This window comes from Stegodyphus dumicola, chromosome 2, assembly GCF_044657685.1.
Source record: "Stegodyphus dumicola isolate Sdum_Otavi_A_Nest chromosome 2, ASM4465768v1".
Taxonomy (NCBI): Eukaryota; Metazoa; Arthropoda; class Arachnida; order Araneae; family Eresidae; genus Stegodyphus; species Stegodyphus dumicola.
In genome coordinates, this window is record NC_140769.1 from 92075321 (window position 1) to 92180271 (window position 104951).

General features: G+C 33.9%; 1 protein-coding gene across 2 annotated transcripts; it reads left to right on the plus strand.

The window, feature by feature from the left end:
* The first annotated feature begins 6689 nt into the window (after nucleotides 1-6689).
* On the plus strand, nucleotides 6690-72231 carry LOC118205886 (uncharacterized). Of its 2 annotated transcripts, XM_085810902.1 has the most exons (5): nucleotides 6690-6832; nucleotides 6910-6953; nucleotides 26060-26125; nucleotides 34515-34572; nucleotides 70830-72231. In XM_085810902.1, the coding sequence occupies exons 1-5, from the start codon at nucleotides 6764-6766 to the stop codon at nucleotides 71769-71771; spliced, it is 1179 nt and encodes a 392-aa protein (XP_085667028.1). In that variant the 5' UTR covers nucleotides 6690-6763; the 3' UTR covers nucleotides 71772-72231. The 2 variants fall into 2 exon arrangements, with proteins under 2 accessions (XP_085667028.1, XP_085667029.1); XM_085810903.1 differs by lacking the exons at nucleotides 6690-6832; nucleotides 6910-6953; nucleotides 26060-26125 and adding an exon at nucleotides 28533-28672.
* Nucleotides 72232-104951: the final 32720 nt, after the last annotated feature.

Genomic DNA, 104951 nt, shown 5'->3' on the forward strand with positions numbered 1-104951 from the left:
TACTTTTTGATGCCCCCCCCCGAATAAAAAAAACAGTGATATGATGAAAATCTTGCTTGGAGACCGTTTGGCACCCCTCTGCGAGCGGCGCCCGGGTATCATTCACCCCCTTCCCCTCCTTGCTACGGCTCACCAGCGGCCGAGCGGTAACGTCGCTGAACACTGGTAGTTCGGTCCGAGATTCGAATCCCGCGAACGGGCTGGCTTCATGGTTGTTTTCGTGGTTTTCCCATGTGTAACATGTATACGAGCCAGTTCCCCTTAAAAAGTCCTCCACGAAGGCATCCGTCCCTTAAGGCAGATAGCCCTTGAGTGCTTTGCCTTAATCTAATAAACTAATAAACCTCCTTGCTGCGCTACTGCCTTCTACTTTATTCACACTGCAGTGGTATTACACTACTATAGAAACTTACTAAATATTATTAAAAATTGCCAAAGTATAAATTAATTTTTGTGTGCTTTTTATTAAAAACAGTTATGAACAAAATTATTATCTCTCAATAAAAAGTGCTGTGAGTCACAAATTTTCGTTGCTTCAAAACTCTATTGTTTTCTTGCATTCACCTCTCCTAAAAGATTTGAATATATTTTATGCCGTAATTACTTTTAAATACCGAAAATTCATAAATTCAATTAATCAAAACTCAATACATTGATAATAATAACTGAGTTCAGAGGCCGAAATATTGAATCGCAGGTGTAAAGTTTTTAACTATTTTTATTTAAATTGTATACGTGTGGGAGCTTTCTGTCGTAATTTAGAGATTTTCATAAATTAAATTAATAAAAATTCAGTATATTAATAATAATAACTGAGTTCAGAGGCCGAAATGTTGAATTATAGGTGTAAAGTTTTTAACTACTTTTATTTAAATTGTATAAGAGTATGAGCTTTCTGTAGTGTTTTAGAATTTTTATAGAAAATTATTAATCTGCAACTTTTCTCAGTTTGTACAATATATGCAAATATTGTTCAAATTGAATTGCATGTTTGTCAGATTTGAAAAGAAAAGTGTAACAGTACTCAAAAATACAATCTCGAGTTACAAGTGTAAGTGCACTCGCAGTCGGCAGGATTCGAACCTGTGCCGGAAGCTCCCAATGGATTTCAAGTCCATCGCCACTCGGCCACGACTGCTCAAAAACGCTTGATAATATTGCTATAGAAAAGAAATGCTTCGTAAATTTCCTTTATTATTTATACTGTTTATTTCTAATTATTTTATTTGTCATCAATAAAGCTAAAATATGATGGACAAATATAGCCTAAATTTTTCGGTAAAAATGTAGATCTGAATTTTGTTTGTTTCGAACGATACCTCGCAGATGGCAGCACATTCTAATAATGAAATGATCGAAAAGAACTGACAGACAGACGAAGTAGACAGATGTTTTGTTTTGCACCTGCTAAGTCTTTCTGCACCGATGGGCGAAAAATCAAGCACAGGTGCGAAGGGAAGGTATATAGAAAGGGGGGCAATTTCGTATTTAAGGAGAGTAAAAAGAACCTTCGTACATTTTGTACGAGTTCAAAAGGCCAGATAGAAAAGATGGGACAAAATAAAATTTAAAATAAATGGCCCAAAAATAATAGAGGGGGGGAAAAGGGCCTTTAGAAAGAAAAGGAAAAGAAGTAGAAAATATCCTAAAATACGATTGTGTCCATGAGTGTAGTTAAAAGGAGTTCATTTGCAAAAATTAGTGTCTTTAAGAAGCAAACATTAGCTAAGTTAAAAATAAATAAATAAATAAAAATAAAATAAATGAATTCCTACATGGTAATGTGTAGGCCCTTATCTTGAAACCTAACTAGAAAAGACATATATCATCACAGAGATGTACATAATATTTTAACTAAAGTAACATTAACTATTACCGTTCCCAAAAAATTCATGTATATTTCAGAAAAACAGTAATTGACAAAATCGTAAATCCATACACAGTGTGAGAGCATATCAGCAAAAATTAATTATACAGTTTAATTTTCTTAAATATTAGTTAAATATAAAATTAATTTATTAATTTAACCTTTGTAATTTATTATAGTACAAGTTTAACAAATTCCGTCACACTGTATTTATATTTGCTCATAATTCTAAGTTTGCTCATAATTATACCTGGAAAAAAAAAGTCGGGGATCTTAGTTACAAAAATCACAATCTATACTCATCGATGGTCAAGAGATCCCCATTTTTTCCCTCTCAAGAAATTCCTAAGCACGAAGAGGGGGGCCTCCGAAGGGTGTGAATTGCTGATAAGAACGGACTACTGATAAGGAATGTGACGTCTCTACGGAATAGTTACGAAGAAAAAAACCACATGACTTGCTACTATTACTAACTATTGTATAATGCTAGAATCTTATGAAAATAATAAATAAAGAAATTTAATGGCACTTTAGTGATAGAGAATAAGATATTGTATAGAGAACAGAATGTTACTTATCTGAATATTACGTGTCAGGGACTCTTTTGGATTTCTCGTGTTGATAGTGAACAGCTAACAAAACACCTGAAGTTTCGAAGAAGCGAAGTTTCCTTTTTCAATTTGATGAATGAGACACTGCATAGGAAAGGTGCATTAAACATTTACTGAAACACTTATTTAAAAATTTCGGAGCTATGTTTAGACACTGCTTCCAGCTTTCGTGATCGCAGCGCCAGCTCCCTGCGCGCCTTATGCGCATTATGAAAAAGCATCGAAAAGAACTCTACAACCACTAGTATTTTATCTTTTTTTTATCAAAAGTTATGGCATCTTTTGAGAATGTTTTAGTTAACTTGCCATAAGCACAAACACATTATTTTTAAAAAGTCTTTAAAATGCTGCCATTAATTAGAAATACGATTACTTCTAAAACTGCACATATTATTTTACTCTTTGTTACGTCAGACTTATCAGACAAATAGATGATTGGCGGAGAAGCAGGGCTTAATTTCTAAAATTAGAAGTGCCGGAGCCCATAAGCAAAGAGGAACAAGAGTAAATAAATAAATAAAATGACTATTAAACTCATTAATAATTTTTAAATTAAATAGTTAATTACTATCAAATTAATTAATGGCTATTTAATTAATGTTTATAAAGGTGCGTTTCGGCTAGAATTATGATTTATTACAAAAACTAAGAAGCTCCGGAGCCGGCCTAATTTAAGCTCTGATAGTAGGAGGGGAGTTCTTTTATCATCACAAAAATTAAATATAACTTAAAGTATAATTGATGAAAATTCAGATAATTCTAAAAACAGGACGAAACAGAATGAGGGCGTGAGGGTATGACTGGGTGGAAACAAAAAAAAATGAGGTAAATCTTGGTGAGAAAGAACGTTTTCTTTGATCGCAGCTCTCTGCTGATATAATTACAGCCATCAAGCAGATGTGTGTCAGTGGGAAAATGAGTCCTGGATCTGACTTCCTAAGGATAAATGTAAAGTTGCTGGTTACGCTTTTCGCCCCCCCCCCATATTTGGTTACATTAGTGGATACTGGGGGAAGACGATGTATAGGACGTGCTTGAGCAGTTTATCTCAGTATTTCACTTTTCACTCTTATTGTACTCGCTGTCACTTAACGCACATTTAAGAACACAAATTTTCCTTCCTGTGAGGATAACTAACTGTAACAATCGATAGCAATACACTAGATACGATGGCATGGCGAGAAATTTACGCGTTCTCAAACAAACTCTCCTAAATTTATTGCCTTCTTAAAGGGAACAGTTTCCGCATGTAAGTGAGGGGACTTTACTTGAACGTCTCATGTTCTCATAAGTTCGTATTTCTAGGGAAATAGAGTATTGCAAGGTCTGCTTATTGTTAAACTAAAATATTAGGAATTCTTAATTTTTTCCTTTGAAATTGTGGTTCAGTTTTATAAAAAGAAGTATCGGAGCTCATCTTATCTAGGGCTCCGGCTAGAATTGTAATTTATCTTTAAAATTAAGAAGTACCGGAGCCGGGCTCCGGTGGGCTCCGGCGCAATTTAAGCACTGAGGAGAAGAAAGACAAATGGATGATTGGCGGAGAAGGATTAAGATCAGGGCATAAAATTCTAAAATATGAAGTGCCGGAATAATTAAATATGCATAACCATGAGGCAGGTCCGGCTTAGGGGTCTCTCAACCAAAGAATATGTATTGTTAAAGGAAAGCTTCGCAGCAGCAGGAGTGGCTCCCTCCGAACGAAAAGGGATACAACTGCGCATGCGTAAAATAGCAGCCGCCAAAAAGCGCCAAAGCTCGAAGCTGATGTCGAAGTTCGAACAGGTTCGACGGTCACGTTTATCAAGAGTTTAAAGCTGTGTGACTTCATTTTTTCCCTTTATATTGACAGATATAAAATCAGACATCAAACTGCGATGTAGATAATACAAGTTCAACTAGTAAAACAAAAAAAAAAAAAAAAAGCTGGAAAATTCGAGTTTAAATTATCGCGAAAAGTCAAAGTACGATTCATCTTAACCCGTATTCCTCAATTTCCTGCACACGTGCACGATAAAAAAAAAGTTCGTTCTTTACAGGCAAAAGTTTTGTAAAGTTACAGAAATCAAAAAGTTACACAAGAATTTCCTGTAATGGTACTATTTAACTTTGCTTATCGGGAATTTTCTTTTCTTCAGAAAGGTCTTTTTGCTAATCAATTGAAAGGTATACTTCTTTTCTGTAGAACTAGAGTTGTTTTTCTGTAATCGTCTAGTGATTTTAGATTAACATACAGCAGTTTCATCTTCATATCGGCTTCGAATTCTTCACTGCAGGTGTTGATAAGAATTTCATGAGTTTTCGGCCAATCCACTACTCTCTGCTAGAAGACTATTGGGGGTGGAGTTTCCTCTCTCTCGGCTCCTCCTTCTTCCATATTTTTTACTTTGCTTAACTGTTCGAATCGGTTTTCTTTCGTTACCTCTCCACTGGTGCTTCATTTTCAGTTACTTTCGCGGCTTTCTTAGGAGTAATCCATTCTTGTTCCTTAATCTTTGTTCTGCTTTCATTTATCCGCTCTGAACAGAATAATCTCGTGAATGCTTCCACATCCATATCACCCTTTGCTCTTTCATAAAAGTGACTGCAAATAGCGTCAAATCCAAATTTCGCGATCTGGTAAGGATTTCTTCTTCTGCACCTGTCTGGAATTTTGGGGTGTCCTTAGCTTTCTCCATCGATGAAATTTCTGGTGTCCATTCATCAGTAGCTTCTCCTTTCGATGTTTGACTCTCTTTTATCCTTGCAAGGGTTAACATCTTTCTTCTTACTTGGTTGTCTGCTTTCCGTATCTGACATAGTTTTCTCCTTTTTTGCTTTACTTTGCTTGTCTTTTGCCGTAAGAATAAAATCTTATTTCTTCAGTGGATAAGTCTTGTTAGATTTGAACGAACTCTCGCTTCGGTAGTCCTCTTCATCAGAACTATCGAAGGGTATTCTGCAAAACGACATTTTACCCACCCGAAGGTAACTAATCAATCGAAGGTAAAATCAGAGACCGCCTACGCGACTGGGTCAGTATCCAAAAATCTCAAGTGTAACCACAGCACAACCTACTAGCTTGGAGTCACAGCTCAGAAAAATGCCATACGGTACGAACTTTTTATACCATTTATTTACAGTGCCATCTAGCGGCTGGGCGTTTGCGTTCCAACCATATATGACGAATATTGCTCGTATAGCTGCCTTCTGTCACCCCTCAAAGTTTTGCTTACTTGTTCAGATTCACCCTGTATAATTATTAATGAATGAATGCAGAACATTTAATAAGTTAGATGATGCAAAAATGACCGTTTATGAGAGAGGCATGAAAAATATAAAAGCTCCCATGGGCTCGAACAGTTAATCTGCACTCCATAAAACTAAGCGCTATCCTATGTTCACATCGTAAGAAGGGAGATAAAATTGAAAACATCTAAAAAGAAGAAGGAAATTTTCTACATTTAAAAAATTGTGCAGGAGAGATGATGATGTAAACAAATAGTTATGTATATAGATCTAACGTGTTAAACACATGTGGTGCATAGAGTATGAAAAAGTAATCTTCTGGAATAATTTCCTGGTTTAAGATATCAACAAAATTTGCAGCATGATTTTTTCTCGGCATGACAGCAGAAATTTTCCTTTAGCTTATTGAGGTAGTTTTTAACGTAATCAGGCTTTTAAGTCTTTGTGCAGTTTCTTGTTCCTAAGAAACCAAAGGGGCTCCGGTAATAAGGTGCAGAAATTTATTTTGAAAAATTTGAAGCCTGTTAATTTCTTTTTTGTTTCCCATAGAATCCTTTTAGTCGCCAGCCCACCAGTAAAGTCGCTGAACACTGGTAGTTCGGTCCGAGGTTCGAATCCCGCGAACGGGCTGGCTGCATGGGCGTTTTCGTGGTTTTCCCCATGTGTAACGTGTATATGAGCCAGTTTCCCGTAGAAAGTCCTCCACGAAGGCATCCCTCCTCTTAGGCAGATAGCCATAGTGTGCTTTGCCATAATTAAATACACCAAAACCTTTTAGTCGCCAATCTCATGATACATGAAACTCGGTGTGAAGCAGACCCCAGCCAACGACGCCAGCGATGCAAAATATGCAAAAGCGCAACTAGACTCTGCTCCCTTTAGTTAATTTCATCGAGCTAATATTTTCTGCCTTTGGTTTCTTGCATTTGAAATGAAACAGGATTTTTTTTTTTAATGAATAGTCACAGAACTAATATTTAAAAATTATGTTACGTAGCTTACTTGCTGTCAATATTTTTTTCCTATCATAATCGTCATCGCATTAAAAATTTTAATAATGGAGCTCTCGTCTGTTGGAGAGAGAGTATTCGCCGCTGAATGTATTCAGAAAAAGCGTATTCGAAAAGTTAGTGACTATGGTATTTAAATCAGATTTTTATTTTCCTCTCTTTTATTATATTAACATAGGAATTTTCATTGTAGGGTCGAGTCGAATACTTAGTTAAATGGAAAGGCTGGAGTACGAGGTGAGATTAACATTTATTTTTTAATGTATATTTTATACGAGTATTAATTTTTAATTGAATGATTAGAAAGTGTTATATTTGCTTAAGAGTTCGTACGTTTCTATGTATAATTTTTCTGGGTATTTTTGCTGTATTTGAATTTGTAAAGTCCAAAATTAATCTGTATATGTATTTTTGAGCTGTATCTGAAGGTATAATCAAAACGGCCCTCTAAACTCACTGTATGACCATTAGCTTCGTAAAAAAGAGTAGAAAGAAGCTTGGTACTCTTCTGTTATCAGGACCGGGTTAAGAAATGTATGTATACATGCATGTATGTATGATGAATGAGTTAATGCATGCATTTATAATATGTAAGTACGTATGTCTGACTGTGTTTACGTACACAAGCATGAACACATCCATGCATACATATATATATTTCTAAATCTGGTTCCAATAACCAAAGAATGGAAATCCAATCGAAATGGTATGTTTTTTTCTGTAGTATTTTTAGCTGTCATTTCAAAATCATTCATTTAGCCTTTTCATGTAAATTGATGAGATTTCAAATTTATTGTAAGCCTAAAGCTTTTCTTTTGAATGCCATATTTTGATAGTATAGTGGGATTATATCTTTTTTCTTTCGATAAAATATTGATTCAAGTTAGTTGATTAAAATATGTTTTATGTTGTAGTAAAAGTTATATAGATATGGCCAAAATTAATTACAATTTTTACCGATTATTTAAAGTTATATACCTTATAGAAACAAGGATGGGTTTTCCAAAATACTGAAAAGAAAATTTATTTGAAGTGAAAACATGAATGAGATCATATTTAAGACACAATAACACGCCGACTGAGATCATATTTGTTTCAAGGATTTTACATAAAAATATGTTTTTATTTTTTCTCAGAAACTAATTCATTAATTGTAAAACCAAACATTAAAGTTATAAAGAACTCTCTAATAAATACAATAAGTAAATTTGGGGAAAAACATTGAAAACTGTGGGAGAAGAATGACATTTTAATTGTTAAACTTTTCTTCAAAAAATTTTAATTAAAAAAAAATACTGGCCAAAAAAGTATTTAAAAAAATCTGAAAGGTTTCAGATTTTAAATTACGTCCAAAGGAGCCTTTTTTTTTTACATTTTGTGTGTTACCTTTATTTATTAAATATCATGTTCTTTGCAATTAACCGTAACATCCAGTTCAACAGCAATATTGCAAAATAATTTTAAAACGAACATATCTTTAGAACTCCTGATACACAGTCTCATACGCTGGAGATAAAAAATCCCCCTTCCCCCGTGAAGTGTTGCCATTGTTCACTTTGAAATTGTTAAGTTTGTTAATAAAAAATTCCTGAAAGTTTTACAAAATATGTAATAGTTAATATCCAGATGCCCATATTAGGGTGGAAATGCACGTTATTCAAAATTGGATGGCTCTAGGTACCGTCGTATTATCACAATGTGAGAAACGTACAGTACAAAGTCTGTAATCCGGACTTGTCGGGACTTCGGCGATTAGGGATTTTTCCGGATTATAAATCATCAATTTAAATCTGGCAAGATAGCTTGCAGAAATTATGCAATTAAAAATATGAAACCGTAATTTATGAAATAAAGAGCAATTATGATATAAAGGATATCAGAATTTACAAAAAGAAAATCTTAGTATTTATTTGTTTACTTTATTAAACATTTCTTTCAGTGTAAGTTGTTTAAGTTGCTTCATTGGTTGATCTTTAAATTGGGGTAACTTGGCGATTTTTTGACGAAAATTTGGCGACCAACTCTCCTACAGCAACCCTCTATTTTTTTTTCCCGCCACCATTTTGTCTTCACGATGTAAAGACATGTTTCTTTCCTTTTTATCTACTGAACACTTCTTCCAACAATCTACTACCCGAATTACACTTATGCCAGAAATTTTATCTAACAAAACTGCTTAATCATGACAAATATTCACTGCAAAATTGGGAAAAAGTGCACAATACCATACTACTTACGCGTTTTTCAAAATAACACATACACATAGACCATGTACACGTCGACTTATTTTTACTTAAAAAAACATCCCAGAATTACACAAAAATGGCATTGCGCACACGCTTCACTATATCCATGTACACTGCTTTTTTCTCATAAATTAGAAAAATTTCACGAAAATACATGACAATTTTCTTAATCTTTAAACCCGGTAAAAAGAACATATATGAAATTACCTGATCGCGAAAAAGTATATACCCTTTCCAAATATGAACATTTCCACATATAAAATAAATAAAATATCCAAAAACTTTTACCTCTAAATCATCTATTATATTATAAATGTCACCAACGAATTCATACCGCAAGCATTACAAATACTTAGTGTCAAATATTTAAATTATTTCCATGCGCGTTTACTTCAACTAAAACGTATACCAAATTCCTACAAACATAAAATTCACAAAATAACTATCATTTAATTAAAATATCACTAAACCATGTACACGTCGACTTATTTTTACTTAAAAAAAAAATCCCAGAATTGCACAAAAATGGCATTGCACACACTCTTCACCATATCCATGTACACTCCTTTTTTCTCATAAATTAGAAAAGTTTCACGAAAATGCATGACAATTTTCTGAATCTTGAAACCCGTTAAAAAGAACATACATGAAATTACCTTGTTCATGCGATGCGTGCGTTGTTATACAACAATTTCAAATTAACTAGAAGTGGACTGTACTAAATATTTTATTCGACAACTTTAATCAAAATGCGTGCCATCTTTCAAGCGATGACTTACTACTAATAACAACAGCAATAAAAAATAAAACTGAGTAAGCGTTTACAGGGTTGCTGTAATGAACATCTGTAATGCCAAGAAGAGAAAAAATGACGTAATCTTACAGTTAAATAGTCTTAATGACTTAACATACCCCCCGGCATTGAAGGGTTACTTCAATAGTTTCGTGCGATAATACTCATAATAACCTACAAAATTGTACAATTACTACCTTATACAATAATGCAATACGAATAATATCTCTTAATTCAATATAATAATATTCAGTTTTCAATACAAAATTTTATACACAATACAATGTACAATACAAGTTTTATAATAATAAGCTAACACTTAACTAACTTTGGAAGCTTCTTCTTGGGGTAAAATTGCAATTTTTGTAATTTCACGCTTAATGATTCCCTTTGCTGTCTGTATTTCTACTACTCTAACCTTACCGTCAACTCCAGGAAAAATTCTTGTAATGCGCCCTAACACCCATCTACAAACAGGAAGCTCATCCTCCTTAACTAGGACTAGCATACCTATTTTAATATTCGTTTGTTCTACCTTCCATTTTGAACGCTGTTGTAGTGTGTTTAAATAGTCCCTATGCCAACGATTCCATATCAACTGGACAAATCTGGTAGTTCGTTTCCATCTTGAGAGTCTGTTTTCAGGTATATCAATTAATTCGGGTTCTACTATAGCATTCAAGGGTCTTCCAATGAGAAAATGACCGGGTGTTAATGCCTCTAAATCATTTACATCGGAAGATAAGGGAGTAATAGGGCGAGAATTTAAAACAGACTCTATCTGAGTTACTACAGTTAATAACTCCTCGAAAGTCAACCTTGCATTACCTACAATCCGCTTTAAGTGATATTTCACGGATTTTATTCCAGATTCCCATAGTCCACCAAAATTAGGTGTCCGTAGGGGAATAAACTTCCATACTATTCCTTCTTCACCTAAATAATCTGCTAATTTTTTGTCAGGATTTCTAATTAAATTGTTAATTCTTTGCAATTCGGCATTTGCGCCAACGAAGTTTTTTGCGTTGTCTGAGAAAATGATTGAGCATTTTCCGCGCCTAGCAATAAATCTCTTTAAGGTGGCAATAAATGCGTCAGTGGTGAGATCACTCACTAGTTCGAGATGCACTGCCTTTGTTATAAGGCAAATGAAAAGAGCTAAATATACCTTATGAAGAGTTCCTTTCCTCTGTCCCTTGTACCTAATAAGAAATGGACCGCAAAAATCGGTGCCGACATGATTAAAGGGTGAGATTGGATTTACGCGCTCTGCAGGTAATGACCCCATAATTTGTTCGATAGTGACTGGTTTATTTTTACTACAAATTATACATTCATGGGTAATCTTTCTAGTTAAATTCCTACCTTGTAATGGTCAAAATTTCTGTCTCATAAAACACAATAATGCTTGCGAACCTACGTGTAAATATTTCTGATGATAATGCTCAGCAATCAGCTTAGTTAGTTTGCATTTAACAGGCAAAATTATTTGATGTTTTTGTGAAAACATTACATTGGCCCCTTGTAATCGGCTTCCTACTCTCATTACATTATTTGCATCCAAAAAAGGGTTCAAAGAAAGTAAATTACTTTTATTATTAACGGGTTTACCTTGTGCAAGGGAGTTGTAATCTGAATAAAAACTACATTTTTGAACCTCTCTTACTAAAAAGGATTCTGCCTCATTTAACTCCTTTGAACTTACTCCTCCTGTTCTTCTCTGTGCTCCTTTCTGTTTTGCACGCCTAGAGTTCCAAATGAACCTGAAAATATAACTAACAACACGTAATAATTTTAAATAATTGTTAGTGATATCTAGGACATTATCAATAAATTTTGAAGGCAAAGTGCATAAACAAGCAATGTCAGTTCTTTTTCTCAGTTCATTAGAAAATGTCTTTGTTTTTTCTAATTGTTCAAAGTCAATGTTCTTGTTAGGTATGACACCCTCACTCAAGAATGGAGGACCTTTCCACCACAGATCAGCATCATGCAGCTTGTCAAAATTCTGTCCTCGGGAAATAAGGTCTGCTGGGTTCTCCTCTGAACGCACATAATTCCACTGGCATGTATGTGTTAGCTCTTGGATCTGCAACACTCGATTAGCAACAAAAGTTTTTAGTACATGCGGAGGATTCTGAAGCCATGCTAACACTATGGTTGAGTCACACCACAGACATATTTTACTGATGTCCAATTTCAATAAAGGCACCACCTTTGCAACAAGCTGTGCTAGCAGTACAGCTGCGCAGAGTTCCAGTCGAGGTACTGTCAGCGGTTTTAGTGGAGCTACTCTGGACTTGCTGCAAAGCAAATGTGAAGATAAATTATTGTCACTTCTACAGCGTAAATAGATGGCTACTCCGTATGCGTGTTCTGATGCATCTGAAAATCCATGAATTTGTATATCAGAAAAACTATCCTGTAAAATATATCTACTGACTTTCAAATTGTTGATAGATTGCATTGAATCAATAAAAAGTTGCCAATCCTTAATTATCCTTTCGGGTAGCGGATCGTTCCAATCAAGCTTCAATAACCAAAGTCTTTGGATGAAGATTTTTGCTTTTGTTATACCTGGACCAAGCAGTCCTAATGGATCATAAATGCGAACAATATCAGACAATACTGTTCTCTTTGTGTAAGTATTTGGTTTCTTGATGGTTGATTTGTACGAAAAACAATCTATCCTTGGATTCCATAATAATCCTAAAGTTTTGATGCTCTGATCGTCATCGAAATTACTGAAAGAATATTCCTCTTGTCCATCCGGAAACTGCAAAAGATCAGGATGATTAGCACACGATCTGTGCAGGCGCATTCCTCCACGTGATAATAGGTTAATCAATTGCGACTGTAATTCTTTAGCCTCTATTAGAGTATGAGCTCCTGTGAGTACGTCATCGACATAAATATCCCTTTGTACTATTGGCGCTGCTAACGAAAAATTATTTTTCTCGTCTTCTGCTAATTGATTAAGTATGCGTGTTGCTAGATATGGTGCGTTGGAAGTACCGTAAGTTATAGTCTTCAGTCTATAGACCTTAACTGGTTCTTCTTCACTACTCTTCCATAAGATGCGTAATAAATCTCTTTGATGTTCTTTAATGAAAATCTGACGATACATTTTTACAATGCTGTGAAGGCAATTTTATGCGTTCGAAATCTGCAAATAATATCAAATAGTTCGTCTTGAACTAACCCTCCATTCAGCAGAATATCGTTTAACAAAATTCCAGTAGTCGTAGGAGCAGTGGCATCGAACACTACCCTAAGTTTAGTGCTAGGTTTCTCGGGTCTGAAAACCCCATGATGAGGAAGATAATATGAGAAACTAGAGCTATCCCCTTCATCAATTTCTTCGGAATGGCCTAATTTATTATATTCCTTAATGAAATCGTCGTATAAGTGTTTCATTGCGGGATTGCGAGTGAAGCGTTTAAGTAGATAATTCAGTCTTTTGCTAGCGTTTTCTCTCGATTCCCCTAAAAGGCTAAGTCCTTCCTCCTTAATTGGCATTTCCACTACATATCTGCCATTATCTTGCCTCGTGTGTGTACGAAGAAAGTGCTGTTCACAAAATTCCTCTTCCTGACTTTTCACTTTTTTTGCTTCATTAATACCTTCAATCTCCCAAAACCTTCTCATGTTGTCAGATAAATTATTCCCATTTTCCACAAACCCACAATAATTATCAACACTGCCTTGCTGCGGCATGCGCACTGACCCGCTAACAATGTATCCAAAAACCGACTGATGGAGAATCAGGTCTTGCATATTTATTCTATTTGTTCCCAGTAAATCAAAAAATATTTCGTTAGATAATAAAACATGTATTTGACCAGGTTTATAAAACTCTGGATCAGCTAAACCAATGAGTTGCAACTGCTTAACATCAGGAATGTTTATATATCTAGCAGGCGTTACGCGAGTTATTTTTGGAACAACAAAAAATTGTAAGGTACGAATAAAATCTCTAGTAGCGTTAGCGATGGTTGCTATAGCTTTTTCCTTAACACCCATAACTGTACCATTGATACCTGAAATAGAAGCGTTTATTTTTCTTTTCTTTAAATTCAATAACTCAGCACCTTCTTTAGTAATGACATTATTTTGAGAACCGGAATCCAGCAAGGCTCTCAGCGAGATAAATTTTCCATCATTACCCTTAACGAAAATAATTGCAGTTGAAAGTAGAACTTGTTTATTAAAAGAACTGGAAATATTCAGCGCAGTACCGTTAATGGACTTTGCTTGGTTGGTTTCATTAGTGTCACTAACCTTTTGGCTGTTTGCCATTGGAGTAAATGTATCAACATTTGGAGAAAGATTACTGCTTAATTTATTAGTCTTGTTTGTGATTTGATTCGATGTGCCATTTGCTTTATCGAAATTTTCTTCATTTCGATCAAAATGTAAGAGCGAATTGTGAAATTTCTGACATTTTCTGCATGTATTAGAACTTTTACAGTCCTTGATTGTGTGGACAGAAGATAAACAATTGAAACATAGTTTTTTTGTCTTTACAAATTCCAATCGTTTCTTGACTGTTAGATTTAAGAATTGTGCACATTTCAACAATAAATGATCAGCTTTACAATAAGGACAATTTTTTGAATTTTCCGAAAGTGATGTAAGAGCTTTGGTATTAAATGAACGTTTCGATTCCTCATGCGGAGGTTTGTAATGTGATAGGGTGCGAGCGTGTTCCTTCAAAAAACATGTCAGTTGTTTAACCGTTCCTATCTCGTCTTTTTTAAGTGACCTTTCCCACCAACACCGAGTATTTCTATCCAACTTTTCAACTAATAAATAAACAATTAACGTGTCTGAAAATTCTTCCACCTTTTGCTCCAATGCTTCCAAGGATCGTAAACATTCATGCACCTTATCGATAAATTTTAAAAGTGACGAAGTAGAATCACTCGTTTGAGGTATAGAAATTAATTTCTTTATGATAGAATTGATCAAATCTTTTTTGTTGCAATAGCGATCAACCAACAGATTCCATGCTATGTCATAATTCGAATCTGAAATTGGAATGGACTGAATAATATTTAAAGCGTCTGCCTTACACGAACTCTTTAAATATTGCAATTTTTGCGCATTAGTTAATTTGCTATTTTTATGCACAGCTGCGGAAAATAAATCCTCAAATTCAATCCATTCTTCGATTTTCCCACTAAATATTGGAAGAGACAATTTAGGCAATTTTATATCCGAAACAATTATGTCTTTACTCGAACCGTTTTCATTTGAGCAGCTATTCCTTTAAGAACGGATCTCAGAAATTTTTCTTTTAATTTTCAAATGAATTTCATCGAGATTATCTACTACATTTTCCTTTTCCTTAATGAATTCGTCAGTGTCCTTTTCTTCACAATGTACAAATAAAGAATCGAAAATGTTACTTAATTCCTTTTTAAATTCTAATATTTTTGATTCGTATAACTCCAATAAGGAAATATCTGCTTCATCCACTGTAGAATTTACCTTATTTTCAAACTTTCTGATACTTCATTTTAAACTTTTTTTGTTAGCTTTAATCGCTTTCAATTCACTCATCATGAACAAATAAATAATTTATCACTTACCGTGATTGCAGATTTCTCGACAGCAACACCGGAAATGAACGATGACACAGTATCCAATCTTAATTGCGTAATCCACACGAAAACGAAAGCATTCCAAACACTCTATATGAAGTTATCCGTAATACAACCAAACGAAAGTATTCCAAATGTTCTAAAAGGTTAATTTTAGCAACGATGTCTTTTACCTGTGGCTCGGCGGGCCATAAAGTGTTCATGCGATGCGTGCGTTGTTATACAACAATTTCAAATTAACTAGAAGTGGACTGTACTAAATATTTTATTCGACAACTTTAATCAAAATGCGTGCCATCTTTCAAGCGATGACTTACTACTAATAACAACAGCAATAAAAAATAAAACTGAGTAAGCGTTTACAGGGTTGCTGTAATGAACATCTGTAATGCCAAGAAGAGAAAAAATGACGTAATCTTACAGTTAAATAGTCTTAATGACTTAACATACCTAATAACAAAAAAGTATATACCCTTTCCAAATATGAACATTTTCACGTATAAAATAAATAAAATATCCAAAAACTTTTACCTCTAAATCATCTATTATATTATAAATGTCACCAACGAATTCATACCGCAAGCATTACAAATACTTAGTGTCAAATATTTAAATTATTTCCATGCACGTTTACTTCAACTAAAACGTATACCAAATTCCTACAAACATAAAATTCACAAAATAACTATCATTTAATTAAAATATCACTAAACCATGTACACGTCGACTTATTTTTACTTAGAAAAAAAATCCCAGAATTGCACAAAAATGGCATTGCACACATTCTTCACCATATCCATGTACACTCCTTTTTTCTCATAAATTAGAAAAATTTCACGAAAATGCATGACAATTTTCTGAATCTTTAAACCCGTTAAAAAGAACGGCTGATCTTTAGAATATGGTAACTGGTAGTTTGGCGACATTTTGGAGGCGATAAAGGTTACTACCTGGGACTTTGGTAATAATGTGAGCAGTACTCAGTTCCGATTACGCATTATTTTGTGTGAGGGAAATGAGAGATCATGGGATATGTCATGTGATATTAATGGACGAATTACGGTTCTTTAATCGGAAAAGGGGGGAAATTGGAAAAATCTGGAAATTTTGTATTTCGCTTTATTCTGTGTTGTGTGAAACAATGTTCGTTAATTTTTGGATTCCATGGCCCTAACTAAAGTGAATTCGAAATGGGTATTTAGTGGGATTGAAAGGGGTAGTAATAAGTGTTTCTTTAAGGTTGTGCGAGATAGAAGTAAAGATGTTTTGTCAAGTTATTTATTTTACTTGGTACTTTGCTGTGAACTATAAGTATGATTTTAAAGATCCTGAAACAGAAATAAGAAAAGTTTATCGGACACGTAATCAAGATTCTGAAGAAGATTAGGTAAGTTAGTATTTTTAATTATTTGAGGATATTATTTTTATGCGTTCTTCTAAATGTAAGGAAGTAAAGTAATTTGGTATTATTGGGAAAATTGTTATTAGCAATGATTTAGTTTAAAGTAATTAGGATGGTAAGCTAATTTTTATTAATTTAATGTATGTGCTTATTTATATTTTAAGTAGTGTTTTTGAATTTAATTATATTTTAATTAAATGATAGTTATTTTGTGAATTTTATGTTTGTAGGAATTTGGTATACGTTTTAGTTGAAGTAAACGCGCATGGAAATAATTTAAATATTTGACACTAAGTATTTGTAATGTTTGCGGAATGAATTCATTGGTGAAGTTTATAATATAATAGATAATTTAGAGGTAAAAGTTTTTGGATATTTTATTTATTGTATACGTGGAAATGTTCATATTTAGAAAGGGTATATACTTTTTCGTTATTAGGTAATTTCATATATGTTCTTTTTAACGGGTTTAAAGATTCAGAAAATTGTCATGCATTTTCGTGAAATTTTTCTAATTTATGAGAAAAAAGGAGTGTACATGGATATGGTGAAGAGTGTGTGCAATGCCATTTTTGTGCAATTCTGGGATTTTTTTTTTAAGTAAAAATAAGTCGACGTGTACATGGTTTAGTGATATTTTAATTAAATGATAGTTATTTTGTGAATTTTATGTTTGTAGGAATTTGGTATACGTTTTAGTTGAAGTAAACGCGCATGGAAATAATTTAAATATTTGACACTAAGTATTTGTAATGCTTGCGGTATGAATTTGTTGGTGACGTTTATAATATAATAGATGATTTAGAGGTAAAAGTTTTTGGATATTTTATTTATTGTATACGTGGAAATGTTCATATTTGGAAAGGGTATATACTTTTTTGCGATCAGGTAATTTTATATATGTTCATTTTACCGGGTTTAAAGATTTAGAAAATTGTCATGTATTTTCGTGAAATTTTTCTAATTTATGAGAAAAAAGCAGTGTACATGGATATAGTGAAGAGTGTGCGCAATGCCATTTTTGTGTAATTCTGGGATGTTTTTTTAAGTAAAAATAAGTCGACGTGTACATGGTTTATGTGTTATTTTGAAAAACGCGTAAGGAGTATGGTATTGTGCACTTTTTCCCAATTTTGCAGTGAATATTTGTCATGATTAAGCAGTTTTGTTAGATAAGATTTCTAGCATAAGTGTAATTCAGCTAGTAGATTGTTGGAAGAAGTGTTCAGTAGATAAAAAGAAAAGAAACATGTCTTTACTTTGTGAAGACGAAATGGCGGTGGGGAAAAAAATAAAAAAATAGAGGGTTGCTGTAGGAGAGTTGGTCGCCAAATTTTCGCCAAAAAATTGCCGAGTTACCAGAATGTAAAGATCAATCAGAACGGCTGTAAAATATCCAAAAACGTTTACCTCTAAATTATCTATTATATTATAAACGTCACCAACGAATTCATACCGCAAACATTACAAATACTTAGTGTCACATATTTAAATTATTTCCATGTACGTTTACTTCAACTAAAACATATACCAAATTCCTACAAACATAAAATTCACAAAATAACTATCATTTAATTAAAATATAATTAAATTCAAAAACACTACTTAAAATATAAATAAGCACATACATTAAATTAATAAAAATTAGCTTACAATCCTAATTACTTTACACTAAATCATTGCTAATAACAATTTTCCCAATAATACCAAATTACTTTACTTCCATCTTACATTTAGAATAATGCATAAAAATAATATCCTTAAATAATTAAAAATACTAACTTACCTAATCTTCTTCAAAATCTTGATTACGTGTCCGATAAACTTTTCTTATTTCCTCCGCTAAATAAAAAGCGAGCGTATGTGCTCCTGTTTCAGGATCTTTAAAATCATACTTATAGTTCACAGCAAGGTACCAGGTAAAATAAATAACTTAATAAATCATCTTTACTTCTATCTCGCACAACTTTAAAGAAACACTTATTACTACCCCTTTCAATCCCACTAAATATCCATTTCGAATTCACTTTAGTTAGGGCCATGGGATCCAAATATTAACGAACACTGTTTCACACAACACAGAATAAAGCCAAATACAAAATTTCCAGATTTTTTCCCAATTTCCCCCCTTTTTCGATTAAAGAACCATAATTCGTTCATTAATATCACATGACATATCCCATGATCTCTCATTTCCCTCACACAAAATAATGCGTAATCAGAACTGAGTACTGCTCACATTACTACCAAAGTCCCAGGTAGTAACCTTTATCGCCTCCAAAATGTTGCCAAACTACCAGTTACCATATTCTAAAGATCAGCCGCTTCATTTTTTGTGCTAATATTTTCTCTTTAATTCTATAAACAGACATAATTCCTTGTTCAGTTACAAAGTTCCACTGTTCAAGTCCTGTAATTGCTGTGTCGAGAATACCAACTTACTTGTCAATCGAAATTTTTTCGTTTTCAGTAATAATTCTCTGTCACTTTCTTCACTCTCAGAAGTGAACATGCATATGGGAAGCACGTATTAAACACACATGCGTAAAGCATACAAAGAAAAAAAAAAGTTTGTGTTGTTGATGTCCGGGTTATAGATCATTCCGGATAATGGACGTCCGGACTACAGACTTTGTACTGTATACACATTTATGCAGACTTTTCGTTATTTAGTTTCTTTAAATATAATACAAGGTGATAATATTTGGTGGCAACAATTTGAAAAGTGATTCGCCGTTTATAATTTTCAATGCAAAATGCCAAAACGAAATTAGTAGTTCTTCAGCGCAAATTGCCCGTTTGGACTAAAAACTTTTTTTCAGTTTAGAATCATCTTATCTTATAAAACCATTCAATAATATTCAGAAAAAGTAGATGGAAGTTCTTAAATAAAAAATAAAAATCATTCAAAATGTACTGAGTCCCCTTCAAGACGATATGCGCGTCTTTAGTTTTAATTTGAAAGGTATTTCTGGAATATGCAGCGTCAGATAACATTGTGTGTACTTGTTTACAAATTTCTGTATTTCGAATGGTTCCGTCTATTTTTTATTTTATTTTATTTTTTGACGATATCGTATCCCCAACTATCTATCAACGCGATTGTTTCACTGACACTCCAGGGAGCAGTCAGTTGCACATCAGCCATGTTGTTAGTTAAAATTAACTGAACGGCAAAATCGCTAAGAAATCTCCCCATTTGCCCTGTTTCAGAGAGGTAGGAATATTCTACAAAGTTCTACCTCTAATTTGGCGAGGCAGTTAATACTTGTTCGCCATGTGAATGGGACACGTTGGAAGAAATTGTTTCCGCTATGGTCGAATCTGCTCTTGTGAACAGGGCTCATGTGGAAATAGCAACCAGTTGAAATGAAATTTCAGGTACAGTCAAAAGTCGTTAATTTGGACACCCATAATCCGGAATGATCTATAATCTGTACCTCAAAGCTACAAACTTTCTGTGCATGCGTCGCGCTGATGCATGCGCGCAAGACCTTTACTGCTGCGAATATGCGTGTGCGCATGCGCAAAATACGTTTACGAATGCCCATTTAATGTATAATGGACGGTATAAACTAAGCTAAAATTATCTAATTCAGTTAATGTTGCAGATTGTGTTGTTCCTTAATCTTCAAATTGGATCTTGCTTATTATTTTTTGCAGACTGTTAGAGCAATTTTATAAAAGTAAGCTTGAACTTTCGATTATGTCAAATAGAATTTCTGATATATATTTACTTATGTGTAAAGGATCTACAAAGCGAAAGTATGTTTCGAAGTCCATTAAACAAAAAGTGGAATTGCTGCAAAAAATGGATAAAGGCATATCTTTTGTTTATCTAACCATTCCAAAATCTGTTTATAAATTTCATGCTGCTCTGAGGCGAGGGAGGGGGACGCCTCGGCGCGCGATGAATTAATTGGAAGTTGATCTGTCAGCACTATCCTTATCTTCAGAGCAGATGTTTTTATTTTATTTGGCTTATAATTCCTTACTAAATGTAGTATTTCATCTCGATGTACTCTGTCTTTGATATGATTTAAATCAAATCCCTCGTCATTATAATTCGCTTCCGATAGTGAAGAAAGTGACACAGATGTTATTTGAAAACGAAAAAATTTCGATTGACAAATTAGTTGGTATTCTCGACACAGCAGTTATAGGACTTGAACAGCAGAACTTCGTAACTGAACAAGAAATTATGTCTGTTTATAGAATTAAAGAGAAAGTATTATCACATAAAAAACGAAGCAACTTAAACAACTTACATTGAAAGAAATGTTTAATAAAGTAAACAAATAAATATTAAGCTTTTTTTTTTTTTTTTTTTTTTTTTTTTTTGTAATTTTGATACCCTTTAGATCATAATTGTTCTTTATTTCATAAATTACGGTTTCATATTTTTAATTTTATAATTTCTGCATGCCATCTTACCAGATTTAAACTGATGATCTATGATCCGGAATCGCCGAAGTCCCGACGAGTCCGGATTAATGACTTTTGACTGTATTGGTATTTGAAGATATGTGCTTGAGATTGTGACAATGTAAGACAATAGAGCTCTCACAATTATCATTACAATGGAGCAAACTCAAAATTTTCAAGTGGCAACTCACACTTTTTCTGCGCAAATTGATCATCGTACTGAAAAGCCATAAATGGTATTGGAATGCTGCATGTATTATGAAAACTGCCAGCACAAAACATTTGCAAGGAAGACCATTGTAAAGCACTAATGCAGCATAGTGAGGAGGTGCATTCGTTACAGGGATAGGTGGTAAAAGCACCAATCACAGAACACCATGTGCAAAGTAATTCTTGTGGAATATCTTAAGTAGTATGGGAAGACTGTTTTACCCATCAGGTGTTCGAATGTGCCAACATGATGTTACTGCCAGAGAAATGAGATGAACTGATAAAGCTGTTTTATCCAAATGAGAAAAAAGTTGCTGAAACAGTGTAAGTTTTTTGTTAAGACAAGGCCTATGTTTTGTAAAAACTACATTATTTGTTACAAAAATTTTTTAAAAACTAGATGCACATGTGATAGACCATGATCCGCACGATTATGTGTTCCTTTTGAAGTTGTTGGCGGGAGTACAGAATACAATTAATGCAGATCAATTATATAATGCAAGATGTATTGTCTGCAGTGTGAATGTACTGAAAACCACAGTCCTCAAATTTTCTCTTCTTTTCTGTGAATATTTCCTTATTGATTCCAGTGCATTCAGATGTTACAACCTGGAGATTAATAACAGTGTGTCCATTTTGCAAATCTTTTCCTCATAAGATATGATGAAGATAGCAGGTAGCCATTATGGATATGATGGAAGAATGAAGCACATTTCTCCTTAACTGAAACATAATATCCAAGAACTGCATCCACTTGACTGACAGACATCTTCACAATGTGGCATAAAAACCTGTATGTAAAGTTAAAAGTGACTGTGTGATGCAGCATGGCAAGCACATTAGTTCTTTGTCCATACTTCTAAGATATTACTTCCACAGGTATGAAAACGTGCTTCATCACAAGTGCTCTATATACAACAATGTTGCGGGATTATGTTATTCCAGAATTTCAGCATTGAAATTTCATTAATGACATTGTATGGATGCAAGATAGTGCTTCTCCGCGCATCGGCACATGTGCTCGACAACTGCTGCAAGAGCACTCTGGAGATAGCATGATGAATCAGCACAATTAATTCATATTGAAGCTAAATTGCATTAAAAAAGAACATGCTGTCAGTTTAATGGTATTACAAAGGTGTTGTGTATTTTAAGTTGCTTCTAAACAACCAAATGATCAAATGAGGTGTTTATTGCCAACAACTTCTGAAATCGGAAGGAGCAATCAAAGAGAAAAGGCCAGAATAGGCAAATCATAAAGAAATCGCTCTCCACCACGATAGTAAAAGGCCTTGCGCATCTTTTTCTGGAGTGAATTATTGGAATTGATTACGAAGTGATATTACATTCCCCATATAGCCTGACCTCCTTGCACCATCAGATTATCATTTATTTCAAAGTTAACAGAATTTTTTTAAACAGTAAAAATTTCACTAAAACAGTGAACTCAAATTGCTTTTAGTTGAGTTTTTGTTGACATAGACATAGACTTCTGTGAGCATGAAGTTATGAATTTACCAGAAAGATGGCGAAAGGTCATTGAAGTGCATTAAAATATGAACAAAGCAAATTAAATTAAGAAACTCCTATTATCAGTTATGGTAAGACCAGATTTTAATATTGTTCTTGTTATTAGTATCAAATGAGCTAATCTTTTAAAAAGGGCCCATGAGTGCCCAAGCAGTAAAATTGCTGGACACTAGCAGTTGAGCACATGTTCTAATCCTGGTGAATGAGCTGGCTGCATGAGAGTTCTTGTGGTTTTCTTTTCAAGAGAATATAAACCAGTTTCTTTTTAAATGTCCTCCACAAAGGCAGCCTCTTCTTAGGCAGATAGCCCTCGTTGTTTACCCCTAATTAAATAACCTAACTCTTCTTTTTACTGTCACTTATTATGTAAAGCATTTTTATTCATTTAACTTTGCATTAATTTTCATTAAAAATCAGCATACAGCAGCAGAGAGTTAAAAATGAAATGCTCCCCAGGTTTTATTAAAGTATGCAGATTTGTTATTTGAGAAAATGTTTCATTAACACATAAGTTGTTGGGTGCTTTGCGTCAGTGCGTTATGGCAGGAGCGGGCGATTTTTTGAAAAATCCTCGCGAATTTTGTTGTTATGTAAAATCACTATAAATTGAAAACTACTTTGAATTTTTTAATGAAACTGATTTTCTCAACTTAAAATGTATTCTTCATTGTTATTATGAAAGATATGCACTTTTTGTATAAATGAATATAGAATATACAGTTGAAAGTACACACACAAAAAAAAAAAAAAAAATTTATATTTTTCATCAATATTAATTATTACCGAAATTTTTCAATAAATAAAAAACTTAATGAAGTAAATAATGAACACTAATAATATTTTATAGTATGATAGCTCTCAAAACATTTACCTCTGTGATTCCGCAAAATTGACACATAAAACAAGTTTCACATGGCACTTTTTGAGATGCACACACTCGACATTGTCTTTGTGCAAATTTTTTCTTTCCGGTTCCAACAATTTTTTCCAGAACATGTTTTTTCATATCCATTGACAATCTTCCTGGTTGATCTTGTTTAGGTGCCCTTTTCCTGAAAGTGGATGGTCGTGGCTCCTGATTGCTATCTTTGGTTCGTAATGAATCAGTAAGCCAATGCAAAACTACTTCATATAAAAATTTCTTATATTTAACTTTGTTGCTTTTTGTTGAATTGTAGACAACAAAGGAATTGCACAATCCACAATTTATCATATACATTGTTATTTGTTTTTTCCATTTCATCTTCTTTCGTATTATTGAATAGTAAGACAAATACTGATCGGCATGGGTGACACCTTTCATAAAATTGTTGTAATCAATTAATGCATTTGGTATAGTTTTTTTTTTTGGTGTGTTGTTCTGTCAATTTTATGACTCTCTTTCATTTCCGCCGGATGTATAGACAAAATAAGGCCCACTTCTTTCTTTGAATGCCAGATTTGAAATAAAATATCCCCTTTACGGCAAAAGATTCTCTGTCCTTTTTCTTAGATTTGTCTTTTTTAAACACTCCAGTAAACAGCTATTTTTTCTGGTGGTTCCACATACTCTAATTTTTTCACAAAAGGGCTTAAGTGTTATCAACACTATTATAATAATTATCCATATACAGATGGTGGCAGACATCTGTATATGGAGATACTTATCTGTATTGTCTTCTATCGGCCATGACCCCCTGACCTGAATAAATTGCAAAATTACAGATGTACCCTGTATCGCTCTCACTTAACATTCTCACTAGTATGCTGTATTTTATGAGTTTTCCCACATTATAAACCCTGAAAAATAACCATCCTCTCCAAGGTATAATGCCTTCATCCAAGGATTCTTGTTGTTTAGGTTTGTATATGTTCATTAATTTTGGGAGAAATTAATCAATTATGAGCCTGACGTTGGTCAATCGGTCTGATTCTTTGTTGATGTTCTCGTTATTGTTATGATGCCAAGCCTTCCATAGTTGCCAAAATCAAACCCTAGACATTGTTTTTGCAAAGAATGGTGTTTGTGTGCAAGGATCTGTGGTCCAGTACTCGTCTCTTTTATCTTTTCGAACTTGCCTCCAAGAAAATAATTAGTTTCAAAAATTTTTTCATTTCTGATATTGTGATAGCCTTCTGTTTCACACTTTTTTAGGTATTTTGAAATTATTTATATTTTGGTAATAATTCTTATTCGATTCTTCTACAAAATGTGTGAACAAGTATAATAAACAAGTTCAACGCGTAGGTTTTGGATTCGGGAAAAGTATCAATATTTATTCCAGGGCGACCTAAAAACTTCTCTTAAGATCGGCGGATTATCAGTCGATGACCATTCTTCTTCATGTTTGTCAGAACTTAATTCAGTCTGATATGGAGTTCAACGGTTAAATCTTTGAGGTCGTGGAATAATGTCTTCATCGTCACTCTCGTTCTCACCCTGCCTATCAAAATCACTATCACACGAATAATCTGACAAATTGTCTGCACAAATTTCCTGGTCGCATTCGTATCTCATTTTATCAGTATTTAGAATATTTATATATAAAAAAACAACTATACCACTTCCACTGGAAAAACAATTACTGAAAGAGTTCAATAACAAATTTGACTCAATTATAAAAAATACAAAATATCACTATAAACTCATGATTTTTGAAAATAATATAGGTTTGCAATGTTGAAAATACCATTCTTTCTAAGGAGAGACTTCTAAACACTGAGAACTACTCGAATTCACTAAAAATAAAACGATTCAAAATTCGTAAATTTGCATGTATAATGTGTTGTGATGAGCTCATTTATCGCTATTATTTATGACCTTACCGTCCGATACCTAATCTATTGTGGGAATGTTTATACCTGCGTAGTACTGTGAATAAATAGGCAGCATAACAAATATACACACTTGTAGTAACTCGTATTAGCTACGTTTTCCGCGTTCTGCCACCAGTCCATAAAAAACGTATTACGTGTCCGCCCTTTGTGCACAGTTGACAAAAAATGTAATTTTACATGTCTCGACTACAATGTGTTAAAATGCAATTTACAAGGTCACTATTAAAATTTTGAGAATGAAAGTTATTGTTCATTTGGATAGTATTGTTAATCTCTTGTCAAATTTTCACAACTTATTCTTTATTTTGGTGCAGATACAACACATGGGAACCAGAAGAAAATATTCTTGATGTCCGTTTATTGGAAGCATTTGAAGCCAGGTAATTACTGTTCACCACAATTTAATGTTGATAAGTTTTCCTTCACGTAAATTTTTTCCATTAAGAAACATTATAGTAAAGTCTCATATAACTGGTACTAAAATTATATAAAATCTACAAATCCTCAAAACCATGCACTTCCTTTTATATTTAAATTAATTTTTTGTTTATAGTTTCATTCTCTCTAAATAAAAATGTAATTTATATTGGAAAGAAGTGATCGCAAAGTACTGTATATGTGGCAATCAGGAGGCTGTTCTTAATTTATTGCTCACAGCTGTTGAGTGCTTTTAGTGTTAAGCAGAGGTTTGCTTGAGGTGACATCTATGGATCAGATCAGAAATGCAGTGTAAGAGGTCAAGTTGGCTTCGAGAACACAACCTGAGGCTGTGACATGGGAGCGATGGCCCAGAAGCCACTGGTGATTGATTGTGTGCAGCTGTTCAGTGCTTTTGCTGTTAATCAGAGGCTTGCTCATGACGACATCTACGAGTCAGATAAAAAGTGCGATGCAAGATGCTACGTTGGCTTCTGGGGCAGAACTTGAGACTGTGACATGGGAGCAGAATCCCTTTGTGCACAGGATTCAAGAGTTCTAACTCTCAACATTGTGAGTATTGAGTGGCTCATATGCCGTATATATAAGGTTTATCTGTTTCTTAGCCTTGCTAAAAAGGAACTCGAAATTTTACTCTGTAGTATGAGAATATATCATAACACATTTATTTTTCTTTAATCCGTACTTTCACCAGAGACATCCATTCAGATTACAATTATAATATTTTTAGTGTTTGTGATAAGGAGCACACCTTGCATCTGCATTACTGCCAATAAATATGGACACCCCAAGGAGAAGTTTTTGTAGAAATACAGGAAGAACAGAGACCATCTGTTGAATGTTAGTGTTTAAAGTCTTGAAATATGAGGGTTGAAACTTTAATAGTGGCAACACAGCTGAAAAAACACTACGCAACAAAACCAAAGAATATCGCGTATACCACACGTGAATTGCATACCTACCTTACCTCTCAGCAAAAAGACTCGTCCTGCCTACATCACGCGCATACAGAGTGATGCGAAGAATGGATCCTTATATTAGCTCGTGGTCTAAAGTAAGTGTTGTCAGGATGTTTTCAAAACAAGAACAACGATGTTGGATAAAAATTGAATGTGCCAGAGGTTGTACAGCACGACAGTGTCATCAAGGGCTTCAAGAAGCTTGCGGGGAATCTGCATTGCCTTACAGAACCGTAGCAAGATGGGTGAAAGCATTCAATGAAGGACGCGAAAGCGTGGCAGACGTGCTGTGGCCAGGTCGTCCGAGTGTCAGCGATGCAGACGTGCAAGCTGTTGCCCCACTAATGGACAGTGATCGCCGCAAAACGATTCGTCAGCTTGCCCGACAAACAGGATTAGTGCATACGACTGTGCTGCACATTCTGAAGGAATGCCTGTCCATGAGAAAAATTGCTTCATGATGGGTTCCGCATCAATTGACGGAAATGCAGAAATGGCTACGATACGATGCTGCCTGAACCCACCTGGAGCGCTATGAGCGCGTAGGAGATGCTTTTTTACGCCGTATCATTACGCTTGATGAGACTTGGGCCCGATCATACCAACCAGAACTGAAATGCTAATCAAACGAATACCGTCATCACGGGTCACCATGACGTTTGAAGTTTCGTCAGAACCCCAGCAATGTGAAAGTGATGGTGATTCTTGTGTACGACTGTGATGGTGTCATCCTAATGCGTACCGTTCCCTCACAGCAGACTGTCACTGCGCAGTATTACTGCTCATTTTTGGAGCACTATCTCCGACCAGCTTTGAGAAAAAAACGGCGACACTTTCTGCAGAGTGCTCCTCTCACTTTGCATGACAATGCTCGGCCGCATGCAGCGCAAGCTGTGACTGATTTATTCAAGCGATGGGGCTGGGAAGTGCTTTACCATCCACCATACTCCCCAGATCTAAGCCCTTGTGACTATGACTTAATTCCTAAGATGAAGGAACCACTTCGTGGCACTCGCTTCCAAACTGTTCCTGAGATTTTTGCGGCAGTAGACCGGTCCATTCAAACTATTAACAAAATAGGTGCTGCTACAGGTATTCTGTGACTTCCACATCGTTGGAAACGCGTTGTACACAATGCTGGCAATTATATTGAAGGACTGTAAAACATGGTGACATGAATCACTTTTGTATTCCTTGCAAATAAATAGTTGCCACTATTAAAGTTCCAACCCTCGTAAAAGAACAATTATGTGTATTATCACTCATTAATGTTCCGTTATATGTCTGCATACATGCCTGCATTTTTTATTCCAGTCTCAATAACAGAAGTGTACACGAATTTCTTTTGTTTTCAAATGGCGGGCTCAAGCCACTTATAGGCATTGACCACTACTAAGGTCAGAAGCGGTGGCCTGTTTCTAGAGTGTCAGTCTAGTAACTCTCATAAACTAGTAAACTCCAGAAAGACTACAGAGGAATAATCTTCATATCTTAAACAGTGTGTGTCTACAGTTAGAAGTCAAAAGAAAGGTATAAATAGTTCTTTTATTTTAACACACACACACACAAAAAAAAAAAAAAAAAAAAAACATTGTGACCCGACTTGGATTTACACAAGCCAACACTTCCGGTGTAACTTAAACAAAGAATTAAAGGATCTCTAAGGAAAAGAATGAAAGCTTCCATAGACGCAATGTAAACCTGTTTCGCCTCTGCGCCGCTATATCGAGGAGCCACGGCTATGCAGTGAAACAGCAGCGCAGGGTGGAATTTAAATAGCGCAGTCCAAGGAGATAGTAATTTTTTTTACTTTGAAATTCCTCAAAATATTTTATTTTCATACATTTCAGATAAATTGTGTAGCTGATCTTTTATCTTCTAATCTTTAATTGTCTAGATGTTTCGCATAGAACATCCTAAAATTCAATTGCAAAATAAATGAAAATAAGATGAATAAATAAATAATTTTTATTATTTTTATATTCCTTATTTTTTCCCCTTAACCCTTCTTTCTGTAAACTCACATAATTGTTATTCTTTTGATACAATATCTAGCATTAATTTATAACTAACATCAGAATTAATAGAAAACAAAATTAACTACTGCCGTGATGTTAGATTTCTAACAAATCTGCAATTAAAATATGCAAAATAATTTTAAGCATCTTCACAAATACCAAGAAATTTTTTAGACAATTATTTGGAATGACCATTATGAAAACAATGAGCAAATTTTGCAGCCAAGAACCAAAAGCATTTCACTTAAATTAACAAATACAAAATTACACTTAAAAGGCCTTTTAAAGAATTTCACATAAATTATTAAAATAAGTGATTTCATTATTTTTTCATAAAATATTTAATACTTCTTACATCTATTAATATAAGATTAAATACTGAACTTGAAAATAAAACCTTCCAGATGTTATTAAAACCTGGGAAGAAATTTTATAAATAATCCACTGGATCAAATAAATATTGTTGCAGCTCATCCTGATGAAGATTATTTCAAATTATGAAATTAGAAATTGATTTTTTTAAATAGCAATTACAAAAATGACTATTTTCCATCTTCACTATACATATAATAATTCTAAAAATGCTGTAGCTTGGATTTTACATAATTTTAATTTTGCAAAAATCTATTTAATCTTGAATTATTCAACCAATGAGTACATTTAATTCTGTAAGCTTAAAAAAGAAAAAACACATACCATACAATTCATAATAAATTTTTATAACTCCATATTTAAAATTTTACAAGCAAAATTTGCATAATAACTAACTGAAACAAAAAAAAATAATTAAAAACAATTATAAGTACCCCTAAATAAATTGAAAACACTGAATTCATTATAATTATCTGACCTCAACTTAAAAAAAAACCAGAAATTTTAATTATTTGGAATGACCATTATGAAAACCAAGAGTCAAAAGCATTTCACTTAAATTAACAAATACAATATTACATTTAAAAAGTCTTATAAAAGTTGCACATAAATTTCTAAAATAACTAATTTCATTCTTTTTGTTCATAAAATATTCAATACTTCTCACATTTATTAATATAAGATTAAATACTTAACTTGAAAATCAAACCTATAGGTATTAAGAAGTTTTGTAAATAATCCACTGAATCAAATAAATATTGTTGCAGCTCATCCTGATGAAGATTGTTTCAAATTATGAAATTATAAATTAATTCTTTTAAATAGCAATTACAAGAAATGCCTATTTTCCACCTTCACTATACATATAATAATTTTAAAAATGCTGTATGCTTGGATTTTACATAATTTTAATTTTGCCAAAAAATCTCTTTAATCCAGAATTATTCCACCAATGAGTACATTTAATTCTGTAAGCTTAAAAAAGGGGAAAAAAAAAAAAAAAAACATATCATACGATACATAATTAATTTTTATGAATCCATATTTAAAATTTTACAAGCAAAATTTGCATATAACAAACTGAAACAGAAAACAAAATTAAAGAACAATTAAAAGCACCTCTAAATAAATTGAAAACACTGAAATACATTATGAATATCTGACCACAATTAAAAAAATTAACATAAAAATCAATACATAATAATAAATATAACTCAAAAGTAATTACTAAACATAATAAAAATATAAACAAATTTTTCAGAAATTTAAAACAATCTGTGAGATCTTTTCCAAAACTTAAAATTTTAGTAACAGTCAATATTTCGACTAATAACCGTCAATTTTGTTGCACAGCATTCTTTGAGCATAACATGACAGGCGATCCAAACCATCAATTTTGTTGCACAGTATTCTTTGAGCATAACATGACAGGTGGTCCACTATTATTGATGAGTTATTTCTTAGATGGTGCTATTGTTAAGCATATTGAAATAATAACAGTAAACACTGTAGATACCTGTTTGTTCAAATTTTGTTGGCATTGCACAGGAATGTAAATATCGCATCTTTGGTGAACAGTAATCGTGATCTTTGAAATGTGACAAACATATTTGTGCAGTTTTATACAAATCAGTAGGTGATTTATTTAACAAGTCTTGATTACTGTATGCGGCTGCCCATTGTTTTGATCTATAAAAATGAAAAACATTAATTTTATATTTTAAATTTCAATAAATCCATTTTCAGTGTTAGTAGAAAAATAGCAAACTAAAAACATTAGTTACACAATCTTGAGAAGGGTTATATATTTTTTAAGAACAAACATTAAATTATAATTTAAGGAAAAATTCATGTATATAATATGATTTATTACATTTCTGACATATTTATACTAATTCTCTATTATTTTGATCTATGAAAACAAAAAAACAATGTTATTTTCTTTAATTAAAAGAACCTCTTTTCAGTGTTATTAGAAATTTAACCTTGTTAAAAATTCCTTTTACATTAGTAACAAATTCTGAAATGATTTCATTTCATCTAATTTTATTTTGATGTACGGAAACCAATAATTTTGCAGTTATTGTGTTAAATTGTAGTTACCGGTCATAGTATCTAGTTAAACAATTTAGCATTTCTTTGTACAGTTTTGTTAACAATATGATTAAAAAAGGATAAGGCACCAATAAAAAGTACACATTGTTCGTAAAGTGCATCTTTAAAATGTTTCCTTCCTTATTCACACCAATATGTAGTGGTTCCCTAAAGTGTTCGTACACTTATGAGTTTCAGTGAAATAGTGCTGTGAGAATTTTTTAATATCTATAAATTTATCTTAGCAAAACTCTATAAAAGTATTATAAGAATGCAGTAAAACTTTTGGGGAGAATAACAAAAAAGTTACCTCGCAAAAATCTTCGTGCACTTTAAAGAAATCTGCAGACACTATTACGAAATATTGCAGTTAAATTTCTGTCAGTTTTTGTAGGATATTCTGCAGCATTCAAGCTTGTAATACATAAATTACAAAAATTATCTTCTAAAATATTAAAAGAAAAAAATTTTTTTAAAAATTTGGTTTTATTCAAAATCATTTCGAGATATGAGAAAATATTGGGCTTTATAATCAAATTCAATTCCGGGCTACAGCGCATTTTTTACAAGTTTTTAAAGTGTATAAACACTTTTGGGAGCAACTGTATCACAAGCACAGTTATCTTGGATATTTACAGAACACTGAACTATTTGTCTATGATGAGGAACACTTAATGGAAAAAACAAGCTATTTATTTAAATTATTCCAAATACATGAAATATTTGCTTCTCTATCAAAAATTGAGATATATATATATATTAATAATAATCAAAGCTTAGTTTCTTTTAAACTTAGAAATGGTTTACCTAATAGGATCCTTAGGAAATCTGAAGAATATTTTGTCTGGTGTTTTTTGAGACGTTGTCCCACAAACACAACAGCGATACCAGGATTTGGGTTGTTTGCTAAGTAAAAGACAGAGTGAGTTAGTCTGTTTTTCACCACACCACATCAAATATTGAGAGAAATCAAAATTATATTTTTATAATAATGAATATAAATTTTTCAAAAATAATCATGAAATACGAAAAATTGTATATAACTATCAATATACTAAATTAAAAATAATCTTCAGTGGCCACTAATATTAAATAAGTTTATAAATTTTCTCAGATAAACTATTTAGTAATCTATAGCATAAATGTAAAGCTGAAGCATAATACAATTTATTAATAAAATTAATTTATGCAATCATACATGCCATTAGCTGCCGCATTATTATAAATGGCAAATTTATTCGTGATCGCTCATTTTGTCGTAATGCTAAAATGCAAAGTTAATATATTAAGAATGAAAATCTAGCTGCTGTGTTATACAATGAGACATAATATTTTTGGAGCTTGGAAATCAAAATTAATGTACTATACAAAATCAATTTTTAAAATGTATGATAGGCTTTCGAATTAAAAAAAGCAAGCTTACCTCACAGAAAGAGAATCGGGTGAATTCCGGTGATCGTCCTTGCGAAACATCCATCTTATGATCTGCTTAAATAACTAGAGAAAAGAACTGAAAAAAACTTTCAAAGAACCTCTTCAAACAATGCGGTAAAAGATTGCTAATATGGTTGACGACATGCCAGTTTCTTGCCTGCTATTTCGCCCCTTTAAAATAAGCTTCAGGGACATACACAGTGTCTCTTCAGTCTGACGGAGCCACATTTGCCTCGGGAAACCTTTACTTCTTCTCCTTAGAGATTCTTTGACTTAAATACATAATGTTAAACGAATTCAAATGTACTAGTTAGCCTAATGGCTCACAGGATAATTTAAACGCACAGGAAAGACTCTAATTTGTAGAAAACTGATCAGACAAGCCAAATGGCTAGAAGCACTCAGTCCCACAAAATCAAACTGCTAATAGTCACGGTAGAACATGGCTTGAAATAAGCAGAACATGCTCTAAAAATAACTTGTGTAAGCTTCACTTAAATAGCACTTCTTTCTGAAAAAAGAGTGAAAAGAGAGTGACAGGAAAGCACTAAAAATTAACTATTAGTTAAAAGTAAATGGATAAAACCTCACATGTTTATTATGGATGCACCTAACTGGTGGGTGACTGTTCTATGAAGAGATGGACAAATTACATCCTGTGCCTTCTCTGGATTTCGAACACAGGCCCTCTAGTACGACAGTCAAGTGTCACTAACCATCAGGGAGGCTGTCAGTGCCAAATGTTTTTGAAAAAAAAAATATTTTATTTGTTATGCTTTACTGAAAATTCTGTTGTTAGTTATTTAATCAAGATAAACTTTATAAGTATAGATAAAAGTCTTAAAATGATTTATCATTTTTTTAGGATGTACTTAAATTTAATTCATAATTTTTAAATTCTTGTACTTGACATACTTTTATATAGTTAAAAGGAAGATTTAGATCTGTAATTTATATATGTTTTCTTGAAATGTATAGTAAATTTCATATTCCTTTTACATATTTTTATACATCGATGCTTTTCTATTATGTACCTGCGATGCATTTTGGCAGGCCTTTTTAAGTGTAAATATTTTCTAGTTATAAGAATAGGTCATAGATGGCACATACATGCATACACATAGTACTTTTCTGTTATACACCCACCCACATGCCGATATGTATGGCAGATGCATTACGGAAAGGTACCTCTGCATCTGTTGACAGATTAAGGAATATGTATCATATTTTATTATGCAGATGTTTATATTGATAGTTTACTTATATATTATTGAAAGAGTAATGCATTGAGACAAAGCTTTCAGATATTTGAAATAAGAGGGAACATGAGTTAAATATTTCTCTGTGTTTATTTGGTAGTTAATAAACTTTTTTTATACATTATGTCTCTTTTAATGCATATTTATTTATATCCTGTTTATATTAAATACTTTTATCTGTTCAATTTTTTTTAGTCAGAGCAAAGACCACACAAGCCCACGCAAAGGCCATCGTGGAAAAAGGGAACGAATGGTGTGTACTTAATTCTTTACATTAATTTTTTCTAAAAATATTGAAGAATTTATCACTATTTGAAAACAATTCCTGCTTTAATTAAAATGTGTCTTTTATACCTTCCACATTATATACCAGTTTACAAAATTAAATAATAACAAAAAATTCAGTGTTATTTTTATTATGTATGGAAAGAAAGTTCTACATCTTTATGTAGATTGAGATATTTTATGCTACTTGCATGTCACTGAATTGTACAGTAAAACTTTTTGAGGGAATGTGTATATAATTAAAAATCTGATGTGGACACGACATGACTTGTATGACCCATTAAATTATACACATTTTTTTGCTGCATTTCATTTGAACTTATTTCCTCGAATTTTATTAGAGAGATATATCTTACTTAACCAATTTATGCTCACTTTGCTGTAAGGCAGAAATGCATAAAAACTCAAAACATCTTCAATAAAAACTATAAAACACAGAAAAACATATAACACCAAATACAGTTAAAAAGCTAAAAACAGTTTTAAAAAAATTTACTTTCAAAAATTAGACTTTTTGTGTAAAAACAACCAGTGGGCAGGAAGGCAAAATTTTAGTGTACAAAACTGAAAGTTAACTTTTGCTCCCACCTAGCAAAAAGACACTGAATTTGGTACACCAACTGCTTAATTCACTACTCAACTAATAGTTTCAAATGAAAACAAATGGCGGAGTGGTTAGGCCTAGTGCCAGGAGCCTGGTTAGGCCTTTGGTATCTTGGGCTATTTTCCATGTAGATTCATCCATTGTTGTGTTTATGGGTTTCAAAAGACAAGTGTTTTTTGCAGTTAGTCATATTTTAGGGTGCCCCTTGGATTATCGGCAAGTTGCTTCATTTATTTCCAAATTGTTATTTCATTTATGGTAAGCTGAGTAGTTGAATGTTGTGGAAACCCTATTATGACATGATTGGTTATGTGATTGCGGTGAATTTGACTGATGGGAAAATATTTTTAAGGGCTTAATTCTGCATTGGATGTCAGTTAGGAAGTATGTTGCTTATTTTGTGCTGTATACAGTAAAATGGCTGTATGTGATGAGATTAATGTATGATTTGGAACAAAAGGAAGAAAAAGTTAATTGACTGGTGTGTAAATGAAGGTTTAGTAGTAGAAAAAAACGTGTATGGTTGAACGTAAAGATCGTTCAAATGGCTTTGAATGGGTTTGTCACAAGAAAGGTTCATGCAAGAAATGCCATTGACAATCCGGCACTATGGAGGACATTTTTTACTCTTATTTTTATGAATTTATGTGGTGACGGCAGTATGCATATTCTAGTTCAGATAATTTTAGAAAGTTTTTGGATGCTGTTAAGGAATTTTGTGTGCTACAGACTGTAGGCACAGAAATTTCTAAATATGACAAGTCTATATTTTCTTTTTGTAGTGCATATATGTGATAACATGTATTTCCTTTTTTATGTTATTTCATTGTGTGATTTAAAATGCAGTTTATTGAGCTTGGAATGGCTACAAATTTTGTTCAGTTTTGGGGATGAGTAACTTCGTTTTAAAATTATATGATGTCATCATTCTCCTGATTTTTTTTAAGTGAAAATAGATTGATGTGTATCTGCACAAAATCAAGGGAGTGCACAATGCCGAGTTTGTGCAATTCTCTGATGTTTTTTTAAGTGAAAATAGATCGATGTGTACATGGACAACAAGTTTGTGCAATTCTTTGACTTGTTATTTTGGTTTTGTGTAGCAACCATCTTGAAATTGTATCTTGCTGGCCAATTGCTAATTTTCACCAAGGGGCATCCTGAAATATATTTTTACCTTTCTTGCCTTCATATAGTTTTGCTGCTAGTTCATTGAGAAATTCAGATATTGTTTGCGGAAAATGTTCATTATAAGGAAGGTGTTTTCTGATACAAACAGTTCATACTTCATGTCTCTACATTATCTTTGTATATACCAGCAGCTGCTTTGATGGTTTTTGGATGTGGCACTTCTTTCAGCTGTAACTGATTTTGTGATTTTATGTGTTTCACATCTCACAATGAAGGCTAGCTCTGAAAAGTTACACGATAAATACGTCTACCCAATGTTACATCGGTTATTCCTAAAATGAAGACATAATATGGCACATAACAAAATGCAATTTAATTACATGAAAACCTACATTAAACATACATTTTTCTGACTACGTACTAAGGAAATTATATCTCATTGCTACATTCTAAATTTTTCAAACATAACAGCTCATTACGTGATATCAGTCTTGACTTATTCGGTTTGGTGAGTGAAATGATGCCATTCGTAACATATCCTCCCTCCTTTTGAGTTGCTGGATAGCTATTTTAAGCAGTCACTTAAATTTAGTCTCTGTGGTGTCTTGAGAGCATGACCAGATCGGGTCATAATCTTTGGAGACTTTCTGGAATTGTCATTATCTGGATCCAGCAATTATGCTGGCCAATCATTTGAAGAAGAAACTTCTCTAGGAACAGGCTTCATGGGCAAGTCTTGACTGTCAATCTCTGGAAATAATTCGATAACTGGTTCAAGGCCAGTCTAAGCACTTTTTGAAATGATATCCTGATAGGACAATGTCGCTGACTTGTATACAATATATTTGAAGATTTTGTTGAGGCATCTGGATGAGTTGCTCTAAATATTAATTTCTAAAGCATTATCTCACACGTTCTGTTAACTTATCATAATACTTTATTCTTTTCCTCAAACTGTTACCATCAACCTCAGCAATATCTGCAACTTCTGAGTTCAGTCTGTTGATTAAGAACACAGCTGGAGTTAATGGAATCAGATCTTTGGTGTCTTCTGATAATTATGTAAAAGATAAAGAATTCGACTCTTTCACAGTCACATATTATTGTCACTAACTCTTCGTAAGTTATAACAACTTTTCTTAAAGATCTTCTAAGGAGCTTTTTCACAGTTCTAACATGTCAGTCCTACTAGCCTGCCATGGGAGGGAGAAACTTCTAAATAATATGTTGAACCTCAGCTAATCGATTTATTTTCTCCCAGTCTTTCTTTTAAGTAATTTGTAAGCACCTTTATTTTTGGATACAAATTTACTATATACATTGTTCTCACAATTTCTTAAATTCACGCACCCTCAAGAAATAATCTGCTGAGCCTTTTCAATAAATGTTTCTTGTTTTCTCGCGTCTAAAACACTTGTGACACAGTTATCTGCATAAGAACTAAAAACGAAGATTCTAATTTTTAAGCAATTTCTTCTAATTCAAATGACATATTTGAATTAAAAACTGCAAACACGAAATTTGGTCTGCCGGTAGAAATGAACTCGATGTGACACCGAACACTACTTTACAATGTCTGTAGACAATTTCCTCATTTTCAGAAGGATAGAAAAACTAAAAAATATCATCATTCAAGCACTATAGCCAACTATAAAAACACTTTCAGCTAAAAGTGCAATCAGATAACTTTGAAATCTATCAACAACATCAGGAATGAGCTCTATCAAATTAGGTCCTTTATATAAAAGATCATTTAAAGAACATTTTCCACTCTTTCTAGCAAATACTTCAAATATGGGTCTAATTTTTGTTTTTGTGCTATTGCCTTTAAAGATTGGCTGGTGAAATAGAAAATGAACATTTTCGGTGTCATCTGTAACCCTTTCAGTAACACCCAATTTCTCCCATTTCTGAAATACATGTTTATATTCATCCAAAATTAATTTAGCTCCTGTGCTGTGGCACATTCCTTGGTGAAGCTTCCAAATTACTTCTTTATTAGAAGTTAATTCCCTAATTTCTGATTTAAAAGGCAAGCACACTTCGTATCTACCATCCGGTAGGACTTTAAAACGATTTTTAAAATTCTCTACTACCCTAGCATACTCCATGTTTTTCTTTTTATTTTCAACAAGGTCTGAAATCCCAATAGTTTCAAACCTTCATAATTCACTGACTGATATGTTATTCGCTTGCAAAGCTATAACATTACAAATCAGGTCCTTACTTTTTTCATTTGAGAAGTATTACATTTCCCCATCAAAACATTTCCTAAGTCAGTATTTAGCAAATACAAACCACAGTTCAATTTCACAGACTGCTCTATAAGAATAGCACCAATTGCATTGGCTCGTAGCAAGAAATTAATTTCTGTCTCTGGCAATTTCAGATCTTATAAATAAATTTCTTTCTCTTTCAATTCATTCAAAACATAAGTATCAGTGACCTTAGGCACTGTGTTGCAAATTTTTGTTCCGAAAATGCTTCCATTTGAAAGGAGGAAGATTCTTCGCTTAAAGAGCAACTCGGCAAATTATAATCACCTAACTGTTTGTTCTCTTTCTCTTCTTCCAATCAAGCCATGTATCACCTTGACTTTTCGCTGTTGCTTTAAGTTTAATACAGTACAAAGTCCGTAATCCGGACTCGTCAGGACTTCGGCGATTCTGGATTAGTTTTTCCGGATTATAGATCATCAATTTAAATCTGGTTAGATGGCATGCAGAAATTATACAATTAAAAATATCAAACTGTAATTTATGAAATAAAGAGCAATTATGATCTGAAGGGTATCAAAATTTACAAAAAAAAAAAAAAAAAAAAGCTTAATATTTATTTGTTTACTTTATTAAACATTTCTTTCACTGTAAGTTGTTTAAGTTGCTTCATTTTTTGTGCTAATACTTTCTCTTTAATTCTCTAAGCAGACATAATTTCTTGTTCAGTTATAAAGTTCCACTGTTCAAGTCCTGTAATTACTGTGTCTAGAAAACCAACTAACTTGTCAATCGAAATTTTTTCGTTTTCAATAACCTGTCACTTTCTTCACTATCGGAAGTGGTATTTTCTGGATCTAGAACCATACTGCAGATTTTCCCGTCCGTTAATTGATTGATGATTGGGGCATTGTCGTCGCAATGAAAAACTTCTGTTATATCATCTTCATTTATTACCGCTTCTCCACATTTCTTTACAAAATACAATATCTGGAAAATTTCACCTTTAGTTTGCGATGACCGAAAACCTTCAAATTCGGGGCTATCATCTTCATCGTCCTCACCATGAAATATGGTAGTTGGCCATAAATTATGCCAAGCATTTTTTAACATATATGGAGACACTTCCTCCCACGATCTTGCAATGCTCCACACAGCAGATTTTATGCTAAAAAATTTCAAAAAGTCCTGAATAGTCTTGCCATTGTTCAAGAAATGTAACATAGATTTTTAAAATGCTACTTTATATTTGCATTTCAGCATGTGCACTATTCCCATATCCATAGGCTGAATAATAGACGTACAATTTGGAGAGAAGAATAATACGGATACATTATGTTTTACTAAATCTTTAAGTGAAGTATGCCCCAAACATTTGTCAACAATCAGGACTATTTTTGAGTTATCAGGTATGCCAACCGAATTCAAATGTCGCCGAGCTTCGGGTATAAAATGATTTTCAAACCAATCATTCATTAACACTTGTGTCGTCCATGCTCTTTTGTTTGCATGATATATAATGGGGAAAATCGTTACTCCTTTAAATGCTCGAGGTCTTGCATGTTTTCCGATTACGAAAAGTTTGCACTTGTGTGTTCCTGTAGCATTTACGCACGCTAAAATTGTTAGTCTCACTTTGGAATCTTTGACACCAGTTGGAGCCTTTTCTGGAGAGGTTGCCGAGGTATTTCACGGTACATATTGCCAGAAAAGACCAGTTTCATCAGCGTTGCAAATTCGTTCTGGAGATAATTGTTCACTAGTAATGAGTTCAATGAATTCATCTGCAAATTATTCAGTGGCTTCAGTATCAGCTGAAGCTTTTTCACCTGAAATTTTTAATTGTCTTATACCGTAGCATTTTTTAAATTTCGTTAACCAAACTGTCGAATATATGCACTCAGTGTTTATTTCTTCATGAAATATTTTGGCTTGAGCCATTAGCATTGGACCTGTTAATGGCACAGACTGTGTATGATATATGGAAAAATAAAGAAAAGCTATTGGAATTTTACAGCAACAGTAATTCTAATACCGGAAATCTTTACATGAGGCGAAATCGGCAAGTCTTGATGCTGTCTTGTACTAGTGGTTCCAGCAGCGACAGAGTGATAGGGTACCAATTTCAGGACTGGTCCTAAAAGGGGAAACAGATTCATGCTGATTTAAAAATAGAGGAGCCTGATGTAAATGAATAATATAATATAATCAATTTATATATGTAATAATAATTTAATGCATATAATAAATTGTTGTAATAATGTATACAATAATTTAATTAAATGTATCTAATACGTCTTATTTATTTTGCGCTTTTAGTCTGAGTATTATGATTTATCTTTTGTGTCCTGAAATCTGCAAAATCCTGAAATCCGCACAACCTCTGGTCCCAAGCTCTGCGGATTTCTGGACTTCTACTGTACCTTCAAAATAAAAAATTCTTAAAACTAAAATTTTTTTATGTGTATACTGTGTGTTGTCGCCAATAAAGTCTGCTTGGCGAGATTTGCGCCGCCGAAATGGAAAAGTACCAAAGTTTCCTTTTAGTACCTCATTCTTCTAGCAGTAAAACAGTCTTTAGTAGGTCTCACAAAGAAGACAGCTGAAATTTTGCTTACCTGAACTATTGTAAGAGGTGCTTACCAAAGCTGTTTCAGTAAGGAGCTCAACAGATGGTTTATCAACATATGCTGTTTCCTTACCAACTAAATTGTTGCTGAAACTTGAATACAGATGTCAATAATTTTTTCATTTTTAACTTCTTGTCTCATAAAATACATCAATTTTTCTGAGGAACGTTCTTCTAATGCACTTGCTTCGCTTGGATTTTTTTTCTTTCCAGAGCAATTAGAATATCTTCAGGCAAGCATGATTCCACTAGAGGGGTTAAAAGATCAATGTATTTTTCCTGTGTTCACTCGTATTTTTTTTTCCTCTAATTCATCATACAATGCTGATAGGTTCGCATGACTGCCTCACATGTTCAGAAACAGCACTTTTCATGACCTTATTCAATAAATCTCACATGTAAATTTGAACAATCAAATCCTCTTGTCCAAAACATTCCTGAAGTTGACCAATCGCTTTTGGATAATTCATGGCCATAGCTAGGAAACTTTCAACCACTCTTGCTGCTTTTGAATTTGAGATTATCGCTTGATGCGAATACTGGAATTTATTCTCTTCAGGAATGCCCTTATCTTCATGAATCATGGAAAGTTGACTCCAGAATATTAAATATTCTTTTGCATCACCACAAAATTTCTTCAGTTTAGTCTTCGACTCTTCAACTTCTTTTTCTCAGAAATAGTTTCTCCAGATGATTTAACATTTGATATGGTTTTCTTGCTTGATGATTGTTCAATTCTGCAATACAATTCCAAAAATTTAATTACAATAAGAGTCAGATTCAGAATCTTCTTAAAATTCTTTTTCATTATCCCTACCTTTTAATAGCTGTAGACAGCTCTTTTTGGCATTTTTCAAAATGTGTAAATTTACCCTTTAGCTGAGACTCCGAAACTGAAATTATTTTCACATTGAGAGCTTCTTTAAGTAACTATCTTCAGTTTTGTTCACACACACACTGTAAACATTGCTCTCAACGTTTTTTGCTGGTTTTTCAAATGTTTTGCATCCATTATTTCTTATTAATTACTATTACTAATTACGGAGATCGCCCCGCTTATGGCCACTAGAGTATTTTATGCTATGTGTCTCACAATGAAAGCTAGCTCTGAAAAATAACCCAATAAATAGCGTCTACTCAATGTTATTTCGATAACTCCTGAAATGAAGAAATAGTATGACATATAACAAAATATAATTTAATTACATAAAAACCTACGTTGAACATACAAACATTGTTCTGACTACATATGGTTAATAAGAAAATTACATCTCTTTGCTGTGTTCTAATGATTTCAAATGCAACAGTTCATCATGCAACGTCTTTGACTCATGAAGTTTGGCGATTGAAATGATGCCATTTGCAATATTATGTATGCAGATTTTGGTAGTGTCTGGCTTATGGTCTCACCCTCGTCGTCAGTTGCTATAATCTTTTTTTCACAAAATTATAGAAGTTTTAGATGCTTTGCTGATATTGAAGAGCTTCAGAAAGTGATAACTTCCTTTCTTAGCAAACGGCGTGGGGGAAGTGTATGATGAGGGTATGCAGGGCATGATTTATCCAAGGGCAAATGGAGCATGTGCCCTGGTCCTCCACTTTCAGAACACCTCTAAATTGTACAATATTTAAAATATATAAACTTTCATATATTTTTCAGTTTTAGAACTACACTGAAAAAATTAGAGGGATAGCCTTTGTATGTTTTGCCTTAGGATCTAGTTTTGAAAATCAGGCTGTGGCCATATACAGAAACTTGTCACTTGTATGAGAAGTGTAGTAGTGCAGTCGAAGCTTATTAGAAAGAATAACTCAAGATATATATTTCTGAAATAAAATGGTATAATTTGTAGCTGATGGTAAAGAGAAAGGTATTGTTGTTTCTGTCAGGATTGCCATGCTACCTGAAGAACCGGGAAAAGTTGGAGAATTTCATACGGCAATCCCCCAAAAAGTGATTTTTGCGCCAACGTCGGAAGTGACGACTGTCTTGGTGAATTATGTATCGTCTGCAGAAAAGACATTTTTAAATGCCGATTGGGCAGATTCTAATCTCAATCCTGAGTGGAGAAAACTCTTACTATATTTGTAAAATGTAATGGTTTGGAGATTATATGTATATATATACACTTGTGTGCAAAAATTAAGGACGAAGTCGAAAAATTAGCATATCAGCTGAACGAAGAGGCAGAGCGGACAGAAAGACCAATCAGGAGATTAAGTAAGGTGATGTACGGTAGCACATGTGCAGACATGCAGGTAGACGTAATGGGGGAGTGGCTGAGTAGTATAAAGCATGTTGTCGGTGTAAGATCAGTATTTCTCCCAAAGAGATTGCACGCCGTATAGCAGTTAAAATCACACCGAGTTGCTGCCTCAGCGAGAAATGGCGAATAATCAATCTGTTAGACGACATCTGGATGCTTTTACTCGAGGTCGAATCATTGGGAAGTTGGAGGAAGGCCGCAGTGTGACAAGTGTGGCTGCAGAGTTCAGAATTGCTCACAGCATCGTTTCACGACTTTGGAGACAATTTCAAACTACAGGAACAGCTATCCGGGGGTTTAGTAGTGGTCGTCCACGAGGAACCACACCCGCAGATGACCGGTATATTGTCTTACAGTCTAGAAGAAACAGGCGGCAGACAGCGGGAGAAATCGCTATACACACGACACAGGCGACTGGACGACTGATATTGCGTTTTACCGTGGCCAGAAGACTGCACGGTGGTGGTCTGTTTGCACCATGCCCTGTACGGTGTGTACCTCTAACGCCTGCCCATCGGAGAAGGCGTTCTCTGTGGTGCCGGGAACACCGGAATTGGAGAGACAATGAATGGGGACGAGTACTCTTCAGTCTGAGTAGCGATTCTCATCGTATACTCATCTGCGGAGAGCGGGGAAGCCGCAATCATCCCTCAAACATCATTGAAAGGGACAGGTATGGAGGTGGCGGTGTTCTCGTTTGGGGAGGCATCATGCTTGGTAGTCGTACAGACCTTCACATCTTCGACACAGGTTCAGTAAACGGGATTATTGTAACGAGATTCTTCTTCCATATGTGCATCTTTTTAGAGGTGCTATGGGTCCGCAGTTCCTTTTCATGGACGACAATGCACCATGTCATCACACAGTAGCTGCCAAACAGCTCTTAGAGAGTGAGGATATTGAACGTATGTATTGGCCGGCACGATCTCCGGATCTCAATCCCATCGAGCATGTATGGGATTTTCTAGGCAGACGCTTGGCAGCTCGTACCTTACCACCAGTAACGATTCCGGAGCTTCGATTGCCGCTGCAAGACGAATGGGCAGCAATGCCTCAACAACTCATTGACACCCTCATTCTCAGCATGGGCAGACGCTGTGAAACCTGCCTTGCAGTCAGGGGAGATCATATCCCCTATTAAAGACCGGATGTTTCTTGCTGGACACCCATCACAGTGATGTTTTGGCCTTCAGTCGCATTGCGCTCCATGCTACTGTTTCAATAAAGCTTCTTTTTATCCCTCTGATTTCTCTTTTAGTAAGTGTTGCTTACATTAATCATGTCCTTACGTATTGGGGATCTTACGGTATTAAATGTGTTGATTTGGAAAGCTTTTGTACAAAGTTATATTGAAAAAACCGTCTCGTCCTTAATTTTTGCACACCAGTGTATTATACCCTTTTACTATTATATACATATATCCTTTATCTAAAGTCATAAGTAATTGGCAAATTTTTGCATTTTCAAGTGGTACCATAATTAACTTACCCTCAGCACAGCCAACGTGCACTATGCGGATGGCCTGAAATTTTCTTGAAACACACCTGGAAAACCTGAAAAAGTCAGGGAATTTCATTCTCCTGTTTGAGTGGCAACCCTGTTCTGTGGACATCAAGTTGAGAGGGCTTTTTTCATGGAAACAGAAACAGCAGCTTTAGCAGAATGAACAACAAGTAAGAAATGGGCAGTTTTTTTAAATCCCTGTAGGTCCTTTTTAGATTTTCTTTTCTTAAGCCCTAATTTCACCAAGGGAAGGAAGACTGATTAAAGAAAGACAGTTCTTGCATTATTGCTCATCATCTTTAAAACTCGGAAAAGAAAGCATGAATAAATTGCCCAGTGATTTAGCAATGGTGTAAAATGCAAACTAGATGAGATGAATACTAGCCACTGAGAACCACACGAAAGAATTTTGAATTTAATGCAGTAAAAATATCTTTAACTACTATTTAAATGATGAAATCTTAAAATTTTTTTAAACTAATTTTTATTTAAAATTTTATAATTTGCAAGGGATGTGAGAAATTTATGCACATTTTGTATAGAGATGTATGTCATATTCCATACATGTTATGCACATGATTTGTTCTCGAAACATAAGATGTAACAACTGATTTTAGTTTTGCTCTAGGGAATTAAGGTTGCAGTGGTATGCTTTTGTGTTGATTGGAAAAAAAAATAATAATTATTATTTTATATATTTTTGAATTTTCTAATTTTATTTTCAAATTCAAAATTTAAAAAAATCTTATAAATTTAAACTGTCAAAAAATGGGACTTTCTCAGACATGATAATTCTTTAATCTGTTATTATTTCAGTGACACCATAACTTTTGCAAGTTCAGATATGTAATCACATAAACTAATTAAAGTCTAATTCCTTTCAATTTCCATTAGGGCCCCCTTCCGAATTCTTTTGCAATATTGCGACTAAACAATTTTTGTCACCCTATGACCCGTAAGGTTGCAGTTTCACAGTGGTATTTGAAGGAAAGAAAAACCTTAACACTTTTATACTTCTCTTGATATCTTGAGGGTGAGCAATGTAGTTGTTTATCACTAGATCAGTTTTTCATTTCTGTGCAATCATGTATTGTATCTTAAAATTTTTAACCACTTTACAAAAATGTGTGAGGTCATTCATGATTTCTTGTTGAAATTATAATTACTTCCAGTGATTTAATACCTGTAAAACATATTGGATTTTTACTTTTTCCTATAAGTAAAGGTTTCAGTTTTTCATTTTTTTCATATTTGCACGTAGCAGTACAATAAACTAAATTTGCTTTGCTTGCCTCCAAAATGTTTTTTTTTTTTCCTTTGTTAATGTTTTCTGTAGTTAACATTAATAAAAATAAGCCAGTTTTATTGGCATTGAAATTATCTTTTGGCTTGCACTATGCTATTTCTTTTAGTTTTTGGTCTTTCCATATGACAGTCATCTTCATTAATATCTTTGTGTATGCCAATTAACAATTTTTGCAACTACTCCATCTCTTTTTTTTTTTGAATTTCTCCACCCACCTATTGCTTGCATGAAATTCACTTTGTTCATTTCATCAGTCTGTAGCTTGCTTTTGCAGTACCAAAAAATTTACCTGATACTGATGCATTTTTTCTATCAATTTGTGCAGCCATTTTAGCATTACTTCATCAGTGTCTTCATATACTCACTTAAATTAATGAAATCAAAGCTTGATGAAATTTTCCAGAATTATCAACAAACTACAGTCAAAAGTCTTTAATCCGGACTCGTCGGGACTTCAGCGATTCCAGGTTATCGGTTTTTCCGGATTATAGATCATTAGTTAAAATCTGGTAAGATGGCATGCAGAAATGATACAATTAAAAATATGAAACCATAATTTATGAAATAAAGAGCAATTATGATTTAAAGGGTATCAAAATTTACAAAAAAAAAAAAAAAAAAAAAAGCTTTATATTTATTTGTTTACTTTATTAAACATTTCTTTCAAGCGCACATGCGTAAAATATACATTATGCATAGTCGAAATTAGAAAATTGCAACCAGAAAACTATTTGATGTGTATTCGTGATATTTATAATGACGAGGAATTTGATTTAAATCATATCAAAGATGGAGTACATTGAGATGAAATACTACATTTAGTAAGGAATTATAAGCCGAATAAAATAAAAACATCTGCCCTGAAGATAAGGATAGTGCTGACGGATCAACTTCCAGTTCATGCCCCCCCCCAGAGCAGCGTGAAATTGATAAACATATTTCGGAATGATTAGAGAATCAAAGGATATGCCTTTATCCATTTTTTGCAGCAATTCCACTTTTTGTTTGATGGACATCGAAACATGCTTTCGCTTTGTAGATGCTTTGGTAGCTCCAGAATCGGAAATTCTTTTTGACATAATCAAAAGTTCAAACTTACTTTTATAAAATTGCTGTAACAGTCTGCAAAAAATAATAAGCCGGATCCAATTAGGAGATTAAGGAACAATGCAATCTGCAACATTAACTGAAATAGATAATTAGATAATTTTAGCCTAGCTTATACCGTCCGTTATACATTAAATGCGCATGCATAAACTTATTATGCGCATGTGTAGACGCGTATGCGCATGCGCAGAAAGTTTGTAGCTTTGAGGTCTCGATTATAGATCATTCCGGATTATGGACGTCCGGATTAAAGACTTTTGACTGTATTTTGCAAAATCCTGAATTTTACCACAATGTCTTTTATTCTTTACACCTTTATCCACTTCATTGAGAATCAGTATTTTTTGTCTAAATGTTAGACACTTTTGTTTCAACATTTTTATCATTCAATACACAGCTAACTTTAAAATGGATTTGCAGCATAAATCCATGAAAAGCAAAAATAAAAATAACATGCAGCTGTTGCTTAACCTTAAACTGGTTTGCAAAACAGGATTGGTTGGGAATTTTCTACAACAGGTTGAATAAATACTTTCTCATTCTAGAATGCCCCTTCCTCTCGTAAAAAATGGAATGTAACAACAGATTATGTAGACGATAATTTTACCCTTTTTTAAGGTAATAAAGATGATTTAAATAAAGTTCTTCCAACAATGAATTCTATTGATCCTGCTATTCAGTTCACTTTTGAACTTGAGACTTGCAATTCTCTTCCGTTTCTCGACATTCTGGTCACACGTAACACATCCAACTTCAGTACAGTCAAAAGTCGTTAATACGGACTTGTCGGGACTTTGGTGATTCCGGATTATTGATTTTTCCGGATTATAGATCATCAGTTTAAATCTCGTAAGATGGCATGCAGAAATTCTAAAATTAAAAATATGAAACCGTAATTTGTGAAATAAAGAACAATTATGATCTAAAGGGTATCAAAATTTACAAAAAAAAAAAAAAAAGCTTAATATTTATTTGTTTACTTTATTAAACATTTCTTTCAATGTAAGTGTTTAAGTTGCTTTGTTTTATGTGATAATACTTTCTCTTTAATTCTATAAACAGACATAATTTCTTGTTCAGTTACAAAGTTCCTCTTTTCAAGTCTCGTTAATTGCTGTTCCGAGAATACCGACTAACTTGTCAATCGAAATTTTTTCGTTTTCACTAACCTCTCTGTCACATTCTTCATGTCTTTATCCATTTTTTGCAGCAATTCCACTTTCTGTTTGAAGGACATCGAAACATACTTTCGTTTTGTACGATCCTTTGGGAGCTCCAGAATCGGAAATTCTATTTGACATAATCGAAAGTTCAAGTTTACTTTTATAGTATTGCTCTTACAGTCTGCAAAAAATAATAAGCCGGATCTAATTCGAAAATTAAGGAACAATGCAACGCAATCATCAACATTAACTGAAATAGATAATTTTAGCTTATACCGTTCGTTATACATAAAACGCGCGCGCGAAAACGTATTCTGCGCTTGCGCACACGCAAATGCGCAGTCGTAAGAGGTCTTACACGCACGCGTAAACACCTATGCGCATGTGTCAACGCGGCGCATGCGCAGAAAGTTTTTAGCTTTGAGGTCCGGATTATGGGTGTCCGAATTAACGACTTTTGACTGTACTACGGTTTACCGTAAACCTTCATCGGTTTGCCTTCCACCACACTTTAAATCATGCCATCCGACTAAACAAAAGTTAGCTTCATTTTATTCTTATGTTTTCCGTGCTCTTCAGGTTTGCTCCTCCAAACCAGCCCTTGATGAAGAACTAAATTATTTAAAAGCAGTAGCTATTGACAGGGGCTTTTCACCCAACATTATTAATCAAGCAGTTAAAAAATTCTCATGGCAACACACTAAAAGGCACACTCTTGTTTTAGGAGATTATAAAAATTCTGTTGTTATTCCCATCTTTCTATCAATTAGCTATAAAGTTGCACATATTTTTCAGAAATTTAACTTTCGAGTTGTTTATTCTCTCATCAATAAAATTCCGAGTTCCGTACTCAAGGACCCCATTCCGGATATGAATTCTTGGGGTATTTATAGGATTCCTTGCCAGTGTGGTTTGATTTACATTGGCCAAACTAGGAGAGCCTTAAAACTTCGCGTCAAGGAACATGAGACATATGTTAGAAAAAAGGAAACTTAGAAGTCTTTGTTGCTCAACATTGTTGGTCCGAAAATCACACTTTCAATTTTTCTGCTGCCAAAATTATTCAAAAAACATCTTCCATTGGAGAACTGGATTTTCTAGAGGCATTTCACATTCAAAAAAATCTTTCTGTTCTAGTTAACGATCCTAATTCCAATCCATCTTTGCCTTCGGCCTTTAAAGAAATTATGTTTTAGTTCTGGTTTCACCAACTGATGGTGCCACTTGCTTATTCTTGTCCAGGCTTTCTTATCTAATCATTATTTCCTATCTTATTCATTTGCGGTTTTGCAGCTGAGGATGGTGGATCGGTAAAACCATCGAAACTAGTCCTGTGAAAATTTTGAAAATATAACGCTGATTTTTGTTGTTTGACTTCTGAATTAGATAATAAGCTACCTGTTTTTCTTCATGAGCACGGCTGTGCGCATGTTCATGTCACAGCAAATGAGTAGACAATTTAAAGCAGTAAGGTAAATAATAAAAAAAAAAAATCCATTAAAAAATTTCATTAAATAAGGAGAGTGCACTTTGCTATTGAGTTTTTATAGAAGGAAATTCATACCTCCGGCAGAATCCCGGAGAAATTTTCACTAAATAGCGGTATTTGTAAAAAGAGTATTCTATATGAATAAAGATTTGACTGTAATAGCTAATCATATAATTTTTAGCTTACTTTTTTTATAAACAACAAAGTCACAGCACAACGTGCAAAAATGACTGTATATTTGGTTTGCTGAAAAAGCATTTTTTCTTATTTTTCTATTGCTATACCCTGAAAAAGTTGCCTATCAGCTAGCTATGTAAAATGAAATAAAATGTTTTCATCCAACAATATTTCTTCCATTCACACATCACACTCAGAATTTTTAAAAAATAGTGAAATTTAGCTATCTTTTGCCAATTTTTTAGAATTGCGGAACTACTACTATTGAAATATATTTGCTTGCAATGTGAATTTAGGATCATGGGGAACATGAAAACAATTTAAAAACTGTAATTTCAAGTTATTTATTTGCATAAAAAGATCAAAAACATTGTTTTTTGTAAAAATAGCAGTATTTTGCAATTTCTGATAATTTTACTTTTCTGTTTTCAGTAAACAGGCAGTGAACATATTTACCATTTTATTTTTGTTATTCAAAAGAGTGCACCTCAAAATTTGTTTTTTGGGGAACATTTTAGCATAATACATCGTAATAGGAGAGTTGTCCTAATCAAGCCGTCTCTTAGCACCACACATTTATTAGATGCTTCAATCACAAGTTTGACACACCATTCTACAGCAGGGGTGTAGTTTGTGGGGAAGGTTGAAAATTGGGTTAAGCAATGTGCCAGTCTTTCATAAAGTTTTGATGTCCTCAACCATAGTATTCCTTAATAGTAAAGGCAAAGATATATTTCAACTATCCCATCATTTCATGTTGGCATAATCTGTTGCTTCTGAGTTTTGGCATAATGAAGTGTAGAATAGTTCTTCTCTTGGAAAGTGATCAAGCTTTCAACAGTCCACATAGCTCTAGTTCTCTGACATGTCTTTTTTCATCGGTAATCATTGCAAGTATCAAATTTTCAGAATGAGGAAGGAAAGAATGAAGTCTGCACTGGTTTGATGACTTGCAGTAAATTTAGAGTAGATATTGTGATGTTTTGATGATTTCAAAAAGTTCTCTTTAGACAATCTGTGAAATTTTGGCTGGTTTCAGTTTTAGAAGCATGTAACTATAGGAGAAAGAAGAAGAAGCGTGTAACAATTCAGAAGAAAATATATCAACTGCCTAATTTCATCGGTATGTTTTTCTAAGCTCGTGTAAAGTCTGACACGTCAATTTGCGATCATTTTGAGTATGAATACAAAACCAGGATCAGGATTTGCTAAATTTTCTAAAATTGTACCTGACCTGACTTAATATCAACAGAAGTATCATGTAAGTGAAATTGATCCTTTCTCAACACTTTTCTGTCAAATTAAGGAAGGATTAACTTAACAAATGAACCAGTGGAAGCTTTTCTGATTCAGTCCACTGAAGGACTTGGGCTCTATGGTATCATCATCCAAGAGATGTGAGATAGGTGATGGAACTGCAGCTTGTTAAAGTGTAGGAGACATAGCCCACTGCAATGGTTTCCTAATGTGCAAGTTGATCAGATGTATAATACAATTTTTCAAATCAGTATTATTTACAATTCCATTGCTTCCTATCACATCAAGTTCTTCAAGAGAAATTTTGTGTACTTAATTGGGAAATTATGATAGAAGCTATATCTTTAGTAAGTCATGTTGAAGGAGAAACATGGCCAATTTATTCTGTTATGTTTTCCAGTTCTTTGAATACACTCTGAATTTTTTTTTATTATTATTTTATTTTTATCCTTTCTTCCATCAAAGTGCAGACCATGTAGTGTTTCCTATATCAACTGATTCTGCAAGCCATTTGTATTATTAACAGTTTTTCCTCTTCTTATTTTGTTTTTGTCAGCAATGTGAGAAGTGTCTGAATTAGTTGTCACATACATAGTTACATAATGTTTGCAATATATACAATGTTTACAGTTATGCAATGTAATATAATACTGGATAATGCTAATCAAAATTTAAAAAGTTTGTAGCAAAAATTACCAAATATTGCTGTCTTATAAAAAAAAACTGCATTTTTTAGCTTCATGCACTAACAGTAAATAATTTGAAATTATGAATTTAATTTTTTTTTCATATTGCTCATGCTTCAAAATTCACATTAAAAGCTATATCATTTTGATAGTTAATAGAAAAAATTGACCAAAAGCATAAAAAATTTCAAAACTTTGAGTGCGAGGTGCAACTGCAAGATGTAATTTTATTTGAGAAAATTGTTTTTCATTTTGCTTAGTTATGTGATAGAAAATGTTTTTAAAAGTGTGTTTTTTTTTCGGGGGGGGGGGCATTTTTTATTGTATATATTGTAATTTCACTTTGAAATGAAATGTATTAATTGCACCATTTAAGAACCTGTATATAGCTTCATTTGATTCATAAGAACTGACCGACTTCTCTGCAGAATTTTCTTTTCATTAACATTGTTTTTTATTTTGATTACTTGTTATTTTATACTGTGGCATGCATACGGGTTTGTTACAAAATGAATGCACAAGTCCGATGAAAAAGGAACAAAATTTATTATTATCACAACAAATAATGCTTAAATTTCCTCAGTTATTCATGCAGTATTACAAAATCTCACAGTAGTTATCTTTTAACTATTCAAACGTTCAAAAGAACTTAATTCAAAACAGCTAAAGAAAGCTAATCCGCGAATTCGCTACAATCACCAAGAGCAGTTTTCTAAACAAACTGTTAAATTAAACTGTTCACACTGTGAAAATTTTGTAAATATAATGCTGATTTTTGTTGTTTGACTTCTGAGTTAGAGCTTTTCACACTGTGAAAATTTTGTAAATATAACGTTGATTTTTGTTGTTTGACTTCTGAATTAGAGCTATGCCGTCAGATGTAGAATGCAATTCATTATTTTTAAAGTCTAAGGAAAAATTGTATTTCCTTAGAAAGTCCAATCCGAGTATGCAAGAATCAGTAATCTCTGCTACATATGCCATGGGATGGTAAGCGGCACTTCCAAACGTGATGGTAATGTTTACTTTTCCGTCAGTGTCGATCTTCTCACCGGACACAGTTTGGAGGGTAACGCGGGGCAGCGTCCAGATAAGTTGTTGTAAGATCCTAGGTGTTGAGCCAAATCTTTTCAGATGATGGTAACGTTGGCTCCTATATCTATCGTCATATTGCAGGGAACTCCATTAATATGTCCTATTATGAAAATTCCATTACTGCCACCTCTCGCTGCAGAAATCTGAAGCTCCAGGGTTCGTAGCGGTCCTTACAAGTGCTTATAAGTCCTTATATTTGAAAATAAAATATAAAGGCCCTTACAGGTGCTTACTTTTTCTTTAAAGCCCTTATTTTTTTGCTTTTAGTGCTTTTTTAATCCTTTTTTTTAATGAACGCGCATTTTTTCCCCGTACCAAAGCCGAAACTAAATAAACAACTTTTCTTCCTTAATGCAACGTCAGACGGTGAATCATACTCCCGGAAATTGCTCCCCCCCCCTTCTCTGCATTAACGTAACCTATGGTGTGCGCGAGAATACAGACAGGTGCACGTCGTTCTATTGGTCAAAGAATTGGGAAAACGGTAGAAAATTCCGGTACATTTGGTATTCTTTTCCTCCCACCCAAATATTTGTGTTTATATTATGAGCATATGCATGAATATTTATAATAATATAGTTGCAGTAACTGCTGAAGTATAGATAAACTTCCAAAAAGGGGTGTGTTTTTACACAGATTAGCTTTCTAAAGAATAATATTCGGAATGGCTTAAATAAAAGGAAAGTAATCAAATAGTCAAACTATTTTTTTTTTTTTTTCCAATACATTATACAGTACGGAGGTTGGGAGGTTCTCCCCTTTCTCCGCAAAATCTCTAATATTGAAGCAGCGGACTTTTTTTTTTTGTCACTGTCCAATCTGGATTGAATAGGACTAAAAGTTTTGCGTCTACCAACCCAAGCAAAGATTGATTCTATTCCGGAAATTTAACTCGGTCTGTTGCAAATTAGAATCAGAAACACCCCAGATTAGTTAAGTGTCTTTCTTTTCCTTTATTTAGTTCTTTATTCTCCGAATACCGGCAGCTGTTGATTCTGATTGCGTAATATCGCACGTGGAAGAATTACGCCACACGTATTGCGCAATAACGTTTGCGGTATTTTGCAGAGATAAATAATTTTGATGTTCAGTCTGAGATTTGTTTATGAACACTTAAAAAGTTTTACTGTGCTTTCTAAGCAGAATATTTCTCAGTTCCTTTGGTGTATTTTTATATGATGCACATATCGAAATGTTAAAATCATTTATTTAGCCGAGAAATCTAAAGAACGGCTACAGTCTCCCCCACTCCTCTTTTTCCAGTTACTATCCGTAATATTCGGCAATTTCCGAGTATGCGGGTTAATTAAGCTTTTACAGTTAAAGGATGACTGCACGAAGAAATTTCCCGTCTTCTGATTTCAGAAATGTGCCTCTTTTTTACTTAAATTACTTTGCTTGGAATACATGTTAAGGGAAAACTGTTATGCAATGAAAATTTAGAAAATGTTCAGAATTTTGATTTAAGTTAAATTTATTTAACTATTATTATGAGTGGAAAAATAAATTGTATTTATTATTAAGTGCCAAACGAATACAATTAATATGGCTTATTATTATTTATTTTCTATATTTTGAACTGAAATTTCATCATTAAATCTTGTAATATAGTTTAGTTCTGCATAGTTTTTTTTTTTCCTCTCATTGTAAACTAATTCTGTAAATTGAACTGTCATTTAAAATTAAAAAAAAAAAAGTTAATTGGTTTCCATGGTTGAGGTAATGCTCATTCTCTTAATAAATATTGCATTGTTCATATTTTAAATTATAAGTCTAATTTTTAAGGTTATGCAGTTGTGTATAATGTAATTAGACAGGTGCTTATTTTTTCCTTAAAATGTGCTTGAAAAGTGCTTATAGGTGCTTATTTTTTTAACTAAAATGTGGCTATGAACCCTGAGCTCTTTAAACTGGGGCTTTTCGTTATCTGGCACCCCCCACGAGATGGCCACTAATTAGTTTCCCTGCTGCTTGCTAGGAACATCCATGCCCTCGGATGTTCTGTAGTTCTGCCGTATGTGTCCTTCAGCTCCACAGTTCCAACATTTTAAGCTCGGTTTCTTGTCATTGATATTTCTTCTCAAGGCATTGAGTTATCTGGTTATATTGTCTAGACGAAAACAGTAACTTGATCCCTTGGCTCCTGGACATGAGCAGCTCTAATTGCGTGGCGGTCTTTACGAGTTGCTTGTTGAGCTGCCTCGAATTTCATGGCATACACTAGAGCGCTTTTTAAACCTTTAACATCTGCCATTCGTAGAGCCTTCTGTATTTCGTGATCCCGGATGCCATAGATAAAATACTGCAGGGACAGGATTTCCCTCGTTTCTCTCGGGCACTCCGTAAAGGTGAGGTGGGACAGCCTTTCAGCATCTGTGTCGAGCTCCTGGAGTGATTCTGTGGGCTTTTGTTGATTCGATTTTAGTAGTAGTCTACTAAACTATCTACCTGCTGTAGTCTTTTAAACATTTCTCACCAAAGCGCAGCTCCAATGCACCCGATAGAGCTTCGAAGTCAAGTCTCTGGTTTTTGGGAAGAGTCTGAAGGATATCCACCGCGTTTGCTCTCAGAGAAGCGGCAAGATGACAGGCCTTAGCTTCGTGATCCCATCCATTTGCTTCTGCCACTATAGAAAACTGTGTCTTATATACTTGCCAAGATGTCTTCCCATCATATGTAGATAGCTTCAGACAGTAACGAGACAGCAGGCATAGATAGAAATTTAAAACCTTCAGAATTGTTTTCTGCTGTCGCTATGCATTTCTTTAGGCTGTCAACTTCTTTGGCGACGGCAGCAGAAACCCTATCATCAATTTGTTTTTGGACGGCAGAAACTCTTCCTTCTATTCACTGCTCCACAGCAGAAACTGTATCTTGTATTTGATGTTTTACAGAAGAAACTCTGTAATCGATTTGTTGTTCTACGGCCGAAACACTCTCTTCTATTTGTTCTTTGACAGAAGAAACATTTTCTTCATTTTCCCCAAATTTTTTTTTCAACCGCTTCTATTCTGCCTTCCATAGCTTCAAATTTATTTTCTATTATGCATGTAATTTCTCTTTTCATCTCTTCTTGACCTGTTTCAATCTTTTGTTGTCCTGCTTCAATCGTTTCCTGACTGGATTTCATCTCCTCTTTAACAGAATCTTTCATCTTTTCCTGACTAGCATCCATCTTTTCTTTCATTTCTTCTTTAAATGATGCTTGGCCAGCTTCCATCTTTTCTTGGAACGCAGCAAAAGCACTGATGAGCTGCCTCAATTGTTCTTCCATCGCTCTTGTTATTGGCATTCAAATCCCACTTCTGACACCAAAAATTGTTCCGTGTGTACGGGTTCGTTACCAAATGAATGCACAAGTCCGATGAAAAAGGAACAAAATTTATTACTATCACAACAAATAATGCTTAAATTTCTTCAGATATTCGTGCAGTATTACTAAATCTCACAATAGTTATCTTTTAACTACTCAAACGTTCAAAAGAACTTAATTCAAAACAGCTAAAGAAAGCTAATCCACAAATTCGCTACAATCAACAAGAGCAGTTTTCTAAACAAACTCTTAAAACAACAACAAACTAACTAACTAATCGAATTGAGAGGTTTTCCTCCTTTTTACACGAGCTTTTAAAATGCGCGAGAATTTTCTAGTACTTTCTTGAAATCAAAAAGAGATATTTATTAAATGTTAAATGCACGTGCTCTTGTATTTTCAATTTTCCGGCTTAGCTTTCTTTTAATATTCGTCACGTGCTGCACTGCATGGGGAATAAAACAATTTAATTTATAATTCAACTAACATTAGCTATTTAAATACCAAATCTGTAACAATCTGTATATTTTTTATTACCTATTATGTAGGTATTCTATTTGCTGTGTATATTTTAATTTTATCCATGATTTACAATTGCTATATTGAACTCTGTGTTTTGAAGGTACAAAATAAAATTATAATAAATAACATTTAATACTGATACATTTAAGACTGCATGTCAGGATACCGAGAGTAATTTGATGTAATCAAATGAAATTCTATTTATACTTTTAGTATGAATTGCATTAGATTTGTGTAATGCAATTGTAACTATTGTGCCAAAAAAGAAAAGAAAAAAAATTAGATTTTTTTTTTTTTTTTTTCTATTTTATGCTTTATAAAATCAGTTAAATTTCTTGCAGGTAAATTAGAGTAAATATCTGTAATGATGTAATACAATTGTAACTATTATGCCAGAAAAGAAAATTCAGATCCAATTAATGCTTCATAAAATCGGTTAAATTTTTTTGCAGGTAAATTAGTATAAATATCTGGTATGGTGTATTGTGTTCCATGTAAAATATATGTGTTAAAAACAGTATGTGTGTAAATAAATAGATAGATATGTATATATTTTTAAAATTTTCTTTATTTGCAGATCTAAAAGTAATAAATATAAGCATAATTACTTTTAGTATAACTCATATAACATTAGAAATAACACTGGAAAACATTTCCTATGAGTTTTGTGAATTTATTCAGTGTCAATTTTCTTTGTCCTGATCATTTTTCATCCCTCCCCCTTGATTGGAGGGTGACCATAAAAATCTATCGTCAAAATATTATAGCTAACTACTTAATCGAAATGTAGAATGTGCCCATAGTGTTTCCATACCCAAAGTATAATAAACTCATTTTTCAGCAATATGTTACTGTTTTTAGTTGAATAAGACTTGGAGGATGAGTTGTGTCTATCCCATAGATCAAAAATTCATTTTGAGACATCAAACACAGTTCAGTCCTATTCAGATATTCCAATTATTACAAACATAAACACATTCTATGATTGTAAACAAAAAGAACAGTACTTGTTTTAACCAGCATAATGGTTTATTAGAGCTTCTATTGAATAATGTTGTATTTTTTCTTGTGTTTCTTCTGTGAGCATTTGTCTAGGTATGTGTTATCTGTGAGGGTTTTTATCAAGTTTAATGTTATTCCTGTAGACTTTTTTTGTGAAGGGGTTTCTTCTATAAGGATGAGGGCTTTTATTATATGGAATGTTATTCCTCTAGACTTTCATTGCTAAGGCATTTCTTCTATAGGTTTTTTGTTTGTTAGAGTTTTTAATGCGAAATCATTTACTTTCAAAGTATTCATCCATAAGGTACAGCTGAGGAGACCAACCATTATCATATGTTAGGGTATGGTCTGGGGTTACAGGCTATTAAAGTGCCTATTTGGACATACAAGACCTCATTTCTATACTGCTCGGGCCCAGAATCTGTTTTCATTGATTTTTCATACAGATATTGCATACTTTATTTGCATAAAGCAGGTACCCCTTTCTCTGCATGTCATGCCATTTAGCTTTTATGAAAGACTTACTTTAGTACCTTTTTTAATTTGTAAAAGAAATCTGAAATTGATTTTCACTTTTATGAAGAAAAGTTAGAAGATATTGATTCTTTATTTTGTACAGTAATTTAAAAAAAGTACAGTCAAAAGTCTTTAATCCGGACTCGTCGGGACTTCGGCGATTGCGGATTATCGGTTTTTCCGGATTATAGATCATCACTTTAAATCTGGTAAGATGGCGTGCAGAAATTATAAAATTAAAAGTATGAAACCGTAATTTATAAAATAAAGAGCATTTATGATCTAAATGGTATCAAAGTTTACAAAAAAAAAGCTTAATATTTATTTGTTTACTTTATCAAACATTTCTTTCAACGTGCGCATGCGTAAAGCATACATTACGCACAGTCGAAATTAGAAAATTGCAACCAGAAAACTATGTGATGTGTATTCATGATATTTATAATGACGATGAATTTGATTTAAATTATATCAAAGATGGATTACTACATTTAGTAAGGAATTATAAGCCGAATAAAATAAAAAGATAAGGATAGTGCTGACAGATCAACTTCCAGTTCATTGCGCGCCGCGACGTTTCTCCCCACCCCCACAGGAGCAGCATTAAATTGATAAACAGATTTCGGAATGATTAGAAAAACAAAGGATATGCCTTTATCCATTTTTTTGCAGCAATTCCACTTTTGTTTGATGGACATCGAAACATGCTTTCGCTTTGTATATCCTTTGGCAGCTCCAGAATCGGAAATTCTTTTTGACAGATTCGAAAGTTCAAGCTTACTTTTATAAAATTGATCTAACAGTCTGTAAAAAATAATAAGCCGGATCCAATTCAAAGATTAAGGAATAACGCAATCTGCAGCATTAACTGAAATAGATAATTAGATAATTTTAGCTTAGCTTATACCATCCATTATACATTAAACACGCATGCGTAAATGCATGCGCGTTACGCTTATGCAAACGCGCATGCGTAAACGCATTAATGCATTTACGCATGCGCAGAGAGGTCCAGATTAACGACTTTTGATTGTATAACTTTAGTTAAAAGGAGGATATGTATTTAAAATAGTTTTGTGAAATACATTGATTCCTACAAAGAACTATATAGCTAGGGGGGAGGAAAACATTAATACACATGAAGTGTACTGGATATTTTATGTCTTTAAACAACCTAAATTTTAATAGTTAGTAAACTTGATTTTTAATTCTGTTGCAGACAGAGGAACATTTGATGTAGGATATTTTACATAGGTACTTTGGGATTATCCTGTCAACCTGTAAACGCTCATGAAAATGCGCAAATCCTTTGGTATCATCATAATGAAAAGTAATTTCCAAAATAATCATTCTAAACACATTAAATTTGTCAAATAATAATTTAAAAAAATGTGTAATAATACATACTATAAGAAGAATCAAAACAAAATAAAAACCTATCTATCTCTCTCTCTCTCTCTATATATATATACAGTCAAAAGTCGTTAATTCGGACACCCATAATCCGGAATGATCTATAATCCGGACCTCAAAGCTAAAATCTTTCTGCGCATGCGCCGCGTTGACGCATGCGCATAGGCGTTTACGCGTGCGTGCAAGACCTTTACGACTGCGCATATGCGTCTGCGCAAGCGCAGAATACGTTTTCTCGTTCGCGTTTAATGTATAACGGACGGTATAAGCTAAAATTATCTAATTATCTATTTCAGTTAATGTTGACGATTGCGTTGTTCCTTAATCTTCGAATTGGATCCGGCTTATTATTTTTTGCAGACTGTAAGAGCAATTTTATAATATACCATTTAAAGTAAGCTTGAACTTTCGATTATGTCAAATAGAATTTCCGATGCTGGAGCTCCCAAAGCATCTACAAAACGAAAGTATGTTTCGATGTCCATCAAACAAAAAGTGGAATTGCTACAAAAAATGGATAAAGACATATTCTTTGTTTATCTAACCGTTCCGAAATCTCTTTATCAATTTCACGCTGCTCTGCGCGGAAGGGGGGGGGAATGTTGCGGCGCGTGGTGAACTGGAAGTTGATCTGTCAGCACGATCGTTATCTTCAGGGCAGATGTTTTTATTTTATTCCGCTTATAATTCCTTACTAAATGTAGTATTTTATCTCGATGTACTCCGTCTTTGATATGATTTAAATCAAATTCCTCGTCATTATAAATATCACGAATACAAATCAAATAGTTTTCTGGTTGCAATTTTCTAATTTCGGCTATGCGTAATGTATGCTTTACGCATGCGCGCGTTGGAAGAAATGTTTAATAAAGTAAACAAATAAATATTAAGCTTCTTTTTTTGTAAATTTTGATACCCTTTAGATCATAATTGCTCATTATTTTATAAATTACGGTTTCATATTTTTAATTTTATAATTTCTGCATGCCATCTTACCAGATTTAAACTGATGATCTATAATCCGGAAAAATCGATAATCCGGGATCGTCGAAGTTCCGACGAGTCCGGATTAAAGACTTTTGAATGTATATATATATATATATATATTTATATTTATAATTACACAGTGAAATTATTCTTGAATCTAACTATATATATTATTATAAATCATTTCGGCTGCCAAATATCCTTGATAGCTTTTAAAGCACAAACAAACAAGTGATTATCCTCCGCCACATAAAATCGTTTAAAAGCTAATCCAAGTGTTTTCGGGTAGTTCCACAGTGTTTCATTATTCTCCATTTTGCCAAACCCCATAATCGTTCTGTATTTTGTGTATGTGTACCAGTTTCAGAATCCACAAAATTATATCGGTGATTCACTTTAGTGTTGAAATCCCACTGCTTCCAGTTCATCAGTTTAGTAACTTTTCCACGAATCTGAGAAAATTGTAGTACCTTCTGCAGTGTTGTTCCGAATTTCAGCAATTAGAGTTAACTGCATTTTGCTTGGGAACCTATACGATGAAGCACTTGTTGGTCTCTCTGCAGAGTCTCCCAAATACCCATTGTTCTGAAAGAATACGACCGACTTGGTTTTTGCGCTTTGTAAAAAGACTTCGTTCAGATCTCCTATTTGTTTCGAATCATGTTGTAGAAGGCTATGAGTGCACACTTCCCTCATATAACTGTTCAAATCAACAATGTTTTTCCTGTTAAATCCAGCTGTTTTTCTCCTCATTCAGTTGATGTTAATTCTTGCAACCAGCAGTAAATAAATCAGAGGTCAGTCAGAAACAGGAGTTTTGAACCCTCCAACCATGTGCCTTTTCGAATAGCTACTTGTTTATCACACCCCTTTACATAGCCATTGCATATCAGTTTTGATATACAATGCCATATCATGGCCATTAACGCACATTTTCTTAGAAGAAATGATTCCATACTCTTGAAAATATGCCACTGCACTTTCTTTGGTGCTAGGCAAATTCCAAATTCAAATCATTTTGCACTGGGGTAAAAAAAAAAAAAAAAAAAAAAAAAAAAAAAAAAACAGTATATTTCAATGCTCTAAAGAAAAACTAACTCGCATAGTTAAGGATACATTGTTATTTGCAGTAACTGGTGCAGAAATTACCATTTGGCAATAATATTGGGTTTGGCAAAAATGGCTGACAGGATAATCTCAAACTACCCTTACATATATGCAAGATAAATATCTGTTTCATAGATTCCTGCATTTCCGCCAGGTCAGCTTAACATACCATCATCAACGCTTCAATCTCTAAGCCTTCTAGTGTATATGCTACCTTCTTAATTTAAGATGAAACTTCACTGTGATCATTCTTGATTTTAAGTGTGTTATTTTAGAATTATATATTTATTTAGTATGCCTTTTTCTTCCCCCTTTTTCGAGGGATGGAAAGTACTGAAAGATGTTTTCTACATAAATTAGTGGTATATTTTTGTTTTGTTTTATGCCTTAGTGGTTTACAAAATGTTTCACAGAAATGCTTTACCTCCATAAGGTGGAGAAAACTAATCAAAAAAAGCAAATCAATATCATGAAATATATTTCATTGGATGTTGGTGAAAATTTGTGTCCCAGGTTTTCTACACACAAAAGTAGCATATTGAAATTCAGTGTAATTTATTACCCATACCAACATTTGAGCTGTATTATATTATAGCAACAATTTCTTTAGTGCTGCTCCTTAGAATGAGTGGAACGATACAATGCATTGGTCATCTTGCTTTACAGGCCATTTTCATGCAGTGTTCAGTATGCAAAAACCTTCTTATTTATGTACATGTGGTTATTGTGAAGTCATTTCCAAGTTGCCATGCTGTGACAATTTAATCTCAGAAACAAAACAAACAGGTAGTTCTTTTGATAATGTTGACTCTCTTAAAAACTAAATATTTCTATTGTTAAGATCTTACCTTTATATTGAGATAATATTTTGTGGAATACTTATGGACTCGACTGTGGATGACCAAGTTCCAGTTTCCCAAAGACTCACCATTCCAGAATTTTTCCAAATATTCTTATTGAAAGTATCAAACCCAAACTTTTTACTGATTAACTTACTATGTAAGAATTTGCAATATGTTCTCAATAAGTAGTCATTGAAAAAAATTAAAATATATTCAAAACATATTCTTTGTATGTATGTCTGCAACATATGTTTTAAATATCTTTGTTTAACACAGCCAGGATAATAATAGTACAAATTCATAGATTTAAATAAGCAGTTAAGTAAATGATGAAGAGAACTATTTACCTCTTTTGAAGTTATTTAAATGGTCTTAAAGCTTAAATTCTATTCCTATATGTGCATTTATGGTTGCGCAAGTACACTGGTTTCCAAAAATCATAAAAATAGAATTGTCTCATTCAAAAATAAGCTAATCTCTATAAAATTTTAATATGTATGTTGTCAAATAAGAGTTGCTGACTAAAACTGTAATATGACTAACTAGTGGCCCACCAGCGGCCGAGCGGTAAAGTCGCTGAACACTGGTAGTTCGGTCTGAGGTTTGAATCCCGTGAACGGGCTGGCCGCATGGGCGTTTTCATGTTTTTCCCCATGTGTAACGTATATACGAGACAGTTTCCCTTAGAAAGTCCTCCACGAAGGCATCGCTCCCCTTAGACAGATAGCCCTCGAGGCTTTGCCATAATCACACACACACACAACAAACTAGTGGCGCTGCAATTAGTACAGGAAATCTGCGAGGAGCATAAAATTGCATGTTTGAGTGCTGGCCTGTAGATTTCGCTGTGATCCTGAGATAAGAAATGTGAGATAGCCAAAGCCTGCAAATTTCGCTGTGGTTCTGAGATAGCCAATTTGTAACAATGACCTCCAGGCATCATTTGCCTGAAGAACTGCGATGGAGAGCTGGGGGAGACTAGAGGTAGAATAAAGTCAGACAGAAGTGACCAGATATCTAAGTGGGAATCTTTTTGTGGTTCATAGACTTTGGCAATGATTTCTAAACCACAGATTCTGCATCCAGGAGGTTACCCAAGGACAGCCAACCGCTATGATTAGCGTCAGTGACTGATATTTATTGTTACATGCACGAAGGAATAGAACTGCAACTCTGACTCAGTTCAGAGCCTTCCTTGCTGCAGCTATCGAAAGGTTGGTGTCGAACGTCAACCATGCGTAGAAGTCTTCACAAAGGAGGTCTGTATGCGAGGTGACTAGCCATTTGCATATCGATCATATCACATCATAAAAATTAATGTTTGAGGTGGGCACTTCAACATGTCCACTGAAAGAGCTGATCAATGGAGCACTGTTCTCTTTTCAAATGAATCTAGGTTTAGGATAGGATTTTAGACATTGCAGCTCAAAAAGTTTAGAAGAGTTTGAAGGGAAGAGTTATAGACCCACAATTTTAGAAGATTGCAGAAAAATGTGACAAAATGAAAAATGTCTTCATGGTATTAATAAGTAATGGGTGTATTTTACGATGAATTTCTTACTTTTTGGAGAACATCTGGAAGAACAATGAAAACATAATATTTTAACGTTTTACTTCTGATACTAGAATCTTTTTCTTAACATGTTTATCTTTCTTTATTTTCTCTACTTTTCACTAGACACAAACATGGAAAATATAAAAAGTGCTTCTAATCTTATCACATGGATAGGCATTATAGAAAAAGAAATTGAAACTGACAAATTAAGAGATTTATCTAATATGTCTTAATGTATCATATACAGTTCTGGCGCTAAGTAATTTCCCACCTGATGCAATCTCTGTGGATCCTAAATTCTGCTGCTTAGAGCCTATCTACATTCTTCTTCCAATACCTACTCTAAATTGTAAAAGTTTTGCCATTTCTAGATTTTATTGCTCAGTGTGTCACTGAATTCTAAAAATTCTGCCACACAGCTCTGTAACTGGCTGTTACCATATTCACCAAAGAGCCATTACATTATGACCACCCTCCATCTATAAATATGGGGTTGTCAAGGAACAAAACCACTGCACGTTCGCAGCTGATATTTTAGTATATGGCGCTGCTATGCATTGTTTTTTCAAACATAGCGCGATTAGCGACATAATGGTAAAAGCAGCTGATTTATCAGGCTTCAGTAAAAGGCAAATTGTTATGGCTCGGCGACTGAGAACATCACTATCAAAAACAGTGTGTGTAGTGTACTGTTCATGTGCAGTTGTTGGGAGCATATATTGAAAGTGGTGTATGGGTGGTAAAATGACAAATCGACGGCCAGCAGTGTGTCATCGATGGCACATTGGATCCAGAGGAAAGCGGAAATTACTACGCATTGCTTACTAAAGAACTACAACAGCTGAAATCACCACCAGCTACAGCAGTGGCGACCCAGACAATGTTTCTCAACACACTGTGCAAGGTACATTGCTTTGGGCTTATGCAGCTGGAGGCTAAAGTATGTCCCTGCACTAACGGCACGTCATTGCTAGCTGTGTCTGCAATGTACCAAGAAATATCAGAATTGGAGATTAGAAGAATAGAAGAAATTTTTATGGTCCTACGAATCATGTCCATCACATCAACGGGCGCATGCTAATATGCTGATTTCCAAACGAAACGCAGTCTCCCGGATGCACAGTTGGATGGAGAGAAGCAAGTGGCTGGGGTATTATGATGTGGGCAATGTTTTCATGGAGCCCATTTGAACCAGTAACACCTATAGAACAATCCCTGATGTCTCTGTGCTACGTGAACATTGTTGCAGACCAGGCTCACCCATTTATGACAACAGTATTCTCTGGCAGGGGATGTTATTTACCGACAGGATAATGCATCATGTCATAAGGGTGGAATCATCAGGGAGTGGTTTGAGGAAATTTCCAGTGACAAGTCATGTCTTGGCCTCCAAATTCACCTGACATTAATCCAATAGGGTATTTGTGATCCCACCTGGAAAACCAAATTCTTGCTGCCCCACTGCCCCTTCGCAATGTGTTGGAATTGTGAGACCATTTGGTGAGCGCTTGGTACCAGATACCTCAGACTGTGTGTCAGCACCTCGTGGAGTCAATACTATGCTGGTTTACTAATACAGCCAGGTTTGAGGGCTAGAGGTGGTCCTGCATATTATTAACAGGGTGGTCATAATGTTCAGTGTGTATTTCTTCTGGATGTTCATATTACTAAAAAAAAAAAGTAATACTTGTTTCTATACATTCTAAAGACGTTTAGTTTTTTCTTTTTTTCTTTTTTTTTTTTTTTAATCTTTAATTAAATCTAAAAATTCTAAACCGAGAGAGAAATGTGTTGGGGAAAGAAACTGAATACATAAAGGGAAAAAAATATTCTACAAAGATTGTACAGTTGTTAATATGTAAATTACCCAGTTTATAATTGTAGCCTTTACTATAATATCTCATTTCTATTTTCTTCTCAGAATGGAAATCACTTGGACAGTTTTTAAACTAAAGTTTTTGGAGTGTAAGACAGAGTGTGTTTCTGACCTCTGCTTGCTTGCTGCATTAGTTCCTCTCAGCTCTAATAATTTGTAAATATTCATCTTTTCATTATTGCTGCCAACATTTGAATTTTTTGCAAAGATAGAGTTACTGAGGCAGCTTAAATTAAAATTAAATTGTATAATGTGACCACTAGTCCACACTTCTATTTTGAATTTGACACTTCTTGCTTAATTACATCACCATGAGCTGTAATTGATTTTTTTAGCATAAGAACATGCCTTTATGTTTTAAGTCCTTTTTTAAATAAGAGGCTTATTTAAACCTTTGTCTGACTTTGTAGTTACCATGAGACATGGCGATAATTAGCTTCACGTCGTCTGTCAGGGGGTTTTGGACTATTACCCTTTTATCAGATCAAGTAAACCCTCATAGGTACATGGGGAGAGGTTCATAAGTTATGAGATAAAGCATGCAGAAACTAGAGAACATTGGTTTGCATATTGAAACAAATTCATAATTGTTAGAAAAGATGCTTAAAGAGAAGGAAATCGCTATAAATTAGCCAAAATATCTGTGAAGGCTTCAAATTAAAAAGACTCATAAATATTTTCTTGAGTGTTGTTGCTACAAAATATTAATGTTTTGTAGCTTTTAATGTGTAATTACCCTAATATCATTTAAGAATCAATGTCATAAATTACATGTATTTTAAACTGTAAAATTTTATTAAATTGGGATTTCAATAGGACCTTTTTTAACAAATGTTTAACAAAAAATGAATAAAATTTAATGGTGGCCATGTAAATCCATAATGACTAAAGTTATCGAACTACCTAATTTAATTATTTATAACTAACTGCTTACCCTTTAAAATTATCTCTGCATATTAAAGTGAATTATTGCCTTTCATTAATCCTTACTGTGGTCACAAGATAAAACATAAAAATGTAAAAATTTATGTAAAATATATTCTTTACATCTAGTGAAACAAATAATACGAAACAACTCATCACCTCTTGTGCTTTAGTGGGTGATTAGAACCTTAAAGTACATTAACTGGGTTACAACCATGGAATCTACACGAAGCTACAGCACTAACTGCATCAGACAGAGCCCAACTAACTTTCAAAATTTGCCAACCATGCCTACATCATGCCTTTCAGGTTTGTTCTGATCAGCAGGTCTCTCTCTAGGCAAGCAGGAGCAGTGACAGCAGCCGGTGTTTTGCTATGAAACATGCTGGTTAAGATTTTACTTCTCATTTTAACCTATGTCGCTTGACATAAAATCTACCTACTATTTACTAAACCTCTAGACTGAGCAAATATGTGACAAAATGAGAATTTAAAAAAGTATAAAAAAAATCATAATGTATGTAAATAAAATGCCACTTATCTTCTTTCAAATATGTCCAACTATTACAAGTGTAAAATATTTAATGCTATTTGATAAATTATAAAAAAAGTTTATCATTCTTCATAAAGTTTATTATTCTCAAACTTATTAATAATTGTGTTTAATTAAGTTGTGTTTAATAATACTGCATCCAACTTATGGATCTCTTTATTTTTATATTTTAGGATGGTATTACTAAAGTGAAATTCAGGATAGATAATATTTTTGATTGAATTTATTCAGTTCCCATTTCCTCGCATAGGTCCTTAATTTTTTTCATTAATGGTCATTAAAAGTAATTTTCGTGTGCAGAAATGTGTACGAACCCTGTTTGAGTAATCATCATTTTTGTGTTTTTTCCTTTATGATAACCAGTGTATTATCACACAAACTCTAATTTTGACTGAATGAGACTCCAAGTAAGTGAACTTGTCTAACTAATTAAATGCTGTAAAATCACCATTCCAGTATAGCTTGGAATAGATATATGATATTATGTTGATTAATTTTCAAGGTTTTTAGCATTTCTTATTACTTAGAAAATGAAAAGTTTTTTCATTATCAGTTGTATCACACACACTTTCACACTTTTTACAAAAAATTCTTAGTCTTTGTTTTATTTGAATTTCACATTGTTTGTTTAAAACTGATTGCTTTCATATCATCAATCTTGATAATGCATACTGAATCAGTAAACCGTCAGTTTTTTTTTAAATATTTTTCTGCGTACATTTCAAGTGAAAATATTTATCTTGGATGCTTTTTTCAGTCAACTATGATTTTATCTATTATTTATAGCTCTTTTGTGTAGTATTTAATTGATGTTAACTCAATATTAACGTAATAGTTGCCATAAAGCGAAAATAAATGATTGGGTGGCAGTTGAATATGTTATGCAGTTTCATTTGAATTAATTTCCAGCATACATTCTGATAATCTGTGTATATTTATTAATATTACACTTCCTTAATGTAATGTCTATCTTTATATATAACTCTTTGATAAAAAATTATTTCATTCTTGATTATTTACATCATAACCTTTCAAAAATTGGACACCTTCAATTTTATTATTAAATAAATCCTTGAAGCTCGTAGTTATTAGTGCAAATGTGTATTACCTGTATCTGGTTATGCACTTGTAAGTGCAAATGTGTAACCTGTGCAAATCTCAATTACCTGTACACTGCAAATTCTACAAAGAATTTGAGCGAATTGTCTATTACAAAGCTTAGGAAATATATGCAAAAAGGTATAGAAAAAAGAAAAGCAATGACAATTGAAAATTTGTACAGCTTACACAGAGTAGAGGCTCCTGCTGCTACCAGTGGAGGAGGAGTTTATTGGAACAAAAATAATTCTCACATGGCCAGATGAGGCTTGAGTGTATGTAAATGGTGCATTGCAGTTGATTTTTGGCCCCAGTAGATGAATAGTTTCATCTTGCAGGATTTAAGGAAATTTTCTAACTAAACACAGAACATGTGTATGAGTTGTGAAAGGAAATTGGTGATAAAAATGTTGGCAAGTTATTTGTTGACAGAAGGTAAACCTTACAACCAATTTTAAGTTTGGGTATATAAGTTCTCTTCTGTCATATCTGTAAGCAGTAATTTTCAAGATTTATGCTTATATTCAGGAATAACTGCTTGTTTGAGAGTTTGAAGAAGGGTATAATATTTTGATAGCCTTTATTTTGTAGTGAACATAATAGTTGCCCGCAATAAAAGGAGCATTTCTTTTCTAATGTTAAAATCTGATTTAAAAAAAAATTCAAAATCTAGTTGAATATATATCTTCAAAATATATTGGTTACAAATTATTTATGACATCTGTATATTTGAATTGAGGCCTGGTGGCACAGTGGCTGGTGTGTCGTGCAGCGGCACCACAGGTCCAGGACTCTATTCCCAGGCTGGGCAAGGTTGACTCAGCCTTTCATCCCTTGAGTGGGTCGATAAAACGAGTACCAAGTTTGCTTAGAGACTAAACACTGGGGATCCTGTGACAAGCTGACCACTTGTTTGGAAAATATACTCACACACCCTCGAGCCCACAGTCAGGAAAGCAGATATCGGGACATTGCTGGCCATGGCCCACTAGGGCTGTTGCGCCATGGAGTTTAGTTTTAATTTAGTGTATTTGAATTAGCTTTATAATTAATTGGGATGGATTTCATATTTTTGAACTGCATTTCCATTTCCTTTTCTAAATGACTAAGAGTTCCAATCCTTTTTTAATTCTGTTCGTTTTAGTACTGAGCAAAATTCAGCTGTTGTTTAAATGGAGTTCTAATTAGTGCATGTTTTTTATTTAAATGCCATGGTTTTTATCTCTTCCTTTTGTGTTTCTATTGATTTTTCTTTAAATGATTATAGCAGAAATTAATGTATTCACACTTTTTAAAATTCAACCATTCTCGTTATTTTAATATTTTAAAATTTTAGTTTTATGTACTGAATTTTAGAACATTTAGAAACAGATGAAAACAGCTTTGGGAATTTGGAAAACCTGCTTGTCACAATCAAGTAAATTTTAGGCAAATGTATTTTTGGATTCTAAGGCGTTTTGATGGATAAATTCAAAACAAGAAATATTGCTGCAAATATAATGCTTATCAGGCTTCGTAAAAGGCACGATGTTAGATGAGAAGAATGATAGATAATTAAATAAAAGTGTTTGCGCACCTTTGGCACAGTAATGCAACTTCATTTGGTATGAACTTCTAGTCTTTTCTTCAGATATAAGTAACAAATAATTTGGATTTTAAAATTTTGTAGTGGAATGGTGTTTTTTTAATTGTATTTATATAATTCCAGTGTATTTAACAGATTTACAAATATATAGCTTATTTCTTTAAGAGACATTAACATGTTTGAATTTAAAGAAAAATGTTGATGATATGTTTGTTTTGTATGATACATTTGTTTAATATGTTTATAAAATATTTGTCTTGTAAACTATTGTACATCTATTTTAAAGAATTTTAATTTATTAGGGATACGATGCTGGTCATTATAATGTTGGAATTGCCCATAGTGATAATCATATCCCAGTAGAAGAAAACTCTACTAATTCATTGGATCAAGATGCACTTGATTCAGGAGACAGACAAATGCATTTAAATGACTCTTGGCAACAGGGTAGTAGTAATGAACAACAATCTGGAAGCCTTTTGGTTAGTATACCTCTACCAATTGTTAATGCAACTGGAAATTCAGAACCTCCTCTAAAGGTTCCAAAAATCAATAACTTGCATTCTGCATCAGAAAATACATGGGACAATTGTCCATCCTCTCCCAGTAGTCCTGAATGGCACATTCCAACTTCAAATTCATCTTCACCTTCTGAGTGTGCTGGTGAAAATGAGGGACCAGATGTGAATAATGTTATTTCTCAAGATAATGTGCAGTCTAGTTCTGAATCGTCTAACTGTAGTCTTTCACGAACTAGTTTTACAGCTGAAGAGAAAGAACCTGAAGTTCAGAAATCTTTGAAAATTGAATCTAATGAGAAAGCTATCTCTATAAAGCCAGCTGAAGACAGTGAATCTTTTCTAAGTAGCGGCAAAGATGAATGCTCTATAGATGCAACTGATGGCATTTCAATTAATCGACTGCAAAAAAATTCAAATGAAAATATTGTAGATGAATCCATTAATGCAGCTGCTGGTGGTGATGTTTTTGATGGATCGGTGACTGCTGCAAATGGTGAGTCAATATCTGAAGTAGACCCAATACCTGATACACCTGCTCTTTCTGATGACTTTTGGAAGAAACAGAATCCTTTAGTTGACCATGTGTTGATTACAGATGTGACTACTAATCTCCTTACTGTCACTGTTCGTGAATGTGATACAAGTTGTGGCTTTTTCAAGGATAGACCTAACCCAGACATAACTAATAACTCTCCTAAATCTAATGAAGGCCACACATTATAAGTCACTTTATTTAGTTCAGCATTTATTATAATTAATTATCTATAGACAATCAAAGTGGCATTTAAACTTTGTAATATAAATGGTATTTTATATATGATTTTGGGATGTTGAAATGCATTTGAGTCATGCCATAATCAAGTTATTATGTGTACAAAATGTAATTTTTTTTAACCTTTCGCAGATTTTATTCAAAAATAGTTTTGTTGAATCATTTTATAAAATTATTTTATTGTTTTTTTAAATTAGAATATTGGCTGTTTAATATTAATTTATATTAAAGTTTTTTGTTATAAAGTCTACTTTGAATTAGAACAACATTTGCCATTAAAAAAAGAAAAAAACTCAGTAAAGCTCAAGAAGCATTTTGTATGAAAATATGCTTATACTTTGCTGAGAGTTTTTAATTGTGTTTTGAAGAAAATAATTCTTGAATAATAAAATAATCATATTTAGAATTGTATGTAAGATTGTCTTACATTGCTCATTAAGTCTGTGTTTGAAACATTTATGCAAATGAAATAGCTGATAGCTTTCTAAATATACCATGATGGCATTTGATATTATAGGGTTTATTTGAAAATCTGGTATCCCTAATGTATTTTGGGCAGTATTTCCTGACACTAAAGTGTTAATGTTTCATTGCTTGTCAAAATTATAGGGTAATATAAAAAAATTCTAACTGATTTAAGTTTTCATTAATGGCAATTGATGTAATTGTTTGTTAATTTTCTGCTACTAATTGCAAAATTAGATTTCTGAACATTGATTAATGCATGAAATATGCAAATTAGCAATTAACAATGTGTTGCAGAGTTGGTGCATATTGGAATTCAGGTGTGTAGTGTTGTTAAGTAAATGTTTTTGACAGCATTATGTCTCAGAAACATCATTTTAATGAAGGGCAAAAGAGACAGTTATAAAGTGTTAGCAGGTGACCTAACTTTACTCGTTAAGATTGGCACACATTATTATTAAATTAGGTTTATTAATGAACTAATTATTTTTATGTTTACTCCAGTTATATGCTGGGAATCAGTACACATTTATCATATTCATTTGTGTTCTTCTGTCTCTCTCGCCCTTCTTAATTTTGCACCCTCCGATGACAGCTTTCTTACAATGTCATCTGTTGGCACATTTTTGGCTATTCTGATGTGGCAATCATCCTGATTTTCCAAAGGAGGTACAAATTTATTCTCCAATTACTACGAATTTCTACATTAAATTCGTAATTTTAATTTTAATTTATTAGGGATTTTAATTTATTAGGGAATTTCTACATTAAATTCGTAATACACATTATCTAACATATATATTAATTACATTTACATTAATTTTGCAATGCACAATACACATTACTGATACATTAAAAATACAAATTATGCTAAAAATTGGCATGATAATGAATATATTTAAATTCACATGTATTGCTTTATTGTACTTGGATAATAATGGAAATTCTCTCTAAATTATTACTAAATAGATAATAAATTTGAAAATAATACTGATTCATGATCAGTCCTAAAATAATCACAAGTTAATATAAAGAAGGGCAATTTTTCAGTTTCAAATGTTCAGTAAGTTTGTCAAAGTTGCTTGAGGCCTTGTCATTAATACATGCATATAGATGTATAAAATCAAAGTTCTTACCTTATCATAGCAAAATTTACCATCATTAATCCTTAGAAACAGATCTTCATGGATTTCATTGAGGAGTTGAGCTTAATAGCTGATCAGTGTCTTGGTTATCATCATCATCAAAACTGGGCTCACGCTTCCATGGTTTTAGTTGACTTACATGAGCTGTGGTAGTGAAATAGTACCCTCCATCTTTTGCTTATAGTTATGTTATTCTGTAAGCATTACCAGGCAATATTTCTGTTGTTACAAATAGTCCTCAGTGTTTTGCTTTGTTGATCTGTGGCTTCAGGAACACATCTCATCACATTTTTCCTTGTTCAAACATTTAGTGTACGACATCGATTTCTATCATATCCCTCTTTCATTTTCATTTGTTGCTCTTCAATCCTTTCTCATGCTTTTTCTTGGATTTCGTGCAAGTTTTTCCATGTATCTGCATCTTCATCTGCTAACTTCCTAAGGATACCATTATTAAATCTGGATGAATATCCATGAAACATTTCAAATGGTGCCTTATTTGTTGTTTTATTTACCATGTTACTCAGATTTTGTTCTGTCTCTCTTTTTTTTTTTCCCCCACCCCCTTTGAATCTCAGTTTCTGTGGTCTGGATCTAACAGGCTTGTCATTATCATTCCTAAAATTGTACTGTTGACATGCTCTGCTATACCCATTGGCTTGGAAATGTCTGGTAGAATTCAAAGTGTGATGAATTCCTTTGTCTATACAATATTGTTTAAAATGATAAGGAGTAAAACAAAATCTTCTATCACTTATTATTCTTTCTAGTAGACCAGAATCATTAACTAAATCCTTCAAAGACTTCAAAACATTTTTTGCACTTGTATTTTTAACTGCATTAATTTTTGCAAACCTTGTACTATTACCAGTCATCACTAACAGTTCTTAATTACCTCTTGAACTCTTTACAAAAGGACCCAAATGATCTGTATGAATAATATCAAAAGGCCGTTTACCTTTTATAGGATGTAACAATCCTTGCTACTTGTCTCCTGTCACTTTATTCATGAGGCATTCAATACATGCTGATGTGTATTTTACATATCGTTTCATGCCTGGAAACCAATACAATTCTTTAATTTTGCTAAGTGTTCTGTCCACAGAAAAGTGACCAAATGAATCGTGGAATTTCACTACTCCACTTTTCTTCATGCTTTTAGGGATCACACAGAGAAGTCTCTCTTTTCCATCCATCATGGTTTTTCAAAACAGCTTGTGTCTTTTTATACATGTAATTTCTGATTATTTGCTTTTCCTCTGTAGTTCGTTCATCTTGTTTCTTCTTGAAAATGTCAATAATTTTTTTCAGTTCTTGGTCAGCATGTTGTATTGCAAGTATTTGCTTTTCTTCGGTTAAGGCCTCATAAACTTCAAAATTTTCAGTTATACTCATCATCAGCTTCTAATACTGGACCCCTACTCAAAGTATCAGCATGAGTCAGGTGTTTACCTGGCCTATGTTTTCTCTTGAAATCGTATTCTTGAATTAAACTACACAAACAAGCTATTTGAAGATTCGTACTTTTCTTCGTATTCATATACATCAGAACTTGGCAGTCAGTAATAATTGTAAATCTTCTGTCATGATTGCAGTTAACTCCAGTTTGCTAGAATGATACTTTTGCTCTTCTTCTGTTGTTTTCTTACTAACACAGTAAACAAGATGCTATTTTACATCTTCATCACATTGCATTAGCATCCCACTCAAACCTTCACCACTTGCAATACAATGTACTTCAGTATCTGCATGCAGTTGATAGTGAGTTAATATGAGCTTTTCAGTCAGTTGTTTCTTTAATAGTTTAAAGGACTTCTTTTGTTCCTGCTTCCATTTCAAGTCTTAATTCTTCTGTGTCCATCTGGTCAATCTCTTTTTATTGCATACTTCATAAGGCACAAATATTATGAAAAATCTAGTTAGACGCAGGATTCTTCGTACTTTAAAGCTTCTTTGGTCCTTCAAATCTTCTTTCATTTTTGGAATTCTGTTATGGCTTTTATTTTCCAAGAGCCTGGTTTGATACCTTCTTGTTTTATAATAAAGCACAATATACTACTTTTCTCCCAAATTTGCATTTAGGTAATTTCAAGATCATCTCTTCCCAAGATTTTGCTAGCAAATCATTAAAATATGCAATGCCTCAATATTCAGTAGGGGGCCTAGGATATGTGACATAGGCACTTAAACTCGGCATGCGCATTTGCTAATCTGAAGATCATCCTTTCGAACTGTCCTGTTTCATCTGGGGTAATGAATGCTGTCTTTAATTTAGCTTCTTCACTTAGTGGTATTTGGAAATAACCATGGTCTAAATCCATAGTAATATAAATTTTACATCCTTCTAAACATTCTAAAAGATCATCTATTCAAGGAAAAAGGAATTTATCTTTTATTGTCCAATTCTTAAGTCTCTGTGATCAACCACCAGATGATGTTCTCCTGTTTTCTTTTTTGCTAATATTACTGGACTAGCATAATGGAATTTAGTTTTGGAAACTATCCCATTAGTTTTCCATTCCTTAACAATTTCTAGTATCACATTACGATCAGCTGCATTCATTTCATAGGGACAGGAAGATAATCCTGTCAATTTCTTTAATATCCATTTTTATCTCAGCTGTGCAATCTTTTTCATTTAAACTAAGAGCAAAGCTATCCATAAACTCATTTAATAACCTGAAAATATCAGTTCTTTTGCTGTCTGTAGTTGTCTCATCAAATTTTCATCATCTGTCTTTATTGGTTGAATATTTTGAGAAATAGAATATATGTAGATTTGTTCTTCATTTTTGTGTATCTTTAATCCAGATTCGTCAGGACTTCGGCGATTCCGGATTAGGGGTTTGTCCGGATTATAGATCATCAATTTAAATCTGGTAAGATTGCATGCAGAAATTATAAAATTAAAAATATGAAACCGTAATTTACGAAATAAAGAGCAATTATGATCTAAAGGGTATCAAAATTAAACACAAAAACAAAGCTTAATATTTATTTGTTTACTTTATTAAACATTTCTTTCAATGTAAGTTGTTTAAGTTGCTTTGTTTTATGTGCTAATACTTTCTCTTTAATTCTATAAACATAATTTCTTGTTCAGTTATAAAGTTCCACTGTTCATGTCCTGTAATTGCTGTGCCGAGAATACCGACTAACTTGTCAATCGAAATTTTTCACTAACTTCTCTGTCACTTTCTTCATGCCTGTATCCATTTTTTGCAGTAATTCCACTTTTTGTTTGATGGACATCGAAACATGCTTTCACTTTGTAGATCCTTTGGCAGCTCCAGAATCGGAAACTCTTTTTGACATAATCGAAAGTTCAAGCTTACTTTTTATAAAATTGCTCTAACAGTCTGCAAAAAATAATAAGCTGGCTCCAATTAGAAGATTAAGGAACAATGCAATGTGCAACATTAACTTAAATAGAAAATTTTAGCCTAGCTTATACTGTCCGTTATACATTAAAGTTGCATGTGTAAACGTATTATGCGCATGCATATGCATCGAGCATCTCTGGTGTCAGAATGTTTAGAAGCAGGAGATATTATTTGAATGGGTTGGCTAGCTTATTTACAAGACTTGAATCTGATTGAGCATGTGTAGGATGTCTTAAGTCGGCAAGCTGCAGGCACCAAATGACTCCGCAGACCTATCAGGAACTGAAAAGTATCCTTCCAGAAGAGTGACATCAATTTCACAAGATCTTGATCAACAAATTGGTAAACTGTATGAAGTCAAGTTGAAAGGTTTGTCAGATGTACCATATATCATATAGAACAATTTGTTACAAAACAGGGAAGATAGTTTTTCGGTCATTTTTAAATTTCTGTAGATGTACTTATTCAAAATTATTTATAACTTGAACTCAATATTTTGAAATTAATTAACTGTTAAACACAGTGTTGCACGTGGTTGCGGCTGTGTGCAACAACAAACTATGCGTATTGGAATTTGCCAGTGCTTTTAAGGATGAATTCATAACATGCCATAAGAGCCAATTTTTGATAACAAAACATTTAATCACATCACAATGTTAAAACTTAATTACTACAGTCGATAAACAATCACGTTGGAGGAAAACGAGCGACCAACTGCACCGACGACGAGACGTGACTGTGTGTCGCCGAAAACCACCTTCGGTTACAGGTAGTGATAACGGCGCACGGTTGGCGAGTACAACACATGTTTACAGAGTCGCCACAGTACTCCCCCTCCAGTGGCAACGAATTAAAGGTACCGAGGGTTAAATCGGACTCTACGTACGGAACGTGTATACTGAGGAGCACTTGTTTTCTGGGATCCAGGCACAGGAACTGACGTAGTAGCAGATGTTGGTATAGACCCAATAGATGAAGGTGCCTTCGAAGGAGGTGGGACTGATGTACCAGTCTTGACAGTTTGTGGTGCTAAGATAAAGGCTGGTTTGAGACGATCAAGGCTCACCACTGTCTCTTTGTCGCCGATAGTTCTTGGATGTGCGACTTAGAACTAGGTGTGGGCCTGTATAGGTAGGTTCCAAGGACTTTTTTGATGCATCACACCGTAAGAACACATGTGAGGATGTAGCGAGTTCTTTAGGCACAAACACAGGTCTTGAAGAATGTATGCTTGTGGGCTTAGGGTATAATGCAGCCATGGTTTCACGCAATTGTTTGAGGAATGCATGGGGCTGGACATTGGGTGAGTTTTTTTGCGGGATTTATAAAATCTCCCGGTAAACGTAAATTGGTACCATAAACCATTTCAGCACTTGAAGAACCCAGGTCCTCTTTGATAGCCGTTCTGAGTCCTAACAACACAGTAGGAAGGATACCAACCCAGTGAATAGCAGTATGGCATCTAACGCCTGTTTAAGAAAGCGATGGAACCTCTCAACAGGTCCATTGGAATTCGGGTGGTATGGTGATGTACGGATCTTTTTAGTTCCCAAGAATTTTGTTAATGCAGTAAATAATTGAGATTCGAACTGCCGTCCTTGGTCCGTGGTAACGTACTCGGGTACCCCAAACCGTGAAATCCATACAGAAAAAAGGGTTTTCGCCACAGTGTCGGCTGACATATCTACAATAGGGATAGCCTCTGGCCAATGTGTGTATCTGTCGACACACGTAAGAAGATATGTATAACCTAGTGATGGGTCCAACCAAATCGATATGTACGTGGCTAAAGCGAGCAGATGGTAACTCAAAGCGTTGACATAGAGTTCGAGTGTGCCTGTGAATTTTTTATTTTTGACAGTCTGTACATGACTTCGCCCATGCAGCGATGTCCTTCTGCATACCAGGCCATACAAAACGCTGTTGAATTAACGTGCGAGAAGCACGGATGCCAGGATGGGATAAATTATGGAGGCCGCTAAAAATACCATGCCGGAATTTCAGTGGAATGTATGGCCGCACCACATTACCTTGCACATCGCAGTACAGTGGAAGATCTGGTTCTAACTGCATAGGTACTAAATTAAGTCCATGAGAAGACTTGTCAGACAAAAGATGTTGCAATTCTGGGTCCTGTTTCTGGCATTCAGCAATGGCGGAGAAATCTGTTGTTGATGGCAACTGAACCTCTTCAATTCTGGACGGAGCATCAGCAACTGTATTTTGAGGGCCTTCTACATGCATAAATCGGTTGTAAACTGCGCTATGTAATCAAGATGACGTATTTGCCTGGGAGAAGCCTTGTCAGGCTTTTGTCGAAAAACGAAAATTAGCGGCTTGTGGTCGGTATAGATAGAAAACACACGACCTTCTACCATATGACGAAAATGTTTAACAGCCTCTTAAGCACTAAGAAGTTCGCGGTCGTACGTGCTGTATTTTGATTACGCTGCAGAAAATTTTTTCGAGAAGAAAGCCAGGGGCTTCCATGCTCCGTCTACCAGTTGCAGCAAAACTGCACCCATGGCCGTATTAGACGCGTCAACCATTAATGCTAAAGGGTGCTTAGAAGGATAGCTAAGAGCTGTTGCCGACGCTAAGTCATTCTTACATTGTACAAAGGCTGTACGGGCATCATCAGACCAAATAATTGGCCGCGTATCTTTCTTTTTACTCCCAACCAAATATGTGTGCAAAGGTGCCTGCTTCTCAGCGGCATGAGGAAGAAAGCGACGATAAAAATTTAACATGGCCAGAAAACGACGCAGCTCCTGAACAGTTTTTGGCTCTGGGAAATTTTGAATTGCAGTGACTCTGTCACTAAGTGGGCGAACGCCCTCCGAAGAAACTTCGTGACTAAGAAATGACACTTTAGATTTCCCGAAAACACATTTTGATGGATTAATGACTACACCATAAGACTGAAATCGGCCAAGGACTATGCAAAAGTGTTCAAGGTGCTGGGTTTCAGTTGTCGAGGCTACCAGAATGTCATCGAAATATGGGACACAAAAATCTAAATCTCGAAGGACTTCATTAATGAAGTGCTGAAATATTTGTGCAGCGTTACATAACCCAAAAGTCATGACAGGAAATTCGAATAATCCAAAAGGTGTTATTACAGCAGTTTTTGGTATATCAGGTGGATTGACAGGGATCTGATGGTAAGCACGAGTCAAATCTAACGTAGAAAAAATATTTTTGCCTTCCAAGACTTGCATGCAGTCCTGAATATGAGGAACCGGATATCTATCAGGCAAAGTAACTGAATTAAGATGTCGATAATCCCCACAAGGACGCCAGTCGCCGTTTTTCTTACGGACCATGTGGAGTGGACTGGCCCATGAACTTTTAGATGGCCGACAGATTCCTTGCTCAAGCATGTATTTAAATTCTTCTTTTGCAGCCTTTAATTTCTCTGGAGGCAACCGCCGTGCTTTGGCAAAGATTGGTGGTCCAGTAGTCTGTATGACGTGTACAATACCGTGGTCAGCAGTCGGTTTGCCAGTTACTGAGCGGATGACGATAGGGTATTGCTCAAGTAGTTTAGGAGTAGTAAAGTTTAGTAAAGGAGAATTACCAGAAATTAATTTAATTCCAAAATTAGTGGCATTTCCAATGCTACCTACCGTGGACAATTGTGTGATGGAGTCAAGTAAGCGTCGATTTTAATGTCGACCAACAGAGAAAATTTTTGCAGAAAGTCTGCACCAATTATTGGGTGCGAAACTGCAGCGATGACAAATGGCCATTGAAATTTGCGATGCAATCCTAGATCCAAAGACATTAATATTTCTCCATATGTTGCAATTTTTGACCCGTTAGCTGCAAATAAGTTAAATTTTCCAGGCGGCCGTTTGGATTCGGCAAAAGAAGGAGGTACAACCGAAATGTCAGCACCTGTATCAACAAGAAAACGTCTGCCTGATGGTTTATCTGTTACGAACAATTGACTAATGCACGGGCCGTTGTCACTCATGGCTTCGAGTGACGGCCCCTTCAGTTTAAAGAGGTCTTCTGAAATTTGCATGGTGTACACTTCGCTTTATCACCGAATCGGCTGTGATCAAAACAAATGTCTGATTGAGTACCAGAATGAGCGCGTTGGTATTCCCTATTATTTCGGTTCCGGGACTTTGATCTACCGCGCGGATGATACTGAGATCGTGTCTGTAGGGCTGCGACCTGCAATGATAATTCCTGGATTTGTTGTTGAAGAGATGAAATATCAACACTGGGATGCTGAACTTGACAGATTGCTTGTGGTTGGAGAACATCATGAATTTTGTCTGCCATCTGGGCCAGTTGGAGTAGGTTCTCGTTACTGGAGGCAAGAATAGCTTGGATATTGTTCGGGAGACGATTGAGCCACAATGATTGTAAAACATTGAACTTAAAATTGTCACCCGCAAGCTTCTGCATTTTTGACAATAACTGGGATAGGCGCATATCACCAAGTTGCAAATCTTGTAATAATTGCTTTAGTTTGGTGTTTTCAGACTCCTCATAAACTGAAATTAATTTATTTTTCAATTCCTCGTATTTATTATCCGAGGGTGGTTTCAGAACAATCTCGCGTACTGACTGAAGAACCTCGGTGTCGAGGGCGGAAATTGCAGTATAAAATTTCGTATCATCGCGTGTTGTACCCCGAGCTTGAATTGTGCATCTAATTGAAAAAACCAAAGGTTGGGGTCACGTACACGTGAAGAAACACAAAACAATTAATGTTAGGACCTGGGTTCAAATGAATATAGGAAAAACTCACCCGCTTGACGAATACATATGAATCCATGTGCGGAATAAAAGGTAAAAAATATCACCTTGATGTACAGAAATTATCCACTCGCTTGATGTTGGAACACTATCACTAATGGAAGATGAAGGTAATCCGCATGTCTGAAAGATGATCACAAATATAAACATGAAGGTAATCCACATGGCTGTAATATGATGAAACTGATGCACGATCAATTAGACACAATAAGTAATCCAATACACATAAGTAAAAAATATTGGTTCAGCTGCATTTCGCACATTATTACAATGTCTTGTTTAAGCACAAAATTTCTGCTGTACTCTAAATTTCGACGATTCATTTGGCTTAAGCCTCACCGTCCTGAAGTCACCATTTGTTGCACGTGGTTGCGGCTGTGTGCAACAACAAACTATGCGTATTGGAATTTGCCAGTGCTTTTAAGGATGAATTCATAACATGCCATAAGAGCCAATTTTTGATAACAAAAACATTTAATCACATCACAATATTAAAACTTAATTACTACAGTAGATAGACAATCACGTTGGAGGAAAACGAGCGACCAACCGCACCGACGACGAGACGTGACTGTGTGTCGCCGAAAACCACCTTCAGTTACAGTTAGTGATAACGGCGCGCGGTTGGCGAGTACAACACATGTTTACAGAGTCGCCACAACAGTAATTTGCTTTAAATATTGTTTTTATATGAATTGTTAGTCATTTTTGTGATAATTGTTAAATTTTATTTCTGTTAATATCCTTTAATTTTGGAGTAATTTCAATAATTGCATTATGTTAAGTCACAAAAAATATCATTTTAAGTACTTGTTTTTTTTTCGGGGGGGGGGGGGAGACTTTAATTTGTTTATACCAAAACTAGTCAGCTTCTCCTTGCATGTAAGCTACTTTTCTTTGCTAAACTATCAATGCAAGGGAAAAGTATAAAATAATAATATAATAATAATTTTAATTTTTGTTATAAATGGTACAACATATAGTATTATAGTTGCAAATTAATCATATTATAAAGACAAAAGCTTTGAAATTTAGTAACTAAAAATTATTATAATGATATATTTAGCTTTAATTTAAGCAGGTTATTCAGAGTTGGAATTGTATGAAGAACGAGTCTTAAACATTGGTGTCTTTGGTTAAAAAAGTTATTTTGAAATCTATGTAGTATTGGAAAATATATATTTAGCCAAAATATGTAGAATCAGGCAGACATTATTTGTTGGGCTACCATTCAGTACTTCGCTGTGGTATTCCAAATATAGTTTTGAGCATCAAGTGTAAGTCATTGTGAACTCTTGATTTCCAGTTCTAGATTCATATTTAAGAAAAAGAATCTCATTGGCATAATTATTTTTTTCTTTTTCGTGTTTGTGAGGAGGGATACTACTTGAAGAAAGAAAAGCTATAATTTAAAGTCCATTAATAAAATGTTGGAATCATTCTGAAAATCTTTTAAAGAATTAGTTTGAATCGAATTCGATCAGGCTGTATTTGTAAATATTTAGCAATGTTCATAAAATACTTATATGAATGATTATTTTATAATTTCTAAAATTCTATGTCTCCTAAGAAAACTTTCCATATCTTATACTAATTTTAAAAATCTTGTAAGACCTTTAAGTAAACCGGTTCACATTAGATGGTTACAGAAAGTTTTTATCATCATTCTCAGTTCCTAATCAATAAATAAATCTGTAAAAGGCGTTGTGTGGTGCTGTTAATAAAATTTACTATTTTAATGATAAATTCTATGACAATGCGTTTGCTTAGTCTGCTTGAATATAAATTTGTGTTTTATGATACAGTGGTATGCTAAGAGAACTAAATAATTTTCTTTGTTATGACATATAGCAATAAAACCATTAGTCATTAGTGCATTGTCAATTATATATACATTAAATTTCTCAATTTATCTTGTTAGTGTATATCTTAATGTTTGGTAATATTCTTTTTATTATTAGAAATAATAATAATAACTTCCTGTAACCGTAAAAGGAAAAGATTTATTAATCTGATCATCTTCAGTGTACATCCCTTTTTTATATTTGCCTAGAAATTGGCATGCTTAGATGTAAAGTTACTGTAGCTGTTTGTTTTTGAGGGCTTGTTTTTAGATGCAAAGAAATGTTATGTTTAAATCTTTATTTGTTTATCTGTGCGTGTGTCATAATCATTTCTGTTCTCATTTTTAAAAATGGAGTGCATTAATTATTATTTATTTTTTTTCCCCCCAAATAGGTACAGTTGAATTCCATATTAAATGAAGACATTTATCCTCACTTATTATAAAAAGAGTAATCATATTTCCGTATGTCATAATAATAATGCTATTTATTTGTTTTTATGCATGTGATTAACTTTAAAACTTAAAATAAATATGCTTAAAAAATATTACTTTCCTAAAATTATATTTTTTTTATTCAAATCTTTTCATTTTCTCCTAAATATTGCAGAGTTTTCAAAAATAAATAGGAAATGATAGTCGGAATTTGAAAATTTTCCCAAACAATAAGTAAATTAAGAAAGGTGGAGTTAAAAGTTTTAAATTAGAGTGCATAAGAAGTAAAGTTATCTAAAAGTATTTAAATAGATAAATAAAATATAAAATGTGAAACCAGATACAAATAATATTAAAATACACATAGCCAAAATAGTATGGGTATGTTGTATGGGTGTAACCTAATTGAAATAATAGAAATATTTATTAGAAAATTTTAAATGCCATGAAAAAACATTCAAATCATAAATTTCAGAGACGAGTTCTAAATATTTTAGTATTGTAGAACAAAAGTTTGGCAATCTGGCATTTGAGGAGATTCTGGATTATCAGATTAAAATTGGAAAATTCTGCAAACTTTTTTTTTCCAACGTTTCGTTAGTTTCAGAAGCTTCATTATTGAATGTAATGAAGAATGAAAAAATTGTGTATTGGGATTCTGCAAGCATAATTGTGTAGAGACAGACATTAGGTATTTTTTTGAAAGCAGGAAAGATGAAAAATGAGTAATGCCCTGACTGGGACTCGAACCACTGACATCTCGAATATGTGCCAAGTGTGCTGACCACTATACCACAAAGGCATGCTAAGAAGGCGGGAGAAATACCTTACAACTGAATCAAACTTTTGATAAATTAATTCACAGTTTAATTATATAAAAGCCCTTTTTGCTTTAAACCACCATTATATCTAGTGCATGAAGTCTTTTCATGTAATATTTCTCTTGCTTCATAGATTCTGCTGCTACGAAGGCCAGGCTTTTCAGAATTATTTTTAAGCAAGTATAAAGTGGGTTATAATATCACTAATATAATTTTGATGAATTTTTAAAGTCACATGTTTCTATTTCATTCCCTTATCAACTTTTTTTTTGGGGGGGGGTGTTTTGAAAAACATTTAAAATAAAGATAAAGAATGCTAATACAAATTCCATATTTACCTGCATTCCCCACTTTTTTCACAATTTTTTTCGTATAAAATTGAGAGGAGAAAATTATCGAAATAATTTAATATCTGAAGAATGTTGTTGAAGCAAGAAAATTACAGGTGAAAAGTATTCAAGAATAACTACCAGTAATTATCACAATATTATTTGTTTAAAATAAGCCTACATTCTAGTAAGAATACATAGTAATATTAGCATTACCAATATCTAATAAGATATCATCATCTCTATTATTGTTATTCACTGCTACTCCCTTAGGCCTCAAACCATTTAATGCTACTGCAACTGCTCTCTGTGTCGTTTGAAACAGCTTGCAGTTCCTCAACATCTAGCCGTCTGCATCCACACCCAAAATCCACGAGGAAATTAATTCGGAAGACGAAAATAATCACTATATGGACGAATCCATTTTAAAATTTAGGAAAGCTGACTTGCCTTGAGAAAGAGGGAAAGTTACCGTTAATACTTAAAAGAATTTTTTTTTCCCCCCAGAATCTTGTGCAGAGGAAAAGTTTGCAAGGAAGTACGTTGTGTGAATGTGAAATTTTTAATAAAGGATAAAGAAAGGTCACAATAAATAAGCTTTAAGTAAAAAATTATTTGGTGAAGACAAAAAACCTAAACCTGTGGAGCTTTTTTGAAAATAGCTGATTGAATTGCTAGTTGTAGCATTTTATCAGATTGTTTATTGGTGAAAGAAATGCTTCAACTAGCATTTTGTTATGCTGCTGTGTATGGTGGAAATGTTGACGAAACAAGTATCGATTATCAGATGTGCTGAATCTTTGGATGACGGATTATAGGACTTCCTGTACTTTTTCTGTGCCAGTGATATTTGTACAAATATTTTAATATTTTGTACATATCTAGACGTACATAAATAACATTATGTAACTGAAACAACAATCGTCGTCTGAAGAGAGAAAATCAGCTCAGCCTTGCTGAAAATGAGGGATGACTGCAAAATGATGCTGAACATGTCTCTCTGGCTTTCTGTTCCGAGTTTGCTGTGACGTTTAGTGATAGAATTTTCTTTATTAGTGAATTTTGCTCTTATACTAAAAAAAGCTACGCGGCATCTTGATTTTATCAGGCAGGAGAATGGAATTAAGATTTCTAGGAAAAGTCCTGACTACTGCTCCCTTTTTCGAGCAGAACTCATTGCCGTTGAGGTGGCCTTGAATTAGGTTTGGTTTGGTTTACTTAATTATGGCAAAGTACACCAGGGCTATCTGCCTAAGGAAGGCTTTCTAAGAAAAAATGGCTCGTATACACGTTACACATGGGAAAAACCACGAAAACGTCCATGCAGCTAGCCCGTTCGCAGTATTTGAACCTCGGACTGAACTACCAGTGTTCAGCGACTTTACCGCTCGGCCGCTGGTGGGCCCTTGAGTTAGGTCAATGAGGGAGTCAATACTGACGTCTGCATTCTGAGCGATAGCTGAAGCTTTGTACAGTGTTCGTCTGAGGGGTGGAAACATGGAGAGAGACGACCTGGCGCTGCCCTAAGAGAGGCAAGCAATAGATTTGAAGAAATGGCTCTAGCTAGGCTGTGCACTGGTTATTTGTTGCTTTACGTCTTGTGTCGAGCATTAAAGTCTATCCCTTTTGCCCGAAATGTAGCTTGACCCAAGCCACTCCTGCCCATATTTTGTCATGCTTTGGTTGCCTGAGGAGCCAGCTCCTCTCCTGTTCTGGAATTGTTCTTCGGGGATTTGAAATCCACGAGTTCATAGACCTGATCTGATATTGCGGTCGATTGGGTGGGATATGAACAAACAAACATATTTTTTATGTAATATATGTAAAGCTAGCAACTGACTTAAAAATACGCTACAATTGATTGGTTGGGCAGCTTTGGAATTCTTAGTGAAATATCTTTTATATGGTTTTAAATGAGAACCATATAAACATGTATGTTTTTCACAGGTACAAGTAATTTTTTTTTTTTTTTTTTTTTTTTTTTTTTCAAATTCTTGAAATTTTTCAGTTACAAATTATATTATATAACTTCAGTTATTCAGTATAGGACTCAAATTCCATTTAGAGATTCTTTGTTTGCAGACATCTCTTTATGCCACTACATTTTTTACAAAAGACCTAAATTAGTACATAATATTTTTATTTATGTAGATGTAGGTTAGTGAAAGTAATCTGAAGAGGATTTTAAGTTGTATGGAGTTAGTGACAAGTCAAAGCATTCTGTATTTGCTTTGTGCTGCGAATATATAATTAAAAAAAAGTATGATTTAAATTATGAGAAAGCACTGAGGTTTAGGGAAGTTTTGCAAGATGGTTTGATTACCTGCTGTGTCTTTAAGTAATAAAATGTTTTATGTTCAAGTCTACCGTATCAGCTGAACATAAACTCTCTCTGCTGCAGAGGTATCCTTGTGTCTCACAACCAAATCTTGACTAATTGTCAGCTTCATGGCCCATTGTCATTGCTTCCGTGCTGAAGTCTTTTATATTTGGAAAGGCGAAAGAATAGTTCTATGTATAGAATATTCCAATTAAATGCAATATATATTTATTGTATAGTTCTTTCTGTTAATATTATTTTAAGTTTTGAAAACAGTTCGTACGAATTGATAGATGTTTTTTAGAGACTTGAGAAGAATTCGAAAACTTTTTCACGTATAAATTAATAGTAATTTCTCCTTCAATTTTACACCATTTAGACTCGGAGTCAGTAATTTCACAGTATTTTGATAATATAGACGAAACGCGTGTACACCATATTTCTTAGCTGACCATAATCAGAGAAGTTCACTCTCCCTTATTTTCCCCCTCAAGAGAAATTGTTTGCGTTACCTTTCTCCGTACCTCTTTTTTTTTTTTTTTTTTTTTTTAAATCAATTATTGAAAAGGAGACAATTTTTATCATTCATGCCATATACAGTGGGTGATCTGTTAACGAACGTAATCTGTTACAAGACTATGTTCGCTATCCGAATTATTCGTTAATCGATCATCGATTTACCATAGATTTTTTTGTGAAATCGATTAATTCGTTCTGGAGACCCTAAAAATTAAATTAAAATAAAGGATGTATAATTTCTTAGTAAGTTTATTAAAAAATAGTACATACATATAGTCGTGCATATTAATCAGTCCTTTTTATTTTTTGTTTATGGAGAGTTAAAAACATGTCCAATGTCTATTGCTTTTCTCTCTTTTTCACGATTTTCCGGAAGTGATTAATAGCATTATCTCTGTAAAGATCCCCAACCCTACTGACATCGGCTTGGTTTGGGTGCCATTCTAAGACCATTGCTCTAACATCCTCCCACTTCTTCAAAAGATCTTTAATGGCAGATGTCGGCATTGGACCTCTTTCGTCTTCCTCTTGTTCAGAAGGAAACGCATTTTGCTGTGTTTCTTGGTATTCTTCATTCAACATTTGTTGGAGTTTTTCTGTCGTCAGTTCATCTCCATGTTCCATTATGAGCTCTCCTATGTCATCCTCGTTCACCTCCAATTCCAGATTTCTAGCAGTTCTCAAAATTCCATCCATAATTTCAGGGGTGTCTCCTTGAACGAAGGATGGATACAGCTTTCGCCAAGAAGAAATCAACTGTCACTGCTTGACATCTGACCACGTCTTTTGAATATTACGAATAGCTTCAAGAATGTCAATTTTTTTTTTCCAAAACGTTTTCAAAGTCATTGTTGTGGAGATTTGGCATGCTTCAAAACACCGGCGAAACAGCGCACGAATGTACAATTTCTTGTAACCCGCGATAACCTCCAGATCCATTGGCTGAAGCAGCTAAGTCTTATTCGGAGGTAGAAACTGAAATGTCAGACAGGGAAAGTCTGTCAGAAAATTATCTTCAATGTTCTTTGGGTGACCTGGTGCATTGTCCGATAGCAGCAGTGCTTTCAGTGGCAAGTCATTGGTATCAAGGTAGTCCTTGATGCTCGGGACACAAACTTCAAACAGCCATTTTTTGAAGAGTCTGCGTGACCCATGCAATTGGATCTCCACATTGCTGGCAGTCTTCTCTTGATTATGGAATTTTTTTAATGCTCTATGATTCTCAGAGTGATAAACGAGAAGTGGTTTAAGCTTCATATCACCACTAGCGTTAACTCCTAAAAGTAACGTCAACCGGTCTTTCATGGGTTTATGCCCCGGAACGCTTTTCTCATGTTTCGTGATGTAGGTACGGTTCGGCATGCGCTTCCAAAACAAACCAGTTTCATCACATTTTTGTTGGGGACGATACCCTTCTGTTTCAATGAATTCTTCGAATTTGAGACAATACTTCTCAGCTTCTTTAACTGCACGAGCAGTCTCACCATGAATTAATACATGTTTGATTCCAGACCTCCTTTTAAACTTTACAAACCATCCAGTGGTAGCCTTGAATTCTAACTCGGATGACGAACTTTGAGTTTCTTCTTTCAGTTTCTCAAATATTTATCTAGCCTACTTTTGAATTATAGCCATACTAATTACATCTCTTTTCATTTCCCGTTCATTTATCCAAACTAAAAGCAACCTCTCCATTTTTTCATAGATGTGATTTTACTTACTCCTTTAGCTGCTCGAGTCTTCTTGATGATATCTTTCTTAGCTAAGATTGTGCATACTGTAGACCTGTTCAAGCCATACTGTCTCGCAACATCAGCCATCTTCTGTCCACTCTCTACTTTGGCTATAATCTCTTGCTTGGTTTTTATGGTGAGCACAGTTCTTGACACTTCACTCTTTTCAGACCCATAATCAGATTTTCATTTATTTTTTTTTTAATTAATTTTATTTATTTATTTATTTATTTATTTTTTTTTTTTATAAAGGGTTCAGAAAAGCACGTAGGAAAATTTAGAGGAACAGCTACGCTGCGGTATGCGACAACGCGGGAAACCGAGTCGTGCCTCACTGCTACGTGATATGCTTCACGTTAGCGCTGCACGTGTGTTATTACCACATTCAGGGTTGCCGCTGGTGACTATGGCGACTTCTTTACGCAAAATATGGACCAAAAACGACTATTTTTAAAAAAGTAGCGACTTTTTGAAACTTTGGACGACTATATCAATTTTTTAAAAGATTTTTTGTATGAAAAATCGCAGGTGATAATTACAGTAGCAGTATTTTCAAACGCCGCTATAGCCTAGAATGCGTTATTACGAAAAAAGTACTAATCATGCATTTTCTGAGGCAACTGATGTGTTGTGGTGTGCTTCTAAATGAAAGTAAACTATCCTCCAGTTCGCTACTATAAATTTGTTGGATCAGCTATATGGATAAATGAAAAGAAACTGGGAGGGAAACGAGGCGCATATTGTTTCACCGTGAGAGAAAAGGAGTCTGTCGTTTGGAATTCGTCATTCAAGAATGCGTATGGGACTGTGAATGAACGGAGGGGGCGCTCAAAATGAAATGAGTTTCGGTTTTGAGAAACTGGTTCTCTACTTTGGCTATAAATATTCTATTGAAAAAAAAAAAAAAATTCTTTCCGATATAGAACTTTGAAATTTAATAAGCAAGCAACATAATTCAAAAGATATGAAAAACGATTTTTGGGCCGTTGGGTTTGGCAACCCTGCACATTATGCTCCGAGAGAAGAGAAGTGTTCGTTTTAGTTCGTTATCCGAATATGTGTTCGTTATCCGAACGCAAAAATCTTTCGTGAAAGTGTTCATTGTCTGATTTGTTCGCTGTCCAAACTGTTCGTTAACCGATCACCCTCTTTATTTAACTTTACATTTAGACATTTCTTCTAAACACTTTATTTAATTTTGTTTATCAATTTGATTCGAAAATTGTTTAGTTATTTATTGAATTTTTATAACATACAGTGAAGCAGCTACCGAACACGAACACCTATGTAAGAGACTAGTATGAAACTTTGGTATCAAACCTCATCCTTCTAGGTTGACCACCTTCATAGAAAGATAAATCATTTCGAATCGTAAATGGCCGTCTTTAGCTTTCCCATTTATTTTCTTTAGTAAACTTTTAATTTTTTTATTCCTTTATATGAAACAGTTGAATTATTTCTTGTTCTTTCTTAACACATAGTGAATTATTTCATAGCAATGTTCCCTGGAAGTGACCAATAGTCGGTTTAGGATGAAAGATTATTCTAGATGTTGTTTTTTAGGTATTTTATCATGGCTGCTGCTAAACTGTTGGGGGCATTATCACTTAGAAAACGCGGCTTAGATAAGATTGTTTCTAAAGGAAACTGGTGTATATTAGTAATTAGAAGAAAAAGTACCTGGCGGTTGTCTTTTATTTGTTGGTTGGTTTATTTAATTATGTCAAAGCACTCAAGGGCTATATCTGTCTAAGGGGAGGGATGCCTTTTTGGAGGACTTTTTAAGAGAATATCTGACTCGTATACACATTACACATGAGAAAACGCCCATGCAGCCAGCCCATTCTCCAGGATTCGAACCCCAGACCGAGCTATCAGTGTTGAGCGAACTTCTGTTTCATAAAGTCATGCTTTTTGCTCGGTGTTTCTTATTTTCAAATATCTTAATTTCCACGTGCCAGAAATCTATAGCAAAATCACATTAATATTTCTGAACTTATTTTGTAGCCACTCTTTGTCATCGGAATTTTTTAACAAGTAAATTTGAAGCTGTAATTTATCAATGAAAATTTTTAATTAAAATTAAAACTTCATTGGACTGCCCTTAGACTAGACAGTTTTCAACAACTAAAACTGCCCATATTGTACATTATTATTATGATTTATGCGTTCCGCCCAAAGACACTAGATGGAAGGGAGGGGTGACTTCGTGGATAATTTCGTGGTGTTTAAGATTCATTAGAAATTGCGAAATACAAGCTCAGAGTCTAAAAATCAAAAGTATATTATCACCTGGAGAGCTTGAAGAAGCAACTAAATTTATAATTAAGCTCACTCAAAAATCAGAATTCAAGCTTGAGTATGACTATTTACAAAAGAGACTTTCCTTCCCTCAAAACAGTAAACTGATTCCAATGAATGTTTGCCTTGATGAAGAGGGAATTATTAGAGTAGGAGGACGGTTAACACACTCGAACTTGGATCACAATTAAAGGCATCAAATTCTTATGACAAAGAATCATCATATCACTACGCTATTGATACAGTATTTTATGTCAAAACGCATTTACATAGTGGTCCTCTACTTACTTTGTGTTGTATCTGTTAAAAGTATTGGATACCCTGTGGAAGACATGCAGTCCGACGAATTCTATCTAAATGTTTGACTTGCTTAAAACTGAAGTCGCAAACATGTCATTCCATCTTGGGAGTAGATTTAATGTTGGAAGAGCATTTCTTAACATTGGACTTGATTTTAGTGGACCATTCATTACAAAACCTAACCTGACACGCAGCAGAGTAAGAATTAAATCGTATATTTCTCTTTTTATTTTCTTTGCCACTAAAGCAATTCATCTCGAGGTTGTTTCAAATTTATCAACAGATGCCTTTCTACCGGCTTGAAGACGGTTTATCTCTAGACGTGGGAGGCCGGTAAATCTGTATTCTGATAACGCAACGAATTTTTGAGGAGAAGCAACCTACGTAAAAGATCAATCAGTGCTTCGCAATTCTGCTAAAATTCAAAACTTTGCAGCTCAAGAATATATTGTATGGTATTTTATCCCACCTTCAGCTCCTCATTTTGGAGGATTGTGGGAGGCTGGAATCAAATCTGTGAAGCAACATTTATTGAAAGTTTGAAAGTCAGCTATCTTAACTTTTGAAGAATTTACCACTCTAGTAATACAGATTGAAGCATGTCTAAATTCTAGGCCACTGACTCCTCCTTCTTCAGGTCCTCAGGATTTAGAATCGCTTACTCCAGGACACATTTTAATAGGTGCTCCTGTAACTTCCTTTCCTGAGAAAGCTCCAACAAAGTCTTTGCTTAAAGTCAAGATGGCATCTGATTCAACAGCTTCGTAATGTTTTGGTCAAGATAGCAGAAGGAATATCTGAATCAACTACAACTACGAGAAAAGTGGACTTGGCGTGCAAACAGTTCAAGTGAATGACTTGGTTTATCTCAAAGAGGATTCTCTTCCGCCTTTCAAATGGAATCTTGGAAGAATCACAGTTTTTCCTGGAAAAGACGGAGTCGTTCGAGTTGTTGAAGTAAAAACGTCAGCTGGACTTTATCGACGTGTAATTTCCAAATGCTCTCCTAAGTAGTCATTCTTGAACTTGAGTGTTCAGCCCGAGGGGTGGGAGAAATGTTCAATTTTAAAAATGTTTATGCCTTATTTTATCTTTTTCTATAGATGGTGCTGCCCTCGCGCCAAAATAGATTACGCGCCAATTCGTAATCTATTTTTAATTTTGCCGAGTGTTTGTGGCAACAGATTAAATAAAACTAAACGACTAGTATTCGATGTTAAGAAAGAATGAACAATTCTAACAGCTGATAACGTCAAAATCTTATTCAATTTTTGGAGGCTCTTGACTGTGTCAAATTCAAGTATTTCCAGGTTATAAGTCGATGAAAATTCAAGGTAAGCTATTTAATAATTATTAATTATTGAACTTTTCCTTAAATATAATAACAGTTTCAATTATTAATTATTGAACTTTTCCTTAAATATAATAACAGTCTAAACAGTTTCCTTAAATATAATACAGGGCGATAATATTTGGTGGCAACAATTTGGAAAGTGATTCGACGCAAAATGCTGTTTTGAGACTAATAGCCCTTCTGGGCTAATAATATTATACGATTAGATTTAAATGATCTAAGAAAATGAACATATTACATGAAAGTAGCACTCCATCCTCAAAGATCATTAGACCAAAATTCTCGATTATCTGCGTGGGAAATATCCTTTTTGCAAATTATGTTTTTAATTGCTTCTCAAAATCATTAATAAAGGCAAAAATTTACAATTTTTTAGAAGAAACTCTGATATTTGATGCACTGAATAGTAACTTGAAATTTAGTTAAAAGTTGTCATTCTTGGCTGAAAAAACTGAATTTTGAAACTATAATCGGGTTTCTTTAGATGAAGAAAATAGCATCGGGCTTCTTTGAAATTACTTACGGTGTTGAAGATTTCCAAATATAAATGAAGAAAACTCAGAAAGTGTGGCTAAGGAAAAATAAGTGTATAGGTTTTGTTTCAGAGGATGACTGGTGATGCAGTAACTCAGATCGAAGTAGTAGTCTTATACTCAACAAGGAAAATGAAATAGAAACGATGGTCACGATGAAGTTCTGGAATGTGTAGAGAAGTTGTTAAACTGTATAGATGATTAAATTAGATTCAAATTCAGTAGTATCATAACTTTGTTCACGGGTCTCATAACTAGTGTTTGTTGAGTGCTCCACATAGTATGAAAGAATATCTACACTGCGTCTCGAAAAGGAGGGAAAGAACTATTGTATAATTTCATGAAAATGTGATTTTATTGGAAAGAGATTAAAATGTTATGTTACTTATTATTCGTATTGCTAATGTTTGGCCGAAAACAAGACAAAGAAAGAAAAATGTGAATTAAATCGATCTTCTTAATACAATTAATTGATAAAATTATACATTAATTTAATCAATCTGTATGCACGAATACATATAAGCAAAAGAGGCACAGGGCTTTCTCAAGGTACAGCCAAACGGCGATGCAAAATCTTTCTGGGTTCTGATTTTAAACTGCAAGTCAGCTGTAAAACATGCAAATACAATAGAAAGTTAAGAAATGCTATTTCTATTTGTCCAAGGGCTAAGTACATGGAGCATCCTGTGTAATGATCGACATTTTTAGCTGTCTTACTAACCAAATAGTCTTCAGAGTACAGATGGTCAGAACCCCTGAGTTCAGCCGCTGAGTATACACACGTGTGTTGTAAACAGATCCGTTTGTAGTGTCTTATATAGCTATCGTTTCATGATTCCGTAAAATAGAGGATATTCTTTTTGAAAAATCATACATTTCAAGAAATTGGATAATCAATTAAAAGGGAGCACGTAGACTGTCCGAAGAAGATAGTTTAAACTTTCACGTGGCAAAGACGATGGGTCTCTACACATAATCATTAAGGAAATGAGGAAAGAAAGGGCAACTTCTAATTTTAACTACAGAACGTTTAAGGGTAACACTGCCGGCGAAGAAACTTCTTTTTCAATTCAATACGTAGAGCTAAAAACTGCAAGTGTTAGATTCCCGAAAATTTCCTAATTAGTTTCATCTTGCTTACAGATTCTCACTTCTTTTTTGAAACAAATTTCTGCTGTTATTGACGAAAAACTTTCATCTTATGAATAAAAGAATTAAATTTAAAATGGGAAATGAAATCATTAAAGTGAGCTGTTGTAATAAACTCACGAATCAATATTCTAGAAATTTTAAGTGCACTGACATACAGCATTTAATTCTCTCCCTTAAACAATTTATTAGTCGAAAGGGACAATTTGCCCGGAAGAGCTATTAATTTGGTTTTTGCATTTTGCGTTAGTTCACTATAAAAGTCTGAATCACTTTTCAATTTTTTGCCATCAATTACCACCCTGCGTTATATTTAAAGAAATTAAATAATGAAGAATCTGCATAAGTGAATGTATGTTTCTCGTATTGTGAAAAAACAATGGTACCTAGAGACATCAGATTTTGAATAATGGTCCTCCACTCGAATATGGGCATCTGGAAGCCCAAATTTGGAATTTTTATTTCTACGTATTTCATATTTTTTAAAACTATGACGAATTTTTGATTAACAAACTCAACGATTTCAAAGCGTTTTATTAACATCTCGTGCACCTTCAAGTAGTTTATGTGCGAGGGTTTTTGATATTTCTTTCTGGTATTAAGTTAGTAGCGTAGCAAAGCAAAGACGTTACAATGGTTAGTGGTATTTTACGTCGAATGGCTTTGGATGTCACTTTTCCAATCCAGTTTTGAATCCCTCCTGAAAAGACGCGCCTTTGGGCGTAATATAAAGTCTGAAAACTTTAGATTTTTAAGATTTTTTTTTTTTTTTTTTTTTTTTTTTTTTTTTTTTTTTTTTATCATCTCAGTAGTTTAGTCACCAATATCGTCTTATCCAAATGTCATTTGTAAAATGTATTTTAAGTCCTTCAAAGAAGTTGTTGCTTTGTTTCAAGGGTTTATATGACATCTTGCCTAATTAATATTTGCATATCTTCAAATTTTCATAATGAAAAGAACTTTATCTCAAAAATCTTTAAATTATGCTCATTACACATGTACGCACGTAAAATGCTTGCACGTAAAATTATACATTTTTGCTGATTATAAAAATTCATAAAACCATGAATTTATTTGACTTGTGTTTCTTACATGCAAGAGATGTTGATGATATATATTAATTGAGTTATATAATATATTTTCTGTGTGAAATGTACACTAACGTATAGCATGCATTAAAATAATTGTGTTACGGAATCAGCTCGAATTCATGAATATTATTAAAATGAATAAGGACAATTTACAATATAATAAGGACTGTATGAAAAACGAATAAGGACTATATACATCTCTTCACTTACACGTACCATTATCACAACACTTTATATAAAAATTAAGCATGTTGTAACAATAAAATGAAAAAAAAAGGGGGGGGGAGTTTGAGCATTCTTGTACTCCAAAAAAGCATGTGATAAATATACGATGAATCACAACCGACATACTAATTAAGGCTTGCATGAATATTAAAAGAGAACACATACTGAAATGTGAAAAATGACTTACTGCATAAAATTTTTAATTTAAATGCAAAATTTTGTTCCTTTTATTACATGCAGATGCAATAATGAACATTCTAGAGTTTTTATGGTGGAAAAAAGAGCTAGACAAGTCTTTCTCCTTGTGAAAGGTAAGGCGAAGGAAATATTTTACCACGTGTGTGGTTTGGTGAGATAAAGGAATCATATAAGAAAATAGTATATTATAGTTGTTCACAGTGGTGTAGCTGGATAAAACGGAATTCTACATTTACCTAACAGTACATCTCACAACGATTCCGCTAATTCAGAGTATATTTTTGTTACTTAATATGAACTGAGAAACTAAAGCTACAGTTAATTACAGGTAAAAAAATAACCATAAAATCTGGAAAGTTACTAAAAACAAAAGGATATCTTTTGTTCGATTTAAATGGAAATCAGAATGTCTTCTTTGAAAATATCTTTTTTCAACGTATCTTAGGTGCTTTTAGTTTAACGTGAAAGCAACACTAAATAGTTTCATTTTACTGAAAAAGAATTCTTTCTGATCCCTTTAATTAAAAAATTATCATGCAGAAAACGAACTCGGTTATTAATTTTTAGTTACGATTGACACTCAAAATCATACGCATATAAAATATTTAAAATAAAAGATTGATTCATAAAAACAATAAAATTTTCTTATCCCAAACAACTGGTCAATTAAATATGAAAAAATTGTACTTGAAACGTTTGATTTATTAAAAATAAAAGTCAATGTATAATATGTGGCCGAGCGGTAAAGTCTCTGAATACTAATAGTTCGGTCTGAAGTTCCAATTCTGTGAACGGAGTAGCTACATCGGCGTTTTCTTGGTTTTTACCATAGGTGTTAGTACGAGCCAGTTTTCCTTAGAAAACTCCTTAGAAAGTCCTCCACGAAGGCATCCTCCTTTCCATCTAGTGCCTTTGGGCGGAACGAATATATCATAATAATAATGTACAATATGTGCAGTTTTAGCTTTTGAAAACTGTCTAGTCTAAGGGCAGTCTGATGAAGTTTTAATTTTAATTAAAAATTTTCATTGATAAATTATAGCTTCAAATTTACTTGTTAAAAAATTCCGATGACAAAGAGTGGCTACAAAATAAGTTCAGAAGTATTAATGTGATTTTGCTATAGATTTCTGGCACGTGGAAATTAAGATATTTGAAAATAAGAAACACCGAGCCAAAAGCATGACTTTATGAAACAGAAGTTCGCTCAACACTGATAGCTCGGTCTGGGGTTCGAATTCTGGCGAATGGGCTGGCTGCATGGGCGTTTTCTCATGTGTAATGTGTATACAAACCAGATATTCTCTTAAAAAGTCCTCCAAGAAGGCATCCCTCCCCTTAGACAGATAGCCCTTGAGTGCTTTGACATAATTAAATAAACCAACCAACAAATAAAAGACAACCGCCAGGTACTTTTTCTTCTAATTACTAATATACACCAGTTTCCTTTAGAAACAATCTTATCTAAGCCGCGTTTTCTAAGTGATAATCCCACAACAGTTTAGCAGCAGTCATGATAAAATACCTACCAAACAACATCTAGAATAATCTTCCATCCTAAACTGACTACTGGTCACTTCCAGGGAACGTTACTACGAAATGAATCACTATGTGTTAAGAAAGAACAAGAAATAATTCGACTTTTCATATAAAAGAATAAAAAAATTAAATGTTTACTAAAAAAAAATAAATACATCAAAATGGGAAAGCTAAGTTCAAGGCGATGATTTATGGTTCGAAATGATTAACCCTTCTATGAAGGTAGTCATCATCTTATCATCTTAATGCCAAAGTTTCATAACTGTACTGATTACTTATAGAGGTGTTCGTCTTCGGAAGCTGCTTCACTGTATAGTATAAAAATTCAATCAATAACTAAAACTTTTCGAATGAAATTGATCCACAAAATCAACAACTTTTGAAACAACTTTTGAAGTGTTTGTAAGAAATGTCTAACTATAAAGTTAAATGTAAAGAATCCTCTTCTAATCGACCACTCAGAATTTCACCATATCTTTTTAAACTTACGTGGTTGTGCTCCTCTTCCATAATAATTAAGACCTACTAAGTTTATTTCTGCTCTCAAAAACACTAGTCGTCTTAAGGAGATACCAGTATTGGTGAGAAGGGTTCACTGCAATTACATATTATTTCTAAGAGAAAAAAGAGTGTGTTTAGATTTCCTGAGTAAAATTTTGAGTCTTCTATTTACTGATATAAAAACGAACTAATTTCGGTTAATATTTCCCCGCTGAACTGGCGACCAGTGCCCGAGCGGTAAAGTCGCGCATAATACTGACATATTATGTAATTGACTTTTGTCATAACTCATAAATCGACATCAAAATAATTGACGACACACAATACATGAAAATGTTAACGACACTTTAAAAATAAACGGAAACAAAACAAGATGTAATTTTTATTTTTCTAAACATTTTAGTGTGTTTTTCATGAAAAATTATCAGTAAAGCTTTATAAAAAAATCTGATATGTACACCACATGACTTCCTTGTATTGGAATATTAAATTATACGCATTTTTCTTGCATTTCATTTAAACTTATTGAATTGAATTAAATCTACTTCGCCGACAGCGCATAAACCACAATAGAATAAATGCATTCTTTAAAATTCACTCTAGTATTTGTTTACCATAGCGACACTCTGGCGCTAGATTCACTTAACAGTATTGATAATTATATAACAGTTAACTTATATAATAATTATATAACGGAAACTAAGTTAACTGTTATATAATCCAATAATTATATAACAGTTAACTTATATATTTCGTTCATATTATAAGTCATAATGCACAAAATTTATATCATTTAAAGAATAGAATTATCTAATCGTTGCCTCATGTTCTATTCAAATACTATAATAAAGCTAGAATGATGTATAAAAGAAATTAAGCAAACAAAACAAAAAAGAAACAGTTTTTCACAGACGATTGAGTATTTCTCATTTAATTAATTCAGTTCTCACTTCGCGAGAAGGCAAAAATATATAAAAACTCAAAATATCTATATTAAAAATTACGAAGTAAATCTCAAGGACTTATTTCCTCGAAAAAATTCCAGAAAGAATTAAGCAGGATTTAATTGGCAATAATAAATGAATGCGTTATCTTTGTTGTTGCGAAGCTAAGTTTCTCTAGATTGGCAACAAATCCACTAGTCTCCTGTTTCAAATGTAAACATCAATGGCCGCCATTAAAAAAAGGCTTAGCGGCAATTAAACAACTTTAAAATTGCTGATAATTCTAAAAATATTGCACACAGATTTACTAAAGGCATAAAATCCTTAACCGGAAGATAAAAACAACATAATTCAATCATTTTTAAAGCAAAAAATGTACAATTTACAAACATATAAGAGTAAAGAAACTGAGATCACTCAGCCGGGTAACAGAGTGGATATATATATATATAAATATATTTATACACGTTTGGTGCGGCCGATTGCAACCAAAATACGAGGTGCACATCTACATGTTATAGCAGTCCTATATACAAAATTTCAACGTTCTGAGGCTACGTACGCACGTTCGTACAGACGCCACGAAAAATTATCTTCAGAATTAATTTTAAAGCAGTTTTATAATTTTTTTTGAAGGAAAAGAGTATTTTATTCTGCCCTTACGTACAGATATCACGCAAAAACATCGTTAAATTGCATTCGAAGGCGGTCAAAATGGATATTTTCGTTGAAATATGCTGTCTGAAACTTTTCGCGATTACAATACTTCCTTTTTACTTCGTATAAGGAAGTAAAAAGATTAAATTATTAATGACCTTTGTTAATAACTATGCAAATTTAAAATCCTTTTAAGTGCTACAAGTTGCATTAAGTTTCTACTCATTTTCAACTTTTGAATACTTAAATTTCCTTCTTACTTTTTCAACAAAAATTTATTAGTTCATTCAAAAGTATGAAACATAGAAGTAAGAATATTCCTCTTTCCTTCTTGCGCTCCCAAATCATTATGCAAATACGTATTTGCAGCTTTTAAAACCTGGAAAAAGCATTTGTGCAATTTAATTGTCATGCGAAAATTTGTAGGAGCTTTATTTTTTACCACGATATTTTCGACGACGATGTTTTTAAACTGCAATGTGTTTAAACAGCTATATTTTCGACCACGATATATTTTGTACGCCGATGTTTTATAACTGCGATGTTTCTTTTTGCCTTTTTTCTCCTATGATGTTTTGTACCACAACATTTTTGCGTTGCGTTGTTTTCTCTGCGACGTTTAGATTCGCGATGTTTTTGCGGCGACGTTTTCGGCGGAGACTGTATTAAAAGTTGACTTTAGTGAGATTAAGAAGCCGTTTGAATTTCTTGTGTTATTTCAATGTAGCCATCAAATAATATTTGGATGGAACTTGTTCCGTTCCACTGATTCCGTTATCAATTGTGGAAATCAAAAATCTGCAGCTTTTCAGAAATTCTTCCAGACAATGAAGGTTTAAACAAATCAGAGTGTTCATTGTTTCATTATCTGCCGCAACAGATTACTTAATTGAAGCAAACTCAACAAGGCAAATATGTGCTTTGAATCCAGAAGTGCGGGAAGCAGTTGGAGCTGTGGGGACTGTTGAGAGTATATTTCTGATGTATGTAAGAGAGCTATCGATACCAGTTTTATCCCCATTGAGAATGTTTGTTGTAAAATATACAAGACAAATTGTTCTCGACGAAAGTAATTGATACCGAAAGAGGAAGGGTTGTTTAACGACCATAGCAAACGACGGCATTTGCTCCCTGAGTATTCAGGCTCGAGAAGGTTCCGAGAGATTTAAGTCCAGAAAAAAGATTAATTCGAGAAACACTAAAAGTTTTGGATGTTGATCTGACCAGTGTTGAGCAAGACGAGCTGTTGAAAAAGAATACTAGAAAAAGTTTGGACCTTTTCGATGACCGAAAAATTGACATTTCGAAAATTCACGACCGAATAAGGAGGATGTATTATTGGCCAGGACGATATGGGAGCATATAATGGTATGTATCAGACTGTCGAGAATGCCAAGGACAGAAATTCACCACCGCAGCTTCCACCAGGACAGCTTTATCCGATAAAACCTCCTGACATAGCATTGCCAAAATTAGAATAAATCTACTTGGGCGCTTTCCTGTTACCCGAAATGGGAACCGGTGAATTGTAGTTTACACAGATTACCTTATCATATTTACAGTTACAAAGGCAGTACCAACTGCTGAGGCCACCGAAGTTGCCAAATTTATAGTTGAAGAAATTGTACTGAAGCATGGTGCCCCCAAAGAAATAAGTGATAGAGGACATAACTTCTTATCCAATGTTTTTAAAGACATCAATCTATTATGCCAGACGTCTCATCTGACAACTGCCTACCATCCACAGAGAAACGGTTTAACAGACAAATTCAACAAGACACTGGCAGATCTGTTGTTCATGTACGTAGACGTTGAGCAAAGAAATTCGGATACATCCTACCATTTGTGACTTTTGCCTATAAATCAGAAAAGCAAGACACAACGTCCATACTTTCTCGTTCATGGTAAAAATATCCAGTCTTCTCTCAACATAATTTTTACATCTAATACCGAAGATCCCGACGACAGTTTTATGCAGCATCTGATCACCAGAGATGAAGAAGCTAGACAGCTTATAAAACTTTATATTCGGTGTCTGCCACAGACATGCGCTGATATGACGAGAAGTAATGACCCTCAGCTACAATATCAGGGACCTAGTTTTAGGTCTTCACTCTACGAAGGGTTCAATTGTCCGAAAAGCGTCTAAAACATTGAATCATACTTACTTTGGACGGACTGAACAGAACAACTATTTGATGTGACGTACGAAGTAGAATGTATGGAATAAAACAAAAGACGACGGAATTAAAAAGACGTCGTTCACGTATTGAGACTGAAACCCTATCTTGATCCAAACGGACAACCAGATGATGGAAGAACGCCCAGTATTTCCGTACAATGTGTTGCAAGAATCCAGAATCACAGCGGGACGCTGCTTCTAAAATGTAACGAAAACTGTTCCTTTCGACTGAGCACATTGTCGTTCAGTGCGTAAGATGTCGGATTCGAAAGCCGAAAGTGCCGAGTTCGAAACTCATCAAAGGTAAGTCACTTAAAAACTGATTTTTGTTTTTAAAATCTTCCTGTGAATTTGTTTTCTTTATGTTCCATTTATTGGAGGATAGTCTTCATTTTCTAGAACTTTCTAGATCTCGATTTTTTAGAAAGTTCTATCTAGTTCATCAAGTTTACATAAGTGGTTATTTATTCAGTTCAATTAATAAATATACATAAAAAACATTCTGAGAAAATTATTGACTCTTAACAAAAACAGTTCTGGACCACATGGCGAGGAGCCACAAGGCAATAAACAGGCACGAGAAACTATCACCGAAGAAATTGCACCTCATGGTGATAAGTCTAAATCTGGACTTTCCTCTGATCCAGATTTAGAATTTGGCAGAAATATTACCAATAATAGATTATTCGCTGGTAAAAATTCTGAGAGCCCAAAGCAACAGTGAAGAAAAATGCTAAAAATTCAGATAGCATATTTCTACTACTTTCTCGGATACGCTTAAAGGTTACAACGAAATTAAAGCAATCTTTTCCGAATTTTCAATTATTGATGTAATCAAATTTATCACTAGTAGACTTAATAAGGGAAGCCCTAGTTCTATCGACAAGGTGTTTGTATTATTTAGTATACTTGAAGATATCTACAATGGAGGAACTTTATTTTAAATATTTGATTGTAACGAAAGTTTTCCTCCAAGAACGTTCCTAATAAAGTTTGTAAAAAAAAGTATGAAAACAGTGTTTTTAGTGTGGTTAGTAATCACTACCCAAATTTACGATTTTCTGCCAACGTTTTGATTGTTTTTTAAAGCCTTCGGCCCAGAAACTTGGTGGCTTTGAGTCCAAAAACTGATCAACCTCATTTCAGACGTCCTGTGCAGAATGATAGATAGCACCAGGAAGATGTAGCTACAAATAGGAAAAAAGGTAGAAGTTGGAAGGAACGATATCGGAGTTGTATGGTGGGTATAGTAAAATAAAACATTCGATTCCGTTCAGAGTCCAGAGTGGTGAATGCAGACACTTTATTATTATTATTATTATTATTAGGAGGACAGCCCCGATCCTCCTAGCCGGCATAAGCCGGCCGTATGATCAATGGAGACACATATGTTCTTGCATTATCTTGATGGAACGTTATCTTTTTGAGACGGAACTCACCTTAACAAAGTTATTTCTTGATGGCAGCGTCAGCACCGACTAGCATCTCGCTGTACACCTTACTGTCGAGGGTTTATCTTTTTCCAAATATTCTTTGTGGATAATACCATGGCAATCCCACCAGATACAAAGCATGATCTTTTTGTTAATCAAATTGCGCTTTGCGACGCTGCCGACGGGCTCACCGGGTATAGAACCATTTCGGCCTGTGTTGTTGAAGTAAATGATCCACTTTTCATCACGAGTGACGATCTGGTCCAGAATTTTGTCTTTGCGATGATATTCGAGGAGATCAGTGCAGACTCGAACACGCCTGTGCTTATCTGCTTGAGTCAGCTCATGCGGTACCCGGCGATTAAACTTGCATACTCCTGTTTATGCTACTGTTTCTAATGCCGGATGAAGAAAAGTATTTTGTGAGAGGATCGCATCACCTAGAGTAATGTTCAGAGTTTGTGAGATGTTTTTTCCATATAAGTTGAATACTTTAGGCCAGTAAGTAGCCCTGTGGCACGCTGGTCAGAGTAGCATCAATCGCCAATTTCGAACCAGAAGATAATTTTTGTAATATAGTTTATTTACTTGACACAAACATAAAATATTTAACATAACATAACATATTTAACATAAAATGTTTACACTTCACTTCTCCTTTTGCACTCACTTTGAGCATTACACATAAATTTCAACTTCTGAACATTCTAAAACTAAAATTAATCTTATGTTATAAAAGATTTATATAATGAATATTATTTTCATATTTTTCTTAACATCTGCAGCTTAGAATGTAGAATACTTTTTTTTTAATATTCGGAAAGAAAAGTACCCCATAAAAGTTGTTAAAACTTTTTCAGTAAGCTTTCTACAGAGCCGTGGAGTTCTAATAATCTCTCTTGTTCCCTCTACTTGTTCTTTGTTTACTCATGTCTAAGTGAAGGCTTTTTTGAAA

What these genes read in the sequence shown, in the direction of transcription:
- LOC118205886 (XM_085810902.1), top strand. Translation starts at nt 6,764, where the DNA reads ATGGAGCTCTCGTCTGTTGGAGAGAGAGTATTCGCCGCTGAATGTATT. An exon ending in AGAAAAAGCGTATTCGAAAA is followed by an intron (nt 6,833 to 6,909) that starts GTTAGTGACTAT and finishes TTTTCATTGTAG; the next exon opens with GGTCGAGTCGAATACTTAGT. An exon ending in GTGGAAAAAGGGAACGAATG is followed by an intron (nt 34,573 to 70,829) that starts GTGTGTACTTAA and finishes TTAATTTATTAG; the next exon opens with GGATACGATGCTGGTCATTA.